Raw genomic sequence first — 144,179 nt, 5'->3', positions numbered from 1 at the left:
GTTGGGAGGGTAGCTTGGGGGAATAGCAGATTAAACCAAGCCCATTACATACATGTAGGGGATGGCACCATGCAGGAGGCAACGAAGCGGGTAGATATCCGTTCAGAAGAAAAGGAAGGGTACCCAAGCAGAGGAGATATTGCATGTGCATGCTTCCAGTGGTGGAATGTAGGTTGGCAGTAGCTGAGAACAGCTGCTTTCAGCTCAGTGTTCCCGCTGTGTGTCCAAGCAGAGGAGATATGGTATGTGCATGCTTCCAGTGGTGGAATGTAGGTTGGCTGTAGCTGAGAACAGGACTTCCAGCTCAGTGTTCCCGCTGTGTGTCCAAGCAGAGGAGATATTGCAAGTGCATGCTTCCAGTGGTGGAATATAGGTTGGCTATAGCTGGGAACAGCTGCTTCCAGCTCAGTGTTCCTACTGTGTGTCCAAGCCGAGGAGATATTGCAAGTGCATGCTTCCAGTGGTGGAATATAGGTTGGCTGCAGTGGAAAACAGCTGCTTCCAGCTCAGTGTTCCCCATTGTGTCCAAGCAGAGGAGATATTGCATGTCCATGCTTCCAGTGGTGGAATGTAGGTTGGCAGTAGCTGAGAACAGCTGCTTTCAGCTCAGTGTTCCCGCTGTGTGTCCAAGCAGAGGAGATATTCCATGTCCATGCTTCCAGTGGTGGAATGTAGGTTGGCTGTAGCTGAGAACATCTGCTTCCAGCTCAGTGTTCCCACTGTGTGTCCAAGCAGAGGAGATATGGTATGTGCATGCTTCCAGTGGTGGAATGTAGGTTGGCTGTAGCTGAGAACAGGACTTCCAGCTCAGTGTTCCCGCTGTGTGTCCAAGCAGAGGAGATATTGCAAGTGCATGCTTCCAGTGGTGGAATATAGGTTGGCTATAGCTGGGAACAGCTGCTTCCAGCTCAGTGTTCCCACTGTGTGTCCAAGCCGAGGAGATATTGCAAGTGCATGCTTCCAGTGGTGGAATATAGGTTGGCTGCAGTGGAAAACAGCTGCTTCCAGCTCAGTGTTCCCCATTGTGTCCAAGCAGAGGAGATATTGCATGTCCATGCTTCCAGTGGTGGAATGTAGGTTGGCAGTAGCTAAGAACAGCTGCTTTTAGCTCAGTGTTCCCGCTGTGTGTCCAAGTATAGGAGATATTGCATGGCCATGCTTCCAGTGGTGGAATGTAGGTTGGCTGTAGCTGAGAACAGCTGCTTCCAGCTCAGTGTTCCCGCTGTGTGTCCAAGCAGAGGAGATATTGCATGGCCATGCTTCCAGTGGTGGAATGTAGGTTGGCTGTAGCTGAGAACAGCTGCTTCCAGCTCAGTGTTCCCGCTGTGTGTCCAAGCAGAGGAGATATGGTATGTGCATGCTTCCAGTGGTGGAATATAGGTTGGCTGTAGCTGGGAACAGGACTTCCAGCTCAGTGTTCCCGCTGTGTGTCCAAGTAGAGGAGATATTGCATGGCCATGCTTCCAGTGGTGGAATGTAGGTTGGCTGTAGCTGAGAACAGCTGCTTCCAGCTCAGTGTTCCCGCTGTGTGTCCAAGCAGAGGAGATATTGCATGGCCATGCTTCCAGTGGTGGAATGTAGGTTGGCTGTAGCTGAGAACAGCTGCTTCCAGCTCAGTGTTCCCGCTGTGTGTCCAAGCAGAGGAGATATGGTATGTGCATGCTTCCAGTGGTGGAATATAGGTTGGCTGTAGCTGGGAACAGCTGCTTCCAGCTCAGTGCACTTGCACATTCTGAATGCTCGCAAGGCCTAATCGGTCCGCTTCTATCTTACAGTGTTGTATCTAAATGTATTCCCATGTTCCCTCCCGGTTGTGCTGAGGGCGCTTTGAAACACAATTTACTTGTTGTATTACTGCCTTTACAAATGCACAATAAAATAAATACATAAAATAAATATCCTCACTGTTTTCTTGTCACATAGGGTGTCCCCCAAATGGCAGTGCTGGCTGGGAGCATTCTGGAGAAAGTGTATGTTGCCTTGAGACCCGTGTCTCTCCTCAGTTAACTTGTATCCCCTTAACTGACAGTACATATTGGGATGTCACTGAGGCTGGCACGTAACCCATGTAGCCTATACTGTAGAGTATCACAAGTATCACTGTAGAGTATCACGCGCAGCCTTGGTGGTGAGACTCATGGGGTTGCCCTGTGAATTCTCAGCTGCAGTCGATAACACCTCTGAGGAGCCGGAAGTGGTTGCACGCATGGCAGAGTGTTTCTGTATTAGTTCCCCTTCGGATCCCACCACTGTGTCCTGCTCACAAAACGTCTGACACCTGGTGCTTCTGTCACTGCACACTGCTGACATGGTGCACTGCCCACCGCATTGATATGATATGTCATTTATAACACGCCTGTACACAAGTGTTTCTTCACACTGTGAACGCCTGACACGTGGTCCCATCACCTTGCCCAGCTCACATTGTGGCACTTGATATGATATGAGATGATAGGTTATTTGTAATGCGCTTAATACCCAGAGGTTTCTAAGCACGGACCCAGGGATCGAACCTGTGTTGCTCCGTGTCCTCTTGCTTCCAAGGCGAGCACGTTGCCACTGAGCTATCCTCCTGGGACTTCACTGGAATCACCTGACACGTGGCGCTGCTCACATCAGGTCCCTTCACTGTGAACCTCTGGTTATCCCATCACAGCACACTGTTCACATCAGGTCCCTTCACTGTGAACCTCTGGTTATCCCATCACAGCACACTGTTCACATCAGATCCCTTCACTGTGAACCTCTGACTCCTGTTGTGGTCCCATCACCGTGCACCACTGCCATCGAGTTAACTCGCTGTGAACGTCTGCCAGCTGGTGGTCCCATAACTGTGCACTGCCCACCGCATGGATATGATATGTCATTTATAACACGCCTGTACACAAGTGTTTCTTCACACTGTGAACACCTGACACCTCGTGGTCCCATCATCGTGCCCAGCTCACATTGTGGCACTTCACTGTAATCACCTAACACGTGGTGGTCACACCACTTTGCACTGCTCACATCAGATCCCTTCACTGAACCTCTGACTCCTTGTTTGGTCCTATCACTGTGCACAGCTCACATCGGATTCCTTCACTCTGGACCCCTGACACCTGGTGGTCCCATCACTGTGCACAGCTCACTTCAGGTCCCATCACAGTAGATAGCTCACAACGGGTCTGATCGCATTTCACTGCACCGTCATTTCCTGCAAGGCACGTTGCCAGTGACTTTATGTACAATGTTTCCCTGTGCAATGCTCGCCCAGGGTCTGATACCTCTACTGTATTCACACCAGGGCTCATCATGTGGACTGCGTATACACAGTGTAACGATTGTGTAGTGCTTCGAGCGTGCACTTCTGACACTCAGTTTCAGCACTTTGCACTCTTGACATCTGGTTCCATCACTGTACACTGGTCACTGCAGGTCCGGTGACCGTTCACTGTTCGCATATGGCAGGCACAAGTCCCCAAATAGTCAGTAGGGGAATTATTAGCATACAGAACGTGCAAGACCACAGGAAGTGACATCACAGGGTGTGAAGTCCCAGCAAGGAATACCAGCCCCTTTTAGCAAGTGGGGATGTTCTTGTCCCATTGCAGTAACGTCCATTCATTGGGAGCAGAGCATTTTTGTTCTCTTCTGCCAATCTGTATTAATCTGCATATAAAGTCATTACTGCGGCGGAAATGCTGAGTTCCAGTTAATGCAGTCATCTTGACAAACAACTGCCTGTTTTTTCCTCTAACTTCACTACATCATAAACCCCTTTTAGTTTATTTTAATAGGTGCGCATACAACGGCTGTTCTGCACATCCTGGCTTTTAATTCATATCATTTTGAATTCGTTTAATGGACTTGCAGTGTTATTTATACTTTATAAACATATGACTACAGGTGCCATAATGCAAAGCGGTGCGCACTTAACTGTCTGATTGAATGGTTTAAATGCGACAAGCGACACTTTGAGATCGTCTTTTAAAAAGAAAGCATCTCTTCAAAAGTGGCTCTGATACAATGGCCTGTGTTTAGTGCTTCTTTGACACAGGCATGCGGGTTCTTGATATGCATAATGAGATGAAACCAGCAGTTCAACATATCCAAAATGTTTATGATATGATAAGTTATTTACAACGTGCTTAATACTCAGAGGTTTCTAAGCTCGGACCCGGGGATCGAACCTGTGGTGCACTGTATTGTCTTGCTTCCAAGGCGAGCAGGTTGCCTTGCCGCTGAGCTATCCTCTCTAAACAGCTCTAAACAGCGTATTTATTTCCAGTTTCTGATTAGTCGTATAGCAGGATGCTAAGTGATTGCATCCTGGTCTGTGACCCTGCTGAGGTGCTTGGCTCCACAAGCTCAGACTTCAATGAGACACCATTCTCGCCTCCCTCATCCGGCCCAAGGCAAAGAACTGAGTCCCCTCTCCAAAAAAAGTAGGGTGCTCCATCCACTTGTTATGTTATGATGATTTATGATGTGCATCGTTGACATTTGCATGGTCTCCAGGCGCTAACGTGGCTCTGTAAGAAAAGTGTGAGGGGTTGGTTAGTACAGGAAGAGGGATACAATAGAGGTTGTGCTCTTCTGTTGATGCTTGCAGAACCAGGAGCAACTGGCATCTGTGCGTGTGAGCTTTCTGCTTGTGCTTAGTTGTGTGCACTGGGCTTGTTGTGTCTGGAGGGGTAGCGTCCAGTGTCTGAGTTGTTTATTGTTTTTAACTATTTGGTTTTGTGGCGTGATTGGCGGTGGGTGTGTGTTTTGTGAGTTTTTGGGTGTGTAGTTTTGCTGCCCCTTTTTGGGTGTGTGTAGTACATGAGAGGTATGCGGGTGTGGAAAAGAGCAGGGTGTAGTTAGTGTGTGGTGGTTTTATTGTTGGTCTTTAATCCATCTTGTAAACCACAATTGTGTTCACCATGCACTCCCATTGATGATGTTTGTGTATTTGGATAAATGCTAAATAGCACAATAGTGCGTTTAGGACAATTTAAGGTGCAGGGGAGATAACAGTGAAACCTGGCATATGGGTTGTAAAATATACGAAAACAAAGTAAGTTCCTAATAGAGGAACTCCCGTCCCCTGCACACTTTCACTACCTCAAATAGAGCCCAATTATTAATATGACTTAGATACACCAAATATGTGTGTACATACTTTGCAATACTTATTATTTAGTTTAAAGCACAAAAAAACATTTTAGTATTCAATGAAGAACCTCCACACATAAATTGTAGGTATTTCCAGTTTCTTTAATTTTCAATAATTCATAGTTGGCCCAACGCGTTTCGAGAAGTTCATCTCTTCTTCAGGGGCATATTGAACTAAATTTATCACATCTAAAGGGAAATTTCAACAAAACATGTAATTATCTATATGATAATATATATTCAAAGTCAATCACAATTCAATATATTGTATTCACATATATTCTCATCAGGAAAGAACCCAATGTACTGCTGGCTTAGGGAAATATCATTAAAGTAAACATATTCACTCAGTTATTCAACTATAAAGTTGTTCGGTCTATTCTATCCTAGACAATCAGGTGTGCCCAACAATCAATATACCAAATTCAAAGTTTCAAGTAGTAGATATTCTATTTTTTTTTTTAAAAAGGCATTCAAGGGTCTGACCGCCAAATGGTGGTGTAATAGAGGCATTCAAGTAGAAGATATCATTGTCGGTAGTTGACAAGAGAAAGAGTGGTTCATTCATAAGTGGAGGGCTATTAATCAATGATTATTCATGTTGAGAGATATGAGGCGGGCTGTATCTTTACAAAAGAATATTAGTCTCAAAAGGTTTTTGTGCTTACCCTTATGGTAAGGAAAGTAGTCACCGTGAAGGTAGAATGGCAACAATCTAAACTCGGAGGATCCGGCAGAACACGAGATGCTGTGACTTCTCAGTCGTCTCGGTCGTACTCTAATGTTTAAAATGTGTAGAAAAAGGCGTTAGAGCCCGATCGTGTAGTTTAAGGAAGCAAGGTAGTGCAGAGGAGGATCTGCTTACCTTCTCAGTCCGGCAAGAAAGGAGAAATGGCGTGTCCGTTCCCGTGCTCGTAGTAAGAGTACCGGGCGGCACAATGAAGTAATGGCGCTTGACTATGACTTCACCGCACAGTGGCGTCAGGTGACGTCACTATTGTAAACAAAAAATCGTGAGGAGTAGTGTACGTTAGTGGCGAGTGCAACAAAACATACAAGGGTAGAAAATGTATTAAGAATGTATGGAAGTGATCAAGTTCTGAAAGGTAGGTAAGACGTCAGAGCGGACAGACGTCTTGGGATAGAAAGATCCCTTAAAAACATAAGAGCAGAGTTGGAATAGTTCTCGAGTGGTAATAGTGTTCATGGGTGTTCCTAAGAGTAGGTCTCAAATGGCATTACAGTAAGGTAGATGTCAAACAACAGTAAAAAAACATACTAGTGGTTCTTGGAAATGTGGTTGTGTAGGTACAAATGTTTCACCTGTACAAAAGTTTAGAAAAAACATACTTGTAGTCCTTTGCAACGGTACTGCTTAAAGCAGGTGTATTCCTTTAAAAATCCATTCGGACTCACACTTTCTGATTCAACTCACCTGTTGTTTTGAGGCTTACAGTCTACATCACCCTGATATTTCATGGAAACCTTTGTATATATGTACAATATGCATGGGTACATATATCATTACATACAATGTTCTACATTGAACGTCTGTCTCAATGATGGGAGACTTACACTCTAATGAGTAACCAGTTCACCTTTGTTACATTGGAAACTTTGTATCATTCGTTTTTTTGAAGTAACTTACATAAGTGTATATTGGACTAAATTTGGTTAGTACATTGGGTATTTCACAAGAATGGACCTAAGTAAAAGTCTTCATTTAAGCCTAATGGAGTCATGGCATCCAATTTATGGATCCAGAATAATTCTCTTTGTGCCAACTGTTTGGCTAAGTCTCCCCCTCTTGAGGCTGTTCGAAGCACCTCTAGTACAACCAGTCTCAATTGAGATATATTATGTCCATTTTCTTTGAAGTTTCTGGCAACTGGGGATTTAATGTTGCCCGTTCGTATATTGGATTTATGTTCCGTCCATCTCTCACGTGCTTTGCGGGTGGTCTTGCCCACGTAATATTTTCCACATGGACACTTTAATCCGTAGATCACATTTTTACTTTCACAAGTGGCAAAGTCCTTTAGCATTATTTTTTTACCGCTATTAGGGTGTCTTATGTGGTCCCCCTTGATGAGGTTGGAGCAGTGTTGGCAGTTGAGGCAGGCATGTGTTCCCATCTTCTGTTTTCTGAATGTGGTTTGGGTTGGTTTCTTCATTCTTTCTGCCCTAATTAGACTATCTTTAAAGTTTTTGCCCCTCTTATAGGCTAACATGGGCGGGTCGGGGAATAATCTGTTCAGATTTGGATCTGATTTTATCAGATCCCAGTTTTTGTTGATTATTCTCTTGATTTGGAAACTTTGGCTGGAGTATTTTAAGGTGTGAATGAGTCTCGTTGTGTTTTTCTTGGGTTTGTCCTGAAGTAAATCTTCTCTGGTTATAGCGTTAGTTCGTACTAATGCTTTGTCAATTATTTCCGTTGGAAATCCTCTTTTCTTGAATCTGTCTTTCATGATTTCTTGTTCTGTTAGTAATTCTGTAGGATCTGATGTGATTTTTTTCAACCGAAGAAATTGACACGCCATTTCTCCTTTCTTGCCGGACTGAGAAGGTAAGCAGATCCTCCTCTGCACTACCTTGCTTCCTTAAACTACACGATCGGGCTCTAACGCCTTTTTCTACACATTTTAAACATTAGAGTACGACCGAGACGACTGAGAAGTCACAGCATCTCGTGTTCTGCCGGATCCTCCGGGTTGAGATTGTTGCCATTCTACCTTCACGGTGACTACTTTCCTTACCATAAGGGTAAGCACAAAAACCTTTTGAGACTAATATTCTTTTGTAAAGATACAGCCCGCCTCATATCTCTCAACATGAATAATCATTGATTAATAGCCCTCCACTTATGAATGAACCACTCTTTCTCTTGTCAACTACCGACAATGATATCTCCTACTTGAATGCCTCCATTACACCACCATTTGGCGGTCAGACCCTTGAATGCCTTTTTTTAAAAAAAAAAATATAGAATATCTACTACTTGAAACTTTGAATTTGGTACATTGATTGTTGGACACACCTGATTGTCTAGGATAGAATAGACCGAACAACTTTATAGTTGAATAACTGAGTGAATATGTTTACTTTAATGATATTTCCCTAAGCCAGCAGTACATTGGGTTCTTTCCTGATGAGAATGCATGTGAATACAATATATTGAATTGTGATTGACTTTGAATATATATTATCATATAGATAATTACATGTTTTGTTGAAATTTCCCTTTAGATGTGATAAATTTAGTTCAATATGCCCCTGAAGAAGAGATGAACTTCTCGAAACACGTTGGGCCAACTATGAATTATTGAAAATTAAAGAAACTGGAAATACCTACAATTTATGTGTGGAGGTTCTTCATTGAATACTAAAATGTTTTTTTGTGCTTTAAACTAAATAATAAGTATTGCAAAGTATGTACACACATATTTGGTGTATCTAAGTCATATTAATAATTGGGCTCTATTTGAGGTAGTGAAAGTGTGCAGGGGACGGGAGTTCCTCTATTAGGATGTTTTAATCCATCTTGTCGCATGTTTGATTTGGTCCCAGGGTATAGGTTTGTGGGGGTGCATGTTTTTATGCTTGTCTCAGTGAGTTGAATAGCCAGATTTTCAGTTGTTTTCTGAAAGTTAGGTGGTCTTTCGTCGTCTTTCGTCGTTTGTATTTCCTTATGGAGTTCCATAGTTTAGCTATCAAATAGGAGAATGGAGTTCCTCTGAATTTCCTTTTCTCGTAGTGTTTATTTTCTATTTGGAATCATATCATCATAGGTTTCTTCTTGGTTGGTAACAGTTGCTTTTAGCTTGGAGAAATGTTGCTCCTTATCCATCTATTGGTATGTGGGGGATGCAGAGGGCTTTTAAGTTGATGTGTTTTTTTAATGGTAGCCAGTGCAGACTTGTTACGGCTGGTGTGATGTGGTCTCTGCTATTTAGTCTCAGCAGCAGTCTTGCTGCGCTATGTTGGATGCGCTTTTTTTTTGTGAGGCGCTCTGGCATTCCAAGGCAGGGGCTGTTTGCATAGTCTAGGCTTGATAGTACCAAGGAGATGATTGGGAGCGTTCTGTGTGAGAACTTGAGGTAGGGCAGTATCCCTCTTATTAGTCGCAGGAGGTAGAAGTATTTGTTTGCTATTGCATTGACTTGTGGTTTTAGGGAAAGTCTGTTGTTCATGAGGATTCCCAGGATTTTTTTGTTCACATACGATGTCTCCGGTTGGGTTCCCCTGCACGGTGGCCAGCCGAGATATGTTTGTGTTGCAGTGTTGTCTGGTGGGGAGATCAATATTTCTATTTTGGTCAGATTTAGCTTGAGATTTGTATTTGTCATCCAGGTGTATATGTCAGTGAGGCATTTATTGAGGTCGTTGTTCGGGTCTTGGACGAAGATTATCTTGTAAATGAGTTGGGTGTTATCTGCATAGATATAGGCTGTCAGTCCATGGGTTTGTATGGGTTTGATTAGGGGCGGGCGGGCATATAGATGTTGAAGAGGTGCGGGAGAGGCTTGATCCTTGTAGTACACCACAGGTGATTTTTTAGTGTCAATGTAAATGGCGATCAATGTGTTCTTTCTGTTCGGTTGGTGAGGAAGGAATTAAGCCATTGTAGCATAGATATTTCTATGATGCATTCCTCTAGTCTCTTTATTAGTGTTGTGTGCCTGATTATGTCAAAGGCGGCTGTTATGTCTAGTTGTATGCGGGCCAATTGGGTACTGTTGTCTGCTTTAATTTTTAACTCGTCCCATTTGGAGAGAAGTGCAAATTCAGTTTGTCTCATGGGTCCAAAGCCGACTTGGGATTGGTCGAGAATTCTGTTGCTTTCTACATGGTTGAGTAGTTCTTTGTAGATGTGGTTCTCCAGGATTTTCAGTGGTTAAGGTAGATTCGATATAGGTCTGTTGTTCGAAGAGTCTTCTGCATTTTCTGTTTCCTTTTTAGGAGGTGCTTGATGTATGCTGATTTGAAGGTTTTAGGTACTATTCCGGTGTTTAGGGTTGGATTCATTAGTAGTTGAAAGTATGATGTTGGCGTTCTGTGGTTGAGTATTTATTTTTAAGATGCCCGGTGGGCATGGTTCACTGAGGGATCTGGGAAGGTTTGCATCTTTCATTAGGGTGTTGAAAGCTTCTTCGCTTATAGGTTCAAATCGAATGAGTGTTGTGGTGCTGGTTTCTGGCAGTTCTGTGGGTGTATTTTTGGTAGGGCGACTTGCATCGATGGTTTGTTGTTTGCTTCAATTTTTGCTCTCAGATGGATTTTGATGTTGTCACATAGGGATGGTGATGGTACGACGCATTCGCTGCATGACGTTGGGTTTTTACTTTCCTTGATGATTCTGAACAGTTCTGTTGGTGGGTTTGTTGCTGGTTGTTGCTGATTGGACTCTTGCACTGAAATGTGCTGTTTTTGCTTTCAAGGCTGCTGATTTGTAAATTCGGATTTGTCATTGGTATCTGTTTTTGTCCAATTGTAGTGTTTTTTTCCATAGTGTTTTTAGTTTGAATTTTATTTTTTTGAGTTCCCTCTGTTCTTCTGTGAACCATCTGGCGACAATTTTCTTTGGGGTGGATTTGAAGAGTTTTGCAGGTGTTAGGTGGTTTAGGGCATCTGTGATCCAGATGTCAGGTTTCTATTCCGTTGAGTCCAGAGTCATTCTATTTAGGTGGAAGGTGTTTGGTTTGATTGATTACAGTAAATCTGTTAGCGTTTCCAGGTCAAGACTCTTCCATTTTCTTTTGTTTGTCGCTGGGAGTTTTACGTTTGTGGGCTCCATGCTGCTTGGGATTTTGTCAGTGAATGTGATCATATGGTGATCGCTCCATATGATTGATATCGGTGGAGTGGCATTCGTGAGTCCATCCCTGCAGAAGATTTTGTCTAAGTTACACCTCGAAGGGACACTTGCAACAACAACACCACAGACAAACCAGAGAGGAGATGAGATGGGCCAAACGAACCACAAACAAGAATCTGGCTAGATACCATCAAGCGGCATCCAAAGGGCTGCGCCAGAGGCCCCAACAAACCAACTGACCTTACTAACCCATCTTCCCTTTCTGCTTCTCCTACAGAACTGACACAACGCACCAACCTTGGACTAGCCATACTCCACATAAACAAAAGGAGAACCATTACTATGTCCACACCTAGAGTGTACCACTCATATAGGCCATGAAAACCATCAACAATGCAGCTACACACCAAGATTCTGGACTATCTTACGGCTACAACCACCATTGACTCTGGATCCCTTGTGGACACTATCTAACCAGGGCACACAACTAACCATCGTAACCCATCCAATCTCACTAACACCAACAGAAAACAATACCACACACCAGGGCTCGGAATCATGCCCATACAGTTACAATGCACAAAGCTTCTCACAAACTACCACATGCAAAACAACACTCACAGATGCCAGTTCCTCCAGGTTCTGAATCTATCCTCTCCCCTTAGCCCCACTCCCCCTCTCTTGCAGAGCCACGCGAGTGCCTGTAGACTGCCCCCAGGTTTTAGCAGTGCGCGGTACAAATCAACATAACATAACATAAGGTGTGTTAAGCACTGTGGGTCGGACCACTTACTATTTGTTTGATGGGGAGGGTTTCCAGTAAAGCACTCAGGGAGTTTGCAGTGGTCTCATTTTCTCTTTCAAACCAGATGTTGAAGTCCCCCACAACGACTTTGTTGTCATAAGTGGAGAGGTTGGCAATGGCGTCAGTGAGATTTGTGGCGAATTTGGGTTGTAGGATAGCAGTCTGTACATTGGGAGGAACAGTAGGTTGGATTGGTCACTGAGCTTGATGTTCATTAGGGGTGATACACAATCTTCTATGCTGGCTGAGGGGAGCAGAGTAGAGCAGGTGTGGTTTGTGTGTGCTAGTGTGATTCCTCTTTTTTCAGTTTCTCTTGGACAAACCAGTTATTTACTTTTTGGGTTGTTGGGGCCTCTATCCCTTCTTTGAGGAGTTCTATTAGGTGAGGGATGGGTTTCCTTGTTCTGATTAGTAGCGGTCAGGTGTTTGGTTGTCCGTGTGGTCTGTTTTACAGTCTCTGGTAAAGTAAGGGGTGTGGATGGTTAGGGATTCTAGCTTGGCTCTGATTCTTGTTGGGATTTTTCCATTTTTTTTTTTAAAGAATTCTGAGTTCTGTGTCTTGTAGTGTGCGGTTTGGTAGTCTGTTGGGGTCTACTCTAGGATTAATTTGGTCCTTAGTTGTGGGTTGTTTTTTTTCTGTTGTTGTAGGATTGTAGGTGGAGAGGTAAGGAGATGTATGCTATTTGTGTTCTTATCTTAGTCCGTATCTTTAGTTCGCTTAGTGGTGGTTGGTGGAATTTTGAGGTGTTATGAATTCTGGTACGTGATTCCATTTCAACGGGGGGGGGAGTGCTTTCATTCCTCTTTCTTATTCTCTTTCCATTCTTGTTTCTTTGCCTCTTCCCATATGATATGATATGATATGATATTATTTGATATGATATGATATGGCATTTATAACACGCCTATAAACAACTGTTTCAAGGCACGATGAGGCAAGGGAGGGGAAACAGAGGGAAGACTAAGACAAAGATCTCAGTAGGCCAGATGACACTGAGATTGCGCAAGTGCATGTTTGTGGTAGGTTTGCTTGTGCAATTACATTGTTTTCAATCATAGGCTTCCTGCTTGTTCACCTCTCTGATGTTGGTTCTGTTGGCTTTGATCCGACTAGGTGAGTCGTGGTGTATTATGTTTTTTGGCTGGGCGATTGGTGTGGGTTTAAATATATTGGCAGGTGCCTCCGTGTGGTTCTAGGTTTCAGTTGGCTTGCATTGTCCCAGGTGTTGTGGATTTGTTCTTTGTTCTGGGTGAGAGACCCTCCTAGGATGTTTTTTTCTTTGTCTTGGTGGTAGATTGATGTGCTGTGACCCAGGGTAGCTTGTTCGTTCCTTTGGTTGTAGCATTGTCGTGGCTTGCTATTTCTCCTCTGTCTTGGATTCATGATTGTCCTCTATCCCAGGGGCGAGTTCCCTCCTGGGATTGATTTATTTCCTGGTATTAACGATAGATCAGTGTGCGGCAACACACAATAGAGTTTGCCTGGCTATGGTTGTAGATTGTGGTGGCTTGTTTCTTTTCTCTGTGGTTATAGATACGGGTTGGTCATATATTCCAGGGATGAGAGCCCCCTGGGTTATTATTTTCCTAGTCTCAGGGGTATATTAATGTGCTGCAACGCAAAGTGGTGTCTGCCTTGCTCTGAATGTATAATTGTGGAACCCTTGGCTCGCCAGATGTTTTGGACTACAACTCCCATGAACCGTAGCCAGCAAATTCAATGGAGGGTAGTCATTAGAGTCAAAGTCAAAACATCTCAATAGCTACAGATTGCAGACTCCTAGTCTGAATAGGTTCTACTTTGAACACCTTTTACGTGGTTCCTGCTGTTACACACCTGCAGACTTCCAAATAAATGTACCCCAGTGGCCAAGGTGGTTGTGGTCCTTCCGATATTCATTTTACTACATTATCAAAATAAGTGTGTATTGTGAATAATACCACATGTTTATTTCTTGATGCTGATGAAGGCTATCCTTTTCAACTTTAATGAACCCAAATGTAAGTGGTGGGGACAGAAATAATATTTAAGAGGGAAATACAGAGTTATGCATGTATTAGTATACCCAGTGTTGGCAATATTTTCTTTAAAGAGATAAAATCTAACACCTAATTGCTATGCGTGTATCCATAATACTCCATAATGACTTGCCCGTTTTGGTAAAGCATGTGTTGATGGCTAAGAGTACCAAAGAAGTCACAGGGAATCATCTGAGGGGATTAAGGTGGAAGGTGATCTCATGCTCCCTGCACCATATTTCCTGCTGGGCTACTGATTAAATGCCTCATAGAAGCTTAAATGCTATGTTTCAATGCAAATAGATGAGAGGTTTACAATCTGTGGCTCTCCTGATGTTTTTGATTGCAACTCCCATCAGCCCTAGGCAGAGTAGTCAATGGTACTACTGGTGAAAGATCATAGGAGTCTTAGGACCTCAATACAAGTGTGGCGGTACAGAAACAATCGTGCCGGTAAACTCACCGGCACCATTGTTTCCTGACCGCGATACTAGGAGTCTGCCTGCCGGGGCTGCTGAGCCAGGCAGGTCTGACCCTGCCGGACAAATCGGACCCGGTAGGCAGAGTCGTCACGGAAGCACCGGCACTGTTATCAATGGAGTCCCATGGGACTGTCTTGGGAGGATAGCTCAGGGGAAACGCGCTCGCCTTGGAAGTAAGATGATGCGGAGCAACACAGGTTCGATCCCTGGGTCTGTGCTTAGAAACCTCTGGGTATTAAGCGCGTTATAAATAACCAATAACAATTTACAATTACAATTTGACTCCATGGGAATAGGGACTTACAAAATCTGGCGCCTGACTTCCCACGCTGCCGGGACTTGTAATGTCCTGGTGGAACTTGGAAGTCAGGCGCCAGATTCGGTGATATGGGGTTGGTGATAACCTGACGGTGGCACCAACAGGTTACCGCCAACCTCGTAATGAGGCCCATAATATGAAACATTTGGGTGTTGCAGGTTGCAGACCCCCTTATTCACTCCGAATGTCTGGTATACCGCCCCAACCTTGAGCTTTAGAAACATAGATTTTGTTTGCAGGAACAAATGGGGAAGACAATCTCAGCCAAAGATAGGCCAGCCCACAGGAGTCCCAGGATCCGGAACGTTGAGACCTGGGTATGTTTTATGGCTAAAGCATGAGCCCCACGGGGACCAGTATGGTTCCCCATCTTGCTACAGAAAACGTACAAGATTGGACTCTGTGGCCTCACTGACTTCTATGTTCACTAGTAGTTGGAGAAGCACTGGAATCTGCAGGTTGGGGTTAAGGGAGGGGGCTGCCCCACTTCCATAATGGCTGGCCCCTCTGATGCCCCCCTACACCTACAGTGAGCATCTCAAGCCCTGCCTGGATTCTACCTTGCTAAATCCAGGGTGGCACATGTCAAAGGTAATTAAGCATTTAAATGACTGAGCAACAGGTGTGCAGCCCCACTTGGTGACTCACCTTTACACCCCCAAAATGCTGGGCGGTCGGGTCCTTGCTCACCTTAGGAGCTTTTATGAAGAGGGTAGAATGGACAGGGTCATCCTAAGGGAGTTTGGTGCCCTGGGCACAGATAGCTTTGGGGCCTCCCTCAAATCAAAATAAATGAAAGCACCCAATAATCTCTGGTCGCGTTCCCCCACTTCCTGTCATGTTTGCAGCCCATAACCTATTATGTTGTCCTGGCAGAGATTTAAATAAGCATGGAAACTCCCTTGCAGTTCCATGACCACCTTCATCCATGCTGGGATGATAATAATAGACAAATGTCATTTCAAGGACAACATGTGCTGTTCGATGTGGGTACTTGTGTTCTAGGATAGCTACAGAACGTGCTGCAACATTGCCAGACACAATTACTGTCTACAAACCATAGTAAAGGTTACGGGGCACAGAGCAGTAGGCATATGAAAAAGGTCTCCATAATCCCGCAGCACAGACACGGAAGACAGATCAGCAGCCTCGCAGAATGTACATGTGCTCAAGCATGGATACAGAGGACAAACTGGAAGCAATTAGGAAAGAATACCTGCTGTAGCATAGATAGAGAATGCACATCTATACAGGAGGGCATTGATCCACTGCAAACATGTTAGTCTATCTTAGTCTATCAATGCCAAACCTGTGTAACTTTTGAATATGCTGTATGTATGTAGGCATTTACTAGAACCATGTGGAGTTTTCACCTGTCTGCATTGTATCCTACAGTGATTAGCATTCAGTCTGTTTTAGTTATAATAAAGAGAAATTAAACATTTATATAAATGATTTGATTGTACCTGAATCTGTGTTTATTTTTCTTACTTGTGTCAGAGAGGGATTCGCAAAAACATTGCTTCTCTCCTCCCTCTCCTCTGACACACCTCAGGCGGTCTGTAGACAAGTCCGGTCCATGAAAGCCTCCTCCAAACAGGCTGATCCTTGCCCTCCTAAAACCATCAATGACAACATTGATTCTCATTCTCCAGCCTTGGACGACCTCTCTTTCACCACTGGAGTTTCCCCACTTCTCTCAAGCACTCTCTTGTGCACCCTCTGCTGACCCTTCTATCCCGGCTAACTATCGCCAGATCTCTATCACTCCTTTCCTGGGCAAACTCCAGGAGAAATTAGCTAACTCTCAGCTTACCCTGCATAGTGAATCTGTTTGTTGTCTCCCTGACCATCGGTCTGGCTTCAGAGCATCCAGACGCATGGAAACTGCTCTTCGAAACACCCGTGAAAATCTGCTCTCAAATCTTGACTCTAACTCTCCTTCTGTCCTCATTCTTTTCGATCTCGCTTCTGCCTTTGACACTGTAAACCACAACATCCTGATCTCCCGTCTCCGTGATACCCTCGGCATCACAGATCTGGCCCTGCCGTGGCTTGCCTCCTTTCACTCTGACCGTCCTTCCTAGGTGGATCTTGGGTCCTTTCTCTCCTCTATCACTTTCTCCACTTGTGGGGTCCCCTTTATTCTTCAATATCAACATGGCCCCTCGGGCCCATTTCATCTCTACCTTCACCTCCGACTTTCATTGTTATGCAAATGACACTCAGCTCTCCTTCAGGCTACTCTTTGCCTCTTCATCCTCCTTGCTCATCCTTGACTGTCTGTCCGCAATTCAATCTTGGTGTGCTGCTAACGATCTCTGCGTGAATGCCAATAAGACAGAGATCGTCCTCATTGGGATCCCTGCCCCCACTTTATAAATTTCCCACTGCCAGGCCTCCCTTGGCCCTGCGCCTTCACCTGCTAGTGAGGCAAAAAACCTGGGGGGAATTTTAGACTCCTCTCTCTTCTTCTCTTGTCACATCTTGGACATCTCTAAAAAGTCCCACTACCAGTTGCACCTCCTCAGAGATATTCCACCTTTTCTCACCTTCCACCAAAGGCTCACTATCTCCAGAGCCCTGGTTCTCTCTAGTCTGGACTACTGCAACAGCCTCTTTCTCAATCTGCCTACTACTACTCTACGCCGGCTATAACTCATCCAGAAAAGAACCGCAAGACTTATGTGCCTTGAAAAAACTTGTGTATAGGAGCGTTAGAAATGCCATATCATATCCTTGGCCTCAAGCCTGGGGACTTCATCTCTCTGGCACTGAAATCCCTCCACTGGCTCCCCGTGGCTGCTAGTCCACAAAGCTTTCTGGGTCTGGGGCCTGCACTATCTACAACACTTTCTTTGAAAATACTCTCCTTCTAGAGCCCTCCGCTCGGCTGCCTCCAACTCTCTGCGTGTGAGCCATTTTTCCAAGCAGAAATTTGGGGGTAGATCTTTATCCTCTGCAGGTGCCTCCTTCTGGAACAGCCTCCCTGCCTCTCTCTGCCTTGAAGCGGACGTTCTGGAAACTCCTCAAGACCTTCTTTTCTCTTTATCTTTCTCTCTCCCTCTCCCTTGCTAACTTCCCCTCTCTTTCTATCCAACCTCAGTCCTCCATGTCTGCCCTAACTCTACTCGGTTTTCGCTGACTGGTCGCCTGGCTCACCTACAGAGCCTCACAGGTCCATGAGAGGGGTAATCCCTACTGCACTTCATCATATGTTCCATGAGAGAGGTAACATCTCTGCACTTAACCCAGGAACCTGCTGGACTGGATGCACTTGTTTCCCCCCCCCTTGCACCTCTTTCTGTACCATTGCATGACCTGACATTACTAGTCCTAGTAAGTTATGTCTTGTCCCCCTTTGTTTCCCCTTCCTAATCTGGTTGGGCCTGTTACACTTCATGCACTTGCACTAGGTGAAATGCCATCAGGCCTAGTATGCTATTTACTTTTTGTTAGATAATTCAGAAAATTCATGGCCAAGAATGACTACTGTTTTTCTCTTGCTCCCTGGCTGCTTGAAGCGCTTTGAAGCACTTCACTTTTGTATAAGCGCTGTACAAATAAACAATTACAATTACAATTACATGTGTGTAGTCGGATCATATTTGCATACAATATCATCCAAACTAAGTTGGTACTTATATGTTTCGACCTTGGAAGAATAAAAGGCTGAGTTGGCCTTGCTGACTTGCTGGCCTTGCTGAGTTGATCTGTAGATCACACACAGATCAACCAGCTGAGCGGTATTACCTGGCTACTATAAAGAATGTTTTGTTATTTGTATGCAAATCTTATTAAAATGTATTTGTGTCCTCTACTAGCATGTAATCAGTAATTTAGCAAAGGTAATCCAAGAAGGAGCGTACATCAGACAAGAAGTAACGCTGTTTATCACAGCTGGGCGAGCACAAATCAAATAGCACAGTTAAACAGAACAGGTTGATGAGAGCCGAAAAAAAGGCCCACCGTGGCCTGATCTTTTTATAGAGCTGTGAGAAACCAGACTGTGTCTCACCTGCTAGTCCCCAGGGTTCTGTCATCCAGGTGGTCAGGACAAGGCCATCGCTTTTGGATCCAGTTCTGGGGGTGGACCAGTGCAGGAGTATCACCTGAGTGAGAGGTTTTCGGGGAGTGGGACACCGGATGGTGAGACGCGGTATCCATTTCCCTGTAACACCTTTACCCCATCCTATCAGGACACACCTGGCTTCCATTACACTTCCCCAAACAGATAAAAGGCAGAGCATGTGAGCACACTCTGAGCTGTGATGGCAGTTTAACACGAGGCAAAAGACGGCAAAACAGAAGGGGATCGCAAGGAGGGAAGTGGCCATGACCTTTTTGACTAGCAACTGTTTCTTTGACGAAACCTCGATAATAGAAAGTATAAGACCATAAACCAGGCTCAAGAATCCTGCATTGTGTGTCGGAGGTACAGGGGCTCTCCCGTATCGATAACCAAGGCAGGGAGAATTGCCTGCTGCTGTGGAACTGTGCCTTGCTCCTACAACAAAGCAACACCGGTGAAATCAACAGAGCTGGTGAGTTGGGGAGGCTGATATCAGACCGACCTGTGTTGAAGCCCAGGTTGCAAGCAGCCACATAGTATGGTGAACGCTGAAACCAACAGTGTATGAAACGCATGTGATAACCAACGCGTGGAAAATATGACAACAGATGAGTGATTGAACTTTAAAACCAAGATTCAATACCTTAGACAGAGTGGTCCGGGACTATGTGCGTGCTCATTTGTAGGTCTCTCTAAGGTATCCAACTGAAATAGGGTAAAGGCAAAAGAGTGACACAGGATTGTGAATCAATGTGGTCCTGCAACGGGTCAAGCAAAATCCTGTGCACAATCGAAAGTCTTCAATGTTAATAGAGTAAAGAAAAGTTGATGACAACACAGATAAAGTTGGTCCAAGCGGAACAAGGGAGATCATCTGAGAGCTTTGGGTTAAAGCAACTTTTGTGTTAAAGTAAATGAATATTGGTCTGAGCCCAGGGAAGGGAGACTGATTGAACATTGTGTTGAAACGATCTGAGCCTGGCTGAGGGGGATCCGGGGCGAACCGTGAATCACCTGAAAAACTGGATACATGGAAATCCTATGAGCATTGTGTTAAAGGGAATCTGAGCCCAGCTGAGGGGCATCCGAGGTGAATAGTGAAACACCTGAGAAATTGAGTGCTTGTGAAATCCTAAGAGGAAAAGAATGTATTATTTGTTTGTCGCATCAAGCCCCTGAAAGGCAAAGAGACTTGGGCACGGAGGGCCATGATGCTAATGTTTTGGCACACACCCTCGTGCTAGTAAAGCCAGAGACTGTGCTAATCTCGAGTGTGCCACCTTGTCCTGTGCTACAAACATGGGAAAGGGAGGCCAATGGCCTGAATATCCTGACATATCATTTCTTGGACATTTATTTCTTCATTTACATAACATTGTTTCCCACACTATTTGTAATTAGGGATTGGCAAGATTTCTTTTTTAGTATAGGTCCTTTATTTTAACAAGACACCACTAGAACTGTGTTATTATTGTTTGATGGTCATAGCTTGCTCCGATCTTTAGATTTAGGATTAGATAGGCATTTTTCAAACCATTTTTGAAGTTCAATAAGCACCCTTGAACAGTGGTTACTTGTGTCTGTCTGTTGATACCATGCCTTCCTTACACAGTAAAAACAACATTAGCACAGCGAGAAACAGTTGCAATTACTGATACAAGCTATTGAGTGTCCCACGAAGCTAATTGGTGGAGCTTGTCTATACCCTAGAGATAAACATAGGTTAGTTAAAAATGATTGGAGCAAACAGTCCCACCACCCCCTGGTTCATCACCTCCTTCATTGCACCACATTCCTTCCTGTTCCATCCCAAAAGTTAGTTGTTACTACATGCTATGTAATCATGCTGACCTCTTGGTCTTTCATAACCTGCCATTGGTCAGCACACATTGAAAAAACATGAGACATCCTAAGCTTGTGGGAAGGGAGACATTCACACGACATCCGACCAATGAGGTGCCTCCCGGACATCGGCGAGAGCACAAGATACTTGTTGATTTTCAGGGACACCAAGCACACCTTCTGATTGGCTCCTTCACCACTCACCCCACATCCTTCTTCCCAGGCCTTCCTTCCAAGGGGCAATTTCTTACTGCAGAACATACTTTGGCTGTCGCTTCCCAGGCATATTTCTGTGAACTTAATTTCTCCCTGGTCCCGATGAGCATCCAAGGGCTAGGCTCGCGGACCTTGTATGTATCAGCTGGCTCTGTTCCCAGTGGATGTATACGAATTGTTCGAACTACAATTGTTCGAATTACAATTGACCTTTGCACAATTGTCCGAATTGTGAAGGTCAATTGTTACATATATGCGGGGGGAAACCCCCCGCAACCCCCCATTATATATATATAAATATATATATATACATATATATATATATTACCAAACTGTCTGAGTCTTCCCATGCAGTCTACTGACCTGTCATTTTTAACAGATTCAACCGGTGCAGCAGCACCCTATATAGTTATGCAATCATGCTAATCACTTGCCTCCAGTTCCCCCTTGAGCCTGTCCTCCCCCTTCAGTCCCCTAGCTTATCAGGCTGTGTGCGTGCTCGAGGCACCTAGTGTGCATACGTCAATGATGCCCTATCCCTTGACGGGGGAGACCCCTCCTTTCCACCTAATCCTGCAACTGATATATGCACCCCCCCCGGACAGCGCTGGTTCAGCACTTTCATTGCAAGAACATTACCATGATAGCCTACGTGTGCCATAAACCTTTAAAATCCTATATACACAACTCCTAATCAGCTGCCAAAACATATTAGTACAAGCCAAACAACAGGATACATTTTCTATTTAGTTTTTTTGCTCATTGAAGGACGTAGGGCCTCATAATAAGTTTGCCAGTCCGGGAACTACAGTAACGGTAAGCATGCCGGAACCGTAGTTCCCGGACCGGCAAACTACGAGTTGTGCTCGTGGGTGCCTTTCTGCCACCTGGAGTGCAGAAAGGCACCCGCGAGCACAGCATGTCGGCTGCATCGCCACCGTTATAAACGGTGCCAGTCTCCGTCTCCAGATCCGGGGACGGATCATACTGCACAGTAATGCCTTTATTGCTTTTAACCTGTATCAGGACACTGTGTGGCCTCCTGTCAAATCTGTCCTTTATCATTCATGCTTTAAATATGTAATGTGTGTTGTCGTTGCAACTTGTAATGTGCCAGTTACTACTTCTTGCCAATAAAGAAAAGTTAAAAAAAATAAACAGTGCCAGTCATCCGACCTGCCCATACCCATTCGGCCCTATGGGGCTGAATGGGAATGGGGAGCATCTTTTTTCCGGCACCTGCAAATGGGCAATTACCGAGTCCAGCAGGGCCGTAATGACCCAGTTATTGCCCATTTGCAGGCGCCGGAAAAAATTGCCGGCAAGGCTACTGCCAAACTTGTAATGAGGCCTTAAGTCCATGTAATGCCAGTCCAATGTTTAATATAATCCTCTTTTCTTCAGTTGGCATAATATTGCCCGATGTGTCATGAAGGTCTTGTTAAAATTCATTAACCAATCACAGCTCTGGCTGGTGGCAAGGGATCCTGCTATGATGGGACATTTTATTCCTAGCTGTGTGGTCTAGGAACGTATCAGGAATCATGCAATCTGGCACCTCTCATATGTGTGAGCGCCTGTTTATATAAGGAGTCCAAAGGTTGTTATGGCTTTTTTTTAAGGCTGCAAGTTTGGGAATGTCTATGATCTGTTTAGGTAGAAAGTTTTATATTTTAGGTGCCTGTGTCAAGAATGCAGAGCCCCATCCATCTTTTGGGATATGGAGTTTGACAAAATAGATTATGCCTTGCAGGGGTACAAGGATGAGTAGGGAGTAGGAGTAAAATGGCCCACTCAGCCCTCACACTTCTACAGACCAAAGCACAACTCAATCACCAAGGAAAAACAGGGACAGTCAATACACTTAAGAGGGGTGTGAAGGTGAACCAGTACAAAATAAAGGGAATATCCAATTAAGGTTCTATACAAGTATAACACTTTAATAAAACACACCATCTGCAAGTAGAACGAAAAGAGATTACTATACAAAACCCACCCCAAAAGAAAGAACAGAAGAGAGATGACAGACTGGAGAAAGTAGCACTCTGAGTGTAGTTCCATGGGTGGTAGATAAGGTACTACCATAAAGGGATGCTGGTTTAAAAGCAGCATTTATCATGCCCTAGCCAGTCCCCAGAGCCTAAATGGACAGTGGAGGCAGTTCAGTGTTGCAGTACATGGATACAGTTTTTGGTGAGCTGACACATCAGACATGGGTTTCAATGTCGATGCAAGCTGATCAATCTTGTTCAGGCACATAGGATCGTGGAGGCCTTTGCCAGCGAGCAGGCATTGAGAAGGGTCGAATGTGGGTGCTTTGTGTGGTTGAATGGCTGCGGTTAAAGTAATGCAGGTCGGGGCGGTCTCAAGAATGCTTCACAGTTGGATAGGCCGAGTCTGGCTTTGGCCGCTGGGAGAGGTTGGAGAGTGATGCTCCAGCGGTTCCAGTCAGCGGGAGATGGGCATTGAAGTGGTGTACAAGGGGGCATTGATGTGCAATCAATGAGGTGACGGGTTTCGGGCTGGCTGGGCTGAAGCGTAGTTGTAAACCTTGATTAGAGTCAGTGTGTGAATCTCCAGAGATTCTGTTTGGGTTCCGGCACTGAGCAGATGCTTCGGGCCTAGCAGGTGTTGTGCTTCACTAGAACAAGATGATGTGTGGAGATGGTTTACATGCAGTGCAATCGTTTGGCTAGTTGGAAAACTCAGACACCAGCAGCAGTGCCTTCCAAATTGTTCAGGATGCAGGTAATATGGCGCGACCGGTTCGGTGCAGGAGAACAGGGAGCTTCGGCTGGTCTGGAATTACGGTTGCTTTGAGGCCTTTGCAAAGGACTCGAGAACAGGATACTACAGTTCAGGGTCGACTCTTTTAATACACGAGATCCTCTGCAGAATGTTTGGTCCTGGTCCACAGCACTGGTCACTCCAGATGCTCCCTGGGAGTGGTTAGGGGACAGATCTTCCTTCTATCTTGGATGGCTCCTTCGTCACCTCTGGCGGAGGGCTTTGGACAGGGCAACTGACCGAAAGGGAGTCCTGATGAGAGTCCTCAGAACGTGTCTTCAGCTGTAAATGATCCATGAGGAACTGAAGGGAATTCTGATGAGGGAGTGCAAGACTCCTTCTTTTCAGGGAACAAGTCATCAGGTGATTGGCCTAAAGCTAGACTGCTTTAGATAACCAATCCCTCTCACTGGTGTGGAGTGGACCTTGCTCTGTTGATCTAGCACCCAAAGTGCTTTGCTCTAGAAGAAGTGGAGGAGACAAGAAAGAGAAAAAGAGACAGTGATAAACAAGATGGTGAAACGCTTCTTCCAGTGTCCAGAGCATTCATGCCTATCCTAGCCCCATCCCCTTCCTACCTACTGACAAGAAGGTCCTTTGGATATGTATCGCCCTAGTGTGTGGCTACTGCTCCTGAATGGGTGTGCTCCTTTGATACTTGGTCCCAGGTCAGCTGCCTGATGTGCGGCTGTCTCTGAGAGAGGGGGTCACTGGCCCTTCCACAAAGAGAATCAAAGAGAGGTTGGGTCCTCTGGGTTTCTGTCCTGCTGTTTGGCAGTATTGGCCCATCTTACCCGATTACACATTCCCTTCCACAGCAGAGCAGAATCACAGGAGCTGACACATGTGCAGTATCAATTGTGATGTTGCTACCATGATCATAAGTATCGTCATGCAGTATGCCTAATCTCAGACATAGCTTATTCTTAGAGATTATTCTTACACCCTCATGGGGTCTCATGATCATTGTAGGTTTGGTACAGGGGCCATATCTTAAATGCCACCCCTGTGGTGCAGTGACTTTGCTGTCGCTGCTGCGGTCGAGTGGGCATCTTGTGACCTTTGAACCTGCTCTGCACCACTAGCAGGGCGAGTGCTGCGGATCAGGCTACTGATGCAGCAGGGCACAAGTGCACTATGCTTTTGGCATGGAGTTGCGACAAAGGGGGATCTTGTTAGCAGATTACCCCTTTGGAGAAGGAATCACCTGCATCATTTTGTGAACTAATACAAATCAAAAAAGCCAGGCCTTTGCACCCTTGCCAGGTGGCATTTCCTCACACGAAGGCATTACAGGAGTTAAGACAGAAGAGGATCTAAGAATACTGTTGGAGAGTGGTATCTTTACTTTTACTTCCAAGAATAGTGGTCCAAAGCCACAAATAACTTAAAGGTCACATATTGTGGCTCACTGACTCTACCCCCCACTGCGAGCTAGTGTGGAGATATAAGGGTAGGAGTTCTGCACTCTCTATACCCCGGTCTTAATATTAACTGTACTGCGGCACTCTGCACTCTTTGAAGTGTTGCAATTAAATTAACCAAATCACCCAAGAGTAAACTATTAATGTAGTCCATTCTGGAGAGTATTAGAGCCATAATGACCATATATTTGTGAGGGAAGGCCAGGAAAGTTTATGAGGACTTTGAGGGGTGCGGAATCCTGCTTAGCCACAATGTAATCTGAGCTAAGGATACATTGGAGTCCATAGTAGCTCCCAGGATCTTAACCTGAGAAGATGATGATAGAGAAAGGGCTCTGTTGTTGAGATAAGAGAGAAATAATGTTGGATGGATGTGCAGGCTTGACAGTAACAAGGTGCTTGTAGATTAAGTAACAAGTGATTGGACGTCATTCACTCACCTTACTGAAGTATGCATCCAGTAAAGTATATGTTTGGGAGTCTTGATATAAATTGGGTGGTGTGAGCATAATTCTGCTATGATAAGTTGAAAGATGTGAAAAATGAGGGGAGGGGAAGAAAGATTGGGGTGAGGGAAGATCCTACTGGAACTCCATACCAGCAATCTTTGAATGCAGAAACGTATGGTTGGATAACGATTTGTTGTGAGTGCCCATTGAGGAAGTACATAATCCAATCTAGGGTTGATTCCCTGTTGTCTACATTGGAAACCTGAGATAAAAGTATGGTGTGATCTTCCAGGTCAGGAGTATGCAACCTGTAGCTTGCTAAATGTTTTGGACTACAATTCTCATAATCCCTTCACCATTGCTGGCTGAGGCTCATTGCAGTTGCAGTGCAATACATCTAGAGAGTCAAAGGTTGCAGACTCTTGGACTAGGGTAAAGGCAGTTGAGAGATCCAGCAGGATGAGGGCAGCAGTATTGCATTGGTTTCCAGTTGCTTTTGTGGTAGGGAAGAAATTCACTGACATGCATCCCTGTGAGGGTTTCTACAAACAGAGAGGCAACATGCAATGTGACAAAACACTGTCAAGACCTTGAACTTAGACCAGGAAAATTGGATATTTTGATTATTTTTAACAGATCATTTATGATATTTGTGGGAGAGATTTATTTCTTATGGCTTTTCTCAAAGCTCCCTGGCAACGTCTTGGAACATTGGAATGAAGCACAATCTCACAAGACTTTACTGTTGTCTTGTGTCAACATAACAAAGCTGTCTCCCAAAAGAATCCCAACAATGTCTCATGGTCCCAGAAAGAAGTCCAGTTCCTCAAGAGGCTTAGCATCTAGCAACTTGGCTTTATCCCTAACTTAAAAAGCTCTAAGAGGCATGCCTACTCACTAGGATTTATCATTGGCTTGAATAATTCTCAGAGACCCTCGTAGCCCCTTTCCTTGATCAGCAGCTTGGCCAGTTCTCAGAGGCACCCTTTGCCTATTGACTTTATCAACGGGTGGAAATGTTCTCAGAGGCATAACTATTCTCTTGGCTTTGTTTATGGGTTGAACAGTTCTCAGAGGCACCCTGAGCCCCTCTGCTTTACCAGCAAGTTCAACAGTTCTGAGAGGCACTCCTAGCCTCTCTGCTTCATAAGTGGGTTGAATAGTTCTCAGAGGCAATCCTACCCACTTTGCTTTATCAGCAGCTTGACCAGTTCTCAGAGGCACCCCTGACCTCTTTGCTTTGTTTATAGGTTAAACAGTTGTCAGATGCGCAACTAGGCTTTTGGCTTTAGCAGCGGGTTAAACAGTTTGCAGAGGCACTCATATCCTCTTGACTTTGTCACTGGGTTCAACTGTTCTCAGAGGCACTTCAAGCCTCTTTGCTTTACCTGAGGGTTGAACAGTTCTCAGAGGCACTCCAAGCCTTTCACTTTGTCAGTGGATTGAATAGTTTTCAGAGGCACTCTTAGCCTCTTCGCTTTATGTGAGCGTGTTGAAAAGTATCCAGAGGCTCTCCTAGCCTCTTTAATTTACCAGCGGGTTCAACAGTTCTCAGAGGCATTCCTACCCACTTTGTTTATGAGCATGTTGAACAGTTTTTAGAGGCACCCCTAGACTCTTTGCTTTATGAGCAGGTTGAACAGTTTTCAGAGGCACTCCTAGCCTATTTTCTTTACCAGGGGGTTGAAGAGTTCTCAGGGGCACTCCTAGCCTGTTTGCTTTACCAGCGGATTGAGCAGTTCCCTGGGGCACTCCTACCCACCTGGTTTTATGAGCATGTTGAACAGTTTTCAGAGGCACCCCTAGACTCTTTGCTTTATGAGCAGGTTGAACAGTTTTCAGAGGCACTCATTGCGTCTATGCTTTACCAGAAGGTTGAACAGTTCTCAAAGGCACTCCTAGCCTATTTTCTTTACCAGGGGGTTGAAGAGTTCTCAGGGGCACTCTTAGCCTATTTTCTTTACCAGGGGGTTGAATTGTTCTCAGGGGCACTCCTAGCCTGTTTGCTTTACCAGGGGGGTGAAGAGTTCTCAGGGGCACTCCTAGCCTATTTTCTTTACCAGGGGGTTGAAGAGTTCTCAGAGGCACTCCTAGCCTATTTTCTTTACCAGGGGGTTGAAGAGTTCTCAGGGGCACTCCTAGCCTATTTTCTTTACCAGCGGATTGAGCAGTTCCCTGGGGCACTCCTAGCCTCTTTGCTTTACCAGCGGATTGAGCAGTTCCCTGGGGCACTCCTAGCCTCTTTGCTTTAGCAGCGGATTAATATTATTATGGTATTCATGGAGCATGGACCTAGCTTTGAGAAGCTACGGAGCACTTTAAAGAGGTACATAACAGCACAGATACACAACGGAGCACTTTTCAGATGTATACAACAGTACAGATGCATAACAGAGCGCTTTTTAGAGGTAACAACAGAACAGGTATACAGCCAGGGTAGGCTACAGAGGGACACAGAGGAGGGGTACAGCTGTATAGGTTGGTGGGGAGGATGGCCTCTAGCAAGTCAGGTGGTGCGTGGGGCGATGTGATGGCCTAGGTGTTGAGGAGGAGATATTTCTTGAAGAGGTGGGTCTTGAGTTCTTTTTTGAATTGTAGGAGCAAGGGGGCGAGTCTGATGCTGACGGGGGCGAGGTTCCATAGTCTTGGGGCATAGGTAGAGTAGGCTTGTTTTCTGGTCCGTTCCTTGTTGCAGCAGTGGATTTAAAGTCTGTACATGTCCTGGATTCTTGTGGTGTGCTGTCCGCTGGAGATACTGAGTTTCCCCGCGAGATAGCTGGGTTATTTGAGGGCGACTGCTTTATAGATGATGCAGCAAGACTTGAAGGTCATTTGTGTGTGCAGTGGGAGCCAGTGAAGGTCAATGAGGGCTGGGGTGATATGGTATTATCTGTGTAGACCATTGATTAGACGTACAGCCTCATCTAGGACACTTCTCATGGGCACAAGGGAGGACGACGGAAGGCCTTTAAGGAGAGCATTTCCCCCATCCAGGTGGGATAGGACCAGTGCTTGAACGAAGGTGTAGAGGAAAGGTGGACATGTCATCCCAAGCTCCCGCCCCATCACCTCCATCATACTGGAACAGTAGGAGAATAGCCCTAGTTGGAACACCAGGTATCATCGCAATACTGCATTGAGTGACTGAGAGATGATATGCATTCACAACCGTATCAAATGTACCCTCACAGTGAGGGGGTGAAAGGATGTCTGCACACACTACTGGACCTCATAGAGCTCTATGCGAAATCTGACAGGAGCAGAGTGACGTCATAGAGGAAATATACTGAGACTCACTGAAACGATATGCAAATACTCAAGAATAAGGATGTAACTGTAGTAACAAGAGAAAAATGTAATCGATTATGAAGAAATCGTATATGCAAAGAAGATAAAGTAACCTGCTGACTAATAAGTGTATAGACGCAGAAATGCAAGACATATAGAAACTTGCTGCAAAGGAAAACATAAACTAATCAAGCTACCCCGGGGATAGACATGGGCTGCAGAGTCAGGAGATGCTGGAAAAACAGCTTTGTGTGAGGAATAAAGAGGAGTCAATTGGCCTGGGACCAAGGATCCTACTTCAAGGAATAATTGCAGGGAACAAGGGGAGTCAAAAGGATAAGCCATGTACGTAAGACATATTTTTCTTAGATTAAGCAAAGGAGAAAACATGTGCAAGAGCCAAGTATTAGACAATTAAAGATGCGGAAAACCTATGTAAGATGGAGTTAGCAAGTCTTCAGAGGCCAAGAAGGGTAATGGCACGCAGTTCAATTGAATCAATTAGCAGTAAATAGAAGGTTGAGAAGGACATGTGATTCAGAAGTGGTAAACAAGGGCTAGTCATTAAGCCCAAACGAAGATAATGGTTTGCCTACACTCCCTTGAATGTCCCAGTACAGAGAACAGGTTTTGAGGTCAACTACAAAGAAGAAGCCTGGGCTTGGAGCCTAACTGATGAGAGACGATGGACTAATTAGGAAAGTGGGGTGTAGTCTGACGTTGCCTGCGACACCTGAGTTTTTTCTTGTTTACGTGCTGCTAAGGAGCAGAAAGTGCAAGGTTGGGAAAGCATGCCAACCAATCAGAGGGTCTATATAGCAACATGCTATACAATGTTGCAAAGACCACCCAGCTGCCATTTTCCCAATATAATCGGTATTATACGTATTTAGAGGTAGTTCAAGGCGTGCCCACCAGATAAGGGGCAGCCAATGAAGTTATTAACACTTATACACACTATAGGTACATATGTTCCCTTAACCAATCCCTCCCTTCAATAGGTTTTAGTTTGCAGCATAGAATGACATCATCAATGACTCATTCCGAGGTATAAAACCTTTGTATAATAACACTTGGGTGTGAGTGTGTGAATTACTGCCTGTTATTCGCCAGATTGCCCTACTTTATTTTTATACTAATAAAAAAAACAGTACTTTGTCATATTCTTTAAATCTGTCTGGGTTATTTCGGGTCCGAGATCATTATTAGTAATTCCATCTAGCACATGAGACGCTTCAAGGTGCTAGAGCACAGTGGATCGCCCAGAGGGAGGAACGACTAGACAAGACTGGATCAGCATCAGCAAGAGGCAGGTTTTTAGCCTGTGGATGTCCTTGATGGAGTCGATCTTGAGGTATACCTGTGTGTTGACAGCGTATTGGTGGATGTGGATGTTGTGTGTGGCTAGGAGGGGTCCTAGACATTGATGTATAGATTCAAGATCACTGGAAAGAGGATGAAACCCTGCGGGACTCCCCAGGTGACGGGTAGCATTGGCAATCTGGAGGAGTCCATCTAAACAAAACGCTGGTGGTTGGCGAGGTAGGACTTGAACCAGAATAGGACAAGATCACATATTCCCATGCGCTGATGTAGGGTGTTTGTGAGTGCCTGGTTCTCTACTTTGTCAAAAGCTGCCGAGAGATTGAGTAGAACCTTGAGGCAGTGGTAGCCATCGTCAAAGATGTTGAGGGCGTCGTCGGCCACCTGTATGATTGCCGTCTCCAAGCTGCATCTGGGTCTGAACCCGGATTGGTAGGTTTGGAGGAGGTTGTTGGTGTCGATGTGTTGCTGCAGTTGCATGGTTACTGCTTTCTCGATGATCTTATCTAGGAAGGGAAGATGGGTGATGGTTTGATAGTTACCTAGGTTGTCTGGATCCAGAGTGGGTTTCTTAAATAAAGGGAGGATTTGTTTTGTCTTTAGGGTTGATGGGAAGATGCCCTGAGTTAGGGAGCTGTTGATGATCTCCAGGTAGGGAAGGAGAGCGTCTTGAGGTTGGATGCTGGGAAGATGTTGTATGTATATGATGTGGCTTTGAGGGTGGCCAGGGTTTCTACCAGGTCCTCTATAAAGAGTGTCATCAATGTTGTCCAGGGTGTGGAGATTTTTTGAGGAGGGGCGTGAGGTGGGTGTTTGGATGCAGAGCTGGTGTCTATGTACTGTCAAATCTTTCTGATTTTGTCAATGAAGAAGGTGTTGATGGCAGTAGATCTTTCGATGGAGTGTGGTATGGGAGGGTCACGTAGCAATTTGATGCAGTGCTGGACCATTTTGAAGAAGGCTCTGCTTTTTTTTCAGCTTCTGCCATGGTGTTCTGACAGTAGGAGGCCTTGGCTGTGTTGGATAGTTCTCGGCGGGTTGCTCAACGTTGTTTGAGAAGCGCCAGGTCGGATGTGGTCTTGGAGCTGCACCAGGTTTTCTCTTGTTTCCTGATAACTCTTTTGATGGTTTCGGTTTGCAGGTGCATTGTTTCAGAGGTGCGTGTTGTTCGATGGAGGCTGAGAGGGTGGCGCTGAGTGCTTCAAGTTGCGAGTCGCAGATCAGTTGGGGGTGTTCAGTGTATGGGAGATGGAGGTTGGAAAAGTCTTCTGTGAGGGCTTCCACCGGGAAGTTCTTGAAGGACCTGAAGGTTTGTCTGGTGGGAGTGCTTGATTGTGTTGGTGTGCAAGATGTTGAAAGGCACGACCAGGCGGTCAGACCAGTCAAGTGGGAGAGGAGAGCTATAATGGAGGAAGGCAGTGCAGTGATGACTAGTTTGAGGATGTTACCTTTCTCATGCGTTGGGTCATTCATGTGCTGTGTGAGGCTGAGGGTGTTGAGAAGGTGGAGGAGAGCTTCATATTCGGTTTGGTGGCCTTGTTGCCTGGGAGGTTGAAGTTGCCTAGGAAGATGTTATTGCCGTGTGTGAGGGACATATCGGTGACCAGGTCGATGACGTCTCCAATGAAGGCAGTGTTGGGTCTGCATGGTCTGTAGCTGAAATGGAAGGTGACTGTGTCCATAAGGGAGAGCGGGAAGTGGCAGGAGAGGACTTTGAAGGAGGCAATGTTGTCAACATCAAGTCTGGTACAGGACCACAAGGTCTTCTGATGATTGCGTGGCCGCCGCCTGTCTTATTCATCGGATCTCTGTGTTGGATGCTGCACCTGTCGGGGACAAGGATGTCTATGACGTGAGTGGAGGTGGGTGTCAGCCAGGTCTCAGTGATGAAGATGGCGTCAAGGTCGTGTGTAGTGAGGAGGTTGGCGATGTTTGCTGCATGGGTGATAGCTGAACTGACATTGACGAGCATCAACTTCTGTGTGGTGGACAGTGAGAGGTTGCTGATGGGCTTGATGCTGATGTGGGCGAGGTTGCTGCATTGTGGAATCCATGCCTTAGAGGAGGGGCGATGACATTGGCTGACTGGTAATTTTGGGGCTGGCCTGTGGGGACAGAGGGAGAAAACACATGTCGGCGAGTGCTTACCTGTTGTCTGAGCAGGGGTTTGGGCGCTGGGTTCTCCTGGTCAGAACAAGTCCAACAGGAATTGCGCTTTTCTTCGTCTGCCCTTCACTTTGAACGCCTGGGTGAGAAATGCCCTTGATCTAAGAGTTGAGAGCAGAAAAGAAGTGGCGGGGCTAAGAGGGTGGGTGGGGCTTAGGTCACATGACCTAGACTTGCATCTGGTCACCGACTGCAAAGGAAACGAGGCTGGAGGGCTGCTTAAGTATGGAAGAAAGGTGGAAAAACAGGAAGGCACCAACTGTTTAGCAGTGATTGACAAGTGTGCGGGGCCATGCGACCTGGATTCACTTGCACCTGCTCACCAACTGAGTTGAATATTTTTCTTTGGTACACCTAGGCTGTTGACTTTATAGTATCATCAGAAGCAGTACATCACCTATGATCTTGGTGCCGCTGTAACTCGTCTGATCTTGTCTGACATGCAGTATGCAGGTCCAGCGGTACTTCTTCCTCCAGCTCTGAATGGGGACTGTCGACACTGAGTGGAGACTCCCTCTTTTTAAAGTCCTTAACCTTAGGGATAGGGAGTACCTGTGACTGGATTCAAGGTTATACCCTATCTGAGGGCCCTTAACCCAACACTCCTTTGCATAATTCTCTCAGATTTGAACAATATCCCAGGACACAAAACAATGTGTCAGCCATTTTGGATTTCCCATTCTTGTGAATGTGCTGTTCTGTTGCCAATCTCCACCCTCCTCTTCGATCTCTCTGCAACAGATTTATATAGACCCCTCTGGTATTCATCACAGACCATCGCGAGGCACACTACAGAAGGCCAGGTATACGCAGACCTGGATCACTCCTGTGTGCAAACAGTGTCAGAACACAGATGTATATGTAAGTAGTGGTTTGGTTTCATTGACAAAGTGGATATGGGTGATTTTTCACAGCATTGTGGGGCATTTAGTCGTGGGTGTGCTGGTGGACATTAGTAGTGAATGAGGTGCAGTGTATTATGGGGCAAGTAGTCATGTTAAGGATGTTTGGATGTGCTGAAGGAGGCAGGCTGCTTTACAGGACATGTTTTATTTTAGAGGTATTTTTACCGACTGTGGCATGGTGCATCCAAGAGCAAGAGGTCCATTGTGGACATTTTCCACGGATGGAAAATGGGCGTCCAGAACTGTTCTGCTATGTCCAGTAAAGCATACAATGCACTCTGGAAAATGTAGTACTAGACAGGTATCTGAATACAAAAAATGCAAAAGCATCCAAAAAGATCCAGGACAATGTGCCTTGTGAAGTTTGAAAGATGTATATTTATTCTTTATTTTTAATCACCATTTCTGATCATAAATTTGCCCTTCACGTGTTTCGGCCCTTGCCGGCCTTTTTCAAATCAGGGCTGGTGTAATAATACTGGTGAGAAAATACATTAAAAAGAAATATGGTGCAGGTAAACAATATCATATATTTCAAGTTTCCGATCCAACAAAGTAATTTATATGAAGTCATGTATTACGCCATACATTTAAAAAGGTAACCACAATCCCCATTGAAAAACAAAAAACATCAAATTGCAAACAGAAAACATAATATGTAATCAGAAACATTATTTTGGTGTCAGTCAAAAGTACATTGGAGAAATTTGTGAAACAAGGGGAGGATGGGGTTGTGAGAGGAAAAACGGAAGAGAAGGACATACATACAAACAGGAGACACGAAAACGGATAATACGTTAGTCACGGTTTACCTCATACTTAATTGTAATAATTTAAAGCCACGGCTACCGCATGTCATAACTTACCCACACTGGGGGTCACTAGCTCCTCAATCAATCAAAGGTGTATTGGGTCAAATCCCATTATGATGTAATCTGTTAACAAGAAACAGATATACAGAAAGTTTTTAAAGTTCCATGTCGTTATTTGATTAAATGCTCCGTTCCAGACTTCGTTTCATTGAAGTCTCATGTGTGTTAAAAAGGTACTCTCTCAATGATTGAATATACCATCTAGTTTGTGTAAAAACATACATTAACTACTGTCCTAACATTGACTTATTTATAAGTCCAACACCGTGATTGAGCGATGCACAATGTGCTAATAACATGTGCTTTCCTCCTTCGTGTCACGTCTCTAATTACTCTCATGCTGATCAACAATATGTTATTCATGCTACGATTTACAGCCTCTTGATATGTTTGAATCCGGAACCGAAGTTCAGTCTATCGCCCATGTGCGAGAACGGGGAGCGCCACTTACCTAGCAAGAAATGTAGTCACTCGCGTTGGCTTCTGAAGTGAAAGTGGGCGCCATATTTTAATGGTTCCCATGGTGACGCGAGGCTAAGTCCGCCGCTAAACGCCAGTTGCCAAGAAACTGGCACGCGGATTGCTTTATTTTTAAAAAAATGCAATAATGATTGTTCCGAAGTCCTGATTGCCCCAATACAGGGGCACAGAGTCGGATATGATATATATGAAGTTGAGAGAGAAACCAGTTTCTTGATTCGAACTAATTATGGAGTACAATTGTACCATGGTATGTTTACATAGAATCACTTGAGTTCGTCATCTTAGGCTATAGTAGGGAATGCCTTAAAGGCACACTAACTTATTAGCGATAATTAAAGTTAGTTTTTCATCTGTAATAAGCAGGCAAAGCCCAATAGTTACTTTACTAATTATATGCAGTCAAATCCAGAACAATGATGAGTGTTTAGGGGAAAACAAGCACATCATTCTCTACTATGGCAGGCATTACCTGCTGTTGTGAACCATTTTCAGGCAGTCTTTACAAAAACAATTAGGGCGTGTTATAGGGGAATAAGCATATTAGTCAGCACAGACATTACTAATGAAAATCCCAAAGCAATAAGGGCCGTAGATACAAAACTAAGACATAAATTATCAATGAGTGATATAGCATGTGTATCATACAGATAACGTTCTTGTAACCACATTAAAGAAATTTCATACATCTTTGTTTTATAAAAATGAAGACATTTCAGTGTCTAAATTTAGACCCAGCACAGTTGTATTAAAAAAACAAATTATTCTGGCTTCCGATTGTCATAGTGCTTGAACTCTATCACCCCCCCTTTTGGATATTGTAACATATTGCAAACCAATAAATCGTATGTTCGCCTTGTCATCCAACTGGTGATTCTTTTGCCAATGTACTGCAAGGGGTAGGTTGGGATCCTGGCTTCCAATTTTCACCAGATGTTCACGAATTCTAATTCTGAGTTCTCTTTTTGTACTACCAATATAAAGTTTTAACCAGGTGCATCTGATTGCATAGACAACATATTTTGTTCTACAATTAATTGCATGCCTAATTGTGAACACTTTTCCATTGGGGCCCTCTAGACTTTTGATTTTATCCCCCGCAAATTTACACATCGTGCAGAAACCACATTTCCTGAAACCTGACTCATTTTTGGTGAGCCAAGTAGTTTCTTTATCCTTTTGTAGATCTGGTAACAGGGATGGGCAGATAATTGATTTCAGAGTATTTGCTTTTTTGAAGATGATTGTAGGGCTGTCATCGATATATTCGCACAAATGTTTGTCTAATTGTAGTAAATACCAATGTGTCTTTAGAGTTTTCCTGATTAGTTGATGGTCTTTGTTGAATTGAGTTATAAACATAAGTTTAATTTGTTTTACCTCTGTTGGTTGTTCAGGATTCAATGTATCTTCTTGTTTTAAGTTCTTTGTTTTCTCAAATGCCTTTTGTAGACACTTGTTAGGATAACCTCTTTGTTTGAAACGAGTCCTCAAAAATGTGCATTCATTTTTGAATTTCTGGTCATCTTTACAATTGCGTCTTGCTCGGATGTATTCACCAAATGGGATATTATGTATGGTAGCACGTTGGTGACAACTCTGCGCATGTAAGACTGAGTTTACTTCTGTAGGTTTTCGGAATGTCCTTGTTTCCAAACACGTGTTATCATAAGGACAAATGTATGATCACAAATGATGATTAAAAATAAATAACTAAAAATAAAGAATAAATATGCATCTTTCAAACTTCACAAGGCGCATTGTCCTGGATCTTTTTGGATGCTTTTGCATTTTTTGCATTCTTATTTATGACGGGTTTCGTACGGCTTACTGTCAATCCAGTGACCTATGACGATACACGATAAATATGTGGAAATAAGGGGTTATTCCTGTCCCCACACTTTTCCCTGTTGATTTGGCTCAAAATCATATTTTTCTCAATCTAATGTAGAGGGAGTTGCCCAACAGACCAGCTGTAACACTAAGCCTTACGTTTTGTCTTTAGACAGGTATCTGCACTAATGTAAGGCAGGGTGAATTATGTGACATGTAGTACGACTGCAGTATACACGTTAGGTGATGCAGAATGGATTCTGGAATATGTAGTTCTCTGGGTGCACTGCACTGGGTTAGAAAGAGTGACTTGTTGGTCTTATAGTGATGTGAGGGCTAGTGCATTGTGTGGAGAAAAGAGAAATAGTGTTCCGATACCGGTGTCACAGGCTGCATTCAGTGGGGGCATCTGATCAGTGCCTGGCAAAGTGCTTTCTGGGAAATGTAGTCTTGTGGCTTCTATAGATTGATGAAAAGAGCATGTCTTCTTGCGGGTGGTGGGACCGTGTTCACAAATAATGGCAAATGCTGCCGTTTGATGGCAGTGCCTCTGGAGGGAATGTTGTACTTCGCATTTGAGACTATATTTGGTTGGCACATGCTCAGAGGATGTCCAAGCCCCTATAGGGGGCGCTCGAGGGGCATCCCACATAGCGGGATGTCCCTCTGGTTGCTGCATCCCCTCGTTAAGTCCTTACACCCCTCCTCCAAGAGGACGGGGCGTTCCCAGGGCACGAGCATCCGGCGTGCCCTGTGGACAGCATATAAGGCGGGGGGACTGGAGCTCAGCCTCTTTCCAGACCCCCCCGCCTGAACTAGGACGATGGGCACTGAGTCCCTTAGGGATACTTGAGATTCCTCACCTCGAAGATTCAGTGGCCCGAGGATGAAGTACTCCGTGCAGTACAATCTGGAGTGTATGTCCGGTGCCTTGCAAAAGCCGTGGGCGGCAAGGGGACAGCGTGAACATCCGGAACTTTGACATCGCCCTGCTGTCGCGCCACTTTTGAAAAAGTATGGCTGTGAACCATGATGGGGTTAGGGCTGGGACTGCCCCTCTTGTTGTTATGCTCCAATAAATTGTGACCTACTGTTTCCAAAATGTAGAACTAGTGTCTATTATTTGGTTAGTAAGGGTATGGTCCAGTATCTGGTATTCCCCCATGGAGGAGGGGTTGGGGGGAATGGGGGCTGACACTGCTATGACTGTACCGTACTATCAGCCGCATTACGAGTTTGGTGGTATCTCTGCAGTAATACCACAGAGATATCTCAAAACGATATTACCGTTACCACCACTTGGTCCGGCGGTATTACCACTGGATTACAAGTGGTGGTAGGCAGTGTTAGCCCCCATACGTTTGCGTTCATAGGTCTCCATGGAGTTTTGGTGGTATTGCCACCGGTAATACCACCAATTTGACATTCTGCTGGAGGTGTTTCCTCAACCTTACTGCCAAACCTGTAGTTTGAAGGTGTGGTAGTGTGGTGGTAATACAGCGGTAACTCTGTTAGTACTGCATTACCTCCGTTTTTGTACCACACCAGCAATGAGACCCATGTGATAACAGCTTATTAGATCTGATCCAAGCAAATGCTGGCAACAAATGGGTATGTATGGTGGTACATGGCATATATGATGGGGGTACCAAAGAACAAGAGTAACAGGGGATACCAGGAATATCCAACTACTGTGACCTGGCCTGGATAGAACATGCACAAAAATAACATCAAAGGTCAGAGTAATAAAGTGTTCAGGTGGCTGTTGTTGGTGTAGTAACAAAACCTACATACTCATGCTAAATATGGAATGCTCCCAACAGCCATACAGCATCTACATCTCTCATCATATAAGCATTCTATGAGGAGAAACAATTAAATTGAGCCCTCTAGACACTCAAATAATTTAGTATTTATTATTTATTAACATTTATTAAATGAATCTCTAGAAAAAGTCATATTTTAATAAAAAACATACAATAACATTGGTATCAATAATAATATCAACAATAATTCATGTGGATCAATCCCTCCAATTCATTGTCGGATTGATCTGATACATCATTCTTATCCATAAAACACATCCAACCACACTACAACCATACCACATACATACACAAGCCCATCAAAAAATCATTCATAATACAAACAATGGTAAAACAATTTTTCTTCAATAAAACATCCAACAATCTAAAACATCATAATACAATATCTGATCCATTATTAATGAGGACCGTCAATATAACACCTAAGAGCCTGTTCTATGTAATTATGAACTTTCCTGGCTCGGGTAGACTTGACTTCTAATTTTGTTCATGAATAACAAAACATCCCCAACCCGACATGTTTCTTTCTGTATCACATCTAGTAAACAGAAATTCTTCAGGGGTGTTATGGTCCAGCAGAGTCAGATGGATTGTATATGGACAAGAAAGAGATGTGTAGAATACACCAACAACGCACACCTAGATGTAAACAAAAGAACACTGAATCAATCAAGCTGAAAATGCTCTTATTATATGATTGATCAATACTGCCAACGTGTTATTATTAAACGTGGCGTAGACTAGGTTATTAATACCTTATAACTATCCTCTACTGAGAAGACAGAAAGCGGACCCTAATCCACAAACATGTCAGAGATACCATAATGAATTGGTGCCTCTAAAATCTATCCACCATCACCAACACCTCGTGAAACCTCTTAGACATTCCAAATCAACCGAGTAATACCTCGCCAAGGAGTGAGACCACGAGTGACCCAGTAAACGGCATCACTAAGACCCCACGGGAAAGAAAGGATCCCATAGTGAAAGTGATTATTTTAAAAAAAAAAAACACTTACATTACGTATCCTGTAATTATGTGGTGTACGAGCCAGAACAGAAGTAACCCACAAGATCACGGTAGTTTGGGCATCGTATCACCAAAAGAAGTCGCCCGGAATCCGAACTCTGATATTCAGAGTGAAAAACTCTCAACCTGTGTTCAATACAGGATAGATGACGACTTGATACCTGTCTTGAAACCCAGGGGTGAAAAAGCAAAAAAATGAGAAAACAACTAAATGGGAAACCAAACACTATGGGAATCATAAAGAACAACATAGAACGCCTTCCATACAAGCGTGGCAACAGGAAGGCAGGTGAAAGAGTGGTACCCGACAGGAATGTCTGTACACTCCACACGTCCTCTAGGTGTGCCTGTATCCTAACTGTTAACCAACTCACCTCTATAGAGTAATCAGGTTCTATTCAGTCTCTGCATAAGTCTCGACCACATCAAGGCAGAATGTTTCTAATCCATTGATGTGGACCGCGGCAATGAAGTTAGTTGTGATCGTAAAAATATCGACATCTGGGACAGAAGAGAAGGAACCGTAAACAGAAATGCATCAGGATCCTGTACTTAATCTATTAAGTGTCCCAAGACTTAACTAGGACCAAACTCCTGCAACTGCAAAAAAACAATCTAATACACAGAATGTGTCATCCTTGTGTATACACGTAAGTTCAACTTACCTCCCGTCAACACTAAATAGTCTGAACTAAGAAATGAATAACACGTAAGGAGGCTGTAAGAGTATACTACAAGTTCCTTATATACAATCTAAACAGTCATAAAGTCAAAACGAATGTGGCATGATAACCGTGCTTCGGTAGAAATATGAAACACATGCAACAAAGTTGTATGGGGGCTCTTCCTAAAACCGTTGTGCCTCAGTGACTCACTTCCGATAATAGACTAATATAATAACCATGTGTGAGTGGGAAAAACTTACACGTGAAGTATAGCTTCAAAGGGAACTATCCCTAAACACCTTTCTTACCTCAGTGGTTATTATCCAACTAACGGGGTAGACGTGTAGATCCAAAGTGACGGTGTATCCAACATTCCGGCTCAAAGACCCTGGTTAAAAAACGTACCCGTGTTATCACGTGACTATCACGTGACTCGCACGCAACGTCAGCTGAATCAACGGGACACACCCCCGACAGGAACATTAGGAGAGCGGCCAGTTTATTAACCAATAAGGTCCCGCTGGTCCATGTAAACAGATACCTCGAAAATAGAATGGGCGGTCCATGAATGTAAACAGAAACCGCGCGCAGGACAAAAACAGGTGTCGGTAAACCGGGAAATAACCGAAGAAACACACCAAAAATGTGATGCCAATGTGTGCAAAAGAGGGAAACGAACCCTCCCCAAACACACAACTGGACACAAACACAATCAATCCTCGCAGACCAGGGGAACAGAAATGCGATTCAAAAAATCACAATCAAGCCATGCAACAAGAAGAAGCACAAACCCCAACACAAAAATACCCTTAAAAAACCTTAAAAAAGCCTTAAAAAGGGGGGTGGGGCCAAAGAAGGCCATTAATCTGAGCGCCAGACTGGAATTCCTTAGGTGAAAACACTCTGAATTAGAAATTCCAATCAATCGCCTCATTCAGGCCAATCATATGGCTTTTACTCAGAAAGATGAGTTTAGTCTCCTCCTTTGATAAAGTGTATTTATCCACAGAGGCATTGTTGGTAATCATAATCTTTTTTAGTATGGTCCAGCTCAAATCCTCACAATTGTGATTCCGCATTATGAAATCTCCCACCATCGGAGCTGTTAAATTCCTCAGTCTGATACAGCTCTTATGTTCGCTGATACGAACTTTGATTCTTCGTTCGGTTTTACCAATATAGATTTTTTTACAGGGACACCAGATAGCGTATATTACAAAACTTGAATTACAATTAGTGAAACCTCTTTGTTCCCAACGTCTGATGGGGGTGCCTGAGTAGTTGAAGCACCTGACATGCGATGCCATGCCCAACCCATAAGGATGCACCCGGCGTATGGCGGCGCATGTGAGGCTGCCGCTAGGCATGTCAGGGGGCATGTCATGGAACACATGCAGGCCTGTTGGTGTATTATCACTGCGGCTAATATAGCACATCTGTGTGGTGTCAGCATGTTGGCACGGTCATTGTGTGGGCCCCTGTGCTGTATAGCCTCTCTTGCCGTGCACGTCCTCCATTGTGTGTGTCCCAGTTGCGCCCCTACTCCCCCACTCCCCTCCCCCACACACCCCCAGGGCATTCTTTACCCGCGTTTCCTCGTTGCCTTGACGCAGGGCTAGCTCTGGCGGCGCCCTCCCCTTGTCACCGACACAATGATGCCCTAATTAAGGCCTTCGTCGACTCCCTGGAGGTAAAACTCGTCTGGCGAGCCCAGGGGAAAGCTTCTGTTGGTTGGTGTGGAAACCGGGGCCAAGGAGCCGGGCATCTACAGGCAGCCAAGCAGTGCGGGGTGGTGGTACACAAGAGCTAGCTACCGACTGAGCCCCCCCCCCCCCAGGGGAAACGCTCGTCTCAGGAGCAGGAAGCAACATGTTCCTGACCGTGAAGTTTGGCGGTAAGTTGGATGAAGAGAGTCGCAATGGGTTAAAGGTACTTTGCGGAAGTGTGGGCGTTGTGAACACCTGGGCCGGTCCACTGGAAAACGCCCAGATGTACATAAGGCGTACTTCCAATATCTCACGTGTAAAGGGATGATATAGATGAATGGGTTAATGCTCCTGCTGCTGAAACGATCGGTGTATAAACAGAGGGGTCTGGTTTGACTCAAGACACGGCAGATGCAGCGTTGCGTCCTACCCAAGCCAACAATGGTCTCCGATAGCCTAACAGTAACACTTGACTAACACAAAGAGTAACGCATTATTATTTCGAATGGGGAAAACCTCTGGTAGCGACTAGTAAGCGAAATATAAAAGTGTTCTACCAATTGCGTGTCATGTGTTGTCAGATAACGTCTTTTCTTTTTACCGCTGGCGTTAATCTGGCGGTATAAACCCGTACTGTCCGTGATGAACTGCACTGCCAATTTCAATGCCATTTTATCTGTGCAGTATGTATTTATTTATTTCGCGTTTGTAGAGCGCTCCAAGCCCACCAGAGTTTGTGGAACGTGTCCTACATGTTTTCATCACAATTCATGCATGCCATGTCGTATTACATGTACACACATGGGTCGTGTTCAGCTGTCAGGCGCTTTGGGCTCATTACGAGCTGAGCAGACTTTTTTTGAAGAAATAACACCAGCGGTAAATACCACCTCCGCCCGTCTGCCCCATTCAAAGTTTACCAATGGCAGAGGCGGTATTTCTGGAATGCCTCTGGTGGCATTCCAGAAATGCCTCCTAGGCCCAGTGGTAGCCTGGGAAGTATTTTTTAAAAATGAACGTCGATTCCAGCCTTCAATCTGATGGTGGAGATGGCAGCGCTAATGAAAATGTTTAATGCAGAAAAGTGACACTGCTGACCCTTACACGGATTGCAATGGTAAAGTGAGAGGGGTGCATCAAGCTGGTAAGATAGCTCAGTGGGTTGAGCGCTCACTGCTGTGATCTGTGTGTGATCTACAGGTCGCTGGTTTGAATCCCAGCAAGGACACCAGTTGGGGGATAATTGTATGTAGATATGTTCACTGTACAGTGCTTTAGCGAAAGCGCTATATAAATAAATCACTTTCAAGATGCATATCTTTTCACTGCCTTATCCATCTGTATAGCAAAACGTGTTTTTAGGGTAATGTGTGATTTATACCGACACCCCTCAGGTGAAAGTAAAAAATAGGCACACTTTGGCAAAAATCTGCAAAGAACTTTTCCTCTGGTGGATTGTTGCCAATATCTGCCTACTTCTAATTACTGCTAGCATGGAATGCGGTGGAGAGTGATTCCAATGTTATTATACAAATACCACGGGGAATTAGCGTTACCTCTGTGATGAAATGACTACTGAGTTACAGGAGTACAGCAATGAGTAGTGATTACAAAAAACTCCCACTCAGCCCGACGCTATTACTAAACCAGCAGTGATCCCAATCATAAAGGTGAAACGGCACAGCCCCACGTGCATACCTCCTTCTCCTCTTTTGGTAACACGGGCCAAGTTCAGGCTACACTCTTCAGGAGGATGTGAGCTATGATAGAAGCATTCAAACATGAATAGCACTATGGCAAAAAAAGTTATTTAAAAATCAAACAAAAAATACAAAACACATCAATAAAAATGCTAACAACCCACAGTTGTAAAAGAAGACATAGAACATGGAGACGTTAGGATGAAAGAGGCATTCTGGGTCTGAAGACAGGGGTAGACAGGCAATCGTATCTGCAGTCATCTTGAAGTTCAAGGGATTTGTCTTTAAAAGGTAAATAGTTGGGGCTTAAATGCCTCCATGGCTCTTAAAACCGGGGCAGGGGTACAGAACCTCTATCAGTAGTCCCTTTCTTTTCTTCTTGGATGGTATCAAGCCTGACTTTTAGGAGCTTTCCACTGGTTCGAGTTGCCACTGAGGTGGTCGAGTCGTGATCCCAGTGGTTCGAGTCAGTGTCAAGACGGTGGAGTCGGTTTGACGCAGTCCATCGATGTGCTGCAGTCCTGTAGCCTTGGTCGTCTCAAATCGGCTGAAGAACAGGCAGGAGATGGTTGAGTTGGTGGTCCGAAGCAGTCAAGTCAGTTTGATTAGCCCCAGGTGATGCAATGCGGTTCTGAAGTGGCAATCAGTTTCACGATGGCTGGAGCATCGGCTCTTTGAAAAACCTATCCTGCCACTTTCCTCTCCCCGCAATGGACACAGTCACTTTTGACCTCATCTACAGCCCACCCAAGTACAACACCTCCTTGATCAAAGACTTCACAGACTTGTCCATGTCTCTCATGCATGCCAACATCTTCCTCAGCAACTTCGGCATCCCTGTCAACCCAGCAACTAAGTCAATGATGGAGTCTTCCAGCACTGCTGATGCAACATCGCCTGCTGTCTGCAGTGTCTTAGACCAATAGCCTTTGCCGCTGCCAAGCAGCACTGTATCATGAGAATCCGCTGCTCTTTGACATCACCAAAGCATGGCACTGAAAGTGACCAGAGTCCCGGTTCACTGTCAAAAAGCTTAGCTCTATGCTTTTCAGCCCCAAAGACATGAACATAAGGTACGTGAAGAGGCCCTGGCCCACTGGTATGCCTTAAAGAACCATAGTGCCTTTTAAGCCCTCTTCTCTACCCTTTAAAACAAACCTTCACAAGCTTCACATTTTGCTGCTGAAATACTTGCCTGAGTGCCTCTTAAGTTTAAAGTCTGTGTTTTCCATGTTTTCCCCTGACCGGGGACAGTAATATTTTAACATTTGAAGCTTACATTTGTCATGGAATGAAATACTACTGTTTCCTTAATTATTTAACTGAACACTTAATTCTGCTTTAACAAAATAATGAATTGCATAGCAAGCGCACTCATGTATGCCAAAACACGGTATTCCCTTAAGTGTTGTTTTGCTTAATTTGTGGGGGTGTTTGCCAGGGCTCAGCCCTGGCACTTATTTCTGAGCCCAGGCACTTATTATCTCAGACTCAGATTGATTATGAAGTAATGATAGCCAGAGCATCCACAAACCCCAAGGAGCAGGTGCGAGCTGTAGTTTAACCCCAAATCAGTCCACACTGTGGGGAGCAGCTGTGGGTGGTGGAAGCAATGTTGGGGAACTTCCCGCCCACAGTGTCACAGGAGTGCTAGCAAATATTTGAGCCCTGGCACTTATTTTCTTACAAATTAAGCCCCAGGCTTAGTGCTTAAAGCTGCCCAGAAGAAAAACTAGCAGGTGACAGATTGTTTATGTTTTGTTATGTAAGATTGTGTTTGTTTAATGTATATACAAAGCCGATTGGCTGGGAGTATGTTAAATAAATAAAGATTATTCAGCAGGAGTGAACTAGCCCCCAGTGACCTTTGTTACTGCACACTGCCAGGCAGGGTGGGCTCTGTATTCACGTTGGTAGCGCGCATCTATGGTGAAGACCACTGCGCCCCTACTCCACCCAGGAGTGGAGGCTCCTCAGACGCCACTCACCATTTTGGCTTACTGCACAAAAACCCAGACTCATTTAAAAGTGGAAAAGGTCGCTTTAATGTGACAGGCCAAAGCTTACAATCAAACGCTTAACTGGCTCCATGGCCTAACAAACTAAAGAAATATTTTAACCACCAATTAAATAAATTAAACATTTTCATTTTCCCCCAACAATTAAATAATTAAATAACCCAATTCCTCCCTAATGATCCCTTGGATCCTACCGTCTCCTTGCCCCTTTTCCAGGTGTCCCGCTTTCTCCCAGGGGCCATGCCCCTCCAGGCTCAATACCTGTTCCCCCGGGGTGACCTGCTTGTGCAAACAGCGCCACCCCATCCTTTCCCGTGTCATTCCCCCATTGTGCTTCCCTCCCCCTACATCAAAAGGGGCCATGCCCCCGGCGCCCGACCCACCTCAACACCCTTCAAACTCCCCTCTACACCAAACTCCCCCTTTCCGATGACCTGCAGCCAGCCTGACCTGCCACATCAGCAACATATATTACACACACTTTCACAATGCCCTGACCTGTCACACAAAACTACCAAACCCTACCCCCCTAACAGACCCCAAAACTCATAAACTCGCCATGTCATCTAAAAAACCCCCTGCATAATCCCATGAACAATGGACCCCCCCATATTACATAACCAGACACTACCCTAAACGAAAATGAAAGGGGTGGGAGGGCGGGACAATCATCAAGTCCTGACCGTCGCCTGCCTCCCGAACCTTCCCTGAGCCCTTAAATACCCCCCCAGGAGGCGCTCTGCCCCCAGCCACTCGCTGGCCATGTGCAGCGCCAAAAACTCCCCGGGGGGAAACGCTTCGCGTTCCCCCCGGTGCCCCCCTTTTGGCTTACTGCACAAAAACCCAGACTCATTTAAAAGTGGAAAAGGGCGCTTTAATGTGACAGGCCAAAGCTTACAATCAAACGCTTAACTGGCTCCATGGCCTAACAAAATAAATAAATATTTTAACCACCAATTAAATAAATTAAACATTTTCATTTTCCCCCAACAATTAAATAATTAAATAACCCAATTCCTCCCTAATGATCCCTTGGATCCTACCGTGTCCTTGCCCCTTTTCCAGGCGTCCCGCTTTCTCCCAGGGGCCATGCCCCTCCAGGCTCAATACCTGTTCCCCCGGGGTGACCTGCTTGTGCAAACAGCGCCACCCCATCCTTTCCCGTGTCATTCCCCCATTGTGCTTCCCTCCCCCCACATCAAAAGGAGCCATGCCCCCGGCACCAGAAAAACCCTCCCCCGAGGAGTTCTTTCTGCCCCACCCCCCCCAAACTTTTCTACCTCAAACCTTTTACCCAGTCTCCCAGCCCAGAACCTAAGAAGAGCCACACCCGTATCCCTAACCAGATCATTTTCCCCAGCAAAACGAATCCCCCCCATCTGTAGGCCCATAGCTTTCCCTCCCCCCAGCCAACATAGGAAGCAACTAATCCCAGCACCAGCCCCCCAAACCCGGACATTTTACCACAACATCTTTATAGTTGCACACCAGTTGCATGCCAACAACCCTTTTCTCAGCTTCTTTCCCCGCCCACTTAACCTAGAATGTCCCAAAAAACAGATTTTTTGACATCTGACCGGACCTCCTAGCAGCATCTGAAAAAGAAATTACAAAATCACTTACAAATCAACAACCTCCTAATAAATGCAACACTCTTGCTACCTACTGAAAAAATTCTATAAAGACCTTCCGTTTGCCCCGGTCCCTGACATACCCTTTGTATCTCCCTTACTCCCAGCGTCCCAACCTTTTCACCTACTCCTCTTAATAGCCCAGCCTGCTACTTTCAGATGATGCACCCCTCCTGAATGAATGAGTTCCAACCTCCTAACCTTTCCCACACCACTAGTAACACCTCCTCAGTACCCTATCCTCTCTGGCCATCTCCTTAACCTTCTCTGTAAACACCTCAGGTCTTCTCCTACTTTCCCCCAATATTTCGCCCCTTTCCCTAACCTTTATACAATACACCTAAACCCACTTAGACCCCCTCTTTCCTCTAAACTATTACCCCCCTGCTCCCCCTTTGCCCCCCCACCTTCCATCACCTTATTAGTATTGGCCCTGCGTTGCCCCGCCCTGCACCGGGGGCCCACGTGCACCCCCGTCCATGCAGGCCCTTTGCTTTATTGCTCCTCCCGCCACTGCACCAGGGGCCAAACCTGCACCCCCGTCCATGCAGTCCCTTCCTTATCACTCATTTCCAAGATCCTTGCGTCCATTACCACCTGTTTACCCCTGCACCAGGGGCCCTAGTGCATCCCCGTCCATGCAGGCCCCTTTTCTTCCTTACTCCTCTCCACCGCTGCACCAGGGGCCAAACCTGTGCCCCCGTCCATGCAGTCCATTCCACATAAATTCCTCTTCCAGCACCTTGCTTCGTTGCTCCACTTCTTTCCCCCAGCTGCACCAGGGGCCCTCGTGCACCCCCGTCCATGCAGACCCAGCTCATCACTTCCCCTAGCTGCACCAGAGGTGCTCCCGCACCTCCGTCCATGCAGCCTGAAGCTTACTCACCTTGTCGTGCGGCAAGCGTGAGAGCTTCGCCACCGTCGTCCATGCCCTCTAAACGACGGCCACCGCCCATTAACAATTTCCACAGTTACAACCCCCCTGCGGCCCTCCCCTACCTACGCTTCTTCCTCCTCACCCTTCTCCTACCCCCTTTAAGTCACCCCCAAAACCTTTCATCAAACCTTGTGCCCCCCCATCCTTTTACGTTAAACTGAGCCCAAACTACCAGCACACCCCAATTTACCTGGCAAGCGGTCCTTCCCCCCACCTCCTTGCCCCGCTCCTCGCCCTGCCCACTGTCCCCTGCCTGAAAACAATCTGTAACTGGATGCCGACCCGCACACTTGCTGCACTCGTGTTTAAATTTGCACATCCACCTCGTGCAGCCTTCTTTATTGAACGCCCAACATGCTGTCGAGGGCTGTCCTCCGCCTCCTCCCCCCACCCCCTCATGGGTGGGGCGACCAAGAAAGGGCCGGTAAGGCACAGGCAGCCCACTTGCTGTGTGCAATGTCGGGGCAGGCCTCGTTGGAGCCATCCATTGCAGCCAAAGATCCATGTCTATCTCCCCCCAGACCGCCTGACTGTCCTCCGCCATTCTCGCTCTGAATTCCTCATCATAGCGTACCCAGGCAAAACCCCCACAACTCGTGAAAGCCTTCCTAATTACGTCCATATATTTAAGCAGGGCGACGCAACACTCCGGGAATTTTTCACAGTACACACTGGCATAAATGCTAAACGCCGACGTCCAATTCTCAATAGTCACCGGGACCCTTGGGCGTGAAGCCAGTTCCCTCTCTTCCTCCTTAGACCCCTCCTTTGCTCTCACTTCCCTATGGAGCAATTTAAAGACCTCCACAAATTCCCCCGCCTGAATCTTCTCCCTGGCCGCTGCCATCAAGTGCGCCCCCAATGGTTTTGTTATCCCCATGTATGGCAATTTCTTCTCCTTTCCTTTTACTTCCACCTCTTTATCTTTACCAGCCTTTACCTCGAGCCCCAATGGCTCCACCACTTTGTCTGTTTGGACCTCCACTGAGCAAATGTTCTTCTCAACCCCCTCGGCTCCAATGGCCTGCACACCAACCTCCTTCATCACACCTTGAAAACCAGCCCGTTCATCCCCTAACCACCTATTTGTAACCCCTCTCTGCCATGCAGATGACCATTCCCTTTCCCGCTCACCTCTTTCCACGCCTGCCACCTGCGGCCTGGCATCCACACAGGTGCTCCTCCTCACCATTCTTAGAGGGCTCCTGCTGCGGGGACAAAACATGTCAGCACAATCACCCAGCCAATAATTCCCTTGACCCCTTTCACCCCGACCACCCTGCACTTCCCTTTCCCTATCCCACCTTGAACTTCTTCTCTCCTCAACCCTTTCCCTTTCCGCCCTGTAATCTTCAAATTCCCATTGCCCCCCGTATTCCTCCCAACCAACTTCATCACCCCTTAAATACCATTGAGGATGCGAGCTCATGCCCGAGATGATTTGCTGATCTTCTTGCGAGCCCGGGGCGTCCGCCCCGCCACTCCCCTGACGTCTTCTCGGCGGGGTTGTGGGAACCTCTGCCTGGTCCTCTTCTCTTGGGCGAGGCGTTCCGACCTCCACCCTGAAATCCTCGTTGCTAGGGGCTGTGCTGTGCCCTCTAGGCTCTCCTTGCGTTGACCGAGGAGGGGCCGTACCGAAACCCTCACCCTCCACCTGGACAGCGGGGGCTGCGCAGCGCCCTCCGCCCCCACTCCTCCTACCCGGGGGGGCCGTTCCACGCCCTGCCCTACCCTCCTCAATTGACGGGGACCTCTCCCTCCTTCTCCCACCTGCGCTCTTCTGCAGGTATTTACCCCCTCTTCCCCTCTGCCCTGACACCCCCTCTGCGCCCCACCCCTGCCCCTACTGGTGTTCCTTCGGTCCCTAACTTCTCGAGCGTTCCCCTCTTCCCTAGAGCTATCATACCCTTCCTCCCTCCCTGGCTGCCCCCCCGACCTCCTTAAACCCCCATCCGCCCTCTTGTCTATCTCCCTCCTCATCTTCCTGCCCCTGGATTCCCAAATCTCCCCTCTCCCTGCTGTAGGGGTGCAAGCCACCACCGCCACCAACGCACTGTCTGCCGCCGCTCTACGCTGCGGCCGGCCCCCACCACTCTCCTCCTCTCCGGTAACTTCCCCTACCGCCCCTTCCAATTGGGCTTTAGTTGCCCTGCTAATGATTTCCAGGGCCTTCTTCAAGGCCCCAGCATCCACCAGCCCCTTCTTGCTTGCCCCCCGGCCTGTCATTGTGCACACTAATCCGCGTGTGCCCAAAAATATGCCCCTTAAAATCCAACTACGTACTCTACGCCCCCGAGCCGGGACCTACCCGTGGACTAGCACCCTTGGCCCTGCGCAACCCTGACACTAAATTATACAGCCCCCCAGAACCAAAAACACACCTTGTGTGATAACCCGTAAAACAACCTCTCTAATATTGATAATTAATAAAAAGAAAAAATTAACCCAAAATATCCTTCCCTAATTAGCTTTTATTACTGGTATTGTCACTATTATGCTTTCCTTATGCTAATTTGCAAAATCTATAAAAATATATATATTTTTTTTTTAAACAACCCTAATGAACTAAAATTTATCCTAGAACCCCCTCCCTCCTTACTACCTAGTCAAAAACCCAGAAGAGGGAGCCCACCAAAACACTATAAGAACAAGCACTAATTAGTGCTTGCTAACGGCAGTGCACACTGCCCCCTGGCAGTGCCAAAACAGCACCGCACTTCACACACACACGAGGGACACGGCCCCTTTAAGTGCGCTGCCCTGCCCCCTTTATTTACGAGCGCTGCTACGCGCCACCCGAACCGAGAACAAACGTTCGCTAACAGAGGGAAATCCCACTGAGGAGCCGCGGAAAAGCCGCTGCTGCTCCGCTCCCACCCAGGCCCTAAAACCCACACGCACAGCCGGCCCGCGCACGGATGCCGTATTCCCCCCAAATCCCCGCCGAAAACCACGGAGCCCTCACGCCCCCCGCTCACGGGATACCCCCGGCGTGTACACGGAAGCCCGGAGACACGGTAAGATGCGAGGGGTGTCTTATCTACGGCACCCCTCCTACACAAAACTCCTAAAACAACGTAAACGAATTTGTTATTATTATTTTTTTTTTTTTTAAACAAAACCTAACCGCCCTCCTCTTATCCTATTCCCCCACCTCACCTGCTCTAACTCGCCACCTAGGCCCCAGGCACTACAGGGAAGGCTCAGGAGCGGGCAACAGGACTTGACAATCATCAAGTCCTGACCGTCGCCTGCCTCCCGAACCTTCCCTGAGCCCTTAAATACCCCCCCAGGAGGCGCTCTTCCCCACGGCCACTCGCTGGCCATGTGCAGCGCCAAAAACTCCCCAGGGGGAAACGCTTCGCGTTCCCCCCGGGGCCCCCCTTGTGTTTGTGTGAGGCTGGTAGCTTGTTCTGTTCTTTTTTTGGGATTCGCTTACCTATCTTCTTGTCTTTCCTGTATTTGTTTCCCAGTCTTTGTATAGACATTTATTTATTTTTGTATTTATTTGTAGCACACATGACCCGCAGGTACCTAGGCGCTTGTTTCATTGTGGAAGGGCAGGATATGTATAACGCGCTCGTGCGCCTGTCCGGGATTAGAACCTGTGCTTGCTCAGCGTGGTCTTGCTTCCAAGACCTGCGCGTTGCCACAGAGCTATCCTCCCTTCCCATTGTTTAGGTCAGTTCATCGGTACTTCGGGACCTCTATATTTTGGGCCATTACTCAAGGCAGTGAGGTTTTCTGTGACTGGCTTTTTTCCCCATGGTGGGTCCTTTCCTTGGAGTCACCCTCAGGGGCGTTGCTAGCTAAGGGGGCTATAGCCCCTGATCTTTTGGTTGTAGCCCCGGATAGAATCTCAGGAGCGACAGCCAAAAGACTAGCTAGCCCCCAGTCCCAACAGTTCCGACATCAGCTTAGCCCCGGTTCTTTTCCAGACCTAGCAACTCCCCTGGTCACCCTGCCTCCTGTTTCACTTCGGGAACCAAGGTGGCTGATAGGATGCAACGGACTCCTGTGTCCCTCAGGAAGGAAAGATGAACCCGCCAAGTAATTGCCCGAGGATCAAGTGAAAGACCCGAGGGAAGCAAGGACCATTAACGTGGACCCCGGCACCAATGCCTAACAGCAAAGCCCATGACCTCCTGGTCATAGCTATTAGCATCCCGGCATGTTATTAGGGGTGGCAACAGCTTTTTTAACTGGATCGCTGTCTTGTCCATCACCGGGCTCAGATTGAGGGCCCATAATATTTGGTAACACCCATGATTTGAGCCCTCTGATTGGCTGCGGGCCAATTTGACATCTCCTTCAGGGTGCTAATGATAGATAAAATGTTTATTGCTACCCTTCACTCCCCTAATAAATATATAATAGAACCTCTTTCATGTATGACTAAAGTATTATTAGATCATTAGAATGTGTGTACTGCAAGGACAGGTAGTACACCAATTCTACCACTAGGTGGCACTGTTATTTTGTTATTTTCACAGAAGGAAGAAAAATTCTGTGTCTGATTTGCTTGCAGACTTCTCTTCTCTATTGTTGATGTTTTGATTTATGCAAGAATGGATGATTGCATACCAGTGTTTCATTAGCACATCTAGTCAAATAAGTGAAAGTGCCAATTGAGTTTGCTGATGAATTTTCCAGAAAAAGCATCAGCTTCACACACTATATATATATATATATATATATATATATATATATATATATATATATATATATATATATATATATATATATATATATATATATAGTGCGGCTTCACACTGTAGTTAAATTGAGAATCAAGCACCATAGGAAACCCGAAAATTGATATGCTTATAACGTTTCACAGGCATGACGGATTTGGCTGAAAGCCTGCAGACAAAATTGCACTCAAACCGCTGGACTGAACTGAACTGAACCAAGTACGAAACAACTTGGGCACAAAGCATTGACTTGATTTCCAGGGGCATAGGGGCTGGGGTGATTGCGCCAGTAGTTTTTGAAATATTTGCTGGAGAAGGGGTGCCACCTTCACCCAAAATTATAAGGATAGCTCCCATGGTGCTTTGCAGCCGATATGCTTTTCAGAAATGAAAAAGCTGCAATTTGTTTTTGTTTGATGCAAGAGATAACCGCGGTTATACCCGAGCTACCCGAATCGGACAAGGTATAAAAATGCCATTTTGATGAGGAGAAACAATGCAATGGCATCCGCCTAGAGGTGGGGGAGAGGGCACCATGTGAAATTAGGGAGATCGAGGTGGGCTAGGAAAGAAGTTAAGATCAAACATGTTTTCTTGTAGCCGGAGTCATTCGGACATTGCCCAAAGCCATGGCCAGTGGCACATAAAAAAGCAATGGTATAACAAAACCCTTGAAATTCACTGGAAAAAAACGTTAAAGTTTAGTTAAGTTGACCAGATTCATTGCAACAAATCTCTTAAAATGTAGCAGATGTGGGAAGTCACGAGCAGCTAAGTCTGCGCGTTCCCGTTTCAAAGCCCATGAGCACATACATATGGTTAAGGTGGCTTTAGCTGAATTTCAGGGGCTTTGTTGCGTTAAATTCTCAATTTAACGTCCCTACAACTAATGTTTTTTCCTTGAATGTCAAGGGTTTTGTTATTCCGTAGATTTTTAGATCGCTTCCAGACCACAAGCATGTTGTTCGGCCATGGTCAGTCGGCACGGCGGAACACTACCACACCACTAGCCATGCCCTTCGGCCATGGCTGATGGGCATGGCCACTCTACATTTTAAAACACTTGCAACCCATCGCTCAAAGACGTTCATCAATCACAAACTGATTCTGTCCTGTTTTGACAGTGGTATTGTTATGTATAAAAGATTGCAGGTTTTTAGAACTCACAAAGCTTTTTAGGCAATGCTCAGTGAGATTACATTATTTGCCAATGAGCACATACTTTGGTTAAGCAGCATGCTCCAAGCCCATTGTTTTATTGCGGTCACCTGGTGACTGTTGTGATACATCGCACAACCTCAACTAACCACATTTAAGCAGCACGGAAACTGGAAATAAATGACCTTGGTAAACAAAATTCAAATACGAAACAAGTGTTTTTGGTCTTTTGGGTAAGTGTCTGCACTGGGAACATGACAACCTGAGTAAACTCCTGGTAGCCAAATACTTGAGCACACTTGCCAACCAAAAAGAAAAACAATGTGTTGCGTCCACCTTCTGAAAAAAAGTTACGCTCTTCACCCACATGTGTCCTTTACTTGTGCCCTGAAAATCAGCCACAATCAGGGGAGAATAACTAAACCAGGGTCCAAGATTACATAATCTCTTTCCACATTGTGAGAAAATGATCATGACTTACTTGCCCTCTCATTTCCCCTCGTCACCCTCATGTCTGGCTTTCAACAATACTCTGCTTTATAAAGGTAACTTGAAAAGTATACATTCCATAGTGTCACTCAAATATATAAATCCTTATTGAACTATGTTAGTCAAGAAGTGTACAAGTGTTGCATTATCCCCCCAATCTTGAATGAGAGACTACAAATACCAGAATGCAATTCAGCAAAAGTCCACAAAAATGGTCTCTGAGTGCAATACTTTCAAGGACTGATAGTAGCATGGTTTAAAAAAATAATGTGGATGCCGTGTGTTTTCTTAGTGTGTAATGATCTATTTTAAACTAAGAAAACACACTGTACCCGTGACAGTAACTGTCTCCCATCCATGCAGTAACCGGAACCAACACTGCTTAGCTTCAAAGTGAGAAAGGGGCCAGCCGCCTCACTCCATGTTGCTCTAAGCGGGCTTGTAACTTGACCTCACTTATGAGGCGACATGGCCCGAGAAGGCTGGCCCCTTCCTCACTTGGAACCTAATCCGTGTTGGTTCCCGCTACTGCATGGATGGAGGACCTGGGTCACCAGTGATTGTTCTCCCCCGATGTCACTGTAGCTGTAAAAATATCTTTTAAGAAAATGATGTATACAAGATTGCAGGATTTGAGAATGCACAATGTTTATAGTTAATACGATGTGCGATTAAATTATTTGCCAAGGATCACATACGTTGGTTAAGCAGCGTACTACAAGCCCCTTGTTTTATGGCCAATCTCTTGTTGAATTTTGTGATACATCACATGACCCCAACTAACCGCATTTAAGCAGCACGGAAAAGGGGCAAAAATGACCGGCTGATTTATTAACATATGTCCAGGTACTTTTTCCCCCATAGCGAAAAATCAAAAGCTGGCACCCATGAATATACACTCACTAAGTGAACATATATCATAAAGTGAAATATACAAATGTAGTTCAATTGACCTTCGCTTAGAAGAAACTGCACAAAATAAAATAGCATTGGACTTTATAAAAAAGTAATGAACACCAGAAAATGACCAGAGAGAGTAAATGTTCCAATTAATATGCTGGCAAAGTATTAAAGGTGCTCACCTTTTAAACCTAGCTATCTGTTGTGACGTTTTCCCTGGAAAACAAAATCCAAATATGAAACAAGTGCTTGTGATCTTGTGGGTGTGTCTGCACTGGGAACATGATAACCTGAGTAAAATCCTGGTAGCCACATACTTGAGAAGGCTTGCCAATTTCGAAAGAACCCAAAGGGATGTGGCTGCCTGCTGAAAAAAAGTTACGCTGTCCACCCACGTGTCCTTTACTTGTGCCCTGAAAAGTAGCCACAATCAGGGGCAAAACCCTGCACCAGTGTCCAGGATTGCGACCTCTCTTGTCATTTTATGGGCAAATAATAATGACTTTCTTGTCCCGCTAATCCTTTCCCCTTCTCACCCACATGTCTGGCTTTCAACAATAATCTGCTTTATAAAGATAACTTGAGAAGTACACATACCATAGTGTCACTCAAATATATAAATCCTCATAGACCTATGTTAGATAAAAAGTGTACAATTGTGGCATTATTCCCCCCATCTTAACTGGGAAACTACAAATACCAGAATTTTATTCAGCAAAAAGCAAATAAATGGTCCCAAAGTGCAATACTTTCAAGGACTGACTTTAGCACATTTAAAAGATAAATAATGTGAATGCCATGTGTTTTCTTAGTGTGTTATGAGATATTTAAAACTAAGAAAACACACGGCATCTGGCACTGTGGACAATCTCCCATACATGCAGTAACCGCAACTGATCCTGCTTAGTTTCTGTGTGAGGAAGAGGCATCCCACCTGAGGCCATGTTGCTCTAAATGGTCTTTTAACTTGAGCTCATTTATTAGGAAACATGGCCTGAGGGTGCCAGCTGCTACCTTGCTTTGAAACTAAGCAGGGTCAGTCCTGGCCATGGCCTATCAAAATATATATTTTGTAACTTTTTTCTATAGCTGTCACGACCCACACTCTGAAGACCCCCTGGCCAACCTATGGGCCAGGGAGAGCCTTGACTCCAGTCCCCACTAAACCCAAGAATTTGCAGCCTAGGCCTTCTTGGGGCCAGTCCTGGCGCCTATGGCGCCAGGCTCATGTTTCAATATGGACTTGTGCTTCGGAACTACTTTTCGTTAATGCCAGTCATGTGGAGGCATCCACATAACCTGGCTCCTTGAAACCAGGCTTGAAGTGTAGTGTTTTTGGGTGTGGTACCATGGGGACTATTTTACCTGGACTTCTTTCTTGAAGCTATTTAAACCACACCCGAATGGACTGACACGCTTCGCGTTAGTTTGCATTTCTGCAACGTAACGCTCACCGTGTGCAGCTTCAGCCACGAACCTCGGAAGAACAGCACCTGCAAAAAAGGAAAAGACATCGTGAGAAAAGGCAGCAGCTTACCTGAACTTCATCGCCAGCGGTCCGCAACTCTCCCGACCATCATCCTGGAACCAGCACTCCTTCGGATCGACGGACCGGTAAAAGAGAAGAAACAAGGCATTAGACATTGTACAATTAACGAACCGTGCCGAAAGGCTTACCTCACCAGCCGCTACTCAATCAGCATCACTACGGAAATTCCATATTCCGGCCGAGTACCGCGAACTGTGGAGAAGAAAAGATAACAGGTTAGCAAAGGCAAGGCATTTTAAGCGCAGCGTATAGCGCCTACTCACCGGATCAAGGCGCTCCAAAAACGCCCATACTTACCGGCGAAATACAGATTCCGCCTTGCCACATATAGGACTTCCGCGTACCTAAGGAAGAAAAAGACATTGTTTAAAACAGGCATGCAAGGACACCAATATTCATAGCAATAAGACCTACCGGAAAGACTCAAGACGGGCCGGCATCAGTGAAGCAACTCGATCGCCATTGCCCACCAAGCACAATACGCCCCTGCCAAGACAGCAGGACGGAGAACTCGCCAACATCTAAAACAAGGCAGAACTCTTCCGCTGGTCGCATCTGGGCATCGCAAGGAGGGACATCTGAACCCGAACTGCTGGGTGGCGCCCCCGTGGAACCAGGTGAGCGTAACAGTAGCCGCCGGTACAGAACTACAGACAACCTTGGCTATCTGTAGTCATTTAATGTATGAACTACAGATAGCAACGGCTATCTGTAGTTTTTGTAGCTGCAAATATCTGAAACACCCCTGGGGAAAAAAAAGCTTTCTTACACCCCCAGACCCTCACCAAGATCCTCCATAATCTGTGCCAGCTCACCCCATTCCCCACTTCTTTATCACATGATCAACTCCTCGAAGACCAAACTAATCTACCTCTCAGCACTTCATGCTCCACCCCAACTTACCTGCCCACTATCGCTCTCCCAACCGTCTCATACCAAGTCCCGCAGCCCTTGTGTCCCCTTTTGAAGCAATCACAAATGCCGCCAATGCATCACCTGCACCGCGACTGTCGCTAGATTCAACCTGCCAGACATCCTGAGCATCCATCCCGCCTCACTTACCACTCCACTAAAACTCATCTCCACCCTTGTACTCCGTCAACTTTACCACTGCTCTGTCTTCTTTCGAGTCCTCCCTCTTCTGCCACCCTAAACATTTTCACCATGTTCCAACTTGCACTGTACACATCCCCTCCATTCACTCTCACCTCGGATCCCACCCACATACAGACTGGCCCTCCCTGTACTACCAATCCATCTTCGCATCTCTAAATCATTCCATGGCCTAGCTACACGTGTAGCCCCGCCCCCCCACATATCTGGCATACGTCGTCGCCCGCTACTCCAGACGTTGTGCCCTTCAGAGCCCTACTCAAACATTTGTGCCACCTGCCACATTCTGCTTCCTTTTCTCCCCTTAACTTCTCCCTGAAACTCCTTCCCAGTTCATAGACACCACTTCCATCCAAGCATTAAAATTGCCCATTCAACTCTGTTTCCAGGCGAGGATCCTGCTCCAAACCACATTATTGTCCCCAAACCCACCAATCCCCTCCTCACTCCTGTTATACAGACTATTCTCCCAACTTCCTATCTGTATTTTCATTTCTAAGTGTCTGTACATATTGTATACAACTCTTATTACCCATCTGTGCCGGCCCAGCCCATGATGTGACGTCAATCCTCCTCCTCCACCAATTGTGCCATTAGCTACGCTTGTGGCAGTCTGACCCGATATAAATCACCTTGTAAAGGGATTGCTCAGCTCTGTGTTTAATTCTCATGTACAGTGATTTTGATCTAAGGGCCTCATTATATCGGGAGGATAACTCAGGTGCAATGTGCTCGCCTTGGAAGCAAGACAACACGGAGCACCACAGGTTCGATCACCGGGTCTGCACTTAGAAAACTCTGATTATAGTTTAATCAACCATTAAAGATCACTGTACGAAAACATAAGTAATCACTATTAAACCTCCATCAATAGTTCATAAGTAAAACTAGTATGTATAATAGTTTTACTTATGAAACTATTGATGGAGGTTTAATTGTGATTATTTATGTTTTCGTACAGTGATCTTTAGTGGTGGATTATATCTTGTAATTTGTGTTATTTGTATTCTGAAAATTAATAAACTTGATTAAAAAAGAAAAGAAAGAATCCTCTGGGTATTAGGTCTTCACTTAGAAACCTCTGGGTATTAAGCGCATTATAAATAACATATCATATCCTATCATTCCAAGTTGGGCAGCTAGTGGAAAAAGTGGCCACCGAATTAGAGGTCCAAGAAAATGGGGGCTAAATCCACTGGTGGAATTACCCCCAATAATACTGCCAAACTTGTAATGAGGCCCCAAGTGCTCTTCTTCCTGTTCGATGCAATACAGTTGCAATACCTACTTTCAATGACCGCCCATGCATCACAGGGTTATCTCTTTTTGCCAAATAGCATGGAAAGTCCAAGATTCTCATCTTTAAAGGATAATTTATTTATTAGTCATGCTCACTTCGTAGTGCTTGGGACATGAATTGATATAGGAAAAGGTGAAAATGATGCCTAAGAGGGCAGGTGGGCAAGGGGTTATGTCCCAGATTGGTTTTCATAGGTAGGACTGAGTAAGAAAAGTGATCTTATATACCACCATTCTGCCATTTTTAGTTTGATGAATCACCTAACATATAGTGCCATAGGGAACCAAGATGCACCTCACTGAGGAGTCCCAACAAGGCCGAAACATGTCGGGGGTTGCTTGTGTTTCCATGCAGAGGGGACCTGGCCTAGCAGTTCGGGCAGGGCTGCTCCCATTGGTGGCAGTGCCTGACTGATTTGCATATGACAGGACCCCTTTTGCAATGGCGAAGACGGGCTACAAAACGGTGGTGTGGAAGGTTGCCCAGAGCAATGCCAGTGGTTAGATTAATTCAGAATCTTCCACCCATCACTTTTTTGATTTCAGAGAGATGTACTCTGTTCAGTCTTTTGTCCCTGTTGGCAGAAATACGATCCAGTCTGCAACACTGCAGCCATTTCAAAAGACCTTCTGGGAAATAATAGTGTGCTCTCTAAAATCCTGGTGCAGAGAAGCTTTGTGTAGGGCTGCAGAGGCACAGGAAGCTGCATCAGTGAGGAGAGGAGGGGATTGGACCAAGGGATGCTGAACTATCAGTTGCCAAACTGGGGGAAATGAGAGGAACAGGGCTGACATCCAAGGGCCTGTATGATATCAGACACTACCCGGTGGATACAAGGGACAAGGAAGAAGACATCCCCACCAAACAAGAAATCCTGATGGCCAGTTTGGGCGTGGTGGCCGAGGGGAAAGTGCACCGGTACAGGCAAATCGAGGGAAACAAGCTGATGCATTATGACTCTAGGAGCTGAGTAAAGGTGAGATGGAGGTCCGCTGATACACACCCGAAAGAAACCAAAGAGAGAGAAGGGGGCAAAGTTGGAAATCTGAGAAGTAGATGTCCAAGGATTAAAGATGCATAACATGTCAGGAGACTGAGGCCCAAAGCACCTTGGAGAAGAGAAGAGATGAATACAGAAAGCCATTTGGGATGAGAACACTGCATCCTGGGAAAGTAAGTTCAAACTTCCAGAGCAAACATTTGAGAAAACGCCCCAGAAATTAGACAAAATTGAAAAAGGAAACTAAAAGAATTCTAAATTTCTGAACTAAGACGTGTGGGCTGAAACCCTACCTTCCAAAATTTGCCAAAATGGTGCACTCTTCAGCAAATCACTTGAACTCGCTGTGCCTTTTTTTCGTTGTGTACACATATTGCAACCACCTGTGAGTGATTCTGTTGAGTGATTCATTCATTAATGTGCTATGACATTATGTGGGTTGTTGACGCAAAATTAGCCCATGCTGAATGTGTCTAACATTTCTTTATAGCCAATATAGTTGTGCAACACCGGATATTACTGGCACCACTCTATTTTACTGACATTTTTCCCAGTGTGGTATTGGCAACTGTATCATGCACACTACCTTGATATTTGACTAGCGTGCATCCATTGTTTCGATTGTGTGCACACATTTCTGATGGACACATTCGCGGTTTTCTTCAGCAGAATGCTCCTGTGTACTGCTGGGGACCTTGCAGGAAGCATTCGACTTTTTCATGTGATCCCCTGCATAAATACTTGTAAATCCTAAGGCTTTTATCCAACTTCCCCTAAAATGTGTGCTGTAAAATGCACCACTGTGATGCATTTTTCTACACATGTTGTCAGGGGGGAAGTCCTCCCTGCCTCTCCCCCAAGAGGTGGCTCGCTTGCATGCTTATTTTTCTCGCGTGCTCGCAGTAATTTGGGGAAAACGCCATCACTTTAAAGATCCCCCAATGGCCACTGGGCATTATTATGGGTGTGATTATCATAGGTCCCACTGCACTGCCAGCAAGAGGTGCATTTGAATTCAAAGTGGCACCGGCCACAATTGGTTTTCACATCAGGGGCTACCCCGTGGAAATGCACCCTAGGTTCACTCTATAGTCATGGCTTGCTCCACAGAGGTGGGCTCTATCCACTAGGGGAAGATGTTGGGCTCTGTCTTTACAAGCCTGCCCGCCGGGCACTTGGTGCCCCACTATAGGGCTGTTCTTCATCTTTGTTTTGACAGACGCCGCTAAGCACTATGTCCTAAGACTGGAATCAGGAGACTTAGCAATCAGCGATAGTGTAGAATTCAGGAAGAAACCTGCTCTGGATGGACACCTGAGCATTCCACTTTTTCAAGGAAAGGGCATATGTAATGAATCCTATGGAGTCATCTCCAATCCCCAGCCTAAAGTCTCCGCCTGTGTGGCAAGGGAAAGGCAGCCGCTACCTGATCCTGACCCTGGGGGCGGGGTCCTGGGGGTGGATCACATGGGAGAAGATGGCTGTCAGGCAGAGGCAGTGCCTTTAACACATGAGACGCAGTATTTTTCCCTTTCCAGGGAAGAAGAAACCCTACTTCCAGAGTCGCTGATAGCATGTTCCATCATGCAGAACCCTTCAATGGTAAAATCCTAAAAAACCCTTTTGTTAAACTTTCCAAACAGAACTCTATTTACGATTCAGAAGTACATAAAACCTCTAAAACACATTTAACATCTAATGTTTATAATGGTTACAAAAGTGTCCAACAATCTAAAAATCCCAGAAAGCCTCCAGTACTGAGACGAAGAAGAGGAGCAAAGAGTCAATATGGAATAAAGTGATGCTAATTACAACGTGCAGTCTAGTTGTCAGGTTCACAATCAGGTGTGTGGGAGATTTAAACTTGGAAATCACCTGCAAAGTGGAAGAGAAGGAGAAGGAGAGCAAAGCTGAAGAGAGTGCATAGCGGGATGCGAACCCAGAGGCAAAGTCACGGAGGCGAGCCGTGCCGGAAGAAGAAGACGCTTATAGGCAACTGGCTGGAGGCGTTGCATACCAAAAGGAGAGGAAATGCAGTGAAGTTGTAGCGGGGTCTCTGGAGGGACCGCTAGAAGCAAGATGTTATTTGCTGCGGAACCGGAGGAGATGCAGTCTTGTGGAATGGCAATGGTTCCATCGGCAAAGGAGTGAAAAGCTGACGCGGGAACCGAGAGAGCCTCTGCGCCTAGCTGGTGGGGCATGCCCAATGGAAATTCTTTGCCGCAGCTGCAGGTTACACCAGTGAGTCAACTCATAGGAGTTGGGGGCCCTGGGACATGCTATCAAGTTAACACAGACTTGGGAAGTCACTTTGAATACCGACCAAGTAGAAAGGAATGACAAGGGCAAAAAGGGTACAATTCTCCCTACATGAGTTGCGAATTTGGGGAAACCCGGAACAAGCATTGCAATAAACCAAGAGACACTAAAGAAGAAATAAAAGGACAAAACATTGCTCAATTCTCTGTGCATGAGATGTCAGTTTTGGGAAACTTGGAACACGTATTACCAAAGCCAAAAGCCACTAAGAAGGAAGTTGACAGACAGAACTTGAAGAGACTCCCATATGTGGGATATCAATAAGGAGGGAAGTTGGAACAAGTGATACCCGGAATCAACAAGGTATAAACAGTGAAGAAGTACAACTGTGTTATACTTTAAAGAATAGTGAACATTGTAGCAAAGACCTGGTGTAGGATATGCATCAGGCAATGAGCCCTTTTTGAAAAGAGATACATGAGAGGTGAGTACACCAGGGGATATGTGTGAACTAGAATGAGGCAATTTCTGGCAGGGGAGTACACCAGGAATTTGTAAGGTGGCATAAAGAAAAAGATACATTTGAATATTCCTGGCAAGGGAGTACACCTGGATATCTATAGCTTCAGTTGAGAAATTTCCGGCAGGAGAGTATACCAGGAAGTCATCATTTCGGACAGTTGCGTGAAAGAAACACTTTTTGATTTGAAGCAGTTGTTGAAGTTAAAATGACATTTGTTTTGTCATCCTGAGAAAAGTGTTCTATAGAATAGACATTTGCTTTGCCAATCTGAGGAAAGTATTTTGTGAAAGAAATTCAGTTGTGGGAAGGGAATCAACCCCTGGACACAGGGAGTTGTTTGTTGGAATTGCAGTTTTGGATTTGTGCACATTTGTGTTGAGTTGGAAATAGAGAGATTTACCTTTTACTTTTTGCTTGTGTATGTTAGTGTGAGGGTCAGATATCATTTGAACACAAGGTCATCTTGCTTTATTTTGAGTTTCATAGGCAGGGGCAATCTTATTAGGATAGAGACAGGTAGGCCTTTATCACAACCCCTTTTTATTTTAACAAAAATGGATAATGTTGAAAATATTACAAATTTGTTTCCACCTCTCATTTCTGACCCCTCACACATAATTACGAGTGACAGAATCATGGTCAATGCTACTAAATTACTGATTCATTACTCGGCTAACCTTATTACCAAATCGTCTGCTCTAATAAGAGAAGTCTGAGTGCTCGCCTGTGCTACCAAGATATTGCACAAATTTTCGGCAATTTAAGAATCTGGCACAGGCTAACCTGGCTTTAGTACTGTGCCAGGTGCACTGGGTCAATCTATAGGTCAATGGCAGAATCCGAAAATCATGCAGACCATACAGATATTCAAAAATGGGACTATTGACTTCAAGGCTCTCCTTCAACTCTGAGAGCTCATACCCCTTCCTGGTCACAAGTAACAAAGCGTGTGTCATTGCTGATAACTGAATCGCTCTTGATTATTGTGATGCCTAGGAAGCAATGTTTTCTATGCTTACATTATTGTAGAGAGTTTGCCCCCTTCTTGATACTCTGCAGGCGCAGACAGTGTTTCAGTACCTGAGTTCTTGGTGCCTGGGCCTCTTAAATAGCATCCTCCTGGGTCTACTACTTGGCAAGTACAAGCGACTTGTATATGAATAGCCCAACGTAGACAGCAAGAGGTGGAAGAGATGTGCAATGTAGCCTTAACAAACGTATAATCACAAACAACTAACACGCTAAAAATAATAGACATGTGAATGGCACATAATGCATAGTAGAAATACATGCAAATCAAGTTGAACAATACAGGGTCGGTCGTGTGTTTCCAAAAGTATCAGGCTCAGAGTTATTTAAATCACAGATCGTTGTTGATATACCACTAACTAAAAAATAACCTCTATAAGTGTTTCTCCGACCACAGACGGTCCCCTCCATTGTCTTCTCCAGGACAGATGATTCATGATGTGTAGAAATGTATGTCAACCCCTGGCTTGTGGCAGAGGATGTAGGTTCCTGGTTGTATAATCCCCATGGAAAGCGGAACAATGGATTGTGGGAACAATCAGTCTGCATGCATGGGCCCATTGTCTGTTTCAACACACATCAAAATAGACTCTTTTATCAAGTTATTTGAACTAAGTGGATATTTCACTTACCCCAACAATAAAACTAACATTTTTGATATTGTCATATATCAGGCTAAAAAGACCCATCGGAAGAAATGTACCAATATTAAGAATGCTCCTATATATACCAGGTGTGGAAAAAAAGCAAATGATTACACTTGCTGCTATGTTCTACAAGAACCCACTTAGAAATCATAGATTTTTTATTTTAAATGCAGATTGGAAGTTTCTTATTGGACTTCTAAAAAACGACAAAAAAGAGTTCTGGGCCAGGGCTAGACATGTTGTTAATGGCCAGTCCAGAATGGAACTAAATCCGATAGGTGAATCCATATGGTCATCTGCCATTTCGGATCTTTATTATGATTCTGCGTACCCCTCTATTAAGAACATTTCCTATCCTATGGCGCACTTTTCAGATGCTTTTAGGAGGGATGATATAGTTGTTATTTCTAACTCCCTCAATAATTCAACTGCGCCTGGCCAGGATCCTTTAGCTACTGTCATTCTTAAGAAAAATGCTCTGTTTTGGGCCTTCGTTTTGGAGCATCTTATTTGAAAAATCCTAAATAGAGGCTCCATTTCTGTGTCCTGGGGTTAGTCAATATTGATTCCCACCTTTAAAAAAAGATATCGTACTACTAGCCCCCAAGATTACAGGCTACTGTCAATGTTGGACATTACTCAATAATGTTCTCTGCAATACAGTTAAATAACTCAATGGTAAATGGTTAATGGTAAACTTGACCTCTGCTTCATTGATTTCATCAAGGCCTTCGATTCCATTTCTTGTCCGCTAAACTTGAAAGCAGAGGAATTGATCCATCTTTATTTTACTCTCTCATTTCATTATATTCTGATACCATAGTGATATTACGGATTAATCAGGCTTCAGAGACCACGTGTGAAATCCCTACCAACCTTGTTTTAAAGCAGGGTTGTGTTTTGGTGCCACTTCTTTACAATTTATATGTCAATGATATGGGTCCTAACATAAAGTCAGCTCGAAATTTCCCTCCACACATAGGAAATAGATCCGTGCCTTGGATCGGGTCTGCCGATGATACCATCTTATTAGGCCAAAGTCAATTTCTCTAAAACAAAAATTATGATATGGGTGGAAAATTTCCACAAATGAGCTTCCGTTGGCTATTTAACCATACCCCGCTAGAAATTGCAGAGAATTATATATATCTGGGAGTTCCTGTATGTTATGCTCCTTGTCACGATCTCTACTGCAATTTTATCAGAACTGAGATATTGAAAAAAGTAGCTGTTGCTCAAGCGGTTTATATGCAAAAAAGGTGGTCATAGCTTTGAGGGCCTCATATCAATTTATCTTAAACGTATTGCACCAGGTATACTTTATGGACTTGCTGCTTTGCCGGAAACCATGAAGGTTTGGGTGAAAAAATTTGAGCTCAAGGTGTTGCGGTCTATTATGGGTGTACCCAGCTCCGTGCCCGTGGAGACCCTTAGTTGTGAACAGGGAGTCCCATCTATTCGCTCTCTTTGGCTTGTCCAGCGTTGCAACTATTCTTAACCACCCAGACCTCTTCTCTATCTTCGAATACATTAATTAGTTATCTGGCACGACAATATTCTCAGGAATGTAGTAATATGTTTTGGTACAATTGCCTTTTACTGCATTAAGTCATTTAGAACATGTTGGTATTGCACTTGAGGATTTTGCACTGGCTCCTAATGCTCCAATCATTTAAAAAAAGAAAAACCAGAGAGTTTGACATTATAAGTAATATTGACTCTCTTGCAAAAAAAAGAAAATGTATGCAGTATATAGCTCTCTGGGTTTTTGTTCTAATCTGCCTGAAGTCTATCTAAAATGAGATTTAAAATATACTTAGGTTTTAATATTTTACCTACCAGAGACACACAGGCCGTTGGATAAATTTACCTCGTAATGAGAAGCTATTCCGACTCTGCGATTTGGCTGTGGAAACTGCACGCCATCTTCTTACTCAGTGGCCCAAATTGAAACTTTGCTATTTAAAGAGCTATTCTTGTCTCATTTCCAGCACAGATTCTTCTGAATCTGACCAGTATCGGAGCTCTATCTCTGGGGCCGGGTCAATCGTTTTCATCGCAGCTGCGTATCATGTGTGGAGTGAAACCATTCCCCAAACTGTATTATCTTAAGGGCCACCTTTGTATGAGCTTATTTTGCACCTTATGTATGTATTGTGGAACTTTTATATTGGTATATTTTAACTGTTTAGTGAAATTTACAATTTTAATGGTTATTATTATTATTATTATTATTATTATTATTATTATTAAATAAAAAACACACATCCACCCAAGGACATCTTGGTCTTCAATCCACGCCTAAACTCATAAGGACTCTCGACACGTCTTAAAGTAAATGGCACAGCACTTCACAATTTTGCCACAGCGATTGAGAAGGCCCGGCCACCAATCCTTGAGAGACGAAAGCATGGCACAGTGAGCAAACAGGTAGTACCGAACTGAGAGTGGGCCCAGGAAGAGAGTGAACAAACGTATCCTGTAGGTACTCCACCCCCAGGCGATAGTATGCCCAATGCACTAAGCAAAGAGGCTTGAATTCCACTCTCTTGGCCACCAACAGCCAGTGCAGAGACTGGAGCACAGGTGTGATATGAGCCCCATAAGGAAAGTTGGTAGCAATCCAGGCTGCCAGATTTTGGAGAAGCCGGAGCCAGTGAAGTAAGTACTTGGGGCTGGGCTAGATACAAGGCATGACAGTAGTCAATACAGGCCAATATTGTGTGATGCAGTGTGCCAGAGGTGTCTGAGTCTTGGAACAAGTGGTTCCTCAAAAGAGGGCCCACTTGAATGATCATTGGCAGCAACTACTAAGTTCAAAGAACAGTGGTTGGAGGAAGATGACAGAGGAGGTTCTCTACTATTTCTATTTGAAGTGAGAGGTCCCAGAGATTGGGATGCAAAATCACAGGGGTTTGAGATACGCTGGCAGAGGATGGACCAAGAATGGCTTCCCACACTCAATTTGTTCTGGTCAGTGCAGACTCATCTTGCTTTATTTGAGATGGTCTTGGAGTCCATGATCTGACATAACACAACAGGTGTATTTGTAGAGCACACGTTCACCCCCAGTGGGGCATCTTGGTGCTATTGGCAGATAACAGATATTTATTGTTACCCAACTTAATGGTACTCAATTTATCAACCTTGGAAGGATGAAGGGGTGAGTGGACATGCCTGGGATTCAAAGCTGTGACTATGAGGTCAAACACAAGCTTCTGTAGCGGATGCATTAGTCCACTGAGACACAGACCAAGCTTAGCACACAGGCATCTATATCCCACTCCAGACATCACACTGAGGCAGATATTTCAGCATTCCTTACAGGTCTTAAAGAGCAATTCCTCCCGGGATGTAACATCACTAAGAGAGGTCACAATAACCACAAAAAGAGTGGTTTGCCCTATCTTGTCCCACTCTGTGGTACCCCCTTAGGATGGGCCTCTTGGCCACAGTGCGCACCGCGCTGGTCATTAGGGACAAATAGCCTAGAATTACAGGTGCTTATCTATCTTTATTCTTTCACATTCTGCTGCGAATGCAGCAAATCCCCTGTGCGCATGCGTGAGTCTGTGCACCTCTTATTGGTTCCTCCCGGCATGACGAGGCTCCTTGTCACACCGGGTTAACTGTCTGCATGCGGGACATGACATCTCCCACTCTCGGGCAAACAGAAAACCCCTTTGCTCACAAGTGGCTTCACATCTCTTCTTTAAGTCTTATGGGCCTTGTGATCAGGGCTTTAAGTCGGGTAAGAAATCGAGGGGGCCCTCATTTGGGGGCGTGGCTTGTGGGAGGGGCGTGGCCTAAAAAGTACGCAAATCGTAGGGTATTCACACAAATATATATAAATGTTATATATTTGTGTGCGTACCTTACTATGGTTTGTGTACTATGCAAGCCATCTTTTCTAAACATAGAAATATGTAACATAGTTCTACGTTTATAAAAGATGGCTTGCAAAGTACACAAACCATAGTAAGGTACGCACACAAATATATAACATTTATATATATTTGTGTGCATACCCTACGGTTTGCCTAGTTTTCAGGCCATCTTTTTTTAAACATTTCAGGTTTATAAAAGATGGCTTTGAAAGTACACAATTCAAGCCATCTTTTATAAAGCTTTGACTACGGACAAAATTGCCCGTCGGCAAAGCTTTATAAAAGATGGCTTGAAATGTGTACTTTCAAAGCCATCTTTTATACACCTCGAAATATGTCGAGGAATCCCCAGGTTCGCCGAGGGTTAAAGACGCCTCGGCGACCTGGGGAAACAAAGGGACAGTAACTGCCTCTGGTGACCTCTCGCGCGAGCGGTCACCAGATGCAGTTACTATGACTGACGGAAGTGGCAGCCAGTCACAGCGTCGCTGTGGCTAGCTGCCACTTCTGTCAGCTTGCCTGACTTCATTGCAGGCGCATCTCCCGTCGTGGCTGCGGCCGCGACTGGATAATGCATCCCGCCAATGTTGCGGTAGGACGGGGGCCCCGGCAGGGCCCCGGCTCAGTCCCACTTTTTGGAGACTGCCGGGTCCCGGCCCCGGCAGGCCCCGGCCCACTTTAAGCACTGCTTGTGATGCACCGCTTGGGCCTCACCAACACCTCCACAGGCTGCCGCATCTCTGGCAAGGTCACATTCTCCTTCCTCGACCCCACTAGAGCACCTTCCACAGCACTCTCCTCATCCTCGCACTCTTTCTCCCCCTCTCAGTAAAGTCAGAATTGTGACTCGTTTCTCGTGATCACTCACCCCTGGGACTGGGCAGTCAATATAGATCCTTTGTTCTGTGTGATGATGGATGGATCAGGATCAAATCTGGACTCTGAATTCTGTTCTTGCTTCCGACGTACTAGAACCTTGTCCCCCATTTGCAGTGTCGACCACATTGCTCCCCTCGTCTATCAGCATACTTTTTCATCTCCCTTTTCTTTGTTGCATCCTCATTCTGGAGTGCCTTCAGGTGTGGGGCAATCTGGTCTTCACTTTCCTCTGAAACACCAGTTCCGATGGGCACTTTCCTGTTGCTCCATATGGTGAGTTCTGATAATCCCGGAGCATGCTACACAGTGCCTGGTGAAGCGACCTCTGACTCAATGCGTTCTGCTGCATCACCTTTTTCAAACTTCCCATAAACTTTTCTATCATCCCATTGGCTTGTGGCCACTGAGGTGTCATTTTTCTATGACGTATGCCCATGTGGCTCATGAATCAGGCAAACTCCCCACTGCTGAATGGAGGCCCGCTGTCTGACTTGGGCTTCTCAGGAATGCCCGACGCTGAGAATATGACGTCCGACTCAGGGATGAGGCTGCTGGCTGCTGTGGATGAGATCATCTGTACCAACTGGAATTGAGAGAATTCGTCTATGACCACAATCCAGTATTTCCCTCCACCAAACAGCCCAAAGAAGTTGATTGTGACATTTGTCCATGGCACCTCAGCAGCTCAGACATCCTGAGTGGCTCTGTATTACTGGGCTTCGACATGCACTGGCAAAGATGGCATAATTTCACTGTGTTTTCCACCATGGAGTAATCCCTGGGAACCACATTGTGTCTCTTATCTGGCGCTCGGTGGCCACCATGGCACAATGCCCTTCATGGGCTAGGTCCACTACTTGCTGTTGGAGGTCTGTGGGCATAACAATCTGCCTTCCACGCATCACAAGACCCTCTGCACTGACTGACAACTCATCTTTCACTTGCTTGAAAGCCAGCATTTCGTGCCGCACAACCTCTTGATCACTTTTTGGTGTGTTCTAACTCAGTGTCTCTCCATCTTCACGACATAATGAGTTCTTTCACTTTCTGCGACATCTGATCGCTCGTGGTGCGGTCTTTCACCTCGTTCGTCGTGATTGGCTTTGGTGGTCCCCCTGAGTGAGGAAGTTTATGTATTCCTCTGCCATGGATGACTCACAATCATGTTTCACAAGCGAGTGCCTTGACATGAAATCTGCCGGATTGTATACCTTGCCCAGCTTGTGCATGATGGTGAAATTGAAATCTTGCAGTCTTAGTCCCCACCTTTCAATCCTCAGAGGCATTTTGCACTGCAGGTTTCCATAGATTGTGACCATTGCCTGATGGTCGGTCACCACTGTGAATGGTTTTCCCTGGAGGAAAATCTGGAAGTGCTCACACCCCCAGACAAATGGCAGTCCCTCCTTTTCCGGCTGTGAATATTTCTTTTCAGCGTCCACCAGACTCTTGGACGCGTAGGCGACGATGGCCTTTGGACAGTCTCTGCCAGGCCTATGCTGTGCTAGTCTGGCTCCCAAGCCCCGACCGGGCTTGCATCCACCATCCACTCAATGCACTTTGCCAGGCCGAATTAGGCCATGAACTCTGCTGATCCAATATCTCTCTTGATTTGGCTAAATGCTCTCTCGCAGTCTTGGTCCCACTGAAAGAGTTCCCTTACTTAGTGAGTTCTCTCAGCGGTGCACTAGTGGTGGCTTAGTCTCTCAAATGCCTGCTGCAGTAGCTTGCTATCCCCAGAAATTATCTCATTTCACTCACATCTTGCGGGGGAGAAATCACTGCGATTTTCCCTGGATCAGGGCTCATTCCTGCTTGTGAGAACATGTGTCCAAAGAATTTGAAGTTCCTTTTGTGAAATGCACACTTCTCAGCATTCAGCGTCAGCCCCGCCTGGGAGAGAGCTAGGCATACCTGGTGTAGTGCCTCGTCATGTTGTTCGAGGTTTGCTCGGAAAACCAAGATGTCATTGCTATAGTTGAAACAGTTCTTTATTTGCCGAATGACCTTCCGGATGCTCTCTTGGAAAATCTCAGCAGCTGACGATATCCCGAAGCTCAACCTCTTATACCTGAACAGGCCTTTGTGCGTTACAAACGTGGTTATGTACCATGAATGCTCATCTAACTGGATCTGATGGTACCCCTTGTAGAGGTCAAGTTTCGTGAATAAATTGGCTCAATTTAGCATGCCAATCATGTCGTCCAGAAGCATGCCGGGGTGCCTTCCTCATAGAATTGCCTTGTTTGCCTGATCTTTTCAAAAAATCCTTGCTTTGGTGGGGCCCGAGCTTGTTCTATGATGTCTTCTCTCAGCAGACTCTTACTCTGCTTGCGGCTGCAGGTGGATTTGTATCCCCGGGGGTGTTGCACTACTGGAGGTATTGACTGGTCTATGTGTAAGGTGACTCCTCAGTCCCCTTCCGAGCATGCCAGTCCTTTGAATAACTCTGGGAATTGTTGCACTACAGACACTTTGTGCTGCATGGAGTACATCATGGCTGCAATCTTCATTTCAAGGAACTGTTGATCGACCTAATAGATTACTTCCCGGCACTTCCCCTTGAAGAACCTGCAGCTCTGCCATGGCTCCCTTTGTAGTTCAGGAGCATCGAGAACTTACATGATTCTTAACTGGACCTCAAACGTCCTACTGGAATATCTTCAGCTCAGAGGGTTCTAGCTCTGGTGGGTGTACCATCTTGCGAAATTCAGAAATGCACATGATGTTAAGCGTGGCTCCCGTGTCAATAAACGTGGCGGGGTGCTGGCCCACTTGGAAGTCGATACCTCTGCCTGGGGCAGTCACTACATCACTCATCATGTATACATATTCATGTTGGATCGCTCTCTCGCTCTGGTGGAGGTGATGGTGACCGTCCAGTAATATGCCGAACATGACTGACCAGGTCTCTTCTCGCATTGGTGTCTCTTCTGGGTCCTGGGGTGCATAAATGATACTCCTGTCTCACCCAACCGGGACCACTTCCTTGCACCCTGTTAGGCGGCGTGTTGCAAACCCTTGCCGTGTGGTTTTCATGTCCACAATTGGTGCACCTCTGTCCAAACTCAGGACAGAGCGTTTCTTCTTCATGGGGAAAAGACAGGCCACACCCGTAGCACTTTCGAGTGGTGCCATACCTTCTTGTCGGGGCGTGACCACTGCCGCCACTTCTCCCGCCTTGACTGACATAGTACGCTCGCTCGTTCACCTGTCCTTTTCCAGTCTCTACCTGTGTGGCTTGCGAGTCTGCTCTCACTTCTGTCCGTGCCATCTGGACAATGGTGGCCAGAGGGAGCAGTTCCCGGAGTAGTTTCTTTCAGAAGGCAGACGACAAACACCCTCCGATGATCCTTAGTCAAATGACCTCCTCATTCGAGACTCACAGTGAGGCACCAACTTGCGCAGTCGAATCGCAAAGGCATCTATGGACTCACCAGTCATTTGACAGACTGTTGAAAGTGTGTTTCTCATGGTCTATGTTACGCTGGGGGTCGAAGTACATGCACAATGCCTCTTTAAGTCCTTGATATGCATTGACCTCTTCAGGCGGGAATGTGGGGATGAGATCTTAGACTTCGTCCCCAACAAGGTTGATGAGCAGTGTTCTGACTAACACGTTGGGGGCCTTTTCATCATGTAATTTTCAAACATACATAGCCATCCCTCCCATCTTTGACCTAGGGTTTGTTGATTCCCCATGTCAAATGGGCCTGATAGCTGGAAGGCAGCAGCACTGGGCCCTTCATCCTCAGAGTTGTCACTTGCCAGCCTCTGGCTGTCTCTCTCTCTCCATCCCCAGGCATAGTGCTGCAGGCAGGTGCTTCTCTGCTGCATACTATTACTGGAGGGGGCACGGTGTTCACCAGGATTCAGTCCTTCTGTCTCTTGAAAATTGATTTCTCTCTTTTTGTTTTAAATGGGGTGCAGGCATCCCATCCTTGTCGCCAGTTATCTTGTCCCACTCTGTGGTACCCCTTAGGATGGGCCTCTTGGTCCCTGCGTGCGCTGCGCTGGAAATAAGGGACACAGAGCCTGGAATAACGGGTGCGTATCTATCTTTATTCTTTCACAGACTTTTGCGAATGCAGCAAATCCCGTGTGCATACGAGAGCATGCGCACGTATCATTAATTCCTCCAGGCATGGCAATGCTCCTCGTCATACCGGGTTAACGGTCTGCGTGTGAGACACGACAAACTCCTAGAGTTGCATCTGTGGCACATGGAAAACCGAAATCGTGGTGCAGTTAGCTCATTTTCCAGCACCAGCGACACAGCTCGCCTGAAGCCCCTCAAATGCACACTGGTGCATGTTAACCAAATCCTGTCTGCTCATGTGGCCAGCAATGAGGACTTTGCAGGAAGACGCTATCCAAAATAAGAAACAAAAGGTAATCTCTTCCAATTACTACAACAAAAATTAATCCCCTGTTCAAAATGACAATGGAGCACAATGATCAAGGTCTGTAGAAAGCATACAAAGTCTCTATTTAAAAAAAAATATATATATTTATTTATTATGCACACAATGGACCCGTAGGCATGATGGCGAGTAGAGAACAAACAACCAAATAAATTGACAACATAAAACATAGAAATAAATAGGACAGGGGAAGAACATGGATCTCATTGACAAGTGCTACAATACTGTGGTGGCAATCAGGAAAGCTTCTCAGTTCATGAAATAATTAAGTGATTACATCCAGTCACTCATAAGGTCGAACAATACTCAGGAAGGGGAGGGCCTAAAGTATCGGTTTACAGTTTGAGCAATCCCTGGGTATATATTTGAAAAGCCTAAGAAAGGAAGGAAGCGTACTCTACCCACATCCCACTATTACACGGTCACTAGATTGCGAAGAGCACCAATTGCTCCGGTCGATCCTATTGCCGAACCTCAGGTCCAGTGTTCTAACCACTCCAGGCCCAGTACGTTGACGTAGCCAGGCAAGTCTATGCTGTCAACACAACCAACAAAATGTAATGAGCCCAATGGCTTGCCATGTCAGGCTGCAGCAGTGGCCCCTCTCCACCGTACTTTACATCCAGGTGACTAGAGTACCCTTTGCAGAAGCGTTCACTTAAGAAGTGGTAAACCACGATTCAATAATGCTTTAAGGTTTGCCTACAATGTGTTTTTGTTTTGACATAAGTATGCACAATGAAGCCAGAATACTTTTACAAGTTTACATTAAGCAAGGTAGAGAGCTTGATAGCGCAGTGAGGTCCTTTCCTTGCACGATGAGAGCAGCTGAGAGAGCTGCAGTGGAGCGACTTTGGTGTGTTGGCAGTTGGGCCACTGAATCCTGGAGCCCGTGCAGGTTGGGACAGAAGAAGTCTAGCACAAGCCGCGCCCAAGGGGTCTAAGTCACGATGTGGTAAGAGCATCATAGAGTTTACACGAGAGATCTGTGAGCTCTGCGAGCCCAGTGACTGCAGGACGAGAGGGTCCTTTGAGCTGTGCATAGTCCCAGCACTCACCAATATCTTTGTGAATTTCTTTTGGTGGCAACACCACACTTCATATTATTACCACCTGCTGACGACGCTTTGGCCATGTCTGGGTGTAGCCCTAAGGATCCAGTATCTAGTATTTAGTAGCGCCTGCCGGGTCTGTATTTCCCTTAAGCCCTTTCATTGACAGTTTACATTCTACTTGCAGAGAACTTATCAAGACCCTGTTAGAACCTCGTACCAACTCACGGCAAGGGGCAAGGGTAGAGCGAGGCTTAGAAGTCAGGATGGTGGTGGCCATAACCTTGGAGGACTTCCCAAAGATGATAGTGGAATGGCCAGGGAGGCCTTCCATTGACCAGTCCCGAGCCAGAGGCAGGGGTAGGACCTGACATTACGCAAAACATGTGTGGGGGTGGGTCGCCTGAAGCGATCATAAAGGGATCATAAAGCGATCATGCTCATGGGAGCCAGACCCAAACGGGGAACGCCCCATTTGAAAACCACTGGCAATTACTGCACCCAGAGTTCATCACCTCCCCCTGCTTCGCGTCCAACTGTGGGGCAGACATTTCAGTATTTCAAAACTTCTGACTCTAACACCTTGAACAAATCAGTGGGCATGAAAACAACAGACACTCTGGATCATAGGCACACAAATGAGCTGAACGACCTGAGCCTGGTTGAACACACGGACTTAATGGCTAGAGAGGAGGCAATCGTCCAAAATAACACCATTGTCCAACACACATGCAATCCATCGCTTGTCGGATCGCCAACCCAGTTAACCAAATTCATTGAAAATGAGGGTGAGGATGATGGCATTACCAACTACTCCACTCTCAAACAACTGACATTCATAATGGGAATGTCTGCACCACACATTAAGAGGAGCGGATGAGCGAATTTGCCTCACCTCGCTGACTCTGTCAGCATTAAGAACGGTCTTAAGTTCCTTCGTCACACAATATGACAACATTTTGAACAAATTGAGAATCCATTCTATTATGCTCTCCAACATAAACATTAAAGTGGAAGATATGTGCACACTCAAAGAAATTCCACCCGGTCCGTGATGCCCTTGGCGCCGGAAGTCATACTAGTGGCTGCACCTGTACTGATAGCATCTGACTTGGATGAGGAGGTGGGTCAACCGTTATGTTTAGTGGTCAGCAGGAATGGTTTTACACCCGGATCGGGGGGCCGGAAAACTGGAAAAAACCCAAAGCTGGAGAACTCTTGGGATATAGGCACCCTAAAGCCCTGCAACATGATCTCGGTGAGCAAAAGTGGTCAACGGGCAAAAGCCTCCAAAGAAGGGGCGGATCAAATGAAAAAAAATTACAAATCAGAAACCGCCTAAAAGAAGAAACGCAGCCAGCCACACTTTCTTCAAGAAGTTAACCACAAGGGAACTACTGATGTCATCTCAACACAGACCCAGCCTTTGTGCTCACCTTCGAGGTAGCCCAGTGGAAGGGCGTGGGTAATGGGAGGAGATTGACAGGTTCTGGTCCAGGTTGCTTGGCAACCAGCCCCACAAAAGTGGTGAGAACGGCATTTGGTAACAAACTGGCACCTCTGGGCCCCAGGGGTTTGTAAACAACTCCAACAAATCCCCCAACTTGAATCCAAGTTTGGGGGATAACAAGTCGCATGTAGAGAGTGTGGCATGCCAAACTAGTCTGGAGCTGCTGAATTTAAACGCCCCATTTTCTACTGACCTTAAGAACTGGGGCGTAGCATGGGGGGATGTGCTGAGGTCCCACCAAAGGCCCTTCTTTCAATGATGGCCTATTGGCTCTGGCTCACCCTGGTCATAACAAAGTGAGGGCAGAGCACCTTACGCTAAACGGGTGGGGTGCAACAACACTTAACGAGACATGAGGACACGCTTCCTGGCAATAGAGGGGTCTCATTGCAGGACACTTGGGGTGCACAGATGAGGGTTCAGGCCCCTAAGGGCTCCCCGCATCAGCAGCAAAAGCGTTTAATCTGCACACTTGGTCAGATGTCTGGAATGGCCAGGGACCCACAAAGCCAGCCAAGGAGGATGAGCTGAGGAGCAATCTCTCAAGAAACACTTCCCCACTAAGCACCACGGATTGGGGGCAAATATCGGCCAAGACTCGAGGAACATCGAACCAGTACAAAAAAGGAGGGCCACAACCTCCGGCCTCTAGGGAAAAGCCAGGGAAGCAGAAAGGTGTTCAGATCATGTTGTCACACACCATGGGACAGGGCTACTCGTTATGTCTAAATAGGTCCGAAAAACTGAAGCTGCAGGCCCTTGCTTCTGGTGACATAGGCGGAATCGAATTTCCTGACAAAAGGGACGTCACTTGCTGTATTATGCACTTTAGTTCTAAATTGGTGAACGAATGGGTCATATCGGAAAACAAAAGCCTTCACAATCTAGGCCTCACGGTCGCCCCAATTAGTGTCCCCACTGCAAAAGTCTTGGAAACTACCCACTCCAATTCAAATCAGGTCCAGAAAAAGTTAGAACTAAGAAATGCACCCGCTGAAGTTCACCACTTATCAAAGTATGGCACAAACAAGGTTAACTGGCCCACTGTCATCTCTTCATTGTGGAAAACGGTGACTGGGTGAGGAAGCCTCCTGCGTGGAACTTAGGACCATCAAGAAAGTGCTCGCAGATTTCGATCCAAGCACTCAAATGTTCACTTTGGCTTCTTGGAATGTGAGGGGTTTTTCAAAACTGACCCAAGTCTCAAGCACGTTGGAAACACTAAATCCTTACTCAATGATATGCTTTCAGGAAACCTATGCTTGGCAAGAATTGGTTTGGTATGGGCACCTGCTATTCCAGCACATGGCTCTGAGAACAAACGGGGTTTGTCCCTTAGGGGGCTTTGTATTGCTATCAGGCAGGGTATAGGAATAAAAGGGAGCTTGATTGCCAGTAACTGCAGGGGTCCTTTGATGGTGGCCATAGACCTGGTAGAAAATGTAGTAAGGCAACATATCCTGGTGATAAACACCTATTGGCATCCTGCACATGGGCAACTGTACCTGTTTTTGTCAAATGTAGGGAAGGTCCTTACAGAGCTTGTGGCCACATCTGACGAGGGGGAAATTACTGCGGTAAGAGACTGCGGTTGGGAGGGCCTGAACTTCCCCTGTATAAGGGAGAAGGTGGGGGCAGTGACCTTCCTAATATTCATGGGTGGATCCGGGGTAGCAGGCACAGCAGTGGCTGATGTTTAGGTCAGGCCCGCAGGTCATGTGCACATTCAATGAATGATCATGCTGACCAAAAGAATGACCAAAAGACTGCATCATGGGTCTGGGGCGCAATCAATGCAACATGGGTGCAGTCGATGGCTGCAATGACGGGCACTTGTGCGATGACATAGAAGCATGCCTTGAGGTCATTCACTTGGGCCTGGGTGGTTTGCAGCGCCATGCAGCAGCAGGGCAACCAGCACCTCGCCCAGGACTGCACTGAATGTTGACTGGGCCATGCCATGCATCATGGCAACAGAGTGCAGGAAAGTGCCAGTCTCCAAGAACTGCAGTACTGCCACCAGCTTGACCAGTGGAGGCACGGTTGTGCGGATGGCAATCCTGCTCCCAGTGTCATTTTGGATCGTGGCCAGCAGCTCAGTGATGGTCGCCCTATCCAGCCGGTACTCTGTTACTATCTGGGTGTCACTGAGGGCCCAGGGTGATAGCCTGGGGATGGGTGCACGCCTTGCTGGGGCCCTCCTCCTCCTCCTCCTCCTCCTCCTCCTCCTCCTCCTCCTCCTCCTCCTCTCCACCCACCCACCGTGCTCCCTGTACCCTGCCCTGGTTGACCAGCATCTGTAGCTCCAGGTGCAGCATGTGGAATTGCATGTCAAAGCTCCTAGCAGAGAATGGCAGCATGGTGTTGAAAGATGTGCTTGGGGCCTGTGTGGGTCTTTTGTAGCCCTCTGGTGTGCATAGTATGCACCTGTGTCTTTGTTCCTGGCACCTGGGTTCATTTACCTCCAGCTGGAGGCTGGGGGTAATTCCAGCTGTATTATTGACGGAAATGGGGTTGTGATAGGTCTGTGATAACGCGCTGTATTGTTGGCAGTGTTTCTGCTGGCTGTAATAATGTTGGCTGTGCTACCGCCAGGCCCTTTTGGGTCCGGAGCTAATTTTGCAGGGCCATGATCTGGCGGATCGGTATTCCAGGCAGTAGTACTGTTACCGCTGTATTTAAGGGCTACCACCCATCTCGTGATGAGGCCCAATGAATGCAGGGTCCAAACGTCTGTACTGCGATGTCCACTGCAGACTGTAGAGTGGCCGCCTGTTCATTCCATGGACCACTTGGTGAGTGCATAAGACGGCCTTGTTTTGAAATTTCATAAACCTAATATTACAAACAAATCACAATCAAACAACATAAAAAAGACTGCCGTCTTGTTAAAAAAAAGTAACGTAATGTTCTGAACTTTCATGAAAATAGTTTAAAAAAAACACACAATCAACTGAAAAAAAGCCCGCCTTCTTTCCAACACCAGCAGCAAAGGGAGGGCTCAGTAAAGTCTGGACAATGATGAGTTAATTGACCATAATGTAAACCATGATGTGCTAACTGGGCATAACGGATAAGTTAATTATGTGTGAAATTGACAGGGTGTAAATTAGCAATGAAGTGCCAAGTAGGTACAGTGAAATCAGACATCATTTTCCAACTGGGCATAATGTAAAATGGCAACAATCTACTAAGGGCGATTAATGAAATTAGATAACTGCCCATAATGTCAAATGGTGGTAGCAATTGGCAACGACGTGCTTACTAAACAAAACAATGTAAACTGTCAACGATGTCCCAGCAGAGTTCAAATAATCATACATAAATAAACAGAACATTATTGATACATCGAAATATTGGTTTTATAGTGGCATTTTAGTGGAACTAATGATGGGGTGATTGCTATATTTTAGGGTTTTACTCCCTATCTTTTAAAGTTGGGAGTAAATTGATGGGGAGTAAAAATGTAAGTCCAATTCCCAATAAGAGTATTTGTAAACAAGTAAAAATAGATTTGAACTGAAAAACGGAAATGTTTTTGTAATAATTATTCCTTTACACCAAGTTAGTCATAGACTTTAAAAGATACAGGTTTACTTATTTCAATAAGACAGTAACAATAGTAGTTTCTTCCTGTGGTACTACCTAGGGTACTGGTCCGGGCATATCCATGGATCTGTGAGGGTGAAAGCAGGGATGCAGGTTTCTACATGTATTTTTACTCCCTATTTTTTTATTTTTGGGAAATATTTGCCATTGTTTTGGGAGTAAAAGTGGCTGATACACCCCTTATCTGTAGGGCTGGAGCTCATGAACAATCACTCTTCCCAATCTTTGCCTTTTGACTGCAAACCTGCCTTTTTTTATTGTTCCCGTGCTAAACTGTTCTGAGCACTTGGCTTGAATCCTATCGCTGCTTGACTGCCTCAGCTCAGGGGACCTATGTACCTGCAACAGTTGCATTTCGTGCCCAGCCTCACACAAGCGAGCAAAGGCCATGTACTATTTGCATGGGGGATATGACTGGATACAGTATGCCTCAGACACTGCATCTGGAAAACTGGATCGTGATTGCGGCATGAATTCTTGCTTCTCAAAAGATTGGTACCCGTTCCAGAAATAGGTGGCCATTCAGAGAAGTTCTTGATACCTCAACCCATTTAGGAGCAGAGGGGTTGTCCAGTGTGCCCCACAGTGGGGCGTGAAAGCAGATAAGGTATAAGTGGCTCTGAGCCTCCCACCCCAATTTGCCCACAGGTCTTCTCTGTTATGAGCCATTTGACCGTTTCCAGGGGTTGTGTGTTTGACGCGCTGGCTACAAGAATCTTTGAATATAGTCTTTGTGCCTAAAAACAAATGTTCTCTTTCACAGCTAACGAACAGGTGATACTGAACTCGAACTGCAAGATCATCAACCTGGCCGAATGCTTGAAGGAGAAGAGCAAGTGCGGCCCAGATGGTGAGCAGCATGTCAATGGGGATCCTGGATGTTGCTCAGGGGTGAGGATGTGGGGATCCTGGATGTAGCCCAGATGGTGAGCAGCATGGGGATCCTGGATGTGGCTCAGGGGTGAGGATGTGGGGATCCTGGATGTGGCTCAGAGGTGAGGATCCAGGGCTGAGGGAGTCATTGCAATGGTTGAATCTCAGGGGGAGGAGGGGAGAGAAGGAGGGTAGTGAAATGGGAAGAGTTTAAAGCTTACAAATGTGAAATATAAGGTTCTGCCGCAAACATGAATCATCCAATGGAGAGAGAACTTTTAGCTGAAACCAATAAAAGGCAGATAACACGCATGTCAAGAAAACAGTATATTTTAGGTGGACATACAGAGTCTTTTTTAATTAAAGGAAATCTAAGGACGCCAGGTACGGTGTCACCGGCAGGAAGGCGTGACTTTCGCTATACAAGCAGAAACAGCGGCCAGATATCCTAGAATGTTTGGTGGAATAATGTCCATTCATTTAAAGCAGCAAAGTTCCTACCATCTACCCTGTAGACATTCACCATATGGGAGAAGAAGGAGATGAGGGTTGTAATACTGCTCAACAACACTACTGTTAACTTTTTGAAAAACATAAAAGAAACGCTCATGCATGTACTAGGCACTCTTCTCTATCCCTCTCCAGCATCACCTAACCTCTCTCCGCCTCTATCATTCTAGTCTCCATCGATCTGCTGGATGAAACTGGAGTCATGGCCAACTTGGGTGAGATGGAAGACTCTCCGGAATATGCCAGCAATTATCTCCATGAAAGAGGCCACTACGTCCTCATCAAAGTCATACGTAAGTCACTACCTCTTTAAATCACAGAAAAATTAACAGCGTTCAGCATGGGTGTTTAACATCAATTGACTGCACACACCCCGAACCAGGACCAACAAAGGTATCTCCTGCCGCAGTATAGGCACAGCCTGTGCACAAAATGGCCACTGTTTACAAATTGGGGCCTACATCCTGAGAGCATTGGTTATTTATGGTGGGCAGTGAATAAGTCGAAAACATTATGTCGAAAGAGGTAAAACAAAAATAAATTTACAAAAAAGGGGGTTTGGGGGGGGGGAACCGCCCATTTCGAACAAAAAGCAACCAAAAAAAGAAATTCGACATTTCTTTTTTTTACTTTTTTTTTTAGACATTATGACTTTCGACATAATGTAATTCGAATTTATCACTATAAACCGTTATTTATAATGCGCTTAAGCACAGACCCAGGGATCAAACCTGTTTTGCTTGCAAGGCGAGCACGTTGCCCTTGAGCTATCCTCCCAATAGGGCAAAACTCACTAGATCTCAGATTGAGCATCTCGATGAGCTCCCCAGCAAGGGACAGGATTTTACCAGTCACCGCTCTACTATAGAGAAGTGCATAATCATAATCCCTGCGTTCCGTGCGTACAGAGTCCAATTCCTAGGTACAGACACTTGAATGCCCAAGGAGATGTATAGCCCGTAATCCGCACCCAAGGTATGGGAAGGTCAGTGTGCTAGGAGATGTAAATGAAGGATTTCACTTTTTTCCCGGGAAGCTCACTCCACGTTATTCCAGTCTTCTACTGGTATTAATTTCCACCATGGTGACTATGCGTGGCCACATGACTCCATGTCACTGGGACACCACTTTGTTCAATCCTGGGCATTCATTGGGAAGCAGAGTGCATTGTGGGAGTTGTGGTCTCAATTTAGTCTAAATTGGGGGATTGAATGTAATCAACTGATAAGCACACTTTCGTCAAAGGAAAGCCCAGGAATGGCAAAGTGATGTAGCCGCAACATGGAGCGGCAGGAAGGCAGGTCAGATAAAAGGTGGTATGGCATATATGAAAGCACAGCGCCACTACCTGTGCACAGGGTGAAAGATTAGGCGAGTCCACTGATGCTTGCCAATGGATCAGGGAGTTGACCATCCGTGGTCTCTAGAAGTTTTCTACACCATACATTAGCATTCTAGGTCATGAATGTAGAGTTGAAAAAAATGACAAGACACTCCATATCCATTAGAATCCAAGTACTATGTTAACTCGCAAGATCCCATGATGATCCGGAGAGTGACGGGTGGTGTGTGATCCAGAGAGTGAAGGGTGTTGTGTGATCCAGAGAGTGAAAGGTGGTGTGTGTGATCCGAGAGTGAAGGGTGGTGTGTGTGATCCAAAGAGTGAAGGGTGGTGTGTATCTTAAAAATGTCTGCAGTTCTCATTAAAGCAGACATTGTACCTAGATGGTCGGTGTCCCTTGCACTAAACAGAAGTAAAATAATAGTTTACAATTGATGAAAGTTTTGGTCTGTAAACAATAGCTCATTGGTTTTCCTATGGCAGGAGGAGATGGAACGGAGCCGACGCGTTACGAGTCCCTTCTGGAGAACCTTGGAAGGCGGCACCCCGAATTGGCTGGTAAGGCACAGATTCTAATGAGAAGACTGTTGAATCAGACTGCTTACGTAAGATCCAGGTGCAGCCTCGGTCGGAGGTGGTGGTGTATAGGAACATCAGAACTGTTCTTCATATCCAGAAAGCTGAGTGGCAGCAGACTAGGACCAAGGTTTATGACAAAAGGGGAGAAACCCACGTTTTGTTTCATATTGAGCACCAAAGTTATATTAACAATATTCTCAATGTTTTCCTAAATGTTCACGCCACCTTCTCTTAACAAAAAAAGACATCTGTACTTTTGTGTTCCTCCCTACACGTGCCTCACATCACCACTGGCTTAATGCTGGAGATCTGCATCAGTGCACCCCACAGATTTGATAAACAAGTGCATTTAAAATACAACAAATACTCTATAAGGAGCCACCTAAGCGTCAAGGGCCCAAGCCAATTCTCAGCCTGTTGCAGTGAATAAAGCTTGTGCACATCACTGGTCTCAATAGAAGCAATGTCTCTCTCTCTAGACTCAAGCACTGCTGCTCCTCAGCCAAGAGCAAAGTCCACATGTGCACGGAATCACTAGAAGCAATGGAGCTCTCTCTAGTCTCAAGCACTGCTGCTCCTCAGCCAAGAGCAAAGTCCATATGTGCACGGCATCACTAGAAGCAATGGAGCTCTCTCTAGTCTCAAGCACTGCTGCTCCTCTGCCAAGAGCAAAGTCCACATGTGCACGGCATCACTAGAAGCAATGGAGCTCTCTCTAGTCTCAAGCGCTGCTGCTCCTCAGCCAAGAACAGAGTCCACATGTGCAGGCCAGTGGTCTCACTAGAAGCAATGGCGCTCTCTTTAGTCTGCAGCACTCCTACTCCTCAGCCAAGAGCAAGGTCCACATGTGCACAGCAGTGGTCTCACTAGAAGCAAAGGAGCTCTCTCTAGTCTCCAGCAATGCTACTCTTCAGCCAAAAGCAAAGTCCACATGTGACCGGCAGTGGTCTCACTAGAAGCAATGGCGCTCTCCCTAGTGTCAAGCACTGCTACTCCTCAGCCAAGGGCAAAGTCCATATGTGCACGCCAGTGGTCTCACTAGAAGCAATGGCGCTCTCTCTAGTCTCCAGTGCTGCTACTCCTTGCCAAGAGCAAAGTCCGCATGTGCACGGCAATGGTCTCACTAGAAGCAATGGCGCTCTCTCCAGTCTCAAGTGCTGCTACTCCTCAGCCAAGAGCAAAGTCCACATGTGCACGGCAGTGGTCTCACTAGAAGCAATAGCGCTCTCTCCAGTCTCCAGTGCTGCTGCTCCTCAGCCAAGAGCAAAGTCCAGAATTGCACAGCAATGGTCTCACTAGAAGCAATGGCGCTCTCTCTAGTCTCCAGTGCTGCTACTCCTCAGCCAAGAGCAAAGTCCACATGTGCACGGCACTGGTCTCACTAGAAGCAATGGCGTTCTCTCCAATCTCAAGCGCTGCTGCTCGTCAGCCAAGAGCAAAGTCCACATGTGCATGGCACTGGTCTCACTAGAAGCAATGGTGCTTTCTCCAGTCTCAAGCGCTGCTACTCCTCAGCCAAGAGCAAAGTCCACATGTGCACGGCAGTGGTCTCGCTAGAAGCAATAGCGCTCTCTCCAGTCTCCAGTGCTGCTGCTCCTCAGCCAAGAGCAAAGTCCAGAATTGCACGGCAATGGTCTCACTAGAAGCAATGGCGCTCTCTCTAGTCCCAAGCGCTGCTGCTCCTCAGCCAAGAGCAAAGTCCACATGTGCATGCCAGTGATCTCACTATAAGCAATGGCGCTCTCTCTAGTCTCCAGTACTGCTACTCCTCAGCCAAGAGCAAGGTCCACATGTGCACAGCAGTGGTCTCACTAGAAGCAATGACGCTCTCTACTCTCAAGCACTGCTACTCCTCAGCCAAGAGCAAAGTCCACATGTGCACGGCACTGGTCTCCCTAGAAGCAATGGCGCTCTCTAGTCTCAAGCACTTCTACTGCCCAGCCAAGGGCAAAATCCACATATGCACGGCAGTGGTCTCACTAGAAGCAATGGCGCTCTCTCTAGTCTCAAGCACTGCTACTCCTTAGCCAAGAGCAAAGTCCACTGTGACAGAAAGGACCATGTTCAATCGGGCTGGTCACAATAAAAAGTGCAAGGGGTTGCCTGTCCTTATTCTTTTCTGTAAATCTTATACATTTCAGACATCACAGAGATGCATCAAGTCTCCACTGTATCTAGGCACTGCAGGACACACAACCCCAGCATCTGTCTCGCTCCCCACGCCTGGATCCACATGCACGCCATGAATCCCAGGTAAACTTTGCTGTGTGCACATGTAGACTGCGAGGATCATCCTAGACAGGCCTCATTACGCCATTGGTTTCAGCAGACTGCACAGGCAGAAAATATCTCGGGACAATCCAATGAAGCACACAGTGAGGATCATCATCGGTGGGCATCATTACCCCATACATTTCAGCAGACTGCACAGGCAGAAATGTTCGAAGTTCTTTGCCTTTTGTTTGGCTGGTCATGCGTCCTTCTTCCTCGTCATGCACCTTGTCTGCACGTGTTGTGGTTCTTCCCCGTTGTCTGCAGTCTCTTCGCGGTGGGGTGCAGGCAGAGGGATTTCTCCGATTTATGGCTTGATGTCGCCCAAGAAGATCCAAGCTCTTCTTCCCTGTAACTTGACTGCAGAGGGTGTGACGTCCTCCACTCTAAAGGGGCCATTGAACCTTGGCTCGTCCCATTTTTTTCTCATGTGATTTCTCACCAGGACCGTGTCCCCAGGGAATATTGGAGGAACACGGAATTCTGGCACTTTGTCTGTTGGAGCGTCTCCTTCTGTGTTCTGTCCTGCCCTACACCCTTCTTATCGTCGCTGCAGCTGGCCTGAAATTACAGTAAGACATGATGTCATGCAATTCAAGTAATTTTGCATTTCCAATCCTAACACTTCTCCTGTTGGCTGAGCATCACATCTAGCTCTATTTCGAGGTGTTAATGGCGTGCACATCCTTCTGCCCATCACGATTTCATGCGGTGTGATATGGTGGTCAGAACCTGGCTGGTTTCTGAGTGCATACAGTCCCAGTGGACGACAGGGCAATCATGCCTTCTTCAGAGTATGCTACAACTTGGCTATCCTTTACTTTAACAAGCCATTGAGCTTCTTGCATATCCCATTCCCTTGAGGATGATACACCGAACAAAACTTGGGCTTTATACCGAGCAACAAGCTAATCTGTTCAAATACTGCATTAACAAAATGAGGACCATTGTCTGACCTCATGACTTCACAAACTCCCCATCTGGGAAACACCTCACTCACCAGGAATTTGGCCGCACATGTAGAGTCTGGGTGTGTACATGGACCTGCTTCTATCTATCTAGAGAATGGACACACCACAACAATTAGATACCTGTACCCGTTACATACTTGAATCATATCGACATAATCGATATGCAAGTGCTGAAAAGGCCCATTAGGCCTTGGGATAACTCCTCTAATCACACACAGTGTATGCCCAGCCGTGAACTGCTGACAGATTATACAGTTTACCATAAAAAATGCAACGTGTTCTGCCAAGTTCGGTATGAACCAGTCTTCGGCAATTGTTGCTGCTAGATTCTCCTTTGTCATGTGCACTGGATAGTGTAACTGTTCCAGTGCTATGTTCAATAAGGCTATAGGCATCACTAGTTTACCAGTGCTGTCTTGTCACCACAAGCTCTCGGAGGGGTTTAAAGAACACCCTTGTCGCTTCCATAGGTTCTTCTTTTCCTGTGGTGCTTCTCCTTGGAGCTCCATTAATGAGTTGTTGCCATATTGCTATAGCCTTCCTGCTCACTTCGTGCAACAATCATTCTCTCATGCACATCAACTATTTCCACACTCATTATTATTTCGTCTTTGGTTGTGACACGCTTGGCTTCAGTGTCTGCTGCTTGATTTCCATGTGAGATTAAATCTGTCCCTTTTGTGTGGGCGGCGCATTTTACGACTGCTATGCCCACTGGGAGTTGTAGTGCCTTAATGAGTCTGTCCAATAAGGCTGCGTACTGCACTGGCGTGCCGTCCGCTCGGAGGTAGCCCATCCTTTTCCAGTGTGCTAGGCCTGCGTGCACTGTCGACATCACATAGGCGGAGTCACTGTACACCGTTACTTCCTGGTCTGCGTGATTCTCGAGTGCGAGTATCAACGGCAATAATTCTGCAGCTTGTGCTGAATAATATAAGGGTAATCATGCACTAATAAGTACTCAAAATTCCCCATTTGCCATGTGTTTCATCACAGAGGCACCTGTATATCTCTGTCCATCGTTTTGATCGATCCTCGAAGAACCATCAACGAAGACGATTTCTCCTTCTGCCAATGCATTTTCTTTCACTCTGGGAATCTCATCATAAAATTCCTCATAGGCCGCGCAATCATGTATTGGCTCTCCTTCAGTGACTGGCTCTGCTATAAACATATCTGGGTTCACTATTTTGCATCAAACTATTTTAATCATTGGATTTGATATGACCACTTCATAAGCAGAAGCTCTCTGAGATGTCAATGTGCCTTTTGGTTTCTCTAAAATGGCAAATAATGTGTGCTCGATGAATAACGTCATTGGGCATCCTATCACAATGGTTGTAGCCTTCTCTATGGCGAACACTGCGGCAGCCAAACTTTGTTTGCACGGGAAGTGACACCTCATCACTGGGTCTAAATTCCCACTGTAGTATGCAAGGGGTTTATATCCCAGCATGGTTTTCTGTGTGAGCAATGCTGTCATAACACTGCCATTCGTGTGTGAAAACAGGTAAAATTCCTCTGCATAATTGGGGATCCCTAAGACTGGTGCTGTGCAAATGGGCTTTTTTAGTTCAACAAACCCTTCTTCATGGTCTCGGTCCACACAATTATTTCTTTCGTTGCCTGTGCTTTCTTTAAGGCTTGTAACAAGGGCCTGGTATAAGAGCTGTAGTCAAAGACCCATGCCCTGACATAATTACATAATCCTAGAAAACTCTGCATTTGTTTTATTGTGTGTGGCTTGACTGTTTTTGAAATGATTTCAGCTCTTTCAGGGGTAACTTTTTTCCCTTCATGTGAGATCAGCTGGCCTATGTACAGCACTTCTTGTTGACAATATTGTAACTTTTCCTTGTCAACTTTATATCCTTTCTCAGCCAGTATAATTAATAGCTGAATAGAATTGTGTCTGCACTTTTCCTCTGTTGTGCTGCAAATTAGAATGTCATCCACGTATTGCAAGACAACACTCTCTAATGCAATATTACTCAAGTCCATCAGGAGGACCCCGTTGAAAATCGAAGGAGACCCACAATATCCTTGAGTCGGCCTTGTGCTTTTCATATGAACTTGTCTGAATGTAAACAATGTCAAATCTTGTGCGTCTTTGTGCAATGTGATTGAGAAAAATGCATTCTTCAAGTCAATCACTGTGAAATACCTTGCTTCAACAAGTATATTACAAAGGATCGTGGACAGGTTTGGGACTAGAGGGAACTCGGCCTCGACTATCTGGTTTATCGGGTGAAGATCTTGCACTAGCCTCCAAGACCCCCTCCTCCTTTTTTTCACAGGGTAAATCGAAGTATTGCATGATGACTCTGATGTCACAAAGATGCCCTGCTCCATCATGGCAGAAATTGTCTTAAAATTCCCTTCATCTGCCTCCCTAGACATGGGACACTGTCGTGCTTTTGGTAATATTGCTCCTGGTTTCAATTTAATCTTCACTTCTCCGACTCCTTTCAGTAAGCCTACGTCATAAGGGCCTGTAGTCTATATTGAGACAGGCACCTTTGCCATGTCATCAAAATATTCAGGACGTGTTTGTGCCAACATCATTCTCTGAGGCACCTCCCTTTTGATCATTTTCACTCAACAAATGAGGTTAACCTCAACTGTCATCTGATCTTCACCTATTTGCTCTTCAAATAGATCGTCATCAGTGACGTCAGTCAATCTGTAACCTTCCTCAACGGCGATTACTGCGCACCATTGTCTCCCTTTATCATCACAACCATCAAGCAAAGCCTTCTCTCCTCGCACTATGGCTGCTTGTATTCTTAAGGCAAACACTTGTCCCTTTTCCTCATGCATAGGTATTCTTGGCCTGAACAGAAACTCATCTGGGGTTCTCATTGTTTTGTCTGCAAGGCCTGGTAGCCATGACATTAATATATGCACTCCCTATGCAAATAATTCTGGTTCTAATGGAATAGCTCTCATAGCCATTTGTCTTGCGTTTGCTCTAATCATTTCGCACACATTCAAATAATGCATTCCTGGAGTTGAACATACTATGCCCTTCTCCGTGAACGAGATTTTCATATTTAACTTTGTCATAAGGTCTCGTCCCAATATATTCACTGGTGTCTGCCTTGAATATAGCAGTGGCACTTCCATGTCACATTCTCCTATGGAAACTGGAAGTTCTTTTGTTGCTCCTGTTAAGCCCTGAGTATTTATGGCATCGCCGGACAAAGAAAGCTTGCCTTCACGTCTACACAAGCGTGTCGCACCCGTGTCAACTAAGAAAGAATATTCCTTATCCCCTATAAAGACATCTACCCTTTGTTCCTCATGATGGTTCGGTGTCACTGATAGGATAGAACACATCAGGTCTCCCAGTGAGCTGTCCTAGTTCATATATCATGTTGCCCCATTCTGAGTGAATGGATTTCCCCCGTCACTTGTGGCATCTCCTATTGCAGAATTCAGTACGTGTCCTGTGTCTGTTGTTTGTAACAGTTGCATTGGCGACTGTTGAGACTGTCCTTGTGGAAAATGTGTCACCTTCTGCTGTGGTTGCAAGCTTTGCTGTACTCTTGGTGCTTGCTGCTGCACAGTGTGATTCTGTACAAATCCATTTCCGCCCTGCTGCGAGAACGCAGATGGATTCACCATCCCTCCTCTTGTGAATTGGTCAATTTGCACCATTCCGTGCGTGCTAGATGCCCTGTCATCCCACACGTCCAACATGTTGGCGGGGGTCTGATTATTTGCCCATTTTGCATAGCCTGGTTTCCGTCTTGCATATTTTGAAAACCTCCTTGATTATTTTGAAAACCTCCCTGATTACTCTGCCATCCTCTTCCTCGAAAGCCTCTTCCTCTTGGGTAAAACCTGTTATTGCTTTGATCAAACTGCCTTCGGCTATTGGCCTTCTGCATGTTTGATCCATCTGTATTAGTTATCATTGCCCCCTCAATGGCATACTTTGATAAATGTTTTTGCACTAATTTAGCCTCTTCACCTTTTCGTGCAGCATCCTTTTTGCGATTCTTCTCTTGCAGCAATCTCCAATAGTGTGCCATGGTCAGCTATATTTCAGAACATGGCTTAGCCTCAATCCCTACCAATTTCTTGAGCTGCTTCTGTACCTGTTCTGACAGCTCTTGCCATAATATATTGTAAAACACGGGTATAGATTTCCCCCAAGATTCCCATGTTTCCAATACCCATGTGGCTTGGAAATTCTGAATGTAAAGCAGTGGATCATCTGACTCTTTCATCTTGCGTGTCATTATAGCTCCCATATCATAAGTGTCTGGGTATAGCACTCAAATCGCTTTCCATACCACAGTTCTGACATTGTTAAAGGGCACTCCATCATGCGCAGTATTAACTGTAGTCACCCCAGGGTAACCTGCACGTGTCCACACATCGTCAGCTCTATCACCAATTATGGCGATTAAAAGACCCTTAATATCCCCTATAGCTAACGTGTTCCCTCCTGTCATTTTTTCTAAGTCATGTATCCATTTTCCAGCTCCAGATGTCAACATTGGGAGCTTATTTTTCAGGTTTTCTCTATCCATGTGTGGCCAAGGTATATATTGTGGACTCGTTCCACCCTTTTCTAGTAAAGGGAACTGTGACACATGACACTCCTTTTCCTCTCTCATCATTTTTCTGTCTACTGAAGGGTTAATATTCCTGCATCGCCGTCTACCTGGCAATGTCCGTAATCTGCTCACATAGGGTGGTGGAGACACCCTCCTCTGACCGTATGATACTCCTTCATGCCGATCAGATTGTATGGCTAACTCTGATGCCTTAGGTGCAGACCCACGAGAATCCGCCCATCTTATTCCCTTTCCCCTAGAGAAGCGTCTTTCGCGACTCCTCTCGTCTTCTCTTTCTTCACATTCTTCTCTTTCTGAGTCCGATATTGTCTGTGCCCAACTCGTGCAACTTCTCTCATCCTCCTCATTTCTATTTAGAGTCAGCCTGTCTAATGACAGCTCTCTATTTCTGCTACTTCGGGGGCGTCCTCAGTATCGTACAACTGAGTGCTCTCAAGACGTTCATCCTATTCTTTCCCTTGGGGTACCTTTTCTAGCCCCATCTCATCGATCGTCTCTCCGATGCTTATGGTGCCGAAGTCATCTTCTATATTTGCCCTAGACGTGCCTGGTACTGAATCGTACTCATGAAAGAATTCTTCTATGTCTTCCCAGTCTACTACTGGATCTGGTTTTTTAACCTCTCTTTCCAGATATTCGAGATCCTGTGCTCTCTATCTTCGCTTGCGTTCTATGTCATCATCAAACTCTCTACGCTTTCTTGCTTCCTCTCTGACCCTGTCTTCTTCTTGCTTCCTCGCATTGCTTCGTTCATTTGCCCTTCGCATTTTCTCATCTCTTTGTCTTTTTATTCTCTTCTCCTGTATCTTTTGTTCTTCTTCTTCTATTCTCCTTTGTTCTATTCTATCCTGATCATCAGCTGCTCTTTGCTTATGATCACGTTTTCTTTGTTCTTCCGCCTTTTCCTGTTTTCTGACCTGCTCATCACGATCGAAGATTTAAGAGACAAGGATAAACTTACTCTACTTCTTCTTCTCGATCTCTCTGTGGCTTTTGATCTCGTCAATCATCAAATTATGTGTCGACACCTTAAACTAGCCGCCCATTTTTCTGATAAAGCCACAACCTGGATCAGTTCATTCCTGGACAACAGATCGATGAGTGTCTTCTCCCCACTAGCAGCAGCATCCCTGGGACCCGTCACCTGCGGGGTATCACAAGGTTCTTGTGTCTCTCCTACGTTGTACAACGTGTTCACAAAACCTCTATTTGATATTTTGGACTATCTGGGTGTCACATATACCAATTATGCTGACAACACCCAGATACTCATCCCAATCTCAGGAGACTACATCGCCGACTCTCTCTCTGTAAATGCTATCTACCTAGTCATCAGAGCCTGGATGGCGCAACACAGACTTTGTTTAAATGACGAGAAGACAGAGCTCCTCATTCTCGGCTCTCCTCAAAAACTATCCAAACTGGCCCCCGAGTTCAACTCCTTCATCATTGAAGGTAACACTATCAAGGCCTCTAAGGACACTAAAACATTAGGGATTTACCTCGACTCTACTCTATCCTTGGCCAGACAAATAAATGCAGTTTCCTCTGCAGCAGCATACACCTGCAAGCTTATTACAGCCAGCCGCCCTTTCCTTTCACCAGCCAACTGTGTCACACTTGCCAGGACTCTCGTGCTGTCAATAATTTACTAATGTAATGCCCTCTATCTGGGCATCAAGAGATGTAACTTTACAAATCATCCAAAACAATGCTATTAGAGCCGCTCTCAACATCCCTAGGAACTAACACATCTCAGACACCAGACGTAACCTGCGCTGGCTCTCCATCCCTCAACGAATTACACTGAAAACACTTGCTCTCACTCATAAATGCCTATCCAATCAAGCACCATTCTACTTAGCCAACAGATTCGCCCACCACAACACTAACAGACCTTGCAGAACTGCTCAGACTAACTGCCTCTCTATACCACACTTCAACCTTCAAAGATCTCGCGGAGCCAGCTTCCCAGTATTGGCGGCAAAACTCTGGAACTCGCTTCCTAACTTGCTAAGATCTGAACTGTCCTTCCACAGTTTTAAAAACATGGCTAAAGCTTGGCTAACTGTCCAAGACCCTTCACCTACTTGCCAACCACCTCACATGCGCTAGCCACCTCTTTACATAGTCAATGTCCTCCCGATCACCCGTAAATGCATTATGTATATATGTTTATAAATGTTATTGTAATTTTAAACTGTAATTTAAACTGTAATTGTACTACCATGTCTGCCTTATCATGTTGTAACTAAAATACGCGCCCGGATGCCCTCGGGCCTGGTGTGCTCTATAAATAAATAAATACAAATACAAATATAAATATAACTGCTCTCGTTTCTGCCTATCTTTTTTCTTAGCCGCTTCATCTCTTAATCGTTTTTCCTTTTCCTTCTCTTTCCTTTCTAATTCATCTTTCTCTCCCCTTTGTCTCATATGCTGAATGCCTTTACCATCGAGTTTCAATAAAATCTGACCTCCCATCCATTCGTTCTGTGTGAATGCCATCTCATCAGTCCTATCCTCATCTCCTTTCCATCTCTTCCCGTATCTAGAGATATACTTGCTTGTGCTTGGTCTCCTTTTTCCTTTTCGCGTCTCTCCTTGTCCTTCGGGACTTATCTCGGGAGGCAATATCTCTTTCTTTGTCCTTCTCTGGGCTTTCGTCACTACTTTGCGTAGGCTACTCATATGACGGGTTGCTATATCCCGTGGCTGCTTTAAGTTCCTTCAACGGGTGTAATCCTTCGTCTTTACTAGCTTTGCTTTTTGCTTCAGACGGGGCAGGTGGCGCAGAAGGATCTTTACCCCCCTCTGTGCATATATTCAGTATCCAATCTAACAGTGGCTCATCCTCCTTTTCCTGTTGGTACATTTTCCAAAGTTCTAAACTAGCTAGGTGTTTGTCTAACTTTTTGCCAGTATACGTGCCGTGCAAATATCGCGTCATGTGCTGCAGGACCGTTTTAGATAGCGATTCCGCCTTGTGGCCATGGCACAAACATTTTGTTTGCAGTCCCTTTAACCCATTCTGCACTGTACTGTTTAAGCTTGGATGCATGCTTCGGCAGCTGTTTGCACATGTGTATCAATGGGGTAATGTCTTCCATGCTTAACCTGTTTATCCTCTCCTTATATAACACTTTGTTATGCTTTACGTTTCACAAACAGGATCAACAATATGAGCGAGCACCAATCGTTGCAAGCTCCAATCCTGTTTTTTCAACAATAATTTCACTTTTATTTTTTTTAACAACAACCATCAATCCATGCCATGTAACATCTTACCGTTACAATTGTGCAATTTTCATGCTATTTTAAAAAAGTTTTTTACATTATGACGTCATAGATCTACTAAAAGCACATAAAACAGACAGACAGACTCCGGCCGGCCACACAAATGTCATGCCATCTGCTTCCTTATATGCATCCTGCCCCTAATTTGTATTCCGACATGGAATTTAAGCCCATTTCTTTCAGATCGTCTTTAATCGATCTGGTCTTCTACGTCATCCTATCAATTCAGGACCTTAAATGAAGGCTTCTTCTAGCAAACTTCAAATCCTAGGTACTAGGGTGTATACTCTTATCTCGGCCACTCCCGGTATCTCTCTATATTGCTCGGCCACCCTCGAGTCAATGTTTTCACCTTATATATACATTATACTCTTATTCTGATGTTATTTTGTGTCCCTCCTCCCTCCGTTACCTTCCCTGTACTTGTTTTTAAGGCATGCAATTTTTGTCAAAGCATTCAGTCTTTTTCACTCACCGTTAACATGTTTTTCCTCTCCGGACGCTCAGGATCACCGCCTTCGTTACCGCCTTTCCGTGCCGCCCGTTCGATCAGCTGCTCGTAGAAGTGGGAAGGGGTTCTTGGGGGAAAGCAAAGGTCCCTTCACACCTAACCTGCAGGGTTTTTAATTAACCTAACAACTATCTACGGGAGCTTCTTGTTCTTTCAGCCAGATGGCAAAGGACTTGTGATATTGCAGAGGACCCGAAGTTACTTATGTCGACGGCCAATGGGTGTTTTATCTAATCTAACCATCCTCTGCTACCAAGTGAACTGGATGGACCCCAGCCAGCCCATTTGACTGGGGGTCTCCAAACAGCCCTCTAAGATGAGTAGCAGCACCCCCGAGATAGATGGGGATGCAGATTCGTACTCTTGCACCAAATAACTATGACAACTCAATAGTTTGGCAAAGGGAGTTGTTTAATGACAAGTACAAAAACCGGGGAGTTCAATGAACATCAGCAACCGCTCGATCTTCCTTCTCGCTTAAACTCCACTTAATTTCAGAAAAAAACACAGTATTTATATCAAAAACTCATCATCACTGACGCGCAATCTTAAAAACCTAACATGCAACGCGATTGGTTATAGGAAGGTAACTTTAACATAGGTACTATAACTGTATGTGGTAACAGGGAGAGGGTTTAAATAATCAATGTCAGGTGGGGCAACTAAGCCCTTCCTTCAAAATGGCCACTGTAAACGTCACTAAAAGTACAACGTCTCATTGGTTCTACTCACTATAGGACCCTAGATTACACGGTCCACTATGATTGGGTTGGCATCAACCGCACTCATACTTTTCCACTTACGTCTAGCAGCATGCAGAACAACCAGCCAGGTGCAGGGAGTTTTTCTGCACCCCAGCTTCCCTCCAATTATGTTACAATCATTCATCACCTCAGTGGTCATGTGTCAATTATTTCTTTGTAGTTTGGCTTCGAGTCTGCTTCTTGGTCTGAGAAAGTTAAGGGGTATGGGTAGGGCAGGGATCCATGCGTAGGTGTGAAAGTCTCATCCCTTCCTGCCGTGATTAGGGCACCGTGAAATCGACCTCTTCTCCGTGTAATTTTGTGTATTTGATTTAATTCTGCCAGTCTTCTACCATCTGTGGCTTATCTTGACCTTTCTGAACAGGATACTCTGTTCTTTTTCTCTTTAATTGTATCCACTGTTGGCCTTTTCCAGCCCGATACGACCTTGACTTCTTGGCATGGTTACCTTCAGTGGGGGTTCTCTGCGTCTTAATTCTCGATTTGTTTGCTGCAACACTCTCCTCTTGAGACCTTTAGTAACCTTTGTTCAATTCTGCTCATGTTCGTAGTGAATTTACACTCATCTATAAAGTGCTTTTGAGGTATATATATGTATAGTTGGTGCTTGCCGCAATCTATTTTACTACTAAGCATAAGCACGCTTCACAATTTCTTTGCTTCTTGCGGTTTCTGGCATCTGTACACGTTTAAACTAACTGAATATCTTCATCGTGCATATGGCATAAGTTTCTGCATCTTGACATCAACTGCTTCACCGTAGGCTCAAGATGTCACTTATCCGTGATATTTCGTCTCTTTGTCAGTATTCTTATGTCATTATAACTTCTATATCTGTGTCAGTCCGATTTATTATGACATCACCATTCATCTTCCTTAGTATCTTCTTGGCTTCTTCGAGTATTCCATTCTGACAACCGTCATTTTGTCTTGCCTGTTGATATGGTTTTCTCAATGGGTACTTTACTGTCCATGTTTTCCTAGGTGTCGGTACTTCAATAGGTGCTGGTACTCTGATAGGCACCGACTGCGGATCTCTGCTGGTTCATTTGTTCATCATATGTCACATACTTTTGGGGTGAACGTACCTGGTATACAAAGGGGATGGCTGGAGTGTGGATGACCCTTGGCACTTCCTCTTCAAGTGTGTCGATGACGGAAGCTTAGCTGTAACTGTTGACGTAGTAGCTTGTGGCATAGATGATGCAGTCGTCAACGAGGTGGACGAAGTGGTCGGTGTGACAAGCGTTGACTGAGTTGTCAACAAGATAGTCGATGGTGGGACAGCCAAATTGTGTGCCTTGTGACCTTTTTTCATTTTCAACCTCGTAGAAGAGGAAGCACGCTCTATGGGACTGCCACTCCTGGCAGAGGCATGACTGTGGACAGAGGTCGAGTGAGAGGCCCCAGCACGCTCATAAAGCCATGTCACCAAGCTGCGATGATGGTTCCTGTGTGTATTAGATGAAAAGGATTGGCAGATGGGCCATATCTCCATATCGTGGTCTGGATGTAAGCAGTATAAGAACCTCTCATGGTGGTCCTCCACATACACATTTTTTTAGGCGACACTTAGTACAAGAATTAAAAAGGCATTTCTTTCAAGTGCCTGCCATCATGATGGTTGAGGAAGGACTCAGGCGTGGAGAAGAGCTCACACGGTCAGGAAACAAGTCACCAGGGAATGGAAAACGTGAAGAAAACGATGGAAACAAGTTTCCAAAAATAGGACAAAACATCAAGATTTTAAAGAGCAGAAAAATGAGTAATATGTGCATGTGCAGTACAAATCTAAATTCCCCAACTAAATTCCCCAACATTCCCCTACAGAGGACTACTGTCATTGGCTGGGGAGTATGACCCAAAGTGACAGCAATAGGCTATACATGTTACAGGCAGTTTTAAGCTTTAAAGCAAAACTGCTTTAATTTACCAAGCCTGATGATGGGGAATCTTCAATAAGCATGTGAATCCATGAAAGATCCAATGCGGGAGAACAGGGGTTGGTGAAAGGAGGAGAGAGAGAGTAAAGAGTTAGGAGGTGTTGAAGATAATGTTCAGGAAAGAAGAAAGGAGAAGTTTAGATGGGTGGGCATGTGTCTCCAAAAACGCTAAGATGACTGAGCTTAGGAAGGTAAGCCCTGAGCTTGGGAAGGATGAATTTAGGAGGGGGAGTAATGAACACAATGTATAAAAAAGGCTTTTATTAAAGTTGTCAGGATGGATTAAGGCCTAACTTGCCCTATGCTAAGGTGGGATTTCCCTTCGTAAAGAAACTAAGGAAAATCTGTGTCATTGGGTTCAACTGAAAAGTCTGTCTGTGTCCAAAACCTATACTTGCACTTATAACTAAAACAAAACAATGTGTAATGATGTCAACCATAAACTAAACAGTGTTTAAAAAGTAAGGTTCCGGGCTATTTCCAGGTCGGGCTTACTCTTCAGCTTCTTTTTACCCAAATTTCAATAAGTTAATTGCAATGTTAGATTTACCTTCTTTTGGACTTGAAGCAATTAAGTTCCACACTTTTGTAAAGGTCAGGATGCTATTCCCCAAGTTCAACATAGTTCTGGGGCAGCACGTCTTGGCGCTTCCTTCCCCAAGTCCAACATCAAAAGATTACATAAAAAGACATATCTTGAAGCTTTGTTTTTAAACTGGATTTCAACAATTCTTTACAACTCAGGACTCCCTTCCCCAAGTCTGGCATGCATCAATGGTTGTTTTCCTTTTTTTCCACAACAGCAAACCTCTTTGTTAGCATATAGGGGTTCTCTGGTCTTGGCCCAGTTTTAGGCCACACAGTCCACCCATCACAGCTCCCGCAACCAGGAACCTTGCATTCACTTTCAAAAGTTCTTTCTTTATTTAACGGGTAGGTGTTCTCTGGTCTAGGCACAGTTGTTCGATTGCAAGAACCACCCATTACACGTCACACAACCAGGAACTTCCAGTTCTCCTTAAGTAGTTCAATATTCAGCCAAACAAGTAGTTTCTCAAATGCAGCTCCACAACTTCAACAAACAAGTGGTTTCTCAACCTTGACTCCAACTTTGCACACAGAGTCTTTCATTCAACTTAGTTTCCTATTTGCTTTCAGTTAATTGTTCAATATTTAGCAGGTTTGATCTCTACTTTCAGTTCAGTATTCAGTATGTGGAGGTTTTGCTAATTTCATTCAGTTCAGTAGTCAATAAGTACAGCGTGCATGATTCATTCGATTCAATAAAAGCAAATTTGCTTTCCTCATTCAATCCGGTATTCAATAAATGCAACTTTGCTTCTTTCATTCGATTCATTATTCAATAAAGGCAACTTTTCTGGTTTCATTCCATTCGGTATTCAATAAAGGCAACTTTGTTTGTTTCTCCGGAGTGCTGCTACATTCGTGGCCCATTGGTGCACCCGGTGGTTGCAGTTTCCTCGACACTTAGCTGAACCAGGCAGCTCCGTTTAATGACTTCTCCCCAAGAGGGGAAAGCCTGTTTGCCGGGTGCTTTGTTCAAATACACACTAGCTCTCATGCGCAGCTGGGCATCTGCTCCTCGGCAGTGCCTGTTGCCAACTTTCCCTTCCGTGGGATCTCTGTCCTGCACAGTCACACCAGCAGGACTCCTGGGGTCTTGGCCAGCATCTCGGCTTCTCACTCACCTGAACGGCTCCTACTGTTGTGTCTTTCTCTTTCCCTGCTTCTCTTCTGCTCCTACTCTCATGTGCTTCTGCAGTCCACCTCTTATACACCAGTGGTCCGTTAATGGGCTGCAGGTGTATTCCATTGATTAAGGCTGCCTGACTTTGATTAGAAGGACATGCCCGACCTTCATGCATCTTCTTCCCAGTACTCAGTTGCTTCTTCCTTGTCTCATTACTAGAGTGGAGAAAGTGTGTATTGTTCATAACTCTCAGTTGTTTCTTCATCTGTTAGGTACCCCAAAAGGGGAACTGCCTTAAAATGACCCATAACAGTCAGGAGAGGGTTAGGATGGTTGTCATCAGGACAAGGGTGATACTGTGTTTTGTCCCAAGGTACCTCATCACCAATCTTTCCCCTTCTCTGTCTATCACATCTGGGATTAAATATCTCCTATTTTTCTCGGAGATAAAGGAACATGATGAACAATATCCCATAACCACTTCTGGGATAGGGCTTCCCTCCTGAAAGGAGGATGTGGAATACTGTCTCTTACCTGAGGGCATCCCACTCCCTACCCCCAAGGACCCTTTATCCAGGTGGTCCTTCCTCATAGATCCGACCCCAGGTTTAGGATTTGGCAGCCTCTCCTTTCTCTTGGTTACCTTGAAGGGGGGTGGGGAGGTCTCAGAGAGGTAAATGTGAGAATGCCCTTAGATTTCTCACATCAAGCACAAGAGTACCATGAATGGGAGAAGGGCACTAGGAAAGTTTCCCTAGATAGAAGCATTTAGTGCGCATTGAGGAAAATAATAATTAGAGTGGATTGGTAGGTTGTAGAGTCAGGACCCTAAGACAAAGAAGTGGTGATCCTCATAAAGACAACCATGTGAAACCAGCGTGGTGGCACTCTGCTTGGCTAGAAATTTGAGCCTCTGTGAGAATCTCACCCAGCAATGAGCTACAGCATAATCCATATTGTGTTATCCAATCTGAATCAGAGACTGAGCCAGGGAAAGGAACATTCAAGTAAGCAAGAAGACCAACAAAGATATGTGGGTACACTTCAACCCCAGGACTGTGAGTGACTCTTGATTCCACACCACCAGGTGGGAACCAGAACATGGGCTTGGCAGGATTCCGAGAATTTTAGATTAAATGGTGCACAACATACAGTTAATGTGACAGGCACAAGCTTACCATCAACTGCTAACCTGGCTCCTTAGCCTCAGAGACTAAACAAACTCAACTTAAAATAGATAGGCAAACCCAAAGCCCTTGCCCTTGCCCCTGCCCCTGCCTTAATCCCACCTCCTTGCAAACCAACCAATTTCTGGGACTCTGCCTCTCTCACATTGATTTCTAGATAACATAGTTACGAGCCAGACCAAAACTGAGATTATTGTATTGGGTCAAATAATCACTTCTGACTTCCAAACTTTCAGCATTCACATTTAGGCCCACTACCACTCCTAAGTGAGAAAGTCAGAAACCTGTAATGTATTCTTATTAGTAAACTCTCATTAACCTAGAGATCACAAAAGTTGTGCAATGTTGGTTGTTTTCAATGAATAGCATAACATCCCATTATATTTTTAGAAATAGCAGTGCAATGTCATTTTGGCATGGAGATTGCGAAACTGGATTATGCAGAAGGGAGCCTACTCTAGACAATTCTTTTTTTTTTTACTCAGCCTGTGCTACCCTAAATTGAGCAACAAGTATTTCAAGATTGCTTTTAGACAGCTGGATTTGGTGTTGTATGAGCTAAATTCAGGAGCCTATAGCCCACTTGACTTTCCAACAACCCAGGAGAGGGGTTTTTTGGTAAAGAAAATGTTGTAGGACTGAATGCAAAAAGAGCTAACACTAGAAAGGTAGCTACTAGAGGAAAAAGCTTTGTGGGAGCCAGCAAAACCTGAAGCAAAACACCAGGGCGAAGAGATGGGTGGGAGCAGGTGGCTGGAGGAGCAGAACTCTGACAGAGAGGAAGGCAGTGGGGAACCTAGTGAGGATCCTGTTCCAGCATTAGGGCAGTCTCCAGTCCTCCTATCACTACCCTATGTACGGAATCCAACATGAAGAGTCAAGCAAAAAAGACACGGATTGAAAGACCAAAGAAATATCGAGGCTTAGTACCACAAATGAAATACATCAATCACGGGCTGAAAAGATACAAGTATCTTTTATTACTGTACAGTTTACAAAGCAAAACAGATAGGTATCTGGCTCCTAACACCTCGCAGTGTGTACCAGCAGATGCAGTGAGGAGTGAGAGTACTGGACATCTAAACACAGACATATTTATACCATTTTAGCAATATCATGCAGCCTCTTTCCAAGTTAATAATTTGCGGGCTAGAGTTCATGCCTAGTTCACATGACAGATGTTACAATATTATACAAAGGATTAAACCAGTTTACATGTCCATGAAAATATGAGAAAGGCAGTCTATTGCAACTGTGGTGAGCTTCCTATACTTAAGACTTGTTTACTTAATTGAGTCTGTTATTTGTTTGCTGCACGTGGAGCTTAAGACACTGCGACTGACCAGTGTCTAAATTAACACTCTAAGGAGAACACAAATCCTCCACTGTTGTGCTCCAAATTGATTGTATTCAGAAAACTTCAATCATACAATTTATTCCATTGATTAGAAAATACATTTCATTGTCATTTACATCTATTCATGCAATTCATTCCAATGTTTGGCAATTAATATTCATTGTCATTTTCATTGGTTCCATTAACTCTGTATGCCCCTCTACACGTGTTTCCCAGTCTTTTTGTTGGGATGGTTCCTCAGGAGGGATTATAACGCACCTTTCCTTAATTGTGAAAGTCTAGTGTTTATATTTCTTTGATACTAGGTAAAAGGGAACAAAAAAAGGCAATTACCAAATTATTTCCATACCCTAGTACAATATTAACCAAAAGTCACTATAGGTACCCCCAGATTCTTCACTTACTTTCCTCAGTTGTTTACTGTAGGAGTTCTTTTCCTTGTTTCTCAAACTAAAGTTCTCAAATTTTCTCATGTATTGGTCTCATGTACGGTTTACATAGTTTGGAAATCTATAATATTTTTTTTGGGCTTTCTGATGATAATTTTTGGTTGGCCACCAGCTGTCCTTTCTCTCACCTTCATGTACTAGGAATTTGATTCCTTGCTTTCCTTTCCGGCTCGGTTTGAACATGGAATTCGGATCCGATTGTCCGCTCTGTGATTCAAAATGGCCACTTCATATACTACGTCCTGGACGTAGGGACGTAGCGTAATGACGTCACTACGCCCCGGACGTATTCTGCGAGCTCCGATCGCCATTTTGGATCGGGAAAAGCGCAGTGTAATGCCGTATTGGAAGAATTCTTGAATACAATTATACACGTGTCCAATTTATTTATCTTGCACTATTTGTACGAATATGTATTGCCAGTGCAATAAAGATATTCAATTGATGTTCTAAATATTCTTAGCTTGACTAATTTGGAGCACAACAGTGGAGGATTTGTGTTTTCTTTAGAATGTCCATGAAAATACAATGATGCTGTAGGGTCACAGATCCATGGTAAGCCTTATTCCTAGAGTCACTACAATGCAATTCAGCTAAAGCATACGATCAAAGTTTACTCTTCATACTTTCTGCGTTTATACGAGGATGAGGCTTGTGAGCGCAGACAACACTTGAATGACAGTTCGTATGAAGCGCAAGGTTTCTTTGCATAGGTTAAACAGTCGGCTCTCGTTCAACCTAAACATTAATGAAACTCAAAGGTCGTTCAGCTCGACTGCAAGTCGAAAACACAGTCCACCATTTTAGAACATGGAGCATGAGTTGAAATCAAAAGGGCAGATGAGTCTTAAAATGGTGGCGAAGTTAACCCGAAATCGGAACTTTGCCAACGTGGTTGTTTGCGTAACGCAAATGGGTTTAGGCCAGTATTCATAATAAGGAGGCACTATATGATTACGGTTTAACATAACTGTGGGGAACAGGGTGCGGGAAACCTTAAACCTGAGACACCTACTACTGTGGCAAATAGGGTGCAGGGACCATTTGAAAACCCGGCACTGTGAGCTCACAAGTGTTGTTTGGATTGGCTGTGGGACATCCAGCACCTGGATTTACAGCTCCCTCCCGCCAAGTGGAAGACCCATTCTGACAAGTTTTAGTTTCATTATTGTACACATTTAGTAAATAAAATTCTTAGTTAACCTGATTCCCTGATATGTTAGTCAATATCCGCTGTGACGCAATAGAAATACATTTAGACAAACGCATGGATCAAAGCTACAAGAGATTAAGAAGAAAGGAGCAGCCACAACCCTCAGTGTATTGGTAGGCCACAAGCCTCATCTTGGCTAGGCCCGACTGGAGACCTCACTCGGAGGCCATGGTTCAAGTGCTTACTAGACTCAGATGTCAAAGCAGGGTGAATGGGCCCAGTGAATTAGTGCCACCACACCCCTATGTCCCTTCTACCCAACACACCTCACCTACCTAGGCAAACAGTTGGGCTTCAGTAAAAAAAAAAAAAACTTGGCATCACAATCATACAGATACCATCTTGGGCCAAAGTTTGCGCTTCATCTCCCAGAAGTCTACGTGCCGAGAAGCCATGGAAATGGTAAACTTTGCACTTTACAGATACCTCACAACATACACAATTAACAAAAAGACATGGAACACCAAACCTAAAAGAGTTCATCACATGTGACAGGGAGCCTGTGACCACTTTATTCACCTGCCAGTGTGAACCAGCTAAGAGTGTCTCCTGCCAGCTTAAACCAGCTAAGCGTGTGTCCTGCCAGCGTAAACCAGCTAAGAGGGTCTCCTGCCAGTGTAAACCAGCTAAGAGTGCTAAAGGACAGTCTTTCTTTCCTCGCTTTCTGTGGAGTGACTCGACCATTTAGGCTACATCTGGGGGCATCACTTATACCAGGAGAGTCAAGCAGCTGGTCTTGATATGAGGGTCCTCCAAAGTGGACTGTCACGGACAGAGGTTAAGATATATTGCGTACAGCGGTCTACCACAGTGTACCTGCTGTGCTACATTGCCACAGATTCCAGGTGGGTGCCATACATTTTGTTGACAAAGGCCCTATAAGGATCTGTAGAAATAATCCACAAGTAGAGAACAAGCATTTGTTTCCACAGGCTGGTGGGGAGGTGAGGGTAGACGTGCTCTCTGGACAATGTCTGGATTGAGGGAATTATTCTTCCAGTGGTATTTTAGAAGAATATGAAACAATGTCACCAGCTAGTAATGAAAATATAATGTTAGAGATGTCCATTAATATGTTTTATTCTTGCCCACAGATCGGCTACAAAAGTTGTCCAACCCACAGCTGAAGGAGAAGATAAAAACCCCACTACAGAAGAAACCTCGGGTGCCGAAGGAATCGCCTGCCACGTCACCCACTAAAGCTAGAAGCAAGCGAAGCTCTTCCATATCCAACAGGTCGACATAGGCCTTCACCCCAACATCAGCCACCTGCCATCCTGGGCTCCCCCTCCAGCCTCAAACCAAGAGCAACCAACCCTCCAAAAACAAGAAGCAAGCAAAGTCCTTCCATATCCAACTGGTCAGCATAGGCCTACAGCCCAACATCAACCACCTACAGTAAGCTGCCATCCAGGGCTCCAACTCCAGACTCAAACCAAGAGCAACCCAACCCTCCAAAACCAAGCAGCAAGCGAAGCTCTTCGGTATCCAACAGGTCGACATAGGCCCACACACCAACATCAACCAGCTACAGTACGCTGCCTTCCTGGGCTCCACCTCCAGAATCAAACCAAGAACAGCCAACCCTCCAAAACCAAGAAGCAAGCAGAGCTCTTCCATATCCAACAGGTCGACATAGGCCCACAGACCAACATCAACCACCTACAGTACGCTGCCATCCTGGGCTCCACTTCCAGACTCAAACCAAGAGCAGCCAACCCTCCACAACCATGAAGTAAGCAAAGCTCATCCATATATAACAGGTCGACATAGGCCTACACCCCAACATCAACCACCTACAGTACGCTGCCATCCCAGGCTCCAACTCCAGACTCAAACCAAGAGCAACCCAACCCTCCAAAATCAGTCTATAATGTGTCTTCTCACTAAGACTACACTTCCAGACCCGTAGACCCCTTTTAGGGAATATATACTGTAACCTGCCCTAGAGCTTAACTCTATGACCGTCACGTAAAGAATAAACTTTAATCATCGCAAATAGTATTCTCAAAGTACCATCCCCCAGATTTACCTGCAATCTGCCCCAAGAGTATGCCTAGTCCCCCCAAGTGCACTTTCAACGTTCTCAGGTCTATAAACAGCAAGTATGGCAGGACTCCATTCATTGTCTACAAATGACAAACTTACAAGATTGTATGTTGTAGACCGCCTTTAAAGAGTCTAACCAACCTTCTACCTAGAAAATCCAGTTTACTCGGTTGTTCGTTACGAAGGATACACTTCTCCATGTTGTACCAATTCAAGCCATGTGTCTTAGATGCCCAGATTGGGTTAGCTGACAGTAAGAGCCTTAGATGAAGTCATGTATGTCTTGTTTGGAATACCGGGCAGTTTACAAAAGCCTAGGACTGAATGGATACCAAGTGACATTGATATCGAGGCTATTTGAAAAGTTTGTATCTAGGACTGACATAGCTAATTGACTGTGAAACAATGTAAACTAAAAAACACATCAAAAAGAATCAGTGAAATGTGCAAGGGATTTGATATGAATGAAAAGGGGAGAAAAAGCAGAATGAACTTTATTAAAAACATTCCTCCAATGCCCGTTCAGGGAAGTGCTTTTATCACCATACCTCCAATTTTTTAAAGTGATAACTCTTGAAACATAATGTCCTCATTGGATAATCTGTGGGCTACTTGAAACAGTATCACTGGGAAATTATTCAAAAAGCCACACTCCAAGCCCACTGACAATGCAGGACATACACGCAGTCGATTCCCCACAAACACCCTTGCAGATTTACAAACTATTGTGGAAACTGACATTTTATTTCCGACTATCCTGTCCCCGGCCTCTCGTTGCTGTGGCTCAGTCTGGTTAAATGGAAAAGAAAGAATAGAGAAAGCGCATGTTTCTAATATGTTTACTTTCACAATGCTTGTGGGTAGTTTTTAATGGCTCTGGCGGTTCTCCAAGTTGAAGCAATTTCATTTTCCCAGTTGCGCAACACATTGCTTTTGTTTCTCCATTAAATTTCAGAGCCTTGCAATAAGGACACCCTTCCATCATGGTGCCGATGAGAACATGCTGGCTGAAACTATAATCATCAGCTGGGTTGTACCGGAATGCAAGGCGATTGTAATCGCGTGATTGCTGAGCACGGAGTCGTGTTTGACGCTGATCTGCTGTTTCTCATTGACGTCTCTCAGCCACTCTCAGCCTGTCGCGTCCATTCTGTTGAGAAAGAAGCAGATCTGAAGCTGCAAAATGCGATCGCTGTGATCGCAACCGTGCATCCTAAAGTCTGGCTGCACATCGATCTGCTGCTTCCTCGTCGCGTATTTGAGACATTGTAAATCGGAAACATTGAAATGGAATCGTAAAATGTTTAGTATAGCGTGTTTTGCTTTTACGTCCAACAGATGGTGTTTTTTTCAGTAAAATATTTAGTATAGCATGTGTTGATTTTATGTCCAACAGATGGAGCTGTTTTTCAGAAAAAGCATGTTTTTACCTGTCACAGATGTGACATCTATGTATAGTATGTATATAAAAACATGCGCCTATTCGAATAGGCAAATTCGCCACTTTGTCGAGTCTGGCTCCCAGGAACAGGGCGTTCCACGACGGTACCAAGTAGGACTTTGAGAAGTTGATTGAGAATCCCAGCTCTGTGAGCAGGCGGACGGTTTTCGTGGTGTGATTGACGACAAGTTCTCTTGGCTTTGCTCGGATGAGCCAATCGTCCGGATAGGCATATATGTGACTCCCTTGCAGGCGCAGCTGCGCCGCCACCGGTGCCAGGCAATTGGTGAAGACACACAGCGCCAACTTCAATTCGAAGGGCAGGGCCTTGAACTGGTAGTGCATCCTCCAAGTCCAGCAACGACAGGAAGTCGCCCTCCTCCAGCTGTCCCAGGCACGTGCTGAAGGGTGACCATCCGGAACTTCTGGGCTTTGATGCATTTGTTGAGGTGGCGAAGGTCCAAATGGGTCGCCAGCCGCTGGTCTTCTTTCGGATGAGGAAGTACCGCAAGTATACTCCAGAGCCCCGGAGCCTCTTCGGGACGATTTCTATTGCACCCTTTTTTAGCATTGCTCGTACCTCCAGAAGTAGCTGTGGCACGTGGTTTTCCTTCCTGGCCACAGATGGTAGACGGGGACACTTTCTTTGGAATTCCAGAGTGTGCCCTTTGACCAGAGCGTCCAGCACCCAACGGTCGGTGGAGATGGACTCCCGCGTGCTGATGAATTTCGCCTTGCCGCCTTGGCCTCCTTGGTGACGATAACGATTTCCTCCGGCTTTGCTGCGGCCTTTGTAGGCCTCCTGCGATGACGAGCGGACCGCTTGGCGGTACAATGTGGAACCGCCACCAAATCCTTTGGAGGCACCTTGAGACCTGCCTCCGGGGGTCCAAAAGGATGGCCACCATTGATGGAGAGAACCCAAGGCCTGGGCCATCTCGGTGTCCGCCTTGATGGCCTGCAGTGACTTGTCTATTGCCTTGCCGAACAGGTTGTTCACGTCGAAGGGCATGTCCAGTACCCTGGTCTGAACATCCTGACGGAAGTCAGTGGCCTTGAGCCACCCACGCCGGCGGAGGCAAACACCATTTCCCATCTGGCAAAAACAGGTGGCGGCGATGTCCATGGCCACTGTGATGCTGTGGTCCAACGCCACTTCGCCTTCCTGTTGGATTTCAAGGGCCTGCGCCCTCTTGTCGTCTGGCAGGAAATCCAGGAGGGGAGCAATCTTGAACCACAGCTCCCTGTCATAGAGTGCCATGATCGCGAGGGCGTGGCCGCCTTAATGGTCATCACCGCCAACGAGATGACTCATCGTCCCATGGCATCCAGCTTCTTCCCCTCACTGTCTGGTGGGGAAGTGGAAGTTGATGCCGTCGCCCATGCCAATTTCTTCTTGGGCGCCGCAGAGACCACTGAATCCGGGGACGGCTCAGCTCTGAGGCACACTGGGGCGGAATCTGGGACCCAGTACTTCTTCTCATACCGGTACCTCTTCGTAGGAGCCGTGGACAGGTTCTTGAGCAGCGATCGACCCCCGTCCCAGATGTCGTCTAGTAACGGGACTGAGAGGACTGTCTTCCTCTTGGCCTCCCGTCGTTGGTAGAGGAATCCCTCCTTCTGCTCTTTGAGATAAATCTGGAAAAGCTCTGATGCCCTGGCGATCATGGCGTGAAAGGAGCCAATTTCGTCGGGAGGGGAGGCCCGGGCAGAGGGTGATGGGAGATCCGTCCCATCGTCACCACCGTCGTCGTCGTCCGTCCCAGTCGTCGCCGTCTCCGTTCCCATCTCATCCCTCAGCATAGGGGAAGGAGGTGAAGGCTGGAAAGGAGGGGGTGGGTGGATGGATTCGCCTCCGCTTGTTCGGTGGGCTTCCCGACGGTCCAGGCGCCACTGGATCAGACACTGAAGGTAAGGGCAACCTCGTCCTTATCTCTGTACACAGGGTCTGGATGGCCATCAAGATCGCTCCTGTGTTGTCCTGGGGCGAAGGCATCGGTTGCGACGGCTGGGATGTGGGATCCTCCGTCTCCTCCACGGCCCGCGGTTACTCTTCAGCTCCACCATTGCTCTCTATGTCTGCCTCGTCGGGATCTCTCCCGTAGGACCGGACTTCCTCGAACTTCTTGTCCAGGATCTTCGTGACGCCAACCAGCTCATCTTCGGAGGTAGTATCTGTGTCTGTTATGGTTACCGTGCCCCCCCTTTTTCTCATCCTGGGGTTTCACGGGGGTCTTCTCGATAGGTTGGAAAGATGATTCCCTCCAGGGCGGCTGGGAAACTCTAGGCCCAGGAGTCGGTTCTACTGGGATAGCCTCCACAGCTTCACCAGCGCCTCCATGACGCCTTCAATCGAGGCCTTCGCCTGGTGAATCAGGACCCTCACGACCTTGCCCACGTCTGGGGCATTCACCTTAGGGGGAGGGTTACCGCCTCATCCCCCCCCTTGGCTTTCTCCGTCGGGATCGACCGGGGCTTCTCCTGAGGCTTACCCGGGTTCTCCGACTTCCTTTTCCCCGAGCCAGAGTGTTGGCTCATGGTTGATGGCATTGGAGACATCGCGCCTTGCCTGTCAGCCGAGGAGCCTGCACCGACGGCACTCTAAGTGCCCGCAGACTTGCAGTGCTTTGCCTTTTGTTGGGCCCCCGATGCCAGAGCACCCTCAAAGGTCTTAGAAAACCGCTCAGACTTCTTCTTCTCACCTGTTGCTGGGCTCGTTGCCTCCAGCCAGTCAGCGAGTCGTTTACGACAGTCCTTCATGGTCCGGACGGACATGTTCTTGCAGAACGCACAGTCCTCCTCCACGTGCGATTTGTCGGTGTGAAGGCAGTAGAGGCATCGGGAGTGCTCATCCTCCTTAAAGACATTCTGCAGTCCACATCCTGGGCAGTTCCTAAACAGCTTGGATCCAGTAGGCGCCGTGTCTCCTTTGTCCTGGGCCATGTCCACGAGGGGTAGGCCTCAAAGATCTTCCGGAATCCTCCAAGAAGAGAAACTCGACGAAAATTCACTCTTGAGGCTCGAATTGACTGAAAAATTTGAGAGCAGATCTTCCATTGGCTATCTGAGATTTGAGCACAAACCGAATCTTGGATAAGAGAAGGGGCTCTGCATCCGTTTCAGGTCAATCTACTGAAGTTCACACCGAACCTCAGAAGGTGCCAAGTATCCTTAAGAAGAAAGCAGACTGGAGGAACTGCTTGTGACGTGCTTGGATGGTTTGGAACCCTGACCCCGCTGTTGTCTTCAGATGCCCGTTTCTTCCTCACACCAAGACGGCTTGCAAGGGCACTTCGCCCCTTTGGAGTAGTGGGAACTGCTCTCGGCCTCTACTACTTACCCTCGCCAAGAGCCTCTTCGGAAGTGTTCCTATGCCATCCAGTGAACTGACCAGCTTGAACCCAGGGTATCGCACAGGAATGCCACCATCCCTACTTGAGACTCGAGACTTGGGGAATCACAAACTTGCAGTTCTGGGCCCCCTCCCGCTAAAACTCTCATTGCCCTAGCTCCTCTGGGTTGTGATTTATGAGAGTCCACCATGCTGCAAGCATTTGCGGTCCCTTGGTCGTGCCACTGCTGTGACCATCGCTGAAAGAGTCTGGAGTTCTTGCCTCCTGTGTCCTGAGACGAGCCGCACCGGAACAAACCTTCCTTCAAGGGCTGAAGTAAACGTCCCGTCACAGACTATCATTCCATACCACAGCCGGTGAGAACCAGAGCGTCCCGAAACTACAGGGTTAACACCAACTGGTAAAGTGGGCTAGACTACCAAAGTTTGGTCCGGATTGTATCGAGGGTAGGTTGAGTACTTTCCTAATTTACCAGTGGCCCCCGGCACATCCATCCACTTTTACGCATGAATGTCCCTCAAAAAGATGCTCACCTTGGCTGGGAAAGCCTGCACTCCCCAGCTATTACCGAACTCCGAATGTCACTCTATCCGCAAGGGTAGACCCTCTTCAAGGAATAGGAACTTATTCTCCATTGCCTCAAGCCCGTTCCTGAGCAGCTAGAGACCCCTGAAGAGAACCTGCTTTTTCATTTACGCACAACCACGCATTGTTAACACACAACTGTACTTTGAGCACTAGGCTCTCTCTTCGTAGCACTGGACTACATAAATTAGGCATTGTTGGTGAAGGACTGCCTAAACTGATATCTGTTGATTTAACCCCTTTTCTGTTTGAGGCCATGGTTATTTTCCCCACCTATCATCAGCCTTGGGCTAGTTGCTTTATTCTATATGTTAGCTAGTGTATGATTGTATGTGCTATTGTTTCTTCATAACTGTGGTTTGTGTTTTGAATACAAGGCCTATAATAAATGGATGTTTGATACATATGTCCAAGAGTAATCTGTGGAGTTTTACTGTGTGCTCATTGTGGGCTTCCAATCACTCTCACCCCTCCTGAGACTTAGCATTGACCGCCTGCCAAGCTACCGTAGGATTGGTCTTGTTTGTACAGAGGGTTCCTCTGTTCCACTAAACTAGGGTGGCCTCCTAAACTTCTGGCCACCAGGTCAGAGTTTAGAAATCCATCTTAACAAGCAGGATATACTCTAAATTGCCCCCACATCGTGCTGGGTGTATTTTTCATCCATATGGTCCCTTTGGATTCTTCTGCACTATGACCCATCTCGTCAAAGTGGGATACCGTTGGTGCGGTCAGTTTATGTGTTCTTAAGCATGACTTTTGTTCGATGAAACTCTTTATCGGTCGAGCAGTCATACTTATGTAGCGTAGTGCACATGGACACGTCAGCAGGTATACCACACCTGCAGTGTTACAGTTGGTAAAGCTTTTTGGCAGCCATGGGGTTTTCCATCCGTTATCAATACTAGTGCTTTGGTGTGTCTGTCCACAGACGTACCATCAACAGTGCATCTCTTGTACATATTGCTCTGTGGGTGAATCAAAGGATTTAATATCACAGAAAAACTCCCCTCTGGAATGTTGATAGTGCGACAAAGTAGATTCCATTTGGGTCTCCTTATTCAGGATAAAGAGTTTTTTTTTATCTGATAAAAGTATTTTGTGCTGTAGAAGAGGGACAGTGATTCTACTCTTTTCTTTTAGATAGGCAGCACACCGCCGCAGACCTAGGGACAGCACTCCCCGACAGGGATGGGGTGTGCTTCTTTTAGGGTCAGTACTAGTTGTTTTTACAGCTTGATTTATCTCCCAACTAAATGATACCCAATCACAGTGTTTCTCCTCACATCTGCTGTCTGTTACATATAGTCCCTGTTGATAATGATGAAGGCATTTTATTGTCAATAGCCTAGCTATCCCTGGCTGCGATTGTGTCCTCTGCACTGTGAGACACCCAAAGTGTGGCAGTGAACGTAGCGTCAATGGGTCGTAGGATCTCTATGTGTGAAAGCAGAAATCGGGTAACGGGTGAGCAGAGCAAAGCCTGGGAATAGGCCCATGCCATAGGCTCCTTCCAGCATCAACGGGCACAAACATGGATTGTCCTTTATGACTTTTGGCCCTTTGCAGGAGCCAGGACCGGACACCCAGGGGTGACTCAATGACAAGAGAAGAAATGTGTCACATGACCCTATGGGAGCCAATCAGAGTGCTCAAGATAGCTGCCAGAATTTCAGCCAGTTTGCAGAGAATCCTGGGCGTTGTAAGCCCAGAGAGCTTCATTTTTGAGGCAAGACTATCAGATCATACGCAGGATCCTGTGTGAATGCAAGATGTGGCACAAAGATGGACTAAGTGAAAAGAAACGTTTGAGGACAACAGCAACATTTGAATCCATGCTCATGGATCACAATGTTCTCTTGGTAGCATTTAACAAATACTAATAAGTGTATACAGTAGAGTTGTGTACTAGATTTATTTGGATCATTTCGCAAAGGAAAGCAGATTGTGAGGAATTTAAAGGATATGTAATGCCTAGTAGCTACAACAGAACCTAAACACCCTGGACCATCCTTGTTGGGAAAAGCTTAAAGAGAAGCCCCGTCATGCTGAGGATGTCATTTTCAATTCTCAAACCGATTTCAATCCCATTCCAATGGGAACTGGAGAGAGCAGATGAGATTCCAAGGATTAAAGTGAGCGTGACACAAACGCATCCTTTCCTCTAAGGGTAGCTGGGTAGATCACCTGCCTTTAGTAATGAGAAGCATGAAAAACCTCAACGCCAATCACAGTGCGACATTAAAGCACCTTATGAAATGTGTTTAGCATGCCAATGTACATGCCCGACTTATTCAATCCTTCCAGATCACTCAGACCAGATCAACTGCTTGTTACCATATTATTGAGAGAGTGAAGGTGGAGAGAGAGCTCCTGGATGAAGACGGTTAATTAAGGAGGGTACCTGTGTTTTGGAAATACTGTACGACACCAATACCTTTTGTTTTCTGTACAGACAACCAGTGCAGGTTAACAAGCTTGTGGATACAAGAACAGCAGTCCTACCAGCTTTGCCTCCAAAAAAAGAACAGGCCAGATTTCAGGTGACTAACTGGAAATAGCCTGCACACAAAAGAGAACATGTTTCCTCTTGCACACACTATGCAGAAGGTAAGAGATAGTGGGAATGAATTGATCAAGCAGCAATGATTGCAGTAACAGAGATTTTTCCTGAACTAAACAACGTGATGATGTACACAATTGAACATGGCATCCCGAATATACTAAAAACTCTAGTGACTCTGAAAAGTTTAACAACATTTTTTACTCATGACGAGTTTGCAGAGGAATTTAGTCATAATGAAATACATTGCCTAATACAAGAGGTCATCTTGGTTTCAGGCAGTGGTCCTAAGCTTGATATTTTCACAGGACAAAACAAAACTTTATAGATATATGATCTATTGGGATTGGCAAGACATCAATGCACATTTAGGAAAGAACAAACTTTTTTTACATAACATGTTGTACAAAGCAGGTCATCCCCATTTCTTCTATTGGGAGCCAAATACATATTACATTAGCCGATTCAAACAGCTTCAAAATTACACATTTTACACTGTAGAAAGAGTTGTCGACAGAGTTGTGTTTCAGCCACTTTTAGAAGATTTGAGTTGCTTAAAGTTGGGCGGCCTTCATCAGGACTGGAGTAGGATTGGTAGAGAAAGAATAGATGGTGGATCCTGTGTGTATCTGTAGAGTTTTAAAAGATGTTGTGTTTGAGGCACTTGGCTTCCATTCGGGTATATAATTAATTATTAAGTAAGCTGCTATTGCTCTGGTTAATGAAGAGACCCCTGAGGGGCTCACCGTGTGTTCCTTGTTGAACACGGTGTAGAGGGGACTCTACTAGTGGTGGTTATAGAGGGTCCTTCAAAGATGGGCAGTAAATCTCAAAATAGTCTTGTATATGACAGTCTGTTAGAGTAAAAACAAGAGAATCACCCTAGTCTCACAGGAATCGCCATGAGGTACGATTGCACTGCATTGAATATGGTCGCAGTAAAGTCATGGTGTGGCCACTGAATGTGGTCAGTGGTCTCAATAATAAAGAATATATAGCAGTACATACATACACAACCAAGGGTGGCAAGGCTCAACAGAAGCAATTACTCTTACCTACTCACCAGGCTCACCTTCAAGCAAACAGGTTGCGTAGCACTGCTTGGCCGACTCTGGACTCCTCCCTGGAATCCCTGTCGACGCAGCATAATTTTGTGAAGGTGTGCATAGACCTCCACATAGCAGCCCTGCAGATGTCCAGCACGGGCACACCAAACAGGAATGCTGTCGTAGCAGCGATCGCTCTGGTAGAATGGGCTCTCGAATGGCCAAGCAGTGGTCCGTTTGCCAACAGGTGACAATGAGTGATGCAGCCAGTGAGCCACCTGGAGCCTTGGACAAGACCTTCCCATGGTTCACAGGACCAAAGTTCACAAAAAGGTGAGAAGTCTTCCGGAAACTCTTCGGGTGGCCACATAATACTGCAGCGCTCACTCCACATCCAGCTAGTGGAACGTCCTTTAAGCGAGTGACAAAGGCGTCGGTAAAAACACAGGTAAAACCAAGGACTTGTTGAGATGCAATTCTGATGGAACCTTGGGCATGAAGGAGGGGTGGGTCTGCAGCACCACCCTTGTCTCGTGTAAAGCCATTTGCAGGACAGGGCCTGGATCTCACCTACTCTCCTGGCAGAGGTGATGGCCACAAGAAAAGCTGTCTTCCAAGACAGGAACTTCAACAGAGCTTGATGCATTGACTCGAATGGGGCCCCATGAGCCTAGTCAGCACCATGTTGAGGTCCCACACCGGGGCAAGCGCCTTCACCGGTGAACGATCGTAACAGTCCTTTGATGAACTCCTTCACTAGATGGTGCGACCAAAAAGAAGACCCATACCGGGGACCTGGTGTAGCGAGAGATGGCCACCAGATGCACCTTAATGGAGGCGTGTGCAAGCCCCGACTTATCCAACAACAAGTACGGAAGGACCTGGGGGGCCGTGACCCTCAGAGGGTTAATATTCTGCGACCGGCACTAAGTCACTAAACGCATCCATTTGTGTCCGTAGCACTTCAGCGTCAATGACGGCCCGGCCTTGGCGAGGACCTCCCTGAAGTCCACAGGCAGCTTGTAACCACTGAACTCTAATGTTGCAGGAAGCCAGGCCTTCAGGTGCAGTGATGCCAGGTCGTGGTGCAGGATTAAGACTCCTTCCCTGGCGAGAAGATCCGTGACCACTGGTAGCTTGACTTGGGGGGGGGTGAGGGGGGTGAGACCATGACATGCTGAGAAGGTCCCTGTACCAGATTTGCATCAGCCACACCGGCACGAGTATCATCATGCACCGGTACCGCCTGAGTTGACTGATGACTCGTAGCAGCGGTGATAACAGATGGAATGTGTACAGGAACAGGCCTTCCCAAGGGAACGAGAATGCGTCCCCCATGCTCCCCAGCTGAGGAAAACCTGCTTGTGAACCTCCGGCACTTGGTGTTCATCACTGTCACAAGAAGATCGATCTGGGGACTGTCCCACATGAGAAAGAGGTTGTCCACTTGATCTTGTCGAAGCTCCCACTCGTGGCAAGAGAGCAGCTCCCTGCTAATGGAGTTGGCAACAGTGTTTTTGACTCCCGCCAGGTGGAAAGGAACAGCCTCTTGGCAATGGCCCAGTGCCACAACTCCTTCACATCTCTGGAGAGTGCCGGGGACCTGGTGCCCCCCCTGATTTCGGATGTAAAACATTGTGGTGGTATTGTCAGTGAAGACCCTTACCACTTTGCCCTTGAGGGACGGAGGAAACAGCTTCAGGGCCCAAAGCACAGCCCGTAGTCCCTGGACGTTGAAGTGCATCACCTTCTTCTCCGACAGCCACAGGCCTCTGGCGTGAAGACGTCCGGTGTGTGCTCCCTACCCTTCCAGGGAAGCGTCCATCATGACCATCACCTGGTATGGAGGGCTCTAGAAATCCGTGCCCCTGGTGATGTTGGAACGCACACCCCACCACCTCATCGCTCGGAACTCCTCATCGAGCACGATCCAGGCCCTGAAGCTTCTGGACAACTGGATCCAACGGGAGTCCAAGAATTCCTGGAGCAGTGGCATCCACGACCTGCAGAGCCGGACCAGGAAGATACATGACGACATCATGCGGAGCAGCATCTTGACGGTCCTCACCATGGCGATCTTCAGTGCTAACAGCCGTAGCACCCTGCCCAAAATGGCTGCTATGCTTTCCTTCGATGGAGCTGCCAGGCAGGATACCGTGTTGAGCCTGGACCCCAGGAAGAGCACGTTCTGCGATGGTGTCCAGCAGGATTTTGCATAGTTCACGGAGAACCCCAGATCCATAAGCAGCCATACAGTCTTCTCTGCGTTATTGATGGTGATGTCCTTCGACTTGGCCAGTTGAGCCAGTCATCTTGGTATGGGTACACATGAATTCCCTGTAGTCGCAGATGGGCCACCATCGGAGCCAGGCACTTTGTAAAGCCTATATGTGCTGACTTCAGTCCGAAGGGGATAGCCTTGAACTGGTAGTGCTGTCCCTGTCCGACGAAGCACAGGCACTTGCGATGTTTTACATGAATGGGGACGTGGAAGTACGTGTCCTCCAGACCCGAAAACGACAGAAAGTCTCCCTCCTCCAGTTGGCCAAGCACGTGCTGCAACTTGACCATCCTCAATTTCTGGCACTTGATGAACTTGTTGAGTCATCGTAGGTCGAGAATGGGCCCCCAGCCCCGGTCTTCTTTCTTACCAAAAAGTTTGTGAGTAAACTCCAAAGCCCCAGAGTCGCTTCGAAACCAGCTCTATCGCCCATTTTCTTAACATGGCCTGAACCTCCAGCAGCAGCTGAGGGATGTGTTGTTCCTTCCGGGCCACCGGTGGTATTCGCATCCAGCACCCATCAATCGGTGGAGACGTTTTCCTACACGCTGACGAACTTCACCAGTCGGCCTCCCACCAGGGTCCTGGCCAGTTAAGTCCTGCTTGGAGGCCAGCACGCCACCCTGGAAGCCTTGACAAAGGTGGCAGCCAACTCTGAAGGCCTTAGAACGACCCATGTAGGCTTCCTGGGTCATGGAACGGGAGGGTTATCAATAAGAAGACAATCCACTTCTGAAACTGTTCGAAGACCTACCCGACTTCCCTCCTGAGGGACGAAAGGACAGACGGTGCTGTTGCAGCGTGACCAGGGCACGGCCGTCTCTGTGTCAGTCTTGATGGCCTGAAGAGATTCATCGACTGCCTTGCCGAAAACATTGTCTCAGTCGACAGATAGCATATCCAGGACCCTCATTGGGACCTCTTGTCTGAAGTTGACGGCTTTCAGCCAGCCACGACGAAGGAGGCAAACTCTGTTTCCTATCTGGTGGAACCCTGTATCTGCAATATCTAGGGCCTCTGTGATGGCGTGGTCCAACGCCACTTCACCTTCCTGAAGGATCTCCATTGCCTCTACCCGCTTGTCCTTTGGGAGAAAATCCAGGATCTGAGCTATCTTGTACCATAGCTCCCGGTCGTACCTGGCCAGGATTGCTAAGGCGCTGGCCGCCTTGACCGTTGCTGAGTAAATGATCTTCCATCCCACGGTGTCCAATTTCTTCCCCTTGCCGTCCCGGGGAACAGAGGTTGCCAACGATGGATTGTACAACTTCTTCCTAGCTGCAGCCAAGACCACCATATCCGGCGATGGTTGTGACAGCAAACATTTGGGTGCAGACTCTGGAACCCAGTATTTCTTTTCTAATCGGTCCCTCTTTGCCAGGTCTGAGGCGGGGTTCTTCAAAAGCAACAGCCCCTCATCCCAGACGTCGTCCAAGACCGGTACCAACAGAATGGTCTTCCTTTTCACCTCCCGGTGCCGATACAGGAAACCTTCCTTGTTCTCTTCCGGGGTGAGCTGGAAGAGTTCCGACGCATGGACGATCATGGAGTGGAAGGATCCCACTTGGTCCAGCGGAGAAGCCCTTGGTGATGTAGAGATTCCACCGTCGTCGGCGTCTGTCATTGCTGTGTTTGTCCTCATTTTCCTAGAGGCTGGGGAGTAGGGGCAGTGACGGTTGGAGTGGAGGCGTAGGATGTCTCCTCCTTTTCCTCAGCGGTGCTTGCTCCGGGGTCATCGCTGGTGGTACCATCGGTATCCTCTTCTGAATCTCCGACACCAGTGTGTGGAGAGTCAAGAGAATATCCTGAGACATATGTCTGGGAGGTGCCTGGGGAACAGGGTCTATGTCGTTGACCCCGCCTACATCGTCGTCGCCGCCATGCAACTCCAACATTCTCGTCGCCAATCTCCTCCGGAATGGTGTGGATGGAAACTAGGTCTTCCTCATCGGATGAAAAAATATCCATGCCCTGTAGCTCTTCCATGACCCCCCCCTTTCTTCGGCTCTTGAGGGGTTGGCTTCGGGCTGAGTTCCGGCATCCTCCTCACCGGAGTCTTCTCCACAGGTTTGGCTGAAGTCTCCCACCTGGGAGGAAAAGCCACCCTGACTGCCAATGGGGTACCCTGGACCGGGTCAGCCCCTTTCGCCATCGAGAGGTCAGCAGCAACCAACTCCATGGAAGAGGATGTTTTAGCCTAGATCACCAGGGCCATAACTGGCAGGATGGACACATTGTCCTGTTTGGCCTTCTCCAGTTTCTATCGCAGCTTCTGAAGGGTAGTTGAATTTCTCTTTGACGAAGAGCTGGAGCAATGGCTGGAGACTGGGGCTGACTGAGGCTGATGGAGACTATGAATGCGTCTTGACCGTCGGGGGACCTGCTTGTGCAGCGACCCCAATGGAAGTGGACTTGCGGTGCTTGGCCTTGTCTTGGGACCCCATGGATGAAGCACCCTCCAAGGACTTAGAACCCCACTCTGGCTGGCTTGCTGGATCCGGAGGCATGCCCCTGTGGACCACACAGGGTAGAGGCCCTGGCTTGGAGCCACACCGCCAGTCGGACATGCCGATCCTTCATCATGCGCTTGGAGAAGCCACTGCAGATCTTGCAATCTTCTTCCTTGTGTGTCGGGCGAAGACAATACAGGCACTGGGAATGTTTGTCGTCTGTGAAAACATTCCGCAAACTGCAGCTGGAGGAGAGCTCGAAGAGGGAAGCGCCGTCGTTGTCATCCTCCGACATGATCCAGTGCGGTGTAGGCCTGATGGCCTTCTGGAAACTTCCAAGAAGAAAACACAACGATATTGCCCTTGAAGGGCGATGAAAAATGCCAAAAAACAGGTCCCTGTTAATCGGATGAATAAACGATGGAGCACAAAGGCTCAATTAAACAAAAATACGGTTTTACTAGCCAAAAAAGCGTGAAAAACACAGAAAGTTCAAAGAGCGAAACACAAGGATTCCCAAAACTTGAATGTGCAGCAAAAATATGAAGATGGCTGCCAGAGGTGGGGCTTAGGGAGACGGCAGTCATTGGCTGGGCAGTATGACCCTGAGTTCAGTGATAGGTTTACATGAGAAAGACAGTTTATTAATGAAAGTGAAACTGTTTTTCTTTTACTGAGGATTCCCAGATTGACGTCGGGGAATATTCATGAGCATGTAAACCCATGCCAGACCCCAGGCTGGAGAAGAATTGCATCAATTGATTCTTGATCGACTGGGGCTTCTCCCAAAGTTTATCCGGGTTCCTTTTCCCCGAGCCAGAGTGTTGGCTCATGGTTGATGGCGTCGGGGACATCACGCCCTGCCTGGCAGCCGAGGAGCCCACATCAACGGCGCTCCCGGTGCCTGTGGACTCTCAGTGCTTTGCCTTTTGTTGGGCCCCCGTTGCCGGAGCGCCCTCAAAGGTCTTAGAAGACCACTCAAACTACTTCTTCTCACCTGTTGCTGGGCTCCTCACCTCCAGCCAGTCAGCGAGTCGTTTACGACAGTCCTTCATGGTCCGGATGGACATGTTCTTGCAGAACGCACAGTCCTCCTCTGTGTGCGATTTGTCGGCATGAAGGCAGTAGAGGCACTGGGAGTGCTCATCCTCCTTAAAGACATTCTGCAGTCCACATCCTGGGCAGTTCCTAAATAGCTTTGATCCAGTAGGCGTCGTGTCTCCTTTGTCCTGGGCAATGTCCACAAGGGGTAGGCGTCAAAGATATTCTGGAATCCTCCAAGAAGAGAAACTCGATGGAAATTTGCCCTTGAGGCTCGAATTGACCGGAAAATACAAGAAAACTCTTATAAAAAGGCAAAACGCAGTAAAAGCTCGAGAGCTATAGCACAAGGACTCCCAACACTTGACCGTGTGGTTAAAATCTGAAGATGGCTCACAGAGGAGGGGCTTAGGTAGAGGGCAGTCATTGGCTGGGGCAGTATGTCCCAGAGACCAGTGATTGGTTATTAGTAGAAAGACAGTTCAGAAACAAAACTGAAACTGATTTTCTCTTTACTGAGGATTCCCAGCCTGACGACGGGGAATATTCAAGAGCATGTGAACCCATGCCAGACACCAGGCTGGAGAAGAATTGCATCAATTGATTCATGTCAGAGAGGATTCTGGTGAGCAAATTAGCAAGGTGGTCATGTGTGGGGAATTCATTATCTTAGAATGTAGCAATATATAATCCCAGAAATCCCAGAGATGACATCGCATTAAATGGAACGGAAACTGGGTGTAGACTGCGTCCTTCTTTAATATATCCAATAACTGCATAGGGGTACGTCTACTGTGATGTCACTTTTGGAACACTGTCCAATCCCATACATGGACCAATTAGATTGGAGAAAGTATACACACCTCAAAAAGGTTGGGTTGCTGTTGTATAAGATTCAACAAACACTCAGGACAGAGATTGAGAGACTCACTCACTGGCTGATGAAGAGAAAGAAGAATTAATAACAGGAAGGAGAAGAAATAGATTGCTCTCCTTTTCGACCCATCTTGGAATGTTACCAGCATCCTGAAAGTGAGGCATACCAGGTGGTTAAGCCCCAGACCTCATTCAGTGAAAGAAAAAGGCAGGCTTTCGAGGGGAATGCTGATCCGATCTTGTCGACTGATGCCCACCTGTCTGTGATAAAACCAAAATAATACATATGTGAGCATGATCTAAAGGAGGAACCATCGTGAGGGGAGTGCTACTATAAAGGAAATTAGATTAAATCCTAGCTCTGTTGGTAAGTACCGAGGGGCATGGATAGTGAAATGTACTGTACATCTTGGGAAATAACATTTTTCATAATCGTATGTGCTTCAGGAACAAAAGATCAATGAAATAGTACCTATGTTCTGGATATAAGGAGATATCACCCCCTCCTCTGTGCATTGCACAAGCACAGACAAGCAAAGGACATCATCTCATGATGCGCATACCAAGAATAATAAAGTCACTTCCTGGATACGTACAGATGGTGGGGAAAAAGCATGTTTGCCATTGAGTGGAATATTGTTGTTACAAGATGTGCCAGACAAGGTGATTTTTCACTACCCAGTCTCTCGCTGTTTAAAGTTTCCCATTGAAAGTGAAAAAGGTACACCTTTACATGATTATTAAATAGAACCATCACGGAAGGGATTGAAGCCTACATACATGCTAAAATACTTTCCTTTCTACAAGCCAGCTACATACATGAAGGCCTAGCTGTTAAAATTCTTCCATGCCCATTAAGGTGGGTAGTATCCATTTAACATGCATTTATTTTTTCCATTAAGCAAGCAAAACCCTGGGGCATTTTGGGGTTTTTGTCATAGAGCTATTACCCAACTTGGACGGTATTTTAGTATTGTGGTAAATTGGCTGTAAATTGGTGGTAATTTAGCAGTGCGGTATAACAGTGGTGAGCATATTTATAGTACTGCCCTATATGATGAGACAAAATCTCCCCCTTTTGTATTTGTATTCTGTGTTATGGTTGACAGTAAGCATAGATGACTGAACCTTACACATTTAGTAGGAACAAGATATTACCATATGTTGTGCTGATGACTTATATACAACATGAGTTTACCGTGTTGAATGGTTCTGTTCAGCTCCCAGCATACATAGCTGAAGACACTCACACACACAGGTTTCCAGCTAGCTTGCTTGTATAGTTCTCTAATTTAATTTTATTTTTTACCCTACGACTGGCGGTAAATATTTTACCACTGTGGTATATGCTCTAAGGCACTTCCTAATTGCCTTCCCACATCTAGAGAATAATTACCAGAGACACAATTAAACAATTCCACGCTTCTGTTTTCTTTGTGCGATTATTTTCTTTATGCATGTATCATTTTAAAATAGATGTTGCAATACATAAGTTACACAATCAACACCTTTATAGAAAATACATAAACCAGCTCATATACAGTGAGAACATTTTTTTTCTTACGTAAACTTGGAACATGATGAGATTACAAAACGTGATTTCTACTAGAAGAGACACAAACATGCATGGCACAAGCTTGTTTTTATTTTCCGTTTAATCACAGTATGCAAAAGAAAACAAAACAATGATTCATTTGAAACTAATGATCTATTTCTGTCTATCTGACCGCAAAGATAATTCTCTCTCTCCACACTCTCCTCAATTTACAGCTACACACCCTAAACGGTAAAACTTATGTGCTTTATCAGGAAAATCCCCTCTGTCTCTGTCATGGGTTATTAGCAAAGGAGTGTTGCAAACTATGCACTCCTTTGTGCGCCCCCGAAGGTCAGCCTCAGAATCCCAGCATCATCCAAAGATGGGCCATCTCAGCGCTTCCCTCTGCCGTTTCTCCCTCTTCACCAGAAAGCCAGCAGCATGAAGCTCCACACCATTTCTGCTTGGTGTATTTATGCCTGAGCCCTGTCGATCAAAAACTGAGCCTGCCCTTTTTTTTACATCCTCTGTGCTCCAGTAAGTTTCCAGAGCCATAGCATTTCTCTGTCCAATCCTAGCAAGAGTTTAAATGTATCCACTTTATATCCTGCACAAACAATAGCTTCTCTGAATGGAAAAGACAGCTCATTCATTTTGCTTGCACGTTTACTTCCACAAAATGAAAAGCAGAATAGTTTTTTTATTTTTTATTTATTTGTTTTGGTTTTTTGTAAACCTTTACAAAAATAAGTATAAAGAACTTTCCATAAACAAGATACACAGTCTTGTCTATTTATACAAAATACAAAGACACAAAAGGAATATATTGAACATAAAAAGAAAACAAAGGAAGACATTTATAAAACTATACCCGGTCAAAGGAACATTAATGTTGATTCGAAACAACTCACGAAAACAAATCTCCCATAAATTACGTACCATTTGTAAAATAAAAGATTTGCATATTTCCCAAGGTCAAACATTCAAATAACTAAAATAAATCGCAAAGATATCACAAAAAAACCTTAAGAGCATTACCCAATCTCAGAAACAGTGATGATAGTGAAAGTAAATTCCAAAGTACACAGAAGAAAAGATAGTTACTCGCATTCAAATAATTAACATAAGTCACAGACGTTTCTCAAAAAGGAAGTTACACGTATGTTTAGGTTGGCAGTACTGTCATGCAGCATTCTATTCCATATAAATTCTCTATTTACATTTTCTATTGTACGTAAATATTGTGCAAAATACCTAATCCTATGGTACTTCAGTGCAGGACATTGAAGGAGGATATGTTGCAGAGATTCCACTACACCCTCCGTCTTACAGAATCTGCACCATACCCAATTCACAGAGTTACAATTTATGATACTCTTAATTTGATTTGTTTGTATCACATTAAATCTAAAGCGCATATAATCATTGCGTACTCTCTTCAAGGGATATTTCTTTAAGTACCTTTCCATAACCGGGTACCATTTCCATGTTGAGCATGCATGTTTATACAGTTTGGATTCTGAGATTCTATTAGTAGTTTTCTGCCAGTCAAAGCCCTAAGGAAATCTTTGATTTTTTTAAGGTTTATTATGCATAGATATAGCAGACATACCTAATTCACCATGACATTTCACTGTCTCCAAATGTAGAGTATAAATAAAAGGATCAGTAGAATCCTTCCCAGCATGTGCATACAAATTGCCCTCATCTGCCATTTTGCATTTTCTCCATAAACACATTCTTTTCCAGGTTGCATATGTCCAAAGTGATTGTAAGCCAAATTCGTACTTTATCAATTCAAACGGAATAGATTTTGGTAGAAAAAATAATTCTGACCTCCAGATATTGCCTTCTAAATACTTCAAGTACTCTTACAGTTAATTTGAATACAATTCCATGCCATATACTAGTCAGGGTATAACTTTTTTTACGTAGAATTCTTTAAAGGGCACCATAGAAAATTTCCCAAATTTTGTTTCAATAGCACGCATTTTTATAATTGAGACTTCCGCTTTTAATTTAAGCAGACTCTTAATAAGAGTGTTGGAACCAACCCCAGAAAAGTAATAGCCTAAATCCTTCAAAGCAGATTGAGCTTTGATCACTTTGTCTCCACATGACCAGGAAAATGAACTCTCTCGCTTGTTCGGTCTCCCAAAACGAACAATTATTGTTTTAGTTGGATTTATTATGAGAGATAGGCTAAGTACAAAGTTCTCAAATGCTTTTAATAATCTTTGGAGACCTACCTCTGTGTTATCCATCAATAGGAAGTAATCCGTGTAGGCCATCCATGACAAACAAACATTATTCAGTTTAGGGCAAACTAAACCCTTATTAGTCAAGGCCGTGTCTGCACCACTCACATATAATTTAACATTTTTTTTCTGAGTGCGTTTGATTCTATTACCCTTAAAATTAGTCAGCAGACCTGGATTGTAAACATTTCTAATAGATCTTTGAAAATGTACAGATATTTCAATGGTAAGCATGCAATGATCACTAGTCTTAGATTCCTTAATTTCAAATTTTTCCATGTAATCCGACAGGCCTCCAGAAAGCAAAATGTAGTTAATAATTGATTCATGACCCCTTGCTTTCCAAGGTCATTCTGTAGCAAGTCCAGACCCCAAACCTCTGCGAAATGTGTCCATATTCTCCCAAGCAATTTTGGATTTCCCCCCAGTATGACCTGTGTACCAGAATTGGAAAGAATAATATCCCCAAACAGACGGTCGCTAAAACACAGTCAGCATTCATATCCCCAGCAATGACAAGCTGCCCTCCGGGGTTCTCTTGTAAACATACTTCAATATAGAAACCCAAATTACTCAATTATTTCATTAGTTGTTGATCCGAATTTTCACTAGGGTTCCAATATACATTTACAATAAGTAAGGGAAAGCCCTCTGCATTAGACCCCAACAGGTAAATTGCCACAAGAAAGTGATGGGAAAAGCACCATTCTCCCACTTTGATCAAGTAATTATAATCTTTAGCCGCTATAATGAGACCACCTTTCGGCTGCCCTTATTCACACCATGTGCACAAATTGATGACATACTAAAGCCTTCCCAACACAATTGAACCCTTGACCATGTTTCTTGTATAAGAATAAAATCAAACTGTGCCAAGTCAGACATCAGTTTCTCATTATGCATTAAATTAAAACATCCTCTCGAATTCCAACACACACATTTTAAGCGGTTGTGGGAGCTTGCCCAGCTGTTTCAACGAGCCAATAGACTCCCGTAAGGACAGGGCCAGCCACCCAAGGTTGGATTCCGTTTCTGCCTTAGACCTTTCTGAGCTTAATTCGTGATGGCCCCTATCATAGTGGATTGGCCTCAGTGCAGTTGTTTGAGCATTGTGTATAGTAAACTTCTGTTAAAAAATATCAAAACCTCTGCATTGCAATTTTTCAGCCTCTTTCAATAGAAGAGACCTCATCAAGGGAGAGGGTATGACCAGACATACAAAGTCATACCTAAATATGTGTATGAAGTCGACTAACAGTATGTCTGTAGATGTAACTAAACTTAGCTCCGGAATAGTTGCAAATATAGATAAAATGTAGGGTCTATTCAAAGATATGCTACCCGTATCGTTAAATAGTGATCTAATAATTAACCCAGGTATCTCGGGGTGAACTGGCTATCTCAAGTCAGCATCCTGATGTGTGTTAAATCCAGTTGATCGCTGCCACCACCCCATTCGTTCACATTCACGTGGTGACCGTTCCCCCCTGTCCCATCCGTTTCCTTAGATAGGTTTTTATCTAAAGTAATTTCTGCTGTCTTAGTTGGGGGCGATGGGTCTATCAAGTTGCGCCTGGACTCTATCGGGAAGTTGTTCTTGAGCACCTTGAGAATAAGTTGACAAAGGTCCTCTTCATTGGTTTCTCGGGCAGCCTTATCAGACCCTTTGTGTACCTCGTTTGCCGACTTAAGTGATGGGATCTCGTAGTTTATAGTATTTGGGAGTACAGGGTCGGATTCATTGAACAAGTTGGGCCCCATCATGCCCTGGTGGGATTCCCAGTCTAAATTGCCAAGTCCCGTGTTAACAGTAATTCCGACACAATTACTCAACTGATCCCGAATTTCATCTGCCTAGGCAGAAGCATCAGTCTTTCTTGTAGTCATAACAGAGGTCACCAAAGGATCAACATAACTGCTCAACCCCCATTCAAAGTTGGGGTTCGGTATTGCACGGTTGTTATCTATGAGAAATGTGCTTTTGAAAATTTCAAACATACCTTCCCTTTTCTTTTTCATGACATCACAGAGAGCTAAGTCCCCCTCAGAAAATACATTCTGTAGCTCTTGATCGTCTATTTCTTTAAGATATGAAAGCTCATTGTTTTTGGTGATATTACTCTTTGATTTTACTCCTCTCATTTCAGGCCTCAAACTTACCTTTGCTGCTTCTCGGATGGTATGTTTTTAGTCATGATCCCTCATAAATTTTCTAGATGATCCTCATTGTTATTTTTTTTTCATTTTGGCTCATTTTTTACCCTGTCTTTTAGACATTTTGAATTCAAAATCATCATTAGCCACCTGTTTTTGAGCCGTATTCCCATTAATAGCAATTTTACCCTTCTTACCCGGGATGATGTTCTTTTCATCAGTATCCATTACTGACAGGTTGCTATCCTCTTCTTGAGTTGTTCATATTACTATTATCTCATCAGTTAGTAAAACATTTCCTAACCCACTCTTCTCATTATCTAGGTTCCATAGGGAGTGTCTTTGGCACAGCCTTGAGTACTTTAGTGAGTGCATCACTTAATCTCAAGGGTAGTTGCCCCAGTTCAGCAGATAGGGCCATAATTGCTGCTGTCTGTTTTGTGGGATGTTCTGACCCACTAGTCGTTGCCCTGCAACATCACTGTGTGCTGCTTTCATCAAAAACAACAGAATGGGCGCCAAAAAGCAATATGCGCTAAAAATCTCTGAGAAGTGCACTGGGAAACCTGAAAAATAGACTGCCAAATCTATTTTTGCCTATGTCAGTGGTAAAACAGGAGACCACACTGCCAAAACCTATCATTGGGCTGCCCACAGAGTAAAATAGAACTGCTTGAGAAGGCAGTGCTACATCCCAAGGAAACCCCAGAAGTGCCTAAAATCCGTTTTTCCTTGGCTGTTAAATTTGCAAAATAATGATTCTCAAACAGCAGAGAAGATCCAACATCCTTGTGGGGTGTTCACCATCACCTTATTTAAGGAATCCCCATAAGCACAATGTCAGGAGAAGCACCTTTTCATCATAAAAAAAAATCCACATTCAAAAGGTGCTTGCCTTGGAAAAATATGTCAGATATAGGCGCAGTACCGCCGCTCGCCTGTGTCCAAGCTGTCATTACTTATACTGTCAGTTTAAAACGTGTGTCTTAAAATCAAATTGTGGAATAGAGACTTGCCATCAAAAGCAATATACGTTGCTATGTTTCAATTTCTATGTTTTAAAAAGACTGGAATGAAGGGATCTATGTATATATTTGTTGAAAATGTAAATTGTATTTTAGAAAAGACCATTTTAAACAGTGTTTTAAAAGTGAACTAATGTCAGCCACACTGGACTTCAAACACATTCCACAGCTTCTCCCAAACAAAGGAATCTTCCTCCTGCTCTCTGCTCAGGAACTGGCATTAAGTTGTTAATGGAGGTGGGAGGAGATTTTGGCCTGTTGCTCTGAGTAGAGACAAAAGACTCCCTTGACAGAAAGGAAATGGAAATTCGGGTGTCAACAGAAACCAACTGCCAAAGGAAGAGAGGCTCAGGTTGCTCTGGACCAGCCAAACCTTGGAAGCGGGACTAGACTGATATGTGTATCTTAAACTCCAAGGAAATATCTTTTTGGAAAAAGACTCATAGAAAATGGTGTAAAACTTGGAAAAATCTGTATTTTATAGGTTGTTAATATGAAAATGCTGCTCACAGTTTGAAACTACTCTGAACCCTGTGTGATATTCAGAGACCGGACTACTAAAATGTTGATGTTGTAGCAATTGTGATAATGCTAGGAATATGAAAGTTTACAGGATTATGCCCAGATGTCATGCGCATGTATGTGGAAAAATGTGTACAGATCTGACACTGGGTAACCAAGCAAAAGCGCGAAAAAACGGTCAATTTTGAACCAAAACTCTCAAGAAGATGGGACTCGGATGGATACGTGCTCTATTAAATCTGTGATGTGAATATGTATTATTAGCAAGTTGGTGATATTGTAAATCTGCTTTATATGAAAAATGATTTTCTGTGTAGAAACAAAGGGGAGGTTTTTCCCTGGATTGTAAATTGCAGCATCACTATGACGCTAGATTTCCTTCTCAAATCAGGAGAGGGGAAATACTCTGACCAATCGATTCCTAGAGGGTGGGCTCAGACCACCCCTTTGGGAAATACATAAATAGGGACTATTTAGGACCTAGAGACAAACAGATTCACCCATCAACAGATTTACTTGTGAAGCATTCTGCAGGAGAACCCAGTTCCAAGACTCCAGAAATCTGAAAGCAGAAGGCCCAATTCCAAAGCTGAACCTTTCTCAGCTTGGCCGTTAAAAATCTTGCAACCTGATTTTACCCCCAGACTTCCAAGGGGCACATCAAAAATTGAACAGCCTGGCTGTGCTGTTTCTGCTTTCTTGCCAAGAACTCTTGCTAGAACCCAGAGATCCAAACCAGTAGAGCAGAGCTGAAACCAGATAGCTGTAAACTCCAGAACCAACCCAGAGTGCCGTGCTGAGTGCAGAACCGGGTGCCTGAATCCTGTCCGGTGGGCTAGCAGATTCCAGTTCAAAAGCTTTGACCAGATCTTTGACGGGCCTATTCCAAACCATAGTTGTGAGTATCTAGCATATAATTGTCCATAACCAATCTCTCATCCTTAAGTAATCCTATCCAACCCATTCCATCATATCCATAACTTCATTGTAGAATCTCTTGTCTTTTCTGAATCTTTCCCTCATTCGTATAGTTAATTGTAGTGATAAATTCATCTTTGCACTAATATTTTAAGTGTCTTGGCGGGCAAGTCAGAGCAGAGGCGCTGCTGTTCTGATGGCTGTTCCGTTGGGTATCTTGCATCTTCATAGCCTCCCTTAGTGTAACGAAAATTCTTGTTTGTAATTCAAAAGCGCAGCTTTCATTTGAAAATCTTGACTCTTTTTGAGAAAAATTGATCTCTGCTAAAACCTTCATAACTTCTGCACCGTACATGCTAGAAATGAAATGTAAGTGTCAAATTAAAGCCAACATCCTCAGCTTTCAAACTAAATACTTATAGTATTGCCGCAATCCTGCGCTGAAAAGTTAACAGCGGATTTGAATTTGGCTCAGTTTCAACACGTGTAAAATAGCTATTCTTTGCATTGGACCTCAGAATTCAGTTTCCAATCTGCTAGTTATTCAATCATCAGTGCTAGTGTTTACCTGAACCTATCCAAAGTGGCTCACACCAGTTTTGAATCCAATTTAGAGAATTAAATTAATGTTTCAGTGTTTTTCCCATTCATTCAAACTACGTTCAAAAGCATTTGACCTGTTTTTGAAATCATTCCCGTTTCTCTCTGCTTGCGGGGGGGGGGGGTGGGGGAGGGAGGTCGGGACTGGGATTGAAACTGTCTTGGTTGAGAGTGTGTTTATTCCTGAAACCTGTTGTCTCTCCTTCTATCTCTATATTGCATATTAGGGGGGATTGAGTAGTATCAGGGGGAAAGAGTGATTACATTGCATTTGATTGAACACAAAAAAGTATTATTTCTGTGCTGCATTAATTTCCTATTATTGCAATTGACTGAACCCACACAAAGTTTTATTCTATGATACATTATTCTTCTCATACATACTCCTACTGATTAAAGAGATTGTTGATTGTAATATCACCCATTGGTGATAATTGTATAAATATTAATAGTGTGATATCTAGATATTTTTCAAATTCATAAAAGTGTGATACATATCTTGTTCAAATCCATAAAATAAATCTTTTAACTTTGCAAAACAACCTTCTTCTTGGTTCAGTGAGACCGGGGGGATTCAAAGAGAGGGGCGTGATAGAAGGGTACATCATTCTGAAATAAAAACTTTTAGGCATGAAAAAATATATAATTAAGGGTTTCAATTGTGCATCCCACGCTAGGCATTGACTTAGGTGTAGTGCTGGGTTGAAATCACTTAGTTTTTTCAGTTCCGACAGCATCAGTCTATTAAATATAGCCAACATGACTGACAAATCAGAACCCTCTGCATATTGAATTGGATAAGTCATACCTCCTTCGGAGTTAGTTTCCGAAATGTGTTCGCTTAATGGGAGAGTATGTGGGAAATCAGAAAAATTGTCATAACAGAAGTTACTTGGTTTACACATATAATGCAAAGCAGATGCACCCTCTTTTTCATTATTAATGGCTATTACTTTTGTTATGTCAAATGACGCTTCCTCCACAATGAATGGTTGGGAGGGATCAATTTGATCCTCTATCATTTTGTCCATTGACGAGCAGTCTTGTGCACATTGCAGCAATGCAGCTTCATCATCATTAGGATCAGGTAGAGGTAGAGCTGCTGCACGGGCAAGACTAGCACATCTCGTGCTAACGGACGCAAAACAAATCGGGTCCAGGTTCTCTTCTAATTATTGGTCATTTGTTCTTCCTCATTTTTAAGCTTAGTTCCGTGGACCACCGTTCAGAATAAAGTTTTGGAGTAAAAAGATACAAAATACCTGCAGCAACAAGTATACACTTACTATTCCCATGGCTCAGCCCCCAGTCCCTACACACCCGAACAGCCAAACAGCCGTCTCACTTGGAGTCCTCACTTCGGGTGCACGTGGCACCGAATGATAAGGCTGGCTTGGCGTTAGGTGGGCGGGGCCACAGTAGCACCGTAACGAGGTGCGTACCAGCTGGAGAAAAAAACAAAGACACAATCAGCTTACGTTGTGGGACCCTATATGACCTTTGCAAGAGAAAACTCCTGCCACGAGCGGCAAGATACTTGCTTGTAGCCAGCAAATAAGTCTATTTCACACAACACAAAGTCAGTGCCCGTTTTGCCTCCTTACTTTCCACAGCGCTTCCTCTTGTGCATACAGGTCTTTCCCAAATCGGCAAGAAAAGGTCCAAATCGGGTCCAAATCAGCAGTTCCTTAGACACAAAGTACGTAACTTAAAAGCTCCATTCTGCACCTCCAACCAGCTAAACAGCCTCACTTGGGAGTCCTCACTTCGGGTGCGCAAGCAGAATTTTCCATCTGGGCTTGTTAACAGGAGCACTAATTCATTACTGGGATATTATTTAATAGGAATGGCCAGTTGATTAATATGGGTTAGTTTCTTCAATGAAGGACTACACACAGATGCCATGGCAAATACACCTATAACAAGAATTATTTTTATATGTGCTCAGTGCATATTAAATCTGCTGTCTTTTGCATCCATTTTGCTAACACCATGGAAATCCTAGTTCACTGCTTCATAAACCCAATGTATTATTTTTAATCTGCTGCCTTCACCTGCACAAAGTCCCTATTTGCTTTTATCCATACTGACCCCACTGAAAGTACTGTCATGTTGAAATAATTTGTTGTTCCCATCTACACTCATTTTACTGGCTGCCTCCATTGAAATGACTGCCATAGCATAGCACCCTACATACCCTCCCTTTCCGACTGCTGTGACCGCTCGCGATATCATAGCGGTAGGAATAGCAATTAAATTCACTAACATGCATGTGCCACAATAATAATGAATCTTCTTTGGGAGAGCTCAATATTCTCCACCCTCCTTTTCCATAAACCATCATAAAATAACATTTGAAAACAATAATACAGTAAAAATAAACATATGAGTATCTAAATGTTGATAAGGAAATCTAAAGTCCATATTTCAACATAAACATCACAGACTTTAAATTATACTCTCATCACATATGTATGTATTCCATGGAATAAGTAGTCTCTCCCACGGATGTACCAAGAAACAGCACAAATGTGTAACTGTATAGGAAAAATAACACTAAAAAAAAATGTCATGTCCACAATCGACTCCCAGTCTTTGTGAAGCACTGCATATTAGTAAGCTCCACGATCCATAAATGAAAAATGGAACAAAAGTGAAGATGAATAATGCAAAATGAAAATCATGTTTTTTCAATTCCTGGTACCCAGAATACTTGGTACCGCTACACAGGATCACGCCTCCGGGGTGTCCTGTCCCTCGGTCTCCGTGCACTAGTAGAACTCCTTCTTTCCGGCACTCCCTGGAACCTCCTCCACAGATGTCATCTTTTTGGCATCTCAGGCTACGTATCTTCACCCCGGGGCTTTCCCTTGGCCTCCGATCCCGTGGCCTCCGATCCCAAGAAACCAGCCCTGCCGGGTTAAGGAATTAGTCATCTCTAGAGTGAATAGAAAAGAAAGATTAAATACTTAGCATTAAACCATTTTCTATCCCTCTTCCGCTACAAGGCCTGAAAATAAAATTGAAATTATGATTAAAATACAGTGGATCCCTGGGTTTGCCATACTGGAACACCTGAAATCAAATTCATCGTTCTACAAAAATAAAACAATATTTCACACCATGCACACAAAATAATTTTTAAAAAAAAAAACACACCCCTCCATAATATTTCACCTTTCTAGCCTCAATACACAATATTACGATAGCTCATTTTGGTTCAGCGCCTCTTCTTGAAGAGAATGGACAATTTTGTTTTATTTTATGTCACATGTGGCTTTGTTTACTTCTGCTTGCTCAACAGGCCTTGCATGTGTTTACTTGTGGAGTGAAATCTTGTGTATGCTACATTACACATGCTTTTGTGTCACTATGTTATACATATCACAAATTATCATCTGTCTAATGTGAATACTAGCAAGACATGCTGTTATTTGTTTACCCTAACTCCACTGTTAGCTTTATTTTTACTGCATTTATTATTTTCGTTCAGCCAGTCTCAACCCGCTCAAGCCTTTTCATCTCTTGCTTTGAGTGACATGGCTTAATCTGGTTTACATGTACAAAGTGCTCAGTGGCCACTTCACCCACCTTCCCAATAATTGTATACACTACAGGGGAGATTTTGTCCACAATTTCAAAAGGCCCTTGCCATGCTGCTAGAAATTTAGAGTTTTTATGTTTCCCAAAGTGATATTTACACCTGATCACCTTTTACAGATGTCTTTCTATCATAATAGGTCTTTGCACTTTCAGCAGCTCTCTCCAGATTCCGCTGCACAAATGCATGTTGCAAGTCCTTCCTCAATTCTTCCACATATTCGTGAATTGTTGAGGTATTCACAAGTGTTTGCTCATGTGTCCTGTACAGTAAATGTTGTGGCAATACCATTTTTCTTCCTGTCTATATCTCATGAGGGCTGATGCCTGTTGCTTTAGCGGGAGTTGATCTAATGGGCATTAACACTAAAGGCAACCGAAGATCCCAACTGGAGCCTGCCTCAGCTACACATATTTTTAGTATATCTACTATTGGTCTATTGCTGCTCTCAACCCCCTCACTCCCAGAGGACGATGGTCTATAAGGTTTGTGCAGGTTCCTCTTTACACCCAATATCTGCCACGCCTTGCTTATCAAAGCACTAGTGAAATGACTCCCCCGGTCTGATTCTATCCTTTGGGGTAAACCAAACCTGGAAAATATGTGATTCACCAACAATGTGGCTGCTGTTTGCGCACTGCAATTTGGTGCGGGAATACATTCCACCCATTTCGACATCAGACATACCGCAGTTAATAAATATTTATTTACCCTAGCTAATCTTTTTACAGGCCCAACATAGTCGATTTGCAAATCTGACCATGGAAGTGTCAAACCTCTTTTCATTAATGGAGCCCTATGCATAGGTGAAGCAGGATGAAATTGTGCGCATACCAGACACCCTCTGGTGTACAGTTCAACATCTTGGGACATATGTGGCCAGTATGCATAGTCTTTCAATTATCCAAAGTTTTTTGTGAACCCATGTGTCCTGCAGTTACTGCGTCATGCGCATGGTGTAACATCAGTCCTCGGAACAATAGAGGTACCACCCACTGTATTTGACATGTTACAGACTCCATAATCATCAAACCATCTTGTACCCTAATTATTTTTTTGTTCTTGAATAGTACCCTCAATCATCTTCAGACAGAGATTTGGAGCGTGTGATCGCATCTACCTGTATTTTGCCTAAGTGTTCAATGGGAAATAACTCGCCCACTGCACCAATTTTGGCCTATTGATCTGCTTTGTCATTTTGCTCCTTGTCCTCTCCAGGTGCTTTTAAATGGCCCTGGACTTTCCTCCAGTGTATTATTAAATCGTTTTCTGACACTAGTTGATCTATGGCATGGACCATTTTCCCATGTATAAGGGGCTTTTTGTTATACGCGAGCATCCCTTTTGCCTTCCAACCAGGTAGATACTCTACAAAACAATTTTGTGCATTATCAGAATCAGTCACCAAAACAATCTATTTCAATTTATTTTCAATAGCAGTAGCAATTGCCTTATAAATGACAGCCAGTTCTGCTATTTGGCTACTCCTAGCTCCAATTCTCAGGCTCGCTCTTGGAATATTGTCACATTTGAACCAAATATTTCCTATTCCCGCCACAAGTTGCTTTTTTTCATTATTTTCCACATAAGCGCATCCATCCACATACACTGTTGGCAAATCTTTGCCCACCTCTTCATTGAAAGATTTGTGTTGAGATTGTTCAAGACATACAATACATATACAAAATCTACATAAAAATCTAACATCATATTCATATAACATCAGTGAGGGCACTCAAAACGTATTGAAGACCTTTAAAATACCAACTACATATATAAATAAATCGTACAGTGTGATAAATTAGATTAATATCATTTCCTTGCATAAAAACAGACCATAAGATTGGTCTCTATTTCTGTTTCATCAGGCATGCACAATCATGCAGATCTACCAGCCCTTGAGCAACTGCACTCTTTATTCTGTCCATACCTTACCTCCACAGGAAATCCTTGTAATGCCAATGTGCAGGAAGTAATTCTGGACTGTGCCAAATTACCTGATCTTATTCATTTACTTTGCAAAAACTGCAAGGGTTGGTGATTTGTTTCAATAATTACTTTTTCTCCCTGAATGATGAGACAGAAATGCTGCAACACCCACACAGTGGTGAGAAGAGCCTTTTCACATTCACCGAATTTAGTTTCAACCTGAGATAAAGCCTTGCTCGCATAGGCAATAGTTTTGTGATTTAAATCATGCCTCTGAGATAACACAGCTGACATGCATTGGTCAGTGAATCCTATTTCCACAAAGAAATCCTGGTTCTTTATGGGATAGGCCAAAAACAGTGCCTTCATAAGACATTCTTTCAGTTTAGCCACTGCTTCACTTTGCTCTTTTTCCCATTTCCATGGTACACTCTGCTTCAGTAATTTAGTTAAGGGTTGAGTAATCTCTGCGTGATTCTCAATAAACTTCCTGTTATATCCTGTCATCAGTAGTAAACTTTTCAATCCTTTCAGGTTAGAAGGACTTTTCATTTTCTGTATTGCCTCCGCCTTTTTCTTTTGTGGATTTAACCCATGCTCAGTCACTTCATGGCCTAAGAAATTCACTTTCTTTTGGCACAATTGTGCTTTCTGTAAATATACTTTGGCTCCCACCTTCTGTAACTGGCCAAGCACATGTCTAATCTCATTAAAATGACTCTTTAGATTTTCATTTTTAATTAGAACATCATCCACGTAAAGTGTTGTCCCCCTTTCTGCTGCATCTGGGAGCGCTTTTCTCAAAAATATTCCAGATTCACTTCCACTATTAACATACCCAAAGGGTGTTCTGGACCATGCCTATTGGGTTTCATCAAACGAAAATGCGAAAAAAATGTGTATGTCTTCAGCACGCACCAGTACCCAGCTGTAAGATGTAACATGATAAATACCTTTGACCCATGGACCTGTGCGAGAAATTGACCAATAAATGTGAGTGGTCATCTGGACACTAGTACTCTTTTGTTTAATTCTCTCAAATCTGCACACAGACGCCATTGACTATTGATTTTAACACACCCAAAATGGGAGTGTTTGAGGGACTATGAATGGGCCTAATAATTCCTCAGGATTCTAAACTTTTAATTTTCTCAGCTAATGATTCCAAGCATGCTAATGGCAACCGATATTGATGCACAAATACCGGTTCCCTACCATGTCCCTCTGGTAATGTGCCAACCTGTAAATCAGTTAGGCCCCAATCCTAAGCATTCTTTGCAAAAACTTCTTTAAATTCCATGAATATTTTTCTCAACTCATTCCTATCCTCTTCATTGCTACACACATCTGCAGCCTGAATCTGCTCCTCTACCATTTTCGAAAACGCTGGAAAATCCTCCAATGGAGGCACCTCTGTGCTTTCCTCTAACAATGTGGCTGTATCTCTTCGTAAAGCTGCCACCTTTAAATACTTTGGCATATCCGCTTCCATTTCAATAAAAGGTTTTTCTATTTTATTCTTGTTTAAATCAAATAACATGCAATTCTCTTGGTGACAGCCCACTGTCTCACTTGAATCATAAGGGTGCACAGACTGAATTTTGAATATACCTTTAATTTGGAAATCCAGAGATTCTGGCAACTCACCCTGTGCATTCACATATTTCTCAGGGATGTTCCCAATCACTGTATTACTGAAATTTGCAGTATAATGTGATTTTTGTATTAACATACCTAATGCTGAATTCTATTCTAAATAAATATATTGACATTCTTTATTATCCACCATAATTTTGATGGGCCTATCCCCAATCTCCACCAGTGGTGTATATTCACATTCTAGTCCTTGTTGCTTCATGGATTCATTGATGCACCATAATGCATTGGCATCCTTCATCTGCTGTCCATTTCTGTGTTTTAGTGTTAACCTGCCTGGTGAATGCAGGAATGGTAACATCCTTCTTCACCTGTAGCTCAATTGCGTAAGGCACCAACTGCGCACAATGATAAGCCTGTCTCTTGTCTTCAAACTCAGGTGCAGAACCCCCTTAACTGGACCACACTTTTTGATTAAGGCAGTCCAACACCATACACATTCTGTGCATAATGTAATTTCCCAAATAAAAATCATTTTGTATCCCATTCACTATCCACACATTGTGACAGATAGTTTTCGGCCAATGATAATTTTTAGCAAGTATCCAACTACAACTCTATTCCTTGAGTCCAGCTCATCTAACCCAAAAACGTGTTGGTTTTTAATTCTGAATTTTGGGATTTCCTCCCTTATTCGCTGGAGTATTTTCTCATTAATTAAACTTCTTTCCTGTTCAAAGTGCTAAGGTGGCTTTTATCATTCCAGAATAACCATTTAGACAAATAGGGATCCATGGCTGCCCATCTCCCATGTGTATTTCAGAAAGTGTTGCAATATGCTTTTCTGTTGTTACCTCAGGGATAGGATTCTGTTTGTACTTCTCTTCCTTTAAGTAAAAGTGCAAGGTATTTTCATCTATTTCTGTTTGCCATACATTCCCATGGATCGTTTCTCTTTTTCACTTTGCATTTCACCCTGACACATCAGGATGACAGTGACACTAGACACAGCCATTTTGAAGGTACACCTCCACTGCATCATCTAATTTAGCCACATTATGGCATACTTTTAAGCTGTTGTGGTCTCACTTTTTTAGGCCTCAATGGCTTTTTGGCTAGGGACCATAAAACCCTGTTTACCCCATCAATGAGGGGCGACAACCTCTTCAGGCAATCTGTTCCCATCAAAAACGGAATTTCGGTGAGAGATGTCATCAACACTTCCTCTCATCCTGTGTTTTCCTATCTTTATGTCAACCTCAGCGACACCTTCGACAGGGATCACTTCAACATTGAAATTATGCACTGGGCCTTCATTTTGTCACACTTTGATACGATTCTGCAGGGAGCTCCCTTTATTGATACCTTTCACCAATTCTTTGGACATAATCGTGGCCTGCGCACCTGTGTCACTCATTGAAATGCAACAGACTTCTCTTCCACAGTAATAGGAGCATAATACCTGTCCTCAACTTCTGCCAGTACACACAAAAAGTGTGAATTTCTGCTGAATTCAGGACTCACTTTTCTCAGGCCCTTTTCACTTTTTACCAAGCACAGAGGCAAATGAAAGGATATCTTTCCCTCCCTTTTGCCCATTTCAATTTGGGAATTTGTGTCTATTTTTCCATGATCAGAAGCCATCTGGAGGGTAGCCACTGTTCGCCATCCGCCCCTCTGATCGGGAACCATCAGCGTTCAAACTGCAGTTTTTCTACTGAACATCCTCACAAAGATCATGTGATAGCTTGTCATTTTCTGGCTCAGAACACCTATTTGTATTTTGTATGGTCCCTGTTTTCTTGGCCTCTTGGAATATGCATGGCTCAAAGTACTCTTCATGTGACTGGCCTGTACCATTCTTTTGAGCACTCACTTTTTCTGTCTGCATTTCATTAGTATTCTGACTAACAAGGGAGGATGTTTTAACAATCAATCCTACCCCTTTGTCAGGTGTTTTATCATGGTATTGATGTCTTTTTTGAATCTGTCTCTGCTCTTTTGGAGTTTCTGGTTTATTTTCTCCTTTGTCTTTCATTTGCGCACACTTCGATAGTATGGTTCTACTCTAAATTGAACCACACCCTCTTTTTATGGGCGTGTCCCCCCCCCCCCTTCCTCATTCTCATTTGTGGTCTCCTTCATGTTTCAATCGGCAAGCAATTCAGGACCGTTACACAAAACTGGTTCATGAGGATTCTGTACTTTCATCATTTCAGGGGCTATTACATAGTCACTTATTGTCAGAGCGTACAAGATCACTCTTTTGACATGTTGCACCCTCGCTTTGTGGCTGATTTTGAACTGCATTTGCTATTTGCTCAGACAACATTTTAACTTGGGCCTCAAGGAATTGAAATCTGTCAATTTCCCTGGATTCTTCTCTTTGTGGCCTATGCTGGTACTGGTTACGTTCACCCTGGTTGAATCTGTTCTGGTAAGTCTCAGGAGATTGATTTCTATTTGAGTGGTTTCTCAACTCGATTCATGGGAGGTGAGGAGCGCAGTGTGACCATTCTTTGGTTGTGACCATTGGTGGTGGTGACTGATTATAGTGGAGCGGGGCATAGTTCATGTTTTGTCTTTCATTTTGTGGGAGCTGTGCCTACACCGATTTCCATTTTCAATTAACCAATCCACATATCGTGGTCTGTCCTGATTGCCATGTACCATAGTATTGTGGTCAAATCTGCTGTGTGCCCCTAACGCCTTGTTTGGACCTTTGTTTCTTTGATTTTTATTGTTATTTAGGCCTGACATATCAGGCCGGTATCCTACCCTAGGCCTGTCTCCCATGTATCTAGTGCTAATGTAACTTTCTCTATTACTCGGATCATATGACTGGAACATGGGTGTTGGGATGGCATTCTCTGTGGCGCACCTCTTTGATCAGATGTCATATTATTCCTGACCTGTGTTCAGGCTGATTCAAGTGGCATTTTTGCAGATCTTACCTCCATTACCGTTGGTGTGGAGTCTTTAGATTTTGCCTCTTTAACTCTAACTCCCTCTTCACTCTGACAATATATGACCTCATATAGTTTAGTTCCTTGTTCTACAATCCACTCTAGCGATATATCACAATCAAATTTGAGAATTAACTGTGATATAATGTTTTTTGTAAGCCATAAAAATAGGCAGTTTTAAACTCAGCAGAGTTAGGGCTGAAAGATACATCAAAGAGGGAGAATGCTCTTTTTAATTCTTATAGAAACTGGCGAAGTGACACATTTGGCTTCGCTGTCATGGTATACGCTGCCTTTTTTGCAGGTGGGCAGTCATAAAGTCGAATTAATAAAGTCAAATTACAAAAATGTCAAAAACAAAATGTTGAAAAAAGAAATTCAAATTTTTTATTTTTTTATTTATATGTGTTTTTTGGGTTCCACGAGTAAAAAAAAAGGGGTAAAAAAAAAAATCAAAAAAAATATTTAAAAAAGGGGGTTGAGGGAACCCCCCCCATTTCGAATACAAAACGTAGTAAAAAAGACATTTGAATTTTTTTTTCCAACATTATTTTTTCGACTTTATGTCTTTCGACTTTATTGAATTCGACTGACTATAAACCTTTTTTGCATCCAGCAACGACTGGTATGGTGAGAAGTTATGTCCAACCTCTTTTTCAAATTCTGCCCATGACATATTTTCTTGCTCATTTAGGCCCCTGATAATGCTAGCAGTAGCCGCATCAAGAGTTAGGTGAAAGTACTGTCTATATTGTTCCATGGGTATTTGAAGAGCTTTAAATATATCATGTAATGTATCCAAGTGATCCTCTATGCAGCAATCGCTTCCCTTTTTGAATGGTTTAATCAAGGCCTTGATCGATTTCATTACTTGGCGCTATATTTGGAGTTGGATTATTCTGTTGTTCATTCCTTTTCTCAGGTGGACAGAACTGGCGGTAACCATCGGCAGGTGAGTCAAACCCCCCAAATGTGTTACAACCAGGCCTAGCAACCGGTACATTGTTCCCTCATGTAGAAGTGGGGCTAACCTCAATCCCATTGAATGTGGTGCCTTGTTGCTTTTCCTGAGATTTGAAATTACATATTTGCTGCTCTAAATCTTTGCACTTTTTATGAAGTCGGTCTGCTTCCTGACAAAAGTAAGAATTCTCATCACCCATCTTATGAATCACGTCCTGCATTTCACTTATTTGCATTTGGCATTGATTAAATTCCCGATCCTTTTTGTCATTTTCCTGTAACATTTTAGCCATCTCTTGTTCAATAGCCTGGAACTCACTTTCTTTCTCCTGGTTATCCTTTTACAGCATTTGCATCTCCAACATAATGTCCTCTTTATCTTGTCTGATGGCGCTCACCACCCCTTTCAATTGTTTTAGCTCTTGCTCGCTCACCTCAAACGGTTTCCTTCTCTGAGACAGTTGTTTTTCTAATTCACTGCATTTCGATTGCATTTCTTTATGCCATGACCCCAATTCCAATTTTAGATAGTTCTTCTGCTCATCTAAATTCTGCTCATCTAAATTAATTTGCAATCTGTTAATTACCTTAGCATCATTCTCCTGCATTCTTAAAGACCGATTTAAAAGAAACCATGTCTTGGAACAGAGCTTTATTAAGCAGTCTTTTTCAGCATTTTTGTCTGCAGTCTAAATAATCTCAAAAGGCATCCTTGAATTATGCTGACTTCTTCAGAAATGTCAGTCATTGGCTCTTTCTGCACTTCCCCAAAAATGTGGTCACACCAAAGGACGGCATTGTCCGATGACCATAACCCATGAGCAAATAGCTTTGCCTCCAGGTACTTCATAAGTTCTGAAAATGTGGCTTCTATTTGGGACACAATGATACAGTGTGCAGCGCTACACTAATCTCACAGAATGAGTTCCCTTTAAATGCACAAATGGCCATGTGGAACACACTTGCCACGTCCAGCAACTGCTTTACAGTCTGTTCCCAGCCAATGCACCAAATTATGTTGGGGTTATTGTCATAGAGCGATTACCTAACTTGGACAGTATTTTAGTATTGTGGTAATTTATTATGACAGTATAACAGTGGTGAGCACATTTATCGTACTGCCCTGATGAGAACATTTCCCCCTTTTGTATTCTGTTTTAGGTTTGACTATAAGCATAGATGACTGAAGCTTACACATTTAGTAGGAACAAAATATTACCATATGTTGTGCTGATGACTTATATACAACATCAGCCTACCATTTTGAACCATTCTGTTCAGCTCCCAGCATGCATAGCTGAACACATTCACCACTTGCGGTAATATTTTACCACTGTGGTATATGCTCTAAGGCACTTCCTAATTACATCCCCACATCTAGAGAATAATTACCAAACACAATAAAACAATTCCAACGCTTCTGTATTCTTTGTGCGATTATTTTCTTTATGCATGTATCATTTTATAATATATGTTGCAATACATATGTGTCATCCGCCGCCATAGGGGCAGAGTGTTTTAGTTCCCTTTCTACAGTCATGGTGCACGACTCCGTCTTTCAGAGGCGGTGCCCACCGGGAGCTTAAAGAGCTCCTCTCCCTGGCAGACACCGCGTTGCAACCCCAGTTGGATGTTTCCGCTTCATGGTTTTTTGCTCCTGAGGCTTGGCACTCTGTTCCTGTTACTGCCAAGCCTCTCTTCCTAGTTCCCTTTCTTCGTCGCTCTTGCAAAGCTTTCCTTCCCTCACTCCTGTCTTTCTTCCCCTGCCGTCTGGTGGTTTTTCTTGTGCTTTCCCGGGTCTCATTTTCTTCCCGGCCTGACCCGCCTCTCCTTCCCTCTCCTCGGCTGTCTCTGCTTTCTGTTCAGTCTGCTTGACACCGGTCTCCGGGTTTGTCATCTTTTCTTCCTCTCACCTGCCTGGTTCCAGTGTTCCGCTCGGGGCCGCGGCTCTACCACACCCTCGCCGGTTGTCCTCTGGGCGTTCCTGTCCGGCAGCTGTATTCCTCCTCATCGCTTCATTCCAGGGATCCGTGCTTACACCTACCAGCACCATTGCCTTGCGATTTGGCCACAATCTCTTATCTACGAAGAGTGAAGAGGAGATTCCACGTGATACGAAGGGTTTTTTATTCCCCATTGGGTTTTTCCCTTCCTCCGGCTTGATTCCGGAAAGGGAGCTGCAGGACTGCTGTTCCCTAGCGGTCACTGTGGCTTCCTTCCGTGACAAGCACATCCACCCAAGAAAGGAGAAGGACTACTTAACCAGGCGGCACTTGCAGACTACCGACAACGATTCCAGCAGCTCAGGTGAGGAGAGTCCAAAAGGAGGGGGGAGAAGAGGGAACCAAGGGACCAGAATTATCACAATATGTTACACAATCAACACCTTTGTAGAAAATACGTAAACTAGCTCATATACAGTGAGAAACCTTGGAACATGATGTGATTACAAAACGTGCTTTCTAAGAGAAGAGACGCAAACATGCATGGCACAAGCTTTTTTCATTTTCTGTTTAATCAAAGTGTGCGAAAGAAAACAAATAAATAATGATTCAGTTGAAACTAATGATAATTTCTGTCTATCTGATCACAAAGATAATTCTTTCTCCGCACTCTCCTCAATTTACAGCTACTCACCCTAAACAGTGAAACTTGTGCTTTATCAGGAAAACCCCATAGGTCTCTGTTGTGGGTTATCAGCAAAGGAGTGTCACAAACTCTGCACTCTTTTTCGCGCCCCCAAAGGTCAGCCTCAGAATCCTAGCAGCATCCAAAGCTGGGCCAGCTCATCGCTTCCCTCTGCCCTTTCTCCCTCTTCTCCAGAAAGCCAGTCGCAAGAATCCCTACACCCTTTCTGCTTGGTCTATTTATGCCTGAGCCCTATCAATCAAAAACTAAGCCTGCCCTTTTTTTTTTACGTCCCCTCTGCTCCAGTAAAATTCCAGAGCCATAGCATTTCTCTGTCCAAACCTAGCGAGAGTTTATATGTATCCACTTTATTTCCTGCAGAAACAATAGCTTCTCTGAACGGAAAAGGCTCGCACATTTACTTCCACAAAACAAAAAGCAGAATTTTCCATCTGG

General features: G+C 45.0%; 1 protein-coding gene across 1 annotated transcript; it reads left to right on the top strand.

Moving 5' to 3' along the window:
* The first annotated feature begins 41,477 nt into the window (after positions 1-41,477).
* Positions 41,478-112,524, top strand: C10H22orf15 (chromosome 10 C22orf15 homolog). The gene is made up of 5 exons (XM_069619924.1): positions 41,478-41,654; positions 80,538-80,624; positions 81,328-81,450; positions 82,983-83,057; positions 104,436-112,524. Exons 1-5 carry the CDS (start codon positions 41,630-41,632, stop codon positions 104,585-104,587), a joined length of 462 nt encoding a protein of 153 aa, XP_069476025.1. The 5' UTR covers positions 41,478-41,629; the 3' UTR covers positions 104,588-112,524.
* Positions 112,525-144,179: the final 31,655 nt, after the last annotated feature.

This window comes from Ambystoma mexicanum, chromosome 10, assembly GCF_040938575.1.
Source record: "Ambystoma mexicanum isolate Mex_15411 chromosome 10, UKY_AmexF1_1, whole genome shotgun sequence".
In the NCBI taxonomy this organism is placed as follows: domain Eukaryota; kingdom Metazoa; phylum Chordata; class Amphibia; order Caudata; family Ambystomatidae; genus Ambystoma; species Ambystoma mexicanum.
Note: the sequence above shows the minus strand (reverse complement) of the source record. Positions and strands in the feature narration are given on the sequence as shown.

What these genes read in the sequence shown, in the direction of transcription:
- C10H22orf15 (XM_069619924.1), top strand. Translation starts at nt 41,630, where the DNA reads ATGTTCCTGACCGTGAAGTTTGGCG. An exon ending in CCTGACCGTGAAGTTTGGCG is followed by an intron (nt 41,655 to 80,537) that starts GTAAGTTGGATG and finishes TCTCTTTCACAG; the next exon opens with CTAACGAACAGGTGATACTG. An exon ending in CGTCCTCATCAAAGTCATAC is followed by an intron (nt 81,451 to 82,982) that starts GTAAGTCACTAC and finishes TTCCTATGGCAG; the next exon opens with GAGGAGATGGAACGGAGCCG.